This window comes from Bombina bombina, chromosome 6, assembly GCF_027579735.1.
Source record: "Bombina bombina isolate aBomBom1 chromosome 6, aBomBom1.pri, whole genome shotgun sequence".
Lineage (NCBI taxonomy): Eukaryota > Metazoa > Chordata > Amphibia > Anura > Bombinatoridae > Bombina > Bombina bombina.
The window spans coordinates 753689144-753824143 of NC_069504.1; the positions used below are offsets into that span (position 1 = coordinate 753689144).

The window sequence follows — 135000 nt, forward strand, 5'->3', positions numbered from 1 at the left end:
TGCTCTTTCTAAATCATGAAAGAAAAACTTTAAAAGATCAAAGGAAACAATATAGAAGCTGGTTTGAAAAACGTAAGGATTTTACTAATCTCCTCTGATTAAGGGACCATTATATACAGTAAAATAGCAAATTTAACAAATGCATAATAAAAAGAAAATGCAATAGCACTTAAAGGGATATGAAACCCAAATTGTGCCTCTCATGATTTAGATAGAGCAGCAATTTTAAGCAACTTTCTAATTTATTTCCTATTATCAATTTGTATTTGTTCTCTTTATCAAGCTCCGTATGGAGCTTGTGGCCCGTGTTTCTGGCGAGTCTTCAGACTCGTGAGAAACAGCAGTTATGAAGCAGCGGTCTAAAGACCGCTGCTCCATAACCCTGTTCGCCTGCTCTAAGAAGGCGGACAGGAATCGCCACAATTCAACCCGATCGAGTATGATCCGCAATGTCGGATCAGGTCTGCAAGACCTTTGATAATTCGCCCTCAAAAAGTGTAATTATAAAAAGACTGTGCACATTTTGTTAACAGAAGTAAATTGGAAAGTTGAATAAAATTGCTGCTCTATCTAAATCATTAACGTTTGCATTAATATGTTTAACATGTTTTCATCTACTTGCAAAGGGCTCCAATACGCTTCTATATATGATTGTCTATGTATGTGTACATATGGATTTATGTATTTATATGTGTATATATGTCTGTAAATACATATATACACATATAAATACAATTCTACACACACACACACACACATATATATGTATATATATATATACACACACATACAGTATCTCACAAAAGTGAGTACACCCCTCACATTTTTGTAAATATTTTATTATATATTTTCATGAGACAACACTGAAGAAATGACACTTTGCTACAATGTAAAGTAGTGAGTGTACAGCCTGTATAACAGTGTAAATTTGCTGTCCCCTTAAAATAACACACAGCCAATCATTTCTAAACCATTGTGAGTACACCCCTAAGTGGAAATGTCCAAATTGGGCCTAATTAGCCATTTTCCCTACCTGGTGTCATGTGACTCGTTAGTTTTACAAGGTCTCTGGTGTGAATGGGGAGCAAGTGTACTAAATTTGGTGTAATCGCTCTCACACTCTCTCATACTGGTCACTGGAAGTTCAACATGGCACCTCACGGCAAAGAACTCTCTGAGGATCTGAAAAATGGAAATTTATTCTTACCTGATAAATTGATTTCTTTTACGATACAATGAGTCCACGGATTTCATCCTTACTTGTGGGATATCGCCTCCTGGCTGTGGTTTGTTCTATGTAGGGCGCACAAAAAGAAAAATAAGAACCAGAACCAATGAGCACTTATATAACATTAAAATGGCCAAGAAAGAAAAATCAATTAAACATAGTATTCCCATTCATTTCCTAGAAATGCACAACTGCAATCCATCTTCCTTTAAGGTTAAAGTTATAGATTGGATCCCTCCCAATATTCACAATAGGCTCCTAGCTTTAAGACAGCAGGAGACATATTGGATATATAAAATTGGTAGTTTGGCCCCCAGAGGTTTAAATATAGACTTGGATCTTGCTGCATATATGTAATTTTTTAGGTTTATATTCAATTTGGGTCTTTTATTATTCTAGTAATGTGGTTTTATAATATTTGTTATGATTATAGGTAGGAATAATTATAATATAGTTTTAATATTTATTATATCTAATTCTAAAGAGGAATATTTTAAATCCTATATATGTTCATTTATAGTTGTAATATATAGATGGATAGTATTCGAATAACATTAGGACATCCTATTTATTTGCTAATATAATGTATAAATGCTTAAATATCCCCTTTATTCATTGAATTATTTATTCTTTCCAGATGGATTGAACTAGAGTTATTATTATTACTATTAATGGAATCCAATAATCTTAATATAATATAATAATGAAGTGTTTGTTAGTATATGTATTTTTAGAATATATATATATATAGGGTCTGAGTATATGAATTTTAAAGGTTATGAAGTATTTATCATGTATTTGATTTTTATGAATTTGAATTATTGATTCTGCATGTATTTTTTATATATATTTTTAATGTACATATTTATATATATATATTTCCTTTTTATCATGTATTGCATATATGCACTTTCTGGATGTTAGTTACTAATATATCAATAGAGGGCAGACTTCCCCTATCGTATAAATAGATGGCTTAAAGCAGCTTTCTTTCATGTAATTAGCAAGAGTCCATGAGCTAGTGACGTATGGGATATACATTCCTACCAGGAGGGGCAAAGTTTCCCAAACCTTAAAATGCCTATAAATACACCCCTCACCACACCCACAATTCAGTTTTACAAACTTTGCCTCCTATGGAGGTGGTGAAGTAAGTTTGTGCTAGATTCTACGTTGATATGCGCTCCGCAGCAAGTTGGAGCCCGGTTTTCCTCTCAGCGTGCAGTGAATGTCAGAGGGATGTGAGGAGAGTATTGCCTATTTGAATGCAGTGATCTCCTTCTACGGGGTCTATTTCATAGGTTCTCTGTTATCGGTCGTAGAGATTAATCTCTTACCTCCCTTTTCAGATCGACGATATACTCTTATATATACCATTACCTCTGCTGATTCTCGTTTCAGTACTGGTTTGGCTTTCTACAAACATGTAGATGAGTGTCCTGGGGTAAGTAAATCTTATTTTTTGTGACACTCTAAGCTATGGTTGGGCACTTTGTTTATAAAGTTCTAAATATATGTATTCAAACATTTATTTGCCTTGACTCAGAATGTTCAACTTTCCTTATTTTTCAGACAGTCAGTTTCATATTTGGGATAATGCATTTGAATTAATCATTTTTTCTTACCTTCAAAAATTTGACTCTTTTTTCCCTGTGGGCTGTTAGGCTCGCGGGGGCTGAAAATGCTTCATTTTATTGCGTCATTCTTGGCGCGGACTTTTTTGGCGCAAAAATTCTTTTCCGTTTCCGGCGTCATACGTGTCGCCGGAAGTTGCGTCATTTTTTGACGTTATTTTGCGCCAAAAATGTCGGTGTTCCGGATGTGGCGTCATTTTTGGCGCCAAAAGCATTTAGGCGCCAAATAATGTGGGCGTCTTATTTGGCGCTAAAAAATAAGGGCGTCGCTTTTGTCTCCACATTATTTAAGTCTTATTTTTTCATTGCTTCTGGTTGCTAGAAGCTTGTTCTTTGGCATTTTTTCCCATTCCTGAAACTGTCATTTAAGGAATTTGATCAATTTTGCTTTATATGTTGTTTTTTCTCTTACATATTGCAAGATGTCTCACGTTGCATCTGAGTCAGAAGATACTACAGGAAAATCGCGGTCTAGTGCTGGAGCTACCAAGCTAAGTGTATCTGCTATAATTTTTGGTATCTGTTTCTCCAGCTGTTGTTTGTATTGCATGTCATGACAAACATATTAATGCAGATAAATTTCCTTTAGTACTATTACATTACCTGTTGCTGTTCCGTCAACATCTAATTTTCAGAGTGTTCCTGATAAACATAAGAGATTTTATTTTTTAAATCCATTAAGAAGGCTATGTCTGTTATTTCTCCTTCTAGTTTACATAAAAGTCTTTTAAAACTTCTCTTTTTTCAGATGAATTTTTAAATGAACATCATCATTCTGATACTGATAATGGTTCTTCTGGTTCAGAGGTTTCTGTCTCAGAGGTTGATGCTGATAAATCTTTGTATTTGTTCAAGATGGAATTTATTCGTTCTTTATTTAAAGAAGTATTAATTGCATTAGAAATAGAGGATTCTGGTCCTCTTGATACTAAATCTAAACGTTTAAAAAAGGTTTTTAAATCTCCCTGATGCTATTTCTGAAGTAATTTCCAGGGAATGGAATAATTTGGGTAATTCTTTTACTCCTTCTAAACGTTTAAGCAATTATATCCTGTGCCATCTGACAGATTAGAGTTTTTTGGGACAAAATCCCTAAGGTTATGGGGTTGTCTCTACTCCTGCTATATGTGCTACTATTCCTACGGCAGATAGTACTTAATTTAAGGATCCTTTAGATAGGAAAATTGAATCCTTTCTAAGAAAAGCTTACTTATGTTCAGGTAATCTTCTTAGACCTGCTATATTTTTAGCGGATGTTGCTGCAGCTTCAACTTTTTGGTTAGAAGCTTTAGCGCAACAAGTAACAGATCATAATTTTATAGCATTATTATTATTCTATAACATGCTAATAATTTTATTGGTGATACCATCTTTTGATATCATTAGAGTTGATGTCAGGTATATGTCTCTAGCTATTTTAGCTAGAAAAGCTTTATGGATTAAACTTGGAATGCTGATATGTCTTCTAAGTCAACTTTGCTTTCCCTTTCTTTCCAGGGTAATAAATTATTATCTCAACTGTTTCTGGAAGGAAGGGAACTTTTTTACCAAAGGATAAAAAATCTAAGGTAAATTTAGGTCTAATAATCATTTTCGTTCCTTTCCTCACAATAAGGAACAAAAGCCTGATCCTTTATCCTCAGGAGCGGTATCAGTGTGGAAACTATTTCCAGTTTGGAATATATCCAAGCCTTATAGAAAACCTATAGCCAGCTCCTAAGTACCCATGAAGGTGCGGACCTTATTCCAGCTCAGCTGGTATGGGGCAGATTACGTTTTCTTCAAAGAAATTTGGATCAATTCCGTTCTCAATTTCTGGTTTCAGAACATTGTTTCAGAAAGGTACAGAATTGGCTTCAGTTAAGGCCTCCTGCTAAGAGATTTTTTTTCTTTCCCGTGTCCCAGTTAACACAGCAAAGGCTCAGCATTTCTGAAATGTGTTTCAGATCTAGAGTTGGCTGGAGTAATTATGCCAGTTCCAGTTCTGGAACAGGGGCTGGGGTTTTATTTTATCTCTTCATTGTACCAAAGAAGGTCAATTCCTTCAGACCAGTTCCGGATCTATCAATATTGAATCGTTATGTAAGGATACCAACATTCAAGATGGTTACTGTAGGACTATCCTGCCTTTTGTTTAGCAAGGGCATTATATGTCTACAATAGATTTACAGGATGTGTATCTGCATATTCCGATTCATCCAGATCACTTTTAGTGTCTGAGATTCTCTTTTTAGACAAGCATTACCAGTTTTGTGGCTCTACCGTTTGGCCTAGCCTCAGTTCCAAGAATTTTTTTCAAAGGTTCTCGGTGCCCTTCTTTCTGTAATCAGAGAACAGGGTTTTTGTATTTCCTTATTGGACGATATCTGGGTACTTGCTCAGTCTTCTCATTTTCGAAGAATCTCATACGAATCGACTTGTGTTGTTTCTTCAAGTTCATGGTTGGAGGATCTATTTACCAATCAGTTCATTGATTCCTCAGACAAGGGTAACCTTTTTAGGTTTCTAGATAGATTCAGTGTCTATGACTCTGTCCTTGTCAGACAAGAGAAGTTTAACATTGATATCAGCTTGTCAAAACCTTCAGTCACGATCATTCCCTTTGGTAGCCTTATGCATGGAAATTTTAGGTCTTAGGACTGCCGCATCAGATGCGATCTCCTTTGCTCGTTTTCACATGCGACCTCTTCAGCTCTGTATGCTGAACCAATGGTGCAGGGATTACTCAAAGATATCTCAATTAATATCTTTAAACCGATTATACGACACTCTCTGACATGGTGGACAGATCACCATCGTTTAGTTCAGGGGGCTTCTTTGTTCTTCCGACCTGGACTATAATCTCAACAGATGCAAGTCTTACAGGTTGGGGAGCTGTGTGGGGGTATCTGACGGCACAAGGGGTTTGGGAATCTCAGGAGGTGAGATTTCCGATCAATATTTTGGAACTCCGTGCAATTTTCAGAGCTCTTCAGTCTTGGCCTCTTCTGAAGAGAGAGTTGTTCATTTGTTTTCAGATAGACAATGTCACAACTGTGGCATACATCAATCATCAAGGAGGGACTCACAGTCCTCTGGCTATGAAAGAAGTATCTCGAATTTTGGTTTGGGTGGAATCCAGCTCCTGTCTAATCTCTGCGGTTCATATCCCAGGTATGGACAATTGGAAAGCGGATTATCTCAGTCGCCAAACGTTGCACCTGGGCGAATGGTCTTCACCCAGAGGTATTTCCTCAGATTGTTCAAATGTGGGAACTCCCAGAAATAGATCTGATGGCTTCTCATCTAAACAAGAAACTTCCCTGGTATCTGTCCGGATCCCGGGATCCTCGGGCGGAGGCAGTGGATGCATTATCTCTTCCTTACAAGTGTCATCCTGCCTATATCTTTCCGCCTCTAGTTCTTCTTCCAAGGGTATTCTCCAATATTCTAAAGGAATGCTCGTTTGTCCTGCTGGTAGCTCCAGCATGGCCTCACAGGTTTTGGTATGCGGATCTTGTCCGGATGGCCTCTTGCCAGCTGTGGACTCTTCCGTTAAGACCAGTCTTTCTGTCTCAAGGTTCTTTTTTCCATCAGGATCTCAAAACCTTAATTTTAAGGTGTGGAGTTTGAACGCTTGATTCTTGGTCAAAGAGGTTTCTCTGACTCTGTGATTGATACTATGTGACAGGCTCGTAAATCTGTATCTAGAGAGATATATTATAGAGTCTGGAAGACTTATATTTCTTCAGGATGGTTTAGATAAAGGTTTGTCCGCAAGTTTCTTGAAAGACAAATCTCTGCTCTTTCTGTTCTTTTTCACAGTAGGATTGCTAATCTTCCTGATATTCATTGTTTTGTACAACCTTTGGTTCGTATAAAACTTGTCATTGAGTCAATTTCTCCTCCTTGGAGTTTGAATTTGGTTCTGGGGGCTCTTCAAGCTCCTCCTTTTGAACCCATGCATTCTTTGGTCGTTATATTACTTTCTTGGAAAGTTTTGTTTCTTTTGGCCATCTCTTCTGCCAGAAGAGTCTCTGAATTATCTACTCTTTTTTGTGAGTCTCCTTTTCTGATTTTGCATCAGGATAAGGCGGTGCTGCGAACTTCTTTTGAATTTTTTACCTAAGGTTGTGAATTCTTACAACATTAGTAGAGAAATTGTGGTTCCTTCATTATGTCCTAATCCTATGAATTCTAAGGAGAAATCATTGCATTCTTTGGATGCTGTTAGAGCTTTGTAATATTATGTTGAAGCTACTAAGTCTTTCCGAAAGACTTCTAGTCTATTTGTCATCTTTTCCGGTTCTAGAAAAGACCAGAAAGCTTCTGCCATTTCTTTGGCATCTTGGTTGAAATCTTTATTTCATCATGCCTATGTTGAGTCGGGTAACACTCCGCCTCAAAGGATTACAGCTCATTCTACTAGGTCAGTTTCTACTTCCTGGGCGTTTAAGAATGAAGCTTCGGTTGATCAGATTTGCAAAACAGCAACTTGGTCCTCTTTGCATACTTTTACTAAATTCTACCATTTTGATGTGTTTTCTTCTTCTGAAGCAGTTTTTGGTAGAAACGTACTTCAGGCAGTGGTTTCAGTTTGAATCTTCTGCTTATGTTTTTTCATTAAAATTTTATTCTGGGTGTGGATTATTTTCAGCAGGAATTGGCTGTCTTTATTTTATCCCTCCCTCTCTAGTGACTCTTGTGTGGAAAGATCCACATCTTGGGTAATCATTATCCCATACGTCACTAGCTCATGGACTCTTGCTAATTACATGAAAGAAAACATAATTTATGTAAGAACTTACCTGATAAATTCATTTCTTTCATATTAGCAAGAGTCCATGAGGCCCGCCCTTTTTTTGTGGTGGTTTTGATTTTTTTGTATAAAGCACAATTATTCCAATTCCTTATTTTATATGCTTTCACACTTTTTTCTTATCACCCCACTTCTTGGCTATTCGTTAAACTGAATTGTGGGTGTGGTGAGGGGTGTAATTTATAGGCATTTTAAGGTTTGGGAAACTTTGCCCCTCCTGGTAGGAATGTATATCCCATACGTCACTAGCTCATGGACTCTTGCTAATATGAAAGAAATGAATTTATCAGGTAAGTTCTTACATAAATTATGTTTTTTAGCATTCTATCTGAACTGTTCACAAATAACCCTTGAAGAAGTCCGGCCGGGATCCGGACGAAACGCGTAGGGATACCGCAATTTGTGCTCCTGTGCTCTGTTCATACTGACAGTATCAGCGGTCTAAGAGGCATAAACCTGCAGGGGGACGCTTCGGTGCCAGATCCTTACAGTGACGTCAGACGCCGACTTTGTTCGGCGGTCCTTTTGAAAACTGGACATATCTGCCTGAGGATCAGGACTTAGACTGCGGCTGTCTATGAATTTGATGCATTACCATGCTTACTAGAATGTAAGTTTTTATGTTTATTATATCCATTTGTTGTTACAATAAATAACTCAAGGCTTCTTGCGCTTTCTGTACTTTCTTGCCCTAGTCCTGTAAAATATCTATATAAACCTGATGTATAAACAGAAATAAAATAATTTGAAAATACATGACTCAGGTGAATTAAACAAGAATAAACATGACTAACACACTCGGCACTATTCATACAAGCCAATAATACACAAAAAAAGACTGCAGCCCGCATTTATTAACTCAAAACAGGTGGTTAACAAATATAACATCCACATAACAATTTTGGTTTTTAACCTAGGGTGCCGCCTATCAACCCGCCACACGTGGCTTCCACTGGCTACTGCCAGGCACGCCCCCTTTTCTTTAAACTCTCTCCCATCCTCCGATGAGGTACCATTTTAGCTTAAACTCGCCTCATAAGGCCAGCTCCTGCCACAGCTGCGACAACCATCTACATGAAAATAGGGAGGGAGCTTTATTCCGCTCCACTTAACTATTTCTGTCAGCTTCCGCTTCCCCAGCCCTTATGATCCCTCTCCCCAGCTCCACTCTCTACCTAATCTGCCCAGCAACCATACTGCCCAATGGCCTGCAGTGTGGTCACAAGCCCCTGCCCTCAAATGCTTTCCTTCCGGGGCTCCATTGACTCACACACTCGGCACTCTTCATACAAGCCAATAATACACAACTCCGATAGTGGGGTAAAATGGCTGCAGCCCGCATTTATTAACTCAAAACGCCATCTCATGCACTCCTGCCTTTTTCCATACTGTCCCCCACCCCCTGCAAGGGACCCGCCTTCTCAACTGGTGGCCTCACTCCTGGCTCCTTGTCCATACACTCCCTCTCCACCGCGGCAGCCTCTCTGTGCCTCTCCTCCATGCTTCCTATCACCCTTGTCCCCCTTCCACCACTGCTGTGAGATCTGGAACCTTCCCTCCTTCGTGTATGCGCCCATCCTCCTTCCAGCCTGCCCCATGTGGGGGACAGATACTCTTCCCGCTCCCTGTAGTCCCTCCTCGGCGTCTGGGATCTCTCCCTCTGCCGTCCACACCTGCTTCTGCTCCTGTCTCTTGCCTCTCCGCACCACCAACCGCCCTCTGTGAAGAATGAGGTGGATTATACCTCTGTTCCCCAAGGTCCCCCCTACCCCTCTCCCTACTTGCCTAACCCTCCTGACCCCTACCTGTCCCCTCACCTGCTCCCCCTGTCCCCCACCAGGCACCAGGTAATGAAGCAGCTGCATCACCACAGCCATCTCTCCTACCTGTGCCGATCTCTCCGGTTCTGTCCATTGCACCATTGTGTTCTCCTCTCCTGCGAAGTCACTGTAGGACTCATTCATCCACAGGACGTCCTCCAGCTCCTGGGATGATGACTGTGCCAAAGGCAACCCCTGCCTCTCCACAGGGACACGCCGTCCAGTTCCACCAGATCTGCAACAGAGATATCAGACAAATCACTTTCATGCTTGACCCCTTATAACAATCCCCCAAAACTTTCCCTGCTCCCTTCAACCCTGCTCATCCCCCGCACCTTACCAGTGCCCCCCCTCTTGCTCCTCTACCCCTAACGTCCATACCCCCTACCCATTCCCCGTATGTCCTGCACCATCACTTCCACTGCCCTATCCATGCTCCTCTGCTCCCCATTGCCTCCTCGGTTCCCACCCCCTACACTTATACCCCTCCCCAACCCCCTTACCACTCTGCCCTTTTCACCCTTTCTGTGTCCTTGGGCCCCTCAACTCACTCTGACCCCTATGCTCATCGAACCCCCCACTCTCCCCACCTGCACCCACATTATCCTCCTCACCCCTCCCCCCGGACACCCAGCTGTAACTCCCTGGCTACCGCAACCACTACCCCCCCTACCTGATGCGGCCTCCTGCTCCCCGCCTCCTCCTCCAGTCACCACCTCACCAGTGATATCAGTGTTCCCAGTAACCCGGCGCCTCACATGCCCCCTGCTGGCCTCTACTGCCAGCGTGGGCGATTTGCTCCGGGCCCCTGCAGTCCTCTTCTGCCCTCCGGATCTCCTGCTCCCTCCTTTCGGCCCAGCCGACTCCGGCCTCCCTCTACTTACGGAACTCCGGACTAAGCCACACCGGCGGCCTAGACCGCCTCACCGGCCGGCTGTGCAGCCACTCCTGCATGGATGTCCCTGCCAGCTCAACCACAACCGCCTGCTCACCCGATACGCCGTCATCCCCTAAGAGCCTCTGCTGTAGCCAGGTAATTCCCTTCTATGCCACCAAACATTTTACCTGCTCCAGCAGTAGGCTCACGCTCTCCATCCTGACTAAAGCTTTTTCCCGCTCCACTTAACAATTTCTGTCAGCTTCCGCTTCCCCAGCCCTTATGATCCTTCTCCCCAGCTCCAACCTCTACCTAATCTGCCCAGCAACTATACTGCCCAATGGCCTGCAGTGTGGTCACAAGCCCCTGCTCTCAAATGCTTTCCTTCCGGGGCTCCATATACTACCCACCTTGGTTAAGCCAATCTCCAATGATTTTTTTTCATTTTATGGTTGGTGATATCTTTATAGACCTTTCAACAAGTTTCTGTAATGGAAAAAAAACAAAACATTAATTAAATGAGTATAAGTTAGATATAAAAAATATTCAGAAATAAGTGTGTCCCCTATTAAAGTGACAAGATACACTTTGAGAATATAATGGCAATTGTTTAATATATATATTTTTATTTTATTTTATTTTTGTTAAATTGTTTATGCAAACACTTTTGAGTGGCTAAACTTCACCTACAATTTTCCTTATTTGGAGGAGCTAATCCCGACATACTTCCTGTGATAATCACTCTAGTCACTGTCAGAAACACTTTTTTGTATGTTCTCACAAATCCAATGCTAAAGCCAATTAAAGAGATGCAGATCATGTGACATCTGAACCCTGTATTACCAATTCTCACCATAGTAAAAACCCATAATATTTATAGTCAAAAGTTAATTAAAATCAAAAGATGCATAGTTTAGGTGAGAAAATTTTAACATTTCTGGCCAGATTACGAGTCAAGCGCAAATTAAAGCTTCTGCTCAAGTGTTTATTGCGTTAGAAATAAGCTTTTTGAGCTTGTCGAGTTGCACTCATATTAAAAATAAACGTTTTTTACTTTCATGCTAACCTAACAAGTGCAAAAAGCTGTGTCACCGATACCAGACAGCCAAGGCTACCCCCACCCCCCTACTGCTTGGCTGACTCCTTTTTACATCAGATTTGGCCATTTCATGTCTTACAGGATCTCACTAACTCTTGCTATATGTTGTTTTGCTATGTTGTATCTTGTCAGAGAAGAGCTGATCTGTGACCGGGAAAACCCTTCTAGGCTGGTCGGGCTCCTGGAACTGCCGACCGGCCGCGTAACAACGGATAGCCGCTAACCCCTCTCCGACTGGCCGGGCTCCTGGAACTCACGGTCGGCCACATCACGCCGGACACCCGCTAACATTACCCCTGGTCGCTCCGGTGGCCCTTTGCCTCAGAGCTCTGCTCTTTTGGGGATTGGTAGCCCCTAGGGAGGTCAACAGGTGGGGGAATTGCCAGAGGGGAGCTCCTTTGGGAACCGGGGGAACTTCTGGGAGAGCTACCCAGTTGGTGTAGCCGGAGTCTGTCACAGGGTGGGATCCTGAATACTGGTGCTGTCTGGTATCAGGGGGGGGGGGGGCTACTGGCTGTAATCACTTAGTGGCTACACACTGCAGTCGGCAGGGTGGAAGCAGGACCCTTTTGGCGGAGCTATCCAGTCTTCACATAACAGGATATGTTGTGTTTGTTCATAAATAAATATTTATATATAAATCTGATGTTATTTTGGTACTATATATATCTATACCTACAGTATATATAGTTTTGTCTCTTCATGTAAGGGCACTCGCAGGTATTATAAAATTTGACCTGTGTCAATCACTTCCCAGGAGGACGGCTAAGATGCAAATTGAAACGGACATGTTGTCTTGATAAAGGCTAGACTCTAAGCCATAACGCTGACAAAACTATATGATGCACATTTTGGATTGCACCCGGTTTATGCAAAGGTGAAAGTGGTGGAGTGCTTGGCAACAGACTGCTATATATACATATCTCTCTCTCTCTATATATATATATAACTAATGAGTGGGGAGGCAAGCACTCCAGATAACTCCTCTTCTTTGCCCGGGGTGCCACATATCATACCTCCCAACTGTCCCGATTTTCACGGGACAGTCCCGAGTTGCTAGCCATCTGTCCCGATTTGCCCCAGGCAGTAATAATAATAAAAAAAAAATTTTTAAATTCTGTTGGGCCCATACTCAGAAGCAGCTGGCTTTGCTCCCACAGGGTTAGATACCTGTTAAATTCCCTGTGGAAAATGAATGGTGTGTGGGTTAAGCAGGAGTAAGAAGGCTGTATACACTCTGACCACGGGTAATGGTGACCTCTCTAACCTACCTCTGGTAGTGATGATGTCTAACCCCTGGTGATAATACTAGCATGCCTTCAGTTTTATACAATGAGCAGTGCTAATACCAGGGTAACAAACAGTGGCAGCCTCAGACTGCCAGCTAATGTGCTTGCCAACCCCAGGACCCCATACAATGAATTACAGATACCCATATATGATGTAGCGTGTGTGTCTATCTGTATCTGTATGTTATAAGTTTATGCTATGTAGTGCGTGTGTGTCTGCATGTATAAATGTAAGCTATGTAGTGTGTGTGTGTCTGCAGTATAAGTGTATACTATGTAGTGTCTGTGTATCTGCATGTATAAGTGTATGCTGCATGTATAAGTGTATGCTATGTAATGTGTGTGTATCTGCCTGTAAAAGTGTATGCTATGTAGTGTGTGTGTATTTTCATGTGTAAGTGTATGCTATGTAGTGTGTGTATCTTCATGTGTAAGTGTATGCTATGTAGTGTGTGTGTATCTGCATGTATAAGTGTATGCTAAGTAGTGTGTGTGCATCTGCATGTATAAGTGTATGCTATGTAGTGTGTGTGTATCTGCATATGTAAGTGTATGCTATGTAGTGTGTGTGTGTATCTGCATGTGTAAGTGTATGCTATGTAGTGTGTGTGTGTATCTGCATGTATAAGTGTATGCGATGTAGTGTGTGTGTGTGTCTACATGTATAAGTGTATACTATGTAGTGTGTGTGTGTGTGTGTATCTGCATGTGTAAATGTATGCTACGTAGTGTGCTACTGTGCATTTTTGCTGACTTTAAAGGCCAGAATTTAGAATATTACTGAGGAATGCAGAGAGCAGTTTTAAAGAATTTATTATTAAATGTCCAATTAAGATAAAAATATTTAGCAATGTCTTTGCAAAGGATAATTAAATACATAGCTCACATAGCCATACCAGTGGTTTGAGCTTGTGCTTGATTTGCTGCCTAAGTGTATTAAAATCTATGACTTTATTTAGAATTTTATTTATATTACTTTGGTCTTATGATTTTTTAAGCCCCGCCCACCACATTTTTTTTTTTTTTTTTTTTTTTGGGAGGGGTGTCCCTCTTTTGAACTTATAAATGTTGGGAGGTATGTATAAGTAAACATGCATAAAAGAAAGTGCACTCACTGGGTATTCTTAACACTTTTATTGTGTTTTTGTAAAGAAAGTGCACTCACCGGAGTGCACTTTTTATGTATATATATATATATATATAGGCTTACCATAATTTTTAGAGATGAAACTGGGACCACCTGGTGTGGTGCCCGTGGGGGTGTGGTCAGGGGTGTGGTCAAGGGGCGTGGCTATTACCGGTCCTTTTAAAGTAGTAGCTTTTATACGATTAATGTTTTGTGGATACTCTACCCTTCCTCTGTCAAACAAGTGAATCACACAGTTTAAATAGACCATAACACCATCCCCTAGTAAAAAAGGCATACACAACATGAGCAAATAAATCATTCATCTAAATCTCAGATTATAAATAATGCCAAACATCAAGCATAATTACCAATTTCATAAAATAGTGAAAAGCATATACATCACACAATTTAATATCCGCAGTGTAATATGTGTTTTATGTGTCTAATTAAGGAACAGAGCCAAATACTTATAAGGCATAAATGTAACATTGAATGAAATAAGTAGAGAAGAAACACATACCTGCTAAAGCTGTTTAAGAGGCTACACTATACCATAATGCAGGAAGATTACAGCCAAAATGTTATTCTGCATGAAGTAAAGCAAGATCCACGCCAATCCTGCCTGTCTGCACTTCCTGTTCATACTCATGATTCCCCTAAAGGTGTATCACCGGTAGGGTGACCACATATCCAAACTGCCATTCAGGGACGCCCCCCAGCCCCCCCCCCCCCTGGAAAGCCCCCCCCCCCCGGGCCGCCACCCCCCCCCTCTGGACCGCAACCCCCCCCCCAAAAAAAGGTGATTTTGATACCTTAACATCCTCCACGGGCCCCAGGCAGGTCATCAGTAGTAGCCCACGCCACTGGATGGCTCACATTATATAGAGCTAGAGAAGACTAGACTAGACAGCAACCCAGAGGGGTGTGGGTAGGCCGGCCGGGGAAATCTTGCTTGCATATACTGTATTAAATAAATTAATATCCGGTGCCTCTGGTCTGCAGTAAAGTCTGGCCCCCTGCGATGATGTTGTCTGGAGTCTCAACACACTCTCACCTCACTATCTATCTGCGCTGTGGGAAGCCGGCAACAAGCTGAGACTAACTAACTAAGAAAGACCAGTGAGAGTCAATCCGCGTGGCTGTCAGTGTACTGTCAGTTTAAGCAGTCAGTCAGTCCGGGACAATGAATGGAGGCACCCGGGACCTGGGACAGACCTTTAAAATGCGGGACTGTCCCGGGCAATACGGGACACGTGGTCACCATAATCACCGGTGATGTCACCAGGGGTGGGGGGGGGTGTTAAATTCTTAGAAAAATAAACCAAGTAGCCCTACAAAATTAAAAAACCCTATGCTGCTCACTCAGCCTGTATTACTAAATGTAAACTTTGAAGGACACAGACTCTAAGCTAAGCAGGGCTGTATGTAACAAAGTACCAGTATCCAACTATGCTGGAGAGTCACAGTCCAGTCATTTTGAATAATGTGTCTGGGTTTCAGGCGGTCTTAAACCCGGATACATGATTTGAAACCCAGAGGTGTACCAGACTGAGCATCAGACATATGCCCGGCAGGCCGTGCTGTAACTTGACCCCGCCCACCGTGACCGCATTGAACTTTTTTTAGAAAAACTGAAAATATTTTTTTTTAAATATATTAAAATTTTATTTTTATGTGTACCAGTCAGTGAGTATACTGTAATGTATTTATTTGCCAAGCAATTGTCACTGTGACTTTTCGAAAACAAGTCGCAGCACCGCTGCCTTAGACAGCCTATTTGTCAATCATAATTATGTTCCGGGTTCCCTATAATATCGTCCGCCGCTGGCCGCACATTCCGATGATCCGATCAACTGAGCACCTCCTGGCTGGCACCACTGAGTGACAACATCCGCATGTGGCTGCACTATGTGCACTAACATTGATGCCGCTTCCAGTGATCACGTGACACATGTCACTCACAGAGGCTGTCTGTCAGACCACCTCGTCATCGGAGAGTACTAGTTGGAGGGAAAGGAGAGAAAAGATGTCGGCAGCGGCCGGGCCCAGCAATCCCGATGACCACCCAATCCAGTGTCCAGACTCAGCAGGAGCCAAGAAGTGGACAGTCCATGGCCAGGCGAGCAGAGAGGGCCTTTTATTTTGCAAGTACACTGGCCCAGTTTTACTCCTCCGTGGACGACTAAGGGGCTGAGGACAATGGATAGTAAATTACTCCCCATCACACACAGACATGTCACATGATCAAGCTATGTAAGCGCGCGGCCGCGACGCACATACTATTGAGATGCAAAGGTGTGTGTGTGTCATGTCTCTCAGTAGTACACAGATACCATATGTTCCATATAGCTAGCAGAGCTAAAACTAAAAGATTTCAAAATGTTAAACACCTCACACCTGCACTAAAGATAATAAAAGTATATATATTTTTTGTAGTGCACACCTTAAACATAAAAATCAAGAATAAGTTTTAATTTATAAAAATAAAAAATAAGTTATTTAATTCTCATTCTTGGTATATTATTTATATACTATATTATATTTGACATATGATTGAGTACATAGTATAAAATATTGGTACTTTGACCTCCAACATCTTGAACAGCATCTGACAATTGTTGAGAAGTATGGATTACTGTGCTGTAATTTATTTGCAATTAAGGGGTTAAATTAGCACTACCAGTGTATTTTAAACAATTACTTAAAGGGACATGACACCCACATTTTTTCTTTCATGATTTAGAAAGAGAATGCAATTTTAAACATCTTTCTAATTTACTTATATTATCTAATTTGTTTTATTCTCTTGATATTCTTTGCTGAAAAGCATATCTAGATATGATCAGCAGCTGCTGATTGGTTGCTGCACATAGAAGCCTCGTGTGATTGGCTCACCATGTGCATTAATTTTTCTTCAACTAAGGATATCTAAAAAATGAAGCAAAATAAATAATAGCAGTAAATTGTAATGTTGTTTAAATTTCTATTCTCTATCTGAATCATGAAAGAAAGATCTGGGGTTTAGTGGCCCTTTAAGCTCTGTTTGCTATAATAGCTGTTTATTTTGAAAAGAAAAACATGCATGATTTTCATTATAAACCTCACATAATTTTAATTAAGCACAATTAGAGCAATAAGTGGTTAAAGGACCATTGAATAAAAAAAAATACATGCTTTCAATGGTTAGAACATTTCATTTTATCACTATTGAGTATCAACCCAGCAAATCTATGTGTTTAACCTCTGTAAAGAGTTAAACACATAGTTAAATTATCACTCTGGAGCTTCAGAAAACTCTTGATCCTGAGAAGCAACTACTGCAAAGCCAAACAGCAGCGCTAGTCAATAGTCATAAAATTGCATGCTCTAATGATTGAGAGGATGTCATTTTTTCCCACTGTAATGGCCCTTTAATTTATTGCTACACAGTACACTTGCAGTGCTGATTATCCTTAAAGGGACATGAATTTTGTATTTCGTGATTTAGAAAGAGTATGAAATTTTAAATGGACACTGAACCCAAACATTTTTCTTTTGTGATACAGATAAAGCATGCAATTTTAAGCAACTTTCTAATGTACTCCTATTATAAATTTTTCTTCGTTCTCTTGCTATCTTTATTTGAAAAAGAAGGCATCTAAGTTTTTTTTGGTTCAGAACTCTTGACAGCACCTTTTTATTGGTAGATGAATTTATCCACCAATCAGCAAGAACAACCCTGGTTGTTCACCAAAAATGGGCCGGCATCTAAACCTACATTTTTGTATTTTAAATAAAGATACCAAGAGAATGAAGAAAATGTGATAATAGGAGTAAATTAGAAAGTTGCTTAAAATGTCATGCTCTATCTGAATCACGAAAGAAAAAAATTTGGTTCAGTGTCCCTTTAAACAATTTTCTAATGTACTTCTATTATCTAATTTGCTTCATTCTCTTGGCATGCTTTGTTGAGAAACATATATAAATAGGCTCAGTATCTGCACATAGATGCCTCGTGTGATTAGCTCACCCATGTGCATGTTATTTTTTCAACAAAGGATATCTGAAAAAATAAGCAAATTAAATAGAAGTAAATTGGAATGCTGTTTAAAATGGTATTATATATCTGAATCATGAAAAAAAAATATTGGGTTTAATTTCCCTTTAACCCCTTGAGTGCTATCGACGGCTCTGAGCCGTCGCAGAGTTTCCCACTCTGGTGTTAACGACGGCTCAGAGCCGTCGCTAGCACTCTCCCACCTTAAGGGAGATCTGGGAGCTCCCACCTGCTCCTATCCCGGCCATCTGGCCTGCATAGTTACAGGCATTGCCGGGGTTTCACGTTTTGCGCGGTGACGTCGCGTGTAATGACGTCACATCGCAACTTTATTACAAATGTACAATACAAAGTATAGGGAAAGGGGGCATGCTGCTTAGATGTCTGTATCTCAGGAATCTAAGAAGCTTAAGACCCCCAAGACCCACCGCTGGAAAGGTAATCACCTAACCTTTCCAACATTGTCTTGGGTATCTGGGAAGAAAAAAAACCTTAAATCACCTTAGCACCCAGGTGTGAAAGTGCTTAGCACTCAAAGGGTTTATTATCCCAAATTTTTAGTTCAAACTTTTAAAGTATTAAGAAAATATTTCTATCCTGTGAGTAGTGATAGCCAAACTGATCATGAACTAAACCTAGAAAAAAACTAAGGCCACTAGCAGGCTTGTCTTGTTTCAAGGGTTAGATACATTTGTCCTCTGTATTTGTTTTCCGTAGCTCTTCCTCATGCAGTGTGAGGAGGACTAGTACACAGGTAACACACTAGCAGGCTTGTCTTTTTTCAAGGGTTAGATACATTTGTCCTCTGTATTTGTTTTCACTAGCTCTTCCCCATGCAGTGTGAGGAGACTAGTATACAGGTAACATACTAGCAGGCTTGTCTTGTTTTTAGGGTTAGATACATTTGTCCTCTGTATTTGTTTTCAGTAGCTCTTCCCCATGCAGTGTGAGGAGGACTAGTATACAGGTAACACACTAGCAGGCTTGTCTTGTTTCAAGGCTTGATACATTTGTCCTCTGTATTTGTTTTCAGTAGCTCTTCCCCGTGCAGTGTGAGGAGGACTAGTATACAGGTAACACACTAGCAGGCTTGTCTTGTTTCAAGGGTTAGATACATTTGTCCTCTGTATTTGTTTTCAGTAGCTGTTCCTCATGCAGTGTGAGGAGGACTAGTATACAGGTAACACACTAGCAGGCTTGTCTTGTTTCAAGGGTTAGATACATTTGTCCTTTGTATTTGTTTTCAGTAGTTCTTCCCCATGCAGTGTGAGGAGGACTAGTATACAGGTAACACACTAGCAGTATAGAAGTACCTAAAAGCAGGAAACAAGAAGGCGCCAAAATAGGGTGATATCGTCAGTACAACCAGGTGTACTAAGATGATAAAAATGATACTCACAAACGGAGCGGCACTATGGCGTGCCTGAAATCGCAATCCGGGACCTCACAGTCGCCCGGTAGACCACACACAGCAACAGCTCCCAGCCGATCACGTGGTTTGTGCGACCAATCAGGATCCAATCTGCGTACACACCTTCCTCACCAAGCTCCAATCGTCAGGATAATCGTAAGAGGGTGTGTGATAGCGGTAAAATTGAGCGGTATCCCAATAAATGATCACTCAAATGGATATAGGCAGTTCGTGAAAGAAAGGAGACCAGCTCCAGCAGGATACAAGTAAAACAAATTTATTAAAATTGTTTAAAAACCAGCAACGCGTTTCTCGGCTACACAGAGCCGTTTCATCAGGCTGTCTGATGAAACGGCTCTGTGTAGCCGAGATACTCGTTGCTGGTTTACTTGTATCCTGCTGGAGCTGGTCTTTCTTTCACGAACTGCCTATATCCATTTGAGCGATTGTTCATTGGGATATCGCTCAATTTTACCGCTATCACACACCCTCTTACGATTATCCTGACGATTGGAGCTTGGTGAGGAAGGTGTGTACGCAGATTGGATCCTGATTGGTCGTACGAACCACGTGATCGGCTGGAAGCTGTTGCTGTGTGTGGTCTACCGGGTGACTGTGAGGTCCTGGATTGCGATTTCAGGCACGCCATAGTACCGCTCCGTTTGTGAGTATAATTTTTATCATCTTAGTACACCTGGTTGTACCGACGATATCACCCTATTTTGGAGCCTTGTCGTTTCCTGCTTTTAGGTACTTCTATCGTTCACATCCATTTCGGAAGAGCAGCCTCTGTTTGGACTATTTGGACACTAATTCTACTAACACCTGAGCGCACCTCCATAGGGTGACTACACCCTCCTTTTGTTTTTTTTTGTTTTTTAACACACTAGCAGGCTTGTCTTGTTTTTAGGGTTAGATACATTTGTCCTCTGTATTTGTTTTTAGTAGCTCTTCCCCATGCAGTGTGAGGAGGATTAGTATACAGGTAACATACTAGCAGGCTTGTCTTGTTTCAAGGGTTAGATACATTTGTCCTCTGTATTTGTTTTCAGTAACTCTTCCCCATGCAGTGTGAGGAGGATTAGTATACAGGTAACATACTAGCAGGCTTGTCTTGTTTTTAGGGTTAGATACATTTGTCCTCTGTATTTGTTTTCAGTAGCTCTTCCTCATGCAGTGTGAGGAGGACTAGTATACAGGTAACACACTAGCAGGCTTGTCTTGTTTCAAGGGTTAGATACATTTGTCCTTTGTATTTGTTTTCAGTAGCTCTTCCCCATGCAGTGTGAGGAGGACTAGTATACAGGTAACACACTAGCAGGCTTGTCTTGTTTCAAGGGTTAGATACATTTGTCCTTTGTATTTGTTTTCAGTAGCTCTTCCCCATGCAGTGTGAGGAGGACTAGTATTGTAATGATACGTAATAACTAGTATCCTGATTATTGTAGGACCACTCAGCCTCACACCTTACCTCGGGTTCACACAGATTTAACTTATAGGAACTCTGTTGTGCTCATTGAACTGAGGGTCACTACTGTAGGGATACAGTGTGAAACTATTAAGCCACGTAACACTGGAGGGGAGCGTGACTCTTATTGATTAAGTCAATTTTGTATATACTGTCCATAAGAATCTTGAGAGTAGTTCAAGAAGAACAGTCAAATGCATATTCCACAGGTCTGTTTAAGCTTCCATTCCATTCATATAAAATATATACAATTCACCACTCACAAAATCACTCAGTCTTCTGCCAATAGGATTCTCTGGCTTAGTTGAGACAATGGCCTCTTATGCTCATATGAAATTTAGTAGCAAGGAGGGTTAAGTCCGTAATAAATATATATATTGGAGGTAGTGGTAATACAGTTCAGCAGACTTGGCTACATGTAACACAAACAGAGATTAATAGAGAGCAGAGTTCGATATGCACAAGTATAACACAACATGCAAACAAGCAGAGATGGTAAAGTATTCGAAGTGTTACCAGTTCCGGTAGTTGCAGTATACAGACCAGCTTGTTCAGAGCGTGTGTAGAGCAGGATGCTTGAGAGGGAGACCGACGGTGCTGCAGAGGTGGCACACTAAGCAGTGAGCGTGTGTGAGCCGTTGTGGACTGGAGGAGGCCGGGTGTGACGTCACACGCTGAGAGTGAGGCAGGCGTGTCAACACACGAACCCAGCTGAGTTGGTAGCGATGAAGTAGGTACAACACAGAAAATATAGATAACATAGTAGGATGCAGGAGGCAGCCAAGATTGTTAGGGTGAACAGAGAGTACAATAGTACAGCAGTTGAAATCCCAGCGTAACAGCAGGAAATGGCTAGGTGTCTTCATAGGAACTCAGCATACACTGGAGCACTGACAAATTACCAAGCAAAGAGTAAAACAAGGAGGGGCCTTAAATAGGGTAGCACAGTTCAGGTATTTAAAGATACAGGAACATACATGCCAAAACCCCTGACAAGTATACAGGTAACACACTAGCAGGCTTGTCTTGTTTCAAGGGTTAGATACATTTGTTCTCTGTATTTGTTTTCAGTAGCTCTTCCCCAAGTAGTGTGAGGAGGACTAGTATACAGGTAACACACTAGCACACACTACCACATTAGGATATCTGTCCTGGCCTGTAATACGCTTTTTATGAAAATTGGCGGAACAGCACCTTCTTAGCAACATATACTGACCAAATTCACAAGCCTTACATAACTAGATGTGATAAGGGTAATCAATCACAAACTATCCACAGAAACTACGTTCCAATACCTGTTCCTGCTGGTAATACGCTTTTTCATGAAAAGTGACATAACGGCACCTTCCCAGCAACATAAACAGACCAGATTCACCACCAGTAGCTATGGATTTAACTACCCCTGCACTCTCTCCTTCTGTCCTTTTTCTCATCAGTTACTGCTTATCTGACATTTCTTCCTGTATGGCCTCTCACCACCTAAAAATCAATATGTTCAGGACTGAGCTACTTCTCATCACCCCCTCTAATTCTACAGTTTCTAACTTTTCTATCAATGTTGGCATCACCACTATCTTCCCATCACCCCAAGTCCGCTGCATAGGAGTTAAACTTGACTCCAATCTGTCCTTCATACCCCACAGCCAATTGATCTCTTCATCCTGTTGCAACCACCTACGCAATGTCTCCAAAATTCGTCCGTTTCTGAGTGCTGAAACTATTAAACAGCTAACCGTTCCATTCATTTTTATAAGAACCATATTAAAGGCCACAATTGATGTTATGTGGTTTCTGTGGATGGCTTGTGGCAGATTACATCTAGTCATCTGTTGCTAGTGAATTTAGTCTATCTGGGTTGCTGGGAATGTGCCCTTCAGTCACTATTCAGGATAAAGCGTATTACAGGCCAGAACGGTTATTGTAGTGTGGTTTCTGTAGATAGTATGTGGTTAATTACACTTATTACATTTAGTCATATGTGATTTGTGAATTTGGTGTATCTGGTTTGCTGGGAAGCTGCAGTTCCTCCACTTTTCATGAAAAAGCATATTACTGTCCAGAGCGGGTATTGGAACGTGGTTTCTGTGGATGGTTTGTGGTTGTTTAACCCCTTAATGACCACAGCACTTTTCCATTTTCTGTCCGTTTGGGACCAAGGCTATTTTTACATTTTTGAGGTGTTTGTGTTTAGCTGTAATTTTCCTCTTACTCATTTACTGTACCCACACATATTATATACCGTTTTTCTCGCCATTAAATGGACTTTCTAAAGATACCATTATTTTCATCATATCTTATAATTTACTATAAATTTTTTTATAAAATATGAGGAAAAAATGGAAAAAAAACACACTTTTTCTAACTTTGACCCCCAAAATCTGTTACACATCTACAACCACAAAAAAACACCCATGCTAAATAGTTTCTAAATTTTGTCCTGAATTTAGAAATACCCAATGTTTACATGTTCTTTGCTTTTTTTGTAAACTATAGGGCCATAAATACAAGTAGCACTTTGCTATTTTCAAACCATTTCTTTTCAAAATTAGCGCTAGTTACATTAGAACACTGATATCTTTCAGGAATCTCTGAATATCCATTGACATGTATATATTTTTTTTTAGTAGACAACCCAAAGTATTGATCTAGGCCCATTTTGGTATATTTCATGCCACCATTTCACCGCCAAATGCAATCAAATACAAAATATCGTTCACTTTTCACAAATTTTTTCACAAACTTTTGGTTTCTAACTTAAATTATTTACAAACAGCTTGTGCAATTATGGCATAAATTGTTGTAAATTCTTATCTGGGATCCCCTTTGTTCAGAAATAGCAGACATATATGACTTTGGCGTTGCTTTTTGGTAATTAGAAGGCCGCTAAATGCCACTGCGCACCACACGTGTATTATGCCCAGCAGTGAAGGGGTTAATTAGGGAGCATGTAGGGAGCTTTTTGGGATAGTTTTAGCTTTAGTGTAGTGTAGTAGACATCCCAAGTATTGATCTAGGCCAAAATTTTGGTATATTTTATGCCACCATTTCACCGCCAAATGCGATCAAATTAAAAAAAAAAGTAAAATTTTTCTCAATTTTAGGTTTCTCACTGAAATTATTTACAAACAGCTTGTGCAATTATGGCACAAATGGTTGTAAATGCTTCTCTGGGATCCCCTTTGTTCAGAAATAGCAGACATATATGGCTTTGGCATTGCTTTTTGGTAATTAGAAGGCCTCTAAATGCCGCTGCGCATCACACGTGTATTATGGCTAGCAGTGAAGGGGTTAATTATGTAGCTTGTAGGGAGCTTGCAGGGTTAATTTTATCTTTAGTGTAGAGCTCAGCCTCCCACCTGAGACATCAGACCCCCTGATCCCTCCCAAACAGCTCTCTTCCCTCCCCCACCCCACAATTGTCCCCGCCATCTTAAGTACTGGCAGAAACTCTGCCAGTACTAAAATAAAAGGTATTTGGCCCTTTTTAAAAAAAAAAAAAAAAAAAAGCATATTTACATATGCTGATGTGTATGATCCCCCCTTAGACCCCAACCTCACTGATCCCCCACCTAACAGCTCTCTAACCCTTCCCCTCTGCCTTAATGGGCGCCATCTTGGGTACTGGCAGCTGTCTGCCAGTACCCAGTTTTGCAAAAAATGTGCCTTTTTTTTTTAAAAAAAAAGCCCTTTTCTGTAGTGTAGCTTTCCCCCCCACCAAGACCAACCCCCAACCCCTTCCAGATCCCTATTATTATATTTTTAATATTTAAACTTTCTTATTTTTTTTTACTTTTAACTTTATGTTTTTCTGTAGTGTAGCGGTTCCCCCCCGCTCCCGCCCCGTGCACGCTCCCACCCACCAACCCCCGTGCACACGCGCGCTCCCGTGCGCGCTCCCGTGGGTCCCGCCCCCGATCCCGCCCCCCTCCACTCCATACAGAGCATCGATGGCCGCCCACCCGCCTCCCACGTAAGCTCCCACCCACCAACGATACCGGCCATCGATGTCCGGTGCAGAGAGGGCCACAGAGTGTCTCTCTCTGCATCGGATGGCCAAGGGGGGTTATTGCAGGATGCCTCCATATCGAGGCATCACTGCAATAACCGGAAAGCAGCTGGAAGCGAGCAGGATCGCTTCCAGCTGCTTTCCAGACCAAGGACGTACGCCACATGTCCTCGGTCATTAACTGTATTTTTTTTGAGGACGTGTGGCGTACGTCCTTGGTCGTTAAGGGGTTAAACTTATTGTCACAACACAGTTAATGCAGCACCTGTTGACACATCGATTAGGTTAAGTAATATAAACTCACATAAACCCCTTGCATAAGGTACCATGAAGCTCCTCTCCAACCCCCACTTGGATCCGTAAATCTCTGGTGTGCACACTACTGACCAACGCTGATTCTGGGGACCCACCTTCAGTTTCCTGCTCTGGATCCTCTCTCGAGAGTGTCTGTGAGTTCACAGTATCATGGAGGTCGAGTCGCCGTGTGGATCCCTACAGCGTGTCGGCGTGTGTGCGGATGATCCAAGGAAGCGTGACGTCACGATGTGGGGCAGGTGAAACAGACAACAGCGGGGAGAGTCCACAGCTTCAAAGAAATAAGTGTTCACTATATTGCTGCACCTTATAGGGGAGATATTGGTTGCCAAGATATTATCCGTGCCTTAACCATATCCAAAAGACTTCTATGTAAAGGCAAAAATGAGGCACCGGATGTTTTTCAAAATGCAAATGTCCTTTATTCAAGGTATGTAAAATCACAAAGAATTGCAGGAAAAAGCGTAAACCTCAGGGCTAGGTGGAGTAGTGGTCAACCACGTACCCTTACGCTGACATGTTTCGGCAAAAGCCGTAATCGTAGCTGTAGGGTAAAAGCCAGGCCTTCCTTATAAAAGAACAAATCACCTGTGATAGGTTAAAAACCAATATTACGTGGTTGATACACACCTCCACCTGTAGATCAAATTACATACATATACATATCGCCCCGTTTGGAAGTTAACTTCACATTATCCTCTGCATGCAATTCATGCAAAGACAACTAAGTAATCTCAACCATAACAAAAAGTACTAAATTATACTTAACTCAATGCATGTTATACAGAGAACCCCCACACGGAGAGTTATAGACAAAATTAATAAGAATCGCATGTGTCTGCTAACTTTAAGCAGCATTATATACACATATGCTATTGTAATAGTGGGTAGCTCTGCACAATGAGTATTATTCCATGTCTGTCAAATATTAAGGTTATGGATCATTGGGGTGCCTAGTTAGATGGGTTAATTTAAATATCAAATAGAGGGAAAAAATTATAACTAATAAAAATACCCTTTAAATATAATGAACTTGATTGAGGACTCTGTGTATGGGAATTTTTCGGTATCATATATAGTGGTATGGTGAGGACACTCCACTGTCACTATTTATATACTATCAGTTTTAAAGTAGTGTGCCATACATATAGATGCACATGCTAACACCAGAAATTAATAAGATCATATTCAGAGTTAAGCCCATTGGGCATTCTGGTGTGTAGCCTGTGTATCCAGAACACCTCCCTTTTAAGAAGCAAGGTGTCTCTATCACCTCCCCTGTTATTTGTACCAATAACCTCAACAATCGTCCATGACAATGTCCCTGGGTCTTTGTTGTGTTTAACCTTAAAGTGGTTCACCAGGGGGGTGGTTAATTTGCCTCTTTTGATGTCATTTATGTGTTCCCTTATCCTGGTCCTTACTTGTCTGGACGTTTGTCCTGTGTATTGAATGTCACAAGAGTCACAACTGAGGAGATATACTGCATAGGTTGACCTGTAGTTAAAATGAGCTCTGTGTGCAAATGTCTCTCCAGAGTAGGCGCTTCTAAATATATTGCCCAATTTGACATGACTGCATGCTATGCAGTTTGAGAAGCTACATTTGTAAACTCCTTTATAACTCAGCCAGGAGGAGGCATTAGTCTCATCCAGTTTCAGTTGTGTAGGTGCCACATAATTTCCTATAGTTTTGCCTCTCTTGAAAGCCAATCTCAACCTGTGTGATGCAATCTGTGTCAGGTCATCATCTGACCTCAAGAGTGGCATATGTCTACGTATAATATTACATATCTGGTAATATTGTTTACTGAACTGTGTCACAAATGTTAATTGTTCAGACTTTGCATCACATTCTGTGGATTTGTCTTTAAGTAAGTTGGCCCTCTCAATGGCCCTTACTTCGTCCCGGGCCCTAATAATATCCTGTTTAGGGTACCCCCTCTCAAGAAATTTTTCATATAGTTCCATCTCATGTTTTGAGTGTTCACTTACTCTGGTACAATTTCTTTTTACCCTAGTAAATTGTCCTTTCAATACCGACTTAAAAACCTGCTTGGGGTGACTACTCTGAGCGTGCAATAGGGTGTTCCTAGTTATGGGTTTTCTGTAGAGCTCTACCTTTATATAGTCAGTACCCTCCCCATGGAGGGTGACATCCAAAAAGTTTATTCTGGAGTGCCCAAATTCATGGGTAAATTGTAGACTTGCATCATTAATATTTAGATGCCCTACAAACTCTTGAGCTTCATTCAGACTACCATCCCATATAAACAGCAAGTCGTCTATATATCTACGATAATAGACGATTTTGCCCCTATAGGTGTTTGTATCTCCAAAGACGTGGCACAGCTCCCACCAACCCATATATAGGTTGGCGTAAAAGGGGGCAAATTTAGCCCCCATGGCTGTGCCACGTCTTTGGAGATAAAAAACACGTTCAAATACAAAAAAGTTATGAGTCAGTAAGAACTCAGTGACTCTGAGAATAAACCTGATGAATTTCTCACTATACTCAGTGGATCTCCTTAGAAAGAAGGATATAGCCTCCAAACCAGAGCTGTGCGGGATGGATGAATATAATGATTTAACATCAACTGTTAGCCACCCATAACCCTCCTCCCAAGGGATTACTTCTATTTCTTTCAGCAGTTGTTTGGTGTCCCTGAGATGGCTAAGAAGTTCCCCCACCAGGGGTTGTAAGATAGAGTCTAGCCATTTTGAAAATGGCTCCAACATGGAATCGAGCTGGTGTTAGCATATGCATGTGCACACTACTTTAAAACTGATAGTATATAAATAGTGACAGTGGAGTGTCCTCACCATACCACTATATATGATACCGAAAAATTCCCATACACAGAGTCCTCAATCAAGTTCATTATATTTAAAGGGTATTTTTATTAGTTATAATTTTTTCCCTCTATTTGATATTTAAATTAACCCATCTAACTAGGCACCCCAATGATCCATAACCTTAATATTTGACAGACATGGAATAATACTCATTGTGCAGAGCTACCCACTATTACAATAGCATATGTGTATATAATGCTGCTTAAAGTTAGCAGACACATGCGATTCTTATTAATTTTGTGTATAACTCTCCGTGTGGGGGTTCTCTGTATAACATGCATTGAGTTAAGTATAATTTAGTACTTTTTGTTATGGTTGAGATTACTTAGTTGTCTTTGCATGAATTGCATGCAGAGGATAATGTGAAGTTAACTTCCAAACGGGGCGATATGTATATGTATGTAATTTGATCTACAGGTGGAGGTGTGTATCAACCACGTAATATTGGTTTTTAACCTATCACAGGTGATTTGTTCTTTTAAAAGGAAGGCCTGGCTTTTACCCTACAGCTACGATTACGGCTTTTGCCGAAACATGTCAGCGTAAGGGTACGTGGTTGACCACTACTCCACCTAGCCCTGAGGTTTACGCTTTTTCCTGCAATTCTTTGTGATTTTACATACCTTGAATAAAGGACATTTGCATTTTGAAAAACATCCGGTGCCTCATTTTTGCCTTTACATAGAAGTCTGTTAAACTTATTATACCTAGTTTTGTGTGGCTGGGGAATTTTGTCTGTATATGGTGCTGGGAATATGCTGTTCTGTCACTTTTCATAAAAAAGTGTATTAAAAGCCGGAACAAATATCATAATGTGGTTTCTGTGGATGGTTTGTGGCTGATTGCACTTATTACATTTAGTCATGTGTGACTGGTGAATTTGGTGTGCTGGTAAAATGCTGTTCCGTCACTTTTCATGAAAAAGCCTATTTCTGTCCGGAACGGGTATTGGAATGTGGTTTCTGTGGATCGTTTGTGATTGATTAATCTTATCACATCTAGTTAAGTGGGGCTGGTAAATTTGCTCTGTATATGTTGCTGGGAAGGTGCTGTTCCATCACTTTTCATGAAAAAGGGTATTGCAGGTTGGAACGGGTATTGGAACGTGGTTTCGGTGGATGGTTTGTAGTTAATTACACTTATTTAATCCAGTTATGTGTGGCTGCTGAATTTTGGTCTGTATATGTTGCTGGGAAGGTGCCGTTCCATCACTTTTCATGAAAAATTGTATTACAGGCCGGAACAGATATCATAATGTGTTTTCTGTGGATGGTTTGTGGCTGATTACAATTATTACATTTAGTCATGTGTGACTGGTGAATTTGGTGTATTTGGTTTGCTGGGAAGGTGCCGTTCCGTCACTTCTCATGAAAAAGCTTATTACAGGTCAGAACAGGTATTGGAACATGGTTTCTGTGGATGGTTTGTGGTTGATTACACGTATTTCATCTAGTTATGTGTGGCTGCTGAATTTGGTCTGTAAATGGTGCTGGGAAAGGGCTGTTCTATCAGTTTTTATGATAAAGTGTATTACAGGCCGGAACAGATATCATAATGTGGTTTAGTCATGTGTGACTGGTGAATTTGGTCTATTTGGTTTGCTGGGAAGGTGCCATTCCGTCACTTCTCATGAAAAAGCTTCTTACAGGCCAGAACAGGTATTGGAACATGGTTTCTGTGGATGGTTTGTGACTGATTACACTTATTACATTTAGTCATTTTTGACTGGTAAATTTGGTGTATCTGGTTTTCTGGGAAGGTGCAGTTCCGTCACTTTTCTTGAAAAAGAGTATTACAGGCCGGAACGGGTATTGGCACGTTTTATTTGGATCATTTGTGGTTGATTACACTTATCACATCTAGTTATGTGTGGTTGGTGAATTTGATCTGTATATGTTGCTGGGAAGGTGCTGTTCTGTCACTTTTATTAAAAAGGTGTATTACAGGCCGGAACAGATATCATAATGGGGTTTCTGTGGATGGTTTGTGGCTGATTACACTTTTTACATTTAATCATAAGTGACTGGTGAATTTGATGTATCTGGTTTTCTGAGAAGGTGCCGTTCTGTCACTTTTCATGAAAAAGCGTTTTACAGTCCAGAAGGGTATTGGAATGTGGTTTCTGTGGATGATTTGTGGTTGATTACACTTATTTCTTCTAGTTTATGTGTGGCTGCTAAATCTGGTTTGTATATGTTGCTGGGAAGGTGTCGTTCCGTCACTTCTCATGAAAGAGCATATTACAGGCCGGAACAGATATTGGAACATGGTTTCTGTGAATGGTTTGTGGTTTATTACACTTATCACATTTAGTTATATGTGGCTGGTGAATATCGTCTGTATATGTTGCTGTGAAGGTGCTCTTCCGTCACTTTTCATAACAAAAGCGTATTAAAGGTCGGAACAGATATCAAAATGTGGCTTCTGTGGATGGTTTGTAGCTGATTACACTTATTACATTTAGTCATGTGTAACTGGTGAATTCAGTGTATTTGGTTTGCTAGGAAGGTGCTGTTCTGTCACTTTTCATGAAAAAGCGTATTACAAGCCAGAATGAGTATTGGAACGTGGTTCCTGTGGATGGTTTGTGGTTGATTACACTTATCACATCTAGTTATTTGGGGCTAGTGAATTTGTTCTGTCTATGTTGCTGGGAAGGTGCTGTTCCACCATTTTTTTTAATGAAAAAGCGTACTACCAGCCAGAATGAGTATTGGAACATGGTTTCTGTGGATGGTTTGTGGTTTATTACACTTATTTAATCTAGTTATGTGTGGCTGATGAATTTGGTCTGTATATGTTGCTGGGAAGGTGCTGTTCAGTCACTTTTAATAAAAAAAAAGTTGATTCCAGGCTGGAACAGATATCATAATGTGGTTTCTGTGGATGGTTTATGGCTGATTACACTTATCACATTTAGTCATGTGTCACTGGTGGTTTTGGTATGTATATGTTGCTGGGAAGGTGCAATTCAATCACTTTTCATGAAAAAGTGTATTAATGGCCAGAACGGGTAATGGAACGTGGTTTCTGTGGTTGATTACACTTATTTCCTCTAGTTATGTGTGGCTGGTGAATTTGGTCTGTAAATGTTGCTGAGAAGGTGCTGTTCTGGCCCCTATTTATATAAAAGCATATTAAAGGCCGGAACAGATATCATAATGTGGTTTCTGTGGATGGTTTGTGGCTGATTACACTTTATTACATTTAGTCATGAGTGACTGGTGAATTTGGTGTATTTGATTTGCTGGTAAGGTGCCATTCCATCACTTTTCATGAAAACGCGTATTACCAGTGTCAGGGTTCCAGGAATCAGACTGTGACTAGATGTGCAAAAATAATCACATCTTTATTAACAAAAAATAATAAAAAGTCCACAAGTCAAATAACAAGCCAGGAGTCAAAACCAGAGCTGGTAGTCAGACGAGCCAAGTCAGGAGCCAAAACAAATAGTCAGACGAGCGGGAATCAGGAACAAGGAAAACAGCAGAGTCAGGAACAAGCCAGGGATCAGGAACCAGGAAGGACATCAGGCAGCCAGGTAATACACAGGAACTCTCACAAACAGGTCTGAGACAACGCAAAGGCAAAGTATACTGAACAGAGGCACTTTAAATAATAAGTAATGACATCACAATTCTGAGACTGCATCCTGTCTCACATGGATGATGCACACCAGTCTGGCCATAAAAGGAAGTGCAGGAAGTGCGCAGCATCCCCCTACAATGCACCATAATCAGCAAGAGAGGTGAGTAAAATGGCTGCCAGCAGCACATGGCAAACAAACAGGGAAAAAACCCTGACAGTACCCTCCCCTCAACGACCCCTCCCCCGCAGGAGGACAAAAGGCTTATTGGGGAAACGAGCATGGAAGGCACGGAGGAGGGTGGGAGCATGAACTTCAGAGGAGGGAACCCAAGAACGCTCCTCTGGACCGTAGCCCTTCCAGTGAACCAAATACTGTACACGGCCCCTGGACATACAAGAGTCAATAATGCTGTTGACCTCATACTCCTCATGGGACGGGGACGAGGTAACACAGTGGTAAACCGATTACAAACCAATGGTTTCAAGAGGGAGACATGAAAAACATTGGAGATGCGCATTGCAGAAGGAAGGTCAAGAGCGTAGGCCACAGGTTTGACCCGTCGGAGTATTCGAAAAGGACTAACATAACGGGGAGCCAATTTATTGGAAGGCACACGAAGGTTCAAGTTGCGGGAGGACAGCCAAACTCTCTCACCAACCTGGTAGGAAGGTGTGGGCAGACGCTTACGATCAGCCTGGAACTTTTGGCGCTGCATATAACGATGAAGGGAATCCTGAATCTGCACCCACGTGGAGCGGAGTTGCCGGAGATGCTCCTCCAAAGCCGGAATACCCTGAGACATGAATGAATCGGGCAACAAGGATGGTTGAAAGCAAGGAACAAAAAAATGGAAGGCTGCTGAGCAACAGGTAAAAAAAGACTTTATTCCATTAAAAATAAGAAAACACAAAATAGCAAGGCGGGTAGTTAGCCATCTAACATGTTTCGCGCTGGTATGCGCTTACTCATAGATGCTAAATGCAAGTAAGGGAAGCTGATGCATTTAAAGGGGCAGGAACCAATAGGAGATAAATCTGTTAATTTATGTATTACAATCAGTTTCACACATAAACTTTCTCCTTATTAATTACAATACTCAGCCCCATTAAGATGCATGAGGTTGTATGCTTAAAAACAAAAACATATTACTTGTGAAAGTATAGCAATACTTGGTATGTTTAGAAAATTGCATCAATATTTACATCAAAGAATTATTACAAATTGTTTAGAAAACAGTTTTTATGATAGAACTATATGGTTATAACTTCTCCTTTTTGTTGTATATGGTAATTTTTCAAATGTTTTTCGTGTTTTCAGCGGTCCTACACTGTTTTAAACATGAGGATGACCAATACCAATTGTGCTCTAATATCAAATTGGGCAATATGGCTCCATTTGGTTATTACCTCATTTTGCAAAATAGTGATCTTTAAGTTCCTTTTTTCTCCCTTTTCTTGTTCTATCATAAAAACTGTTTTCTAAACAATTTGTAATAATTCTTTGATGTAAATATTGATGCAATTTTCTAAACATGCCAAGTATTGCTATACTTTCACAAGTAATATGTTTTTGTTTTTAAGCATACAACCTCATGCATCTTAATGGGACTGAGTATTGTAATTAATAAGGAGAAAGTTTATGTGTGAAACTGATTGTAATACATAAATTAACAGATTTATCTCCTATTGGTTCCTGCCCCTTTAAATGCATCAGCTTCCCTTACTTGCATTTAGCATCTATGAGTAAGCGCATACCAGCGCGAAACATGTTAGATGGCTAACTACCCTCCTTGCTATTTTGTGTTTTCTTATTTTTAATGGAATAAAGTCTTTTTTTACCTGTTGCTCAGCAGCCTTCCATTTTTTTGTTCCTTGCTGAGTCTTTGGCGGTCGTCCTCCGCTACTTGGTTGGCTCCACACACCCCTTCCCAGTCTTTGGTTTGACCTGCTCACCCCCGGTCCTACGCGGAAGTACTCTGCAGCAGCTCCGCTTTCCCTTCACTCTGCTTCAAAGGATGGTTGAAACCCATAATTCGCTATGAACGGGGATAACTTGGAGGAGCATTAATAGCACTATTACGAGCAAACTCTGCCCAAGGTAACAGTTCAGACCAATTATTGTGGTGATCTGGGACATAGCAACGGAGGAACTGTTCCAGAGCTTGATTAGACCGTTCCGCAGCTCCATTGGATTGAGGGTGATATGCCGAGAAGGAAAGCTGGATCCCCATTTGAGCACAAAAGGAACGCCAAAATCTGGAGACAAACTGGCTACCCCGGTCCGACACTATCTCCTTGGGTAACCCATATAAACGGAAGACCTTCTGGTCAAAAATTGAAGCAAGCTCCTGAGGCAGCTTCATCAAGGGAATGCAATGTGACATTTTAGAAAAACGGTCAACCACCATAAGGATAACAGTATTGCTATTGGAAACAGGGAGCTTGACAATGAAGTCCATGGAAAGATGTATCCAAGGACGCTCACCATTAGCAATAGGTTGAAGAAGACCCACAGGAAGACGTCGAGGAGTCTTATTCTGTGCACAAACTGAGCAGGAGGCAACATACGCAGCAACATCAGAACAAAGACCTGGCCACCAGAATTGTCGAGTGACAGACCAAATCATTTGGTTCTTGCCTGGATGACCTGCGGCTTTTGGATAGTGGTAAGTGTGCAAAAGTTTAGTTCGAAGATTCTCAGGAACAAAACACTTACCACTAGGTTTCTCAGGAGGTGCATTGGTTTGTGCAGCCAGGATCTCCTCCCCCAAGGGAGAAGTCAAATTAGTACGTATGGTAGCCAAAATATGGTCAGGAGGTATAACAGGAGTAGGTGCAGACCTTGGACAGAGGAAAAAATTGTCGAGAGAGGGCATCAGCCCTAACATTCTTACTACCAGGCAGGTAGGAGACCACATAATTAAACCGAGACAAAAATAGCGCCCATCTGGCCTGTTGGGTTGACAAACGTTTTGCTTCAGATAGATAAGTTAAATTCTTGCGGTCGGTAAGAATGAGCACCCTCGAGAAAATGCCTCCATTCCTTGAGTGCCAAAATTATGGCCAGTAATTCCCTGTCGCCAATTTAATAATTGCACTCCGCTGGAGACAATTTCTTAAAGAAGAAACCACACGGATGCAAGGAACCGTCAGGCGTAGGACGTTGAGACAAGAGGGCACCTACTCCAGTCTCACACGCATCAACCTCAAGAACGAAAGGCAGGACAGGGTTAGGATGAGCCAGAACTGGAGCAGCAGCAAAGGCAGTCTAAAGACTATCAAAGGTCTTAATGGCAGTAGGTGACCAATGGAGTGGAGCATTCTCTTTACAGGTCATGTTTGTGATAGGTTTGACCAAGGAAGAAAAGTTTTTAATAAACTTCCTATAGTAATTGGCGAACCCCAAAAAACGTTGAATAGACCAAACACCAACTGGGCGAGGCCACTGCAGAACTGCAGATAACTTGTCAAGATCCATGGAGAACCCTGCAACGGAGATAACCTAACCTAGGAAGGTTACTAGAGTCTGATGGAACTCACATTTCTCGAGTTTACAAAACAGGCCGTTCTCATGTAGTCTCTGAAGAACCCGTGTAACATCAGAATGATGAGCCTCAAGTGTGGGTGAGTGTATGAGGATGTTGTCTAAGTACACCACAACACACTGTTGCAGCATATCTCGTAGGACATCATTAATAAATTCCTGAAAAACAGCAGGAGCATTACATAGGCCAAAGGGCATTACAAGATACTCATAATGCCCGCTCCTGGTGTTAAATGCTGTTTTCCATTTGTGGGTCTCCTTAATCCTAACAAGATTGTACGCTCCTCTCAAATCAAGTTTAGTAAAGACCGTAGCTCCCTTGAGGCAGTCAAAGAGTTCCGTAATGAGTGGAATAGGGTAAGCAATTCTTAATGGTAAGACAATTAAGACCCCTATAATCGATGCATGGTCTTAACTCGCCACCCTTTTTCTTCACAAAGAAGAAGCCAGCCCCTGTAGGAGAGCAGGATTTGCGGATGATTCCCCGCGACAGAGCATCGGCAACATACTCCTCCATAGCACTATTCTCTGCAACAGACAGAGGGTACACCCGGCCCCGAGGAGGAATGGCTCCGGGTTGCAGGTCTATGGCACAATCGTAAGACCGGTGAGGCAGCGTACCTGCACGCACCTTGTCACAAATGTCTAGGAACTCTCGGTACTCCTCTGGCAATTGAGATACTGAAGAAGTGCACAAGCTTTAACTGGTTTCCGAAGACAAGTGGAAAAACATTGCGGGGACCACGACAAAATTTCGGACCTGCGCCAGTCGAGACTGGGATTGTGCTTTTGGAGCCAGGGATAACCCAGAACAACCGGAAAATGCGGCGAGTTTATCACCTGGAACTGGACGGTTTCAAAATGGAGAGCCCCAACAGCCATGGACAACGGAGCAGTTTCGTGAGTAATGAGTGCGGGCTCAAGAGGCCTGCATCAATGGCCTCAATAGCAAGTGGAACGGACCGAGGAAAGACAGGAATGGAGTGCTTTGATACAAAAGCACTGTCAATGAAATAGCCCACAGCACCGGAGTCAACAAGAGCTTGAGTGACTATGGAGGAGTCCACCCAGGAAAGGACAACCGTGACCAAAGGTTTCTCCTTAAGCAGTTCCGGGGACAGGATAAACCACCCAAGGTCTGCCCCCGACAGGACCTTAGGTGTGAGCGTTGTAGGACAAGACTTCAAAAGGTGGCCCTGCAACCCACAATAGAGGCAGAGCCCCTCCCTCCTCCTAAAGGCCCTCTCCGCCGCGGAGAGACGCGTGAATCCCAACTGCATCGGCTCAGCAGTACCTGGTGACTCGGGACCAGGAGGCATGGGAGGAGAGGGGGGCATGGGTGGGAACAAACACGTAGGAGACAACGGAACAGGAGGCTTCCGCAAGCGCTCCTTGAAAAGAGGGCCTCTCTCTGAGTCTGATGTCAATTAGGATCAAAAAAGACACCAATGCCTCAAGATCCTCTGGTAAATTTCTGGCAGCAACTTCGTCTTTAATCGCATCAGAGAGCCCATGAAAGAAGGCTGCAACAAGGGCTTCATTGTTCCAACCTACCTCTGCGGCAAGCGTACGGAACTCAATAGCATACTGAGCAACCGATCTTGTACCTTGCTGAATGGACATGAGTCGTTTAGCGGCAGAGGAGGAGCGAGCCGGAACATCAAATACCCTTTGAAAGGAGGCCACAAATTCAGGGTAATTTGAAATCACAGGTTTATTAGTCTCCCACAAGGGATTAGCCCAGGCAAGAGCTATGCCAGAGAGTAACGAGATGAGAAATCCCACCTTAGCTCTGTCAGAGGGAAACGCCTGAGGTAACATCTCAAAGTAAATGCCCACCTGGTTCAAAAACCCTCTGCACTAAATAGGATCGCCTTCATATCGCTGAGGTAGAGGTGTAGAACCGGACATGCTCCTGGTAGGACTAGGTGCAGCAGCGGAAACAGGAGCAGCCATAACTTGCGGGACACTTTGGTCCAAATGTGCAGTGCGAGTCAGCAGGGTTTGCAGGGCTAGTGCAAATTGATCCACGCGGTGATCCTGTACATCCATCCTGGAAATGATGGCAGGTGGATTATTAGCACCATCAGGATTCATGGCCTTTGCGTAATGTCAGGGTGCCAGGAATCAGACTGAGACGAGAAGTGCAAAAATAATCACACCTTTATTAATAGCAAAAAATAATAAAAAGTCCACAAGTCAAATAACAAGCCAGGAGTCAAAACCAGAGCTGGTAGTCAGACGAGCCGAGTCAGGAGCCAAAGTGAATAGTCAGACGAGTCGGAATCAGGAACAAGGAAATCAGCAGAGTCAGGAACAAGCCAGGGATCAGGAAGGACGTCAGGCAGCCAGGTAATACACAGGAACTCTCACAAACAGGTATGAGACAACGCAAAGGCAAAGCATACTGAACAGAGGCCCTTTAAATAATAAGTGGTGACATCATAATTCTGAGACTGATGCACACCAGTCTGGCCATAAAAGGAAGTGCAGGAAGTGAGCAGCCTCCACCACAATGCACCATAGTCAGCAAGAGAGGTGAGTAAAATGGCTGCCAGCAGCACATGGCAAACAAACAGGGAAAAAACCCTGACAACTCGCCAGAATGGGTATTGACACATGTTTTCTGTGGATCATTTGTTGTTGATTACACTAGTTATGTGTGGCTGGTAAATTTGGTCTGCATATGTTGCTGGGAAGGAAGTGTATTACAGGCCGGAACAGATATCATAATGTGGTTTCTGTGGATGGTTTGTGACTGATTACACTTATTACATTTAGTCATATGTGACTGGTGAATTTGATGTATCTGGTTTGCTGGGAAGGTGCCGTTCCGTCAGTTTTAATGAAAAAGCATATTACCGGCCGGAGCGGGTATTGGAATGTGGTTTCTGTGGATGATTTGTGGTTGATTAAACGTATTACATTTAGTCATGTGTGACTGGTGAATTTGGTTTGCTGATAAGGTGCTGTTCCGTCATTTTTCATGGAAAAGTGTATTACCGGCCGGAATGGGTATTGGAATGTGGTTTCTGTGGATCTGGTTTCTGTGGATCGTTTGTGATTGATTAATCTTATGACATCTAGTTATGTGTGACTGGTGAATTTGGTCTGTATATGTTGCTGGGAAGGTGCCGTTCCATCACTTTTCATGAAAAAGTGTATTACAGGCTGGAACAGATATCATAATGGTTTCTGTGGATGGTTTGTGGCTCATTACACTTATTACATTTAGTCATGTGTGCCTTGTAATTTTGGTGTATTTGGTTTGCTGGGAAGGTGCCGTTCCGTCACTTCTCATGAAAAAGCTTATTACAGGCCGGAGCATGTATTAGAACATGGTTTCTGTGGATGGTTTATGGTTGATTACAATTATTACATCTAGTTATGTGTGGTTATTGAATTTGGTCTGTCTATGTTGCTGGGAACGTGCTGTTACATCAGTTTTCATGAAAAAGAATATTACTTGCCAGAACAGATATCATAATGTGGTTTATGTGGATAGTTTGTGGCTGATTACACTTATTACATTTAGTCATATGTGACTGGCGAATTTGATGTATCTAGTTTGCTAGGAAGCTGCAGTTCCGTCACTTTTCATGAAAAAGCATATTACCAGCTCGAACGGGTATTGAAACGTGGTTTCTGTGGATAATTTGTGGTTGATTACACTTATCACATTTAGTTATGTTGGGCTGGTGAATTTGGTCTGTCTATGTTGCTGGGAAGGTGCTGTTCCATCAATTTTCATGAAAAAGCATATTACTTGCCAGAACAGATATCATAATGTTATTTCTGTGGATAGTTTGTGGCTGATTACACTTTTTACATTTAGTCATGTGTGACTGGTGAATTTGATGTATCTAGTTTTCTGGGAAGATTCTGTTACGTGAAAAAGCAATTTACAGGCCGGAACGGGTATTGGAACGTGGTTTCTGTGGATGGTTTGTGGTTGCTTACACTTATTTCTTCTAGTTATGTGTGGCTGCTTAGTCTGTATATGTTGCTGGGAAGGTGTTGTTCCGTCACTTCTCATGAAAGAGTGTATTACATTCCGGAACAGGTATTGGAACATGTTTTCTGTGGATCATTTGTGGTTGATTACACTTATCACATCTAGTAATGTGTGGCTGCTGAATTTGGTTTGTGTATGTTGATGGGAAGGTGCTGTTCAAACACTTTTCATGAAAAAGCGTATTTATTCATTTGCGGTCAAAATTGTAACCCCATTTTATCTCTTCCATTGTTTACAAAGCTGTTAATGAAGGCATGAGCAAGCTTAATTTGCGCTGGGTACAGGCAGCAAATGCCTACCGCCACACTACTCTGAATGCACCCGATCCTGTCTGATCTCGGAAGTTAATCAGCGCCAGGCCCGGTCAGTACCTGGATGGGAGACCGCCTGGGAACACCGGGTGCGGTAGGCTTTTTTCTTTAATTTTTTTAAAGCAACTATGCATGCGTAATATATCCCCTGAAAGTGGCGATATTTATTGAAACAACTGTATCTGGCAATTCCTTAAAAACACATTTCAATTTAAAATAAATATAATTATCTTTGTAAAGACAGGCAGGCAGACAGACAAAGAGGCAGGTAAACCTTATCCGTGTATACTTTTTGTCATGGGTCAGCGAGTTATTCTGGGCCTGTACTGGCCTTTCTTTCATGTAATTAGCAAGAGTCCATGAGCTAGTGACGTATGGGATATACATTCCTACCAGGAGGGGCAAAGTTTCCCAAACCTCAAAATGCCTATAAATACACCCCTCACCACACCCACAATTCAGTTTTACAAACTTTGCCTCCTATGGAGGTGGTGAAGTAAGTTTGTGCTAGATTCTACGTTGATATGCGCTCCGCAGCAAGTTGGAGCCCGGTTTTCCTCTCAGCGTGCAGTGAATGTCAGAGAGATGTGAGGAGAGTATTGCCTATTTTGAATGCAGTGATCTCCTTCTACGGGGTCTATTTCATAGGTTCTCTGTTATCGGTCGTAGAGATTCAACTCTTACCTCCCTTTTCAGATCGACGATATACTCTTATATATATACCATTACCTCTGCTGATTTTCGTTTCAGTACTGGTTTGGCTTTCTACAAACATGTAGATGAGTGTCCTGGGGTAAGTAAGTCTTATTTTCTGTGACACTCTAAGCTATGGTTGGGCACTTTGTTTATAAAGTTCTAAATATATGTATTCAAACATTTATTTGCCTTGTCTCAGGATGTTCAACATTCCTTATTTTCAGACAGTCAGTTTCATATTTGGGATAATGCACTTGAATCAATTATTTTTTCTTACCTTAAAAAATTTGACTTTTTCCCTGTGGGCTGTTAGGCTTGCGGGGGCTGAAAATGCTTCATTTTATTGCGTCATTCTTGGTGCGGACTTTTTTGGCGCAAAAAATCTTTTCTGTTTCCGGCGTCATACGTGTCGCCGGAAGTTGCGTCATTTTTTTGACGTTCTTTTGCGCCAAAAATGTCGGCGTTCCGGATGTGGCGTCATATTTGGCGCCAAAAAGCATTTAGGCGCCAAATAATGTGGGCGTCTTATTTGGCGCCCAAAAATATGGGCGTCGCTTTTGTCTCCACATTATTTAAGTTCATTTTTTCTTTGCTTCTGGTTGCTAGAAGCTTGTTCATTGGCATTTTTTTCCCATTCCTGAAACTGTCATTTAAGGAATTTGATCTATTTTGCTTTATATGTTGTTTTTTCTCTTACATATTGCAAGATGCCTCACGTTGCATCCGAGTCAGAAGATACTTCAGGAAAATCGCTGCCTAGTGCTGGAACTACCAAAGCTAAGTGTATCTGCTGTAAACTTTTGGTAGCTATTCCTCCAGCTGTTGTTTGTATTAATTGTCATGACAAACTTGTTAATGCAGATAATATTTCCTTTAGTAATGTACCTTTACCTGTTGCAGTTCCATCAACATCTAAGGTTCAGAATGTTCCTGATAACATAAGAGATTTTGGCCTAGATTTGGAGTTCGGCGGTAGCCGTCAAAACCAGCGTTAGAGGCTCCTAACGCTGGTTTTGGCCGCCCGCTGGTATTTGGAGTCAGTGATTAAAGGGTCTAACGCTCACTTTTCAGCCGCGACTTTTCCATACCGCAGATCCCCCTACGCCATTTGCGTAGCCTATCTTTTCAATGGGATCTTTCTAACGCTGGTATTTAGAGTCGTTTCTGAAGTGAGCGTTAGAGCTCTAACGACAAGATTCCAGCCGCCTGAAAATAGCAGGAGTTAAGAGCTTTCTGGCTAACGCCGGTTTATAAAGCTCTTAACTACTGTACCCTAAAGTACACTAACACCCATAAACTACCTATGTACCCCTAAACCGAGGTCCCCCCACATCGCCGCCACTCTATTTAAATTTTTAACCCCTAATCTGCCGACCGCCACCTACGTTATACTTATGTACCCCTAATCTGCTGCCCCTAACCCCGCCGACCCCTATATTATATTTCTTAACCCCTAACTTGCCCCCCACAACGTCGCCGCCAGCTACTTAAAATAATTAACCCCTAATCTTCCGACCGCAAATCGCCGCCACCTACGTTATCCCTATGTACCCCTAATCTGCTACCCCTAACATCGCCGACCCCTATATTATATTTATTAACCCCTAATCTGCCCCCCTCAACGTCGCCGACACCTGCCTACACTTATTAACCCCTAATCTGCCGAGCGGACCTGAGCGCTATAATAAAGTTATGAACCCCTAACCCGCCTCACTAACCCTATCATAAATAGTATTAACCCCTAACATCGCCGACACCTAACTTCAATTATTAACCCCTAATCTGCCGACCGGAGCTCACCGCTATTCTAATAAATGTATTAACCCCTAAAGCTAAGTCTAACCCTAACACTAACACCCCCCTAACTTAAATATAATTTTTATCTAACGAAATAAATTAACTCTTATTAAATAAATGATTCCTATTTAAAGCTAAATACATACCTGTAAAATAAATCCTAATATAGCTACAATATAAATTATAATTATATTATAGCTATTTTAGGATTAATATTTATTTTACAGGTAACTTTGTAATTATTTTAACCAGGTACAATAGCTATTAAATAGTTAAGAACTATTTAATAGTTACCTAGTTAAAATAATAACAAAATTACCTGTAAAATAAGTCCTAACCTAAGATATAATTAAACCTAACACTACCCTATCAATAAAATAATTAAATAAACTACCTACAATTACCTACAATTAACCTAACACTACACTATCAATAAATTAATTAAACACAATTCCTACAAATAAATACAATTAAATAAACTAGCTAAAGTACAAAAAATAAAAAAGATCTAAGTTACAGAAAATAAAAAAATATTTACAAACATAATAAAAATATTACAACAATTTTAAACTAATTACACCTACTCTAAGCCCCCTAATAAAATAACAAAGACCCCCAAAATAAAAAATTCCCTACCCTATTCTAAATTAAAAAAGTTACAAGCTCTTTTACCTTACCAGCCCTGAACAGGGCCCTTTGCGGGGCATGCCCCAAGAATTTCAGCTCTTTTGCCTGTAAAAGAATAAATACAATACCCCCCCCCCCCATTACAACCCACCACCCACATACCCCTAATCTAACCCAAACCCCCCTGAAATAAACCTAACACTAAGCCCCTGAAGATCTTCCTACCTTGTCTTCACCATACCAGGTTCACCGATCCGTCCTGAAGAGCTCCTCCGATGTCCTGATCCAAGCCCAAGCGGGGGCTGAAGAGGTCCATGATCCGGTCAAAGTCTTCATCCAAGCGGGGCAGAAGAGGATCTTCCATCCGATTGAAGTCATCATCCAGGCGGCATCTTCTATGGTCTTCCATCCGGAGCGAAGCGGCAGGATCCTGAAGACCTCCAGCGCGGAACATCCATCCGGACCGACGACTGAACGACGAATGACTGTTCCTTTAAGGGACGTCATCCAAGATGGCGTCCCTCGAATTCCGATTGGCTGATAGGATTCTATCAGCCAATCGGAATTAAGGTATGAATTTTCTGATTGGCTGATGGAATCAGCCAATCAGAATCAAGTTCAATCCGATTGGCTGATCCAATCAGCCAATCAGATTGAGCTCGCATTCTATTGGCTGTTCCGATCAGCCAATAGAATGCGAGCTCAATCTGATTGGCTGATTGGATCAGCCAATCGGATTGAACTTGATTCTGATTGGCTGATTCCATCAGCCAATCAGAATATTCATACCTTAATTCCGATTGGCTGATAGAATCCTATCAGCCAATCGGAATTCGAGGGACGCCATCTTGGATGACGTCCCTTAAAGGAACAGTCATTCGTCGTTCAGTCGTCGGTCCGGATGGATGTTCCGCGCTGGAGGTCTTCAGGATCCTGCCACTTCGCTCCGGATGGAAGAAGATCGAAGATGCCGCTTGGAGAAGATGTTTGCCGGTCCGGATGTCCTCTTCTTGCCGGATAGGAGGAAGACTTTGGAGCCTCTTCTGGACCTCTTCAGCACCGGATTATGGATCGCCAACCCCCGCTTGGGTTGGATGAAGATCTTGGAGCCAGGACGGATCGGTGATACCTGGATGGTGAAGACAAGGTAGGAAGATCTTCAGGGGATTAGTGTTAGGTTTATTTAAGGGGGGTTTGGGTTAGATTAGGGTATGTGGGTGGTGGGTTGTAATGTTGGGGGGGGGGTATTGTATGTTTTTTTTTACAGGCAAAAGAGCTGAACTTCTTGGGGCATGCCCCGCAAAGGGCCCTGTTCAGGGCTGGTAAGGTAAAAGAGCTTGTAACTTTTTTAATTTAGAATAGGGTAGGGAATTTTTTATTTTGGGGCTTTGTTATTTTATTAGGGGGCTTAGAGTAGGTGTAATTAGTTTAAAATTGTTGTAATATTTTTCTTATGTTTGTAAATATTTTTTTATTTTCTGTAACTTAGTTCTTTTTTATTTTTTGTACTTTAGCTAGTTTATTTAATTGTATTTATTTGTAGGAATTGTGTTTAATTAATTTATTGATAGTGTAGTGTTAGGTTAATTGTAGGTAATTGTAGGTATTTTATTTAATTAATTTATTGATAGGGTAGTGTTAGGTTTAATTATATCTTAGGTTAGTATTTATTTTACAGGTAAATTTGTTATTATTTTAACTATTTTAACTATTAAATAGTTCTTAACTATTTAATAGCTATTGTACCTGGTTAAAATAATTACAAAGTTACCTGTAAAATAAATATTAATCCTAAAATAGCTATAATATAATTATAATTTATATTGTAGCTATATTAGGATGTATTTTACAGGTAAGTATTTAGCTTTAAATAGGAATAATTTATTTAATAAGAGTTAATTAATTTCGTTAGATAAAAATTATATTTAAGTTAGGGGGGTGTTAGTGTTAGGGTTAGACTTAGCTTTAGGGGTTAATCCATTTATTAGAATAGCGGTGAGCTACGATCGGAAGATTAGGGGTTAATAATTGAAGTTAGGTGTCGGCGATGTTAGGGAGGGCAGATTAGGGGTTAATACTATTTATGATAGGGTTAGTGAGGCGGATTAGGGGTTAATAACTTTATTATAGTAGCGCTCAGGTCCGCTCGGCAGATTAGGGGTTAATAAGTGTAGGCAGGTGTCGGCGACGTTGAGGGGGGCAGATTAGGGGTTAATAAATATAATATAGGGGTCGGCGATGTTAGGGCAGCAGATTAGGGGTACATAGGGATAACGTAGGTTGCGGCGGTTTACGGAGCGGCAGATTAGGGGTTTAAAAAAATATGCAGGGGTCAGCGATAGCGGGGGCGGCAGATTAGGGGTTAATAAGTGTAAGGTTAGGGGTGTTTAGACTCGGGGTACATGTTAGAGTGTTAGGTGCAGACGTAGGAAGTGTTTCCCCATAGGAAACAATGGGGCTGCGTTAGGAGCTGAACGCTGCTTTTTTGCAGGTGTTAGGTTTTTTTTCAGCTCAAACAGCCCCATTGTTTCCTATGGGGGAATCGTGCACGAGCACGTTTTTGAGGCCGGCCGCGTCCGTAAGCAACTCTGGTATCGAGAGTTGCATTTGCGGTAAAAATGCTCTACGCTCCTTTTTTGGAGCCTAACGCAGCATTTGATTAAACTCTCGATACCAGAGTTAAATTTATGGTGCGGCCAGAAAAAAGCCTGCGGAGCGTTAGCAGCCCTTTTACCGCCGAACTCCAAATCTAGGCCTTTGTTTCTGAATCCATCAAGAAGGCTATGTCTGTTATTTCTCCTTCTAGTAAACATAAAAAATCTTTTAAAACTTCTCTCTCTACAGATGAATTTTTAAATGAACATCATCATTCTGATTCTGATGACTCTTCTGGTTCAGAGGATTCTGTCTCAGAGATTGATGCTGATAAATCTTCATATTTATTTAAAATGGAATTTATTCGTTCTTTACTTAAAGAAGTACTAATTGCTTTAGAAATTGAGGATTCTGGTCCTCTTGATACTAATTCTAAACGTTTAGATAAGGTCTTTAAATCTCCTGTGGTTATTCCAGAAGTTTTTCCTGTTCCTAATGCTATTTCTGAAGTAATTTCCAGAGAATGGGATAAATTGGGTAATTCATTTACTCCTTCTAAACGTTTTAAGCAATTATATCCTGTGCCGTCTGACAGATTAGAATTTTGGGACAAAATCCCTAGAGTTGATGGGGCTATTTCTACCCTTGCTAAACGGACTACTATTCCTACGTCAGATGGTACTTCGTTTAAGGATCCTTTAGATAGGAAAATTGAATCCTTTCTAAGAAAAGCTTATCTGTGTTCAGGTAATCTTCTTAGACCTGCTATATCATTGGCTGATGTTGCTGCAGCTTCAACTTTTTGGTTGGAAACTTTAGCGCAACAAGTAACAGATCATGATTCTCATAATATTATTATTCTTCTTCAACATGCTAATAATTTTATCTGTGATGCCATTTTGATATTATCAGAGTTGATGTCAGGTTTATGTCTCTAGCTATTTTAGCTAGAAGAGCTTTATGGCTTAAAACTTGGAATGCTGATATGGCTTCTAAATCAACTCTACTTTCCATTTCTTTCCAGGGTAACAAATTATTTGGTTCTCAGTTGGATTCTATTATCTCAACTGTTACTGGTGGGAAAGGAACTTTTTTACCACAGGATAAAAAATCTAAGGGTAAGAACAGGGCTAATAATCGTTTTCGTTCCTTTCGTTTCAACAAAGAACAAAAGCCTGATCCTTCATCCTCAGGAGCAGTTTCAGTTTGGAAACCATCTCCAGTCTGGAATAAATCCAATCCTTCTAGAAAGGCAAAGCCAGCTTCTAAGTCCACATGAAGGTGCGGCCCTCATTCCAGCTCAGCTGGTAGGGGGCAGGTTACGTTTTTTCAAAGAAATTTGGATCAATTCTGTTCACAATCTTTGGATTCAGAACATTGTTTCAGAAGGGTACAGAATTGGTTTCAAGATGAGACCTCCTGCAAAGAGATTTTTTCTTTCCTGTGTCCCAGTAAATCCAGTGAAAGCTCAAGCATTTCTGAATTGTGTTTCAGATCTAGAGTTGGCTGGAGTAATTATGCCAGTTCCAGTTCTGGAACAGGGGATGGGGTTTTATTCAAATCTCTTCATTGTACCAAAGAAGGAGAATTCCTTCAGACCAGTTCTGGATCTAAAAATATTGAATCGTTATGTAAGGATACCAACGTTCAAAATGGTAACTGTAAGGACTATCTTGCCTTTTGTTCAGCAAGGGCATTATATGTCCACAATAGATTTACAGGATGCATATCTGCATATTCCGATTCATCCAGATCATTATCAGTTCCTGAGATTCTCTTTTCTGGACAAGCATTACCAGTTTGTGGCTCTGCCGTTTGGCCCTAGCTACAGCTCCAAGAATTTTTACAAAGGTTCTCGGTGCCCTTCTGTCTGTAATCAGAGAACAGGGTATTGTGGTATTTCCTTATTTGGACGATATCTTGGTACTTGCTCAGTCTTTACATTTAGCAGAATCTCATACGAATCGACTTGTGTTGTTTCTTCAAGATCATGGTTGGAGGATCAATTCACCAAAAAGTTAATTGACTCCTCAGACAAGGGTAACCTTTCTGGGTTTCCAGATAGATTCAGTGTCCATGACTCTGTCTTTGACAGACAAGAGACGTCTAAAATTGATCTCAGCTTGTCGAAACCTTCAGTCACAATCATTCCCTTCGGTAGCCTTATGCATGGAAATTCTAGGTCTTATGACTGCTGCATCGGACGCGATCCCCTTTGCTCGTTTTCACATGCGACCTCTTCAGCTCTGTATGCTGAATCAATGGTGCAAGGATTACACAAAGATATCTCAATTAATATCTTTAAAACCGATTGTACGACACTCTCTAACGTGGTGGACAGATCACCATCATTTAATTCAGGGGGCTTCTTTTGTGCTTCCGACCTGGACTGTAATTTCAACAGATGCAAGTCTCACAGGTTGGGGAGCTGTGTGGGGATCTCTGACGGCACAAGGAGTTTGGGAATCTCAGGAGGTGAGATTACCGATCAATATTTTGGAACTCCGTGCAATTTTCAGAGCTCTTCAGTTTTGGCCTCTTCTGAAGAGAGAATCGTTCATTTGTTTTCAGACAGACAATGTCACAACTGTGGCATACATCAATCATCAAGGAGGGACTCACAGTCCTCTGGCTATGAAAGAAGTATCTCGAATTTTGGTTTGGGCGGAATCCAGCTCCTGTCTAATCTCTGCGGTTCATATCCCAGGTATAGACAATTGGGAAGCGGATTATCTCAGTCGCTAAACGTTGCATCCGGGCGAATGGTCTCTTCACCCAGAGGTATTTCTTCAGATTGTTCAAATGTGGGAGCTTCCAGAAATAGATCTGATGGCGTCTCATCTAAACAAGAAACTTCCCAGGTATCTGTCCAGATCCCGGGATCCTCAGGCGGAAGCAGTGGATGCATTATCACTTCCTTGGAAGTATCATCCTGCCTATATCTTTCCGCCTCTAGTTCTTCTTCCAAGAGTAATCTCCAAGATTCTGAAGGAATGCTCGTTTGTTCTGTTGGTAGCTCCGGCATGGCCTCACAGGTTTTGGTATGCGGATCTTGTCCGGATGGCCTCTTGCCATCCGTGGACTCTTCCGCTAAGACCAGACCTTCTGTCGCAAGGTCCTTTTTTCCATCAGGATCTCAAATCCTTAAATTTAAAGGTATGGAGATTGAACGCTTGATTCTTGGTCAAAGAGGTTTCTCTGACTCTGTGATTAATACTATGTTACAGGCTCGTAAATCTGTATCTAGAGAGATATATTATAGAGTCTGGAAGACTTATATTTCTTGGTGTCTTTCTCATCATTTTTCTTGGCATTCTTTTAGAATTCCGAGAATTTTACAGTTTCTTCAGGATGGTTTAGATAAAGGTTTATCCGCAAGTTCTTTGAAAGGACAAATCTCTGCTCTTTCTGTTCTTTTTCACAGAAAGATTGCTAATCTTCCTGATATTCATTGTTTTGTACAAGCTTTGGTTCGTATAAAACCTGTCATTAAGTCAATTTCTCCTCCTTGGAGTTTGAATTTGGTTCTGGGGGCTCTTCAAGCTCCTCCGTTTGAACCTATGCATTCATTGGACATTAAATTACTTTCTTGGAAAGTTTTGTTCCTTTTGGCGATCTCTTCTGCTAGAAGAGTCTCTGAATTATCTGCTCTTTCTTGTGAGTCTCCTTTTCTGATTTTTCATCAGGATAAGGCGGTGTCGCGAACTTCTTTTGAATTTTTACCTAAAGTTGTGAATTCCAACAACATTAGTAGAGAAATTGTGGTTCCTTCATTATGTCCTAATCCTAAGAATTCTAAGGAGAAATCGTTGCATTCTTTGGATGTTGTTAGAGCTTTGAAATATTATGTTGAAGCTACTAAGTCTTTCCGAAAGACTTCTAGTCTATTTGTTATCTTTTTCGGTTCTTGAAAAGGACAGAAAGCTTCTGCCATTTCTTTGGCATCTTGGTTGAAATCTTTAATTCATCATGCCTATGTTGAGTCGGGTAAAACTCCGCCTCAAAGGATTACAGCTCATTCTACTAGGTCAGTTTCTACTTCCTGGGCGTTTAGGAATGAAGCTTCGATTGATCAGATTTGCAAAGTAGCAACTTGGTCCTCTTTGCATACTTTTACTAAATTCTACCATTTTGATGTATTTTCTTCCTCTGAAGCAGTTTTTGGTAGAAAAGTACTTCAGGCAGCGGTTTCAGTTTGAATCTTCTGTTTATGTTTTTCATTAAACTTATTTTGGGTGTGGATTATTTTCAGCAGGAATTGGCTGTCTTTATTTTATCCCTCCCTCTCTAGTGACTCTTGTGTGGAAAGATCCACATCTTGGGTAATCATTATCCCATACGTCACTAGCTCATGGACTCTTGCTAATTACATGAAAGAAAACATAATTTATGTAAGAACTTACCTGATAAATTCATTTCTTTCATATTAGCAAGAGTCCATGAGGCCCGCCCTTTTTTGTGGTGGTTATGATTTTTTTGTATAAAGCACAATTATTCCAATTCCTTATTTTATATGCTTTCGCACTTTTTTCTTATCACCCCACTTCTTGGCTATTCGTTAAACTGAATTGTGGGTGTGGTGAGGGGTGTATTTATAGGCATTTTGAGGTTTGGGAAACTTTGCCCCTCCTGGTAGGAATGTATATCCCATACGTCACTAGCTCATGGATTCTTGCTAATATGAAAGAAATTAATTTATCAGGTAAGTTCTTACATAAATTATGTTTTTTTATTTATTCATTAGCGGTCAAAATTGTAACCCCATTTTATCTCTTCCATTGTTTACAAAGCTGTGAATGAAGGCATGTGCAAGCTTAATTCGCGTTGGGTACAGGAAGCAAATGCCTACCGCCACACTACTCTGAATGCACCTGATCTCGGAAGTTAAGCAGAGTCAGGCCCGGTCAGTACCTGGATTGGAGACCGCCTGGGAACACCGGGTGCGGTAGGCTTTTTTCTTTTCTTTTTTAAAGCAACTATGCATGCGTAATATCCCCTGAAAGTGGCGATATTCATTGAAAGAACTGTATCTTGCAATTCCTTAAAAACACATGTTTATTTAAAATAAAGATAATTATCTTTTGTAAAGAAAGGCAGGCAGGCAGGCAGACAGACAAAGAGGCAGGTAAACCTTATCCGTGTATACTTTTTGTCTTGGGTCAGCCAGTTATTCTGGGCCTGTACTGGCCTTTTTTATTTATTCATTTGCGGTCAAAATTGTAACCCCATTTTATCTCTTTCATTGTTTACAAAGCTGTGAATGAAGGCATGTGCAAGCTTAAATGGACACTGAACCCAAATTTTTCTTTCGTGATTCAGATAGAGCATGCAATTTTAAGCAACTTTCTAATTTACTCCTATTATCAATTTTTCTTCGTTCTCTCGCTGTCTTTATTTGAAAAAGCAGGCATAGAAACTTTTTTTTTGTTCAGAACTCTGGATAGCATGTTTTTATTGGTGGATGAATGTATCCACCAATCAGCAAGGACAACCCAGGTTGTTTACCAAAAATGGGCCGGCATATAAACTTACATTCTTGTATTTCAAATAAAGATAGCAAGAGAATAAAGAAAATTTGATAATAGGAGTAAATGAGCACTTGTTTATTAATTCACATCCTTTATAAGTGTTTCCCAAACCTCTTAACACGCAGCACTTAACACATGATCATTTACACCCTTACATTTATGTTAGATTTAGTAACACATTCACAAGCACACTCCATAATATGCAACATCACTATTATGAGTATTAAGCTCTTCAATATTGCAATGATATTTCTTGTGTATGGCTGTACGAGTTCAACCCATATCTGGTATCAACACAATTATTAGGGCAATATATATGCATGAATAAATAACCAACTAATAATTACATCAGTGTCTGTACTCTTATTTTATGCAGCTAAGACATAATCTACACTTGCAAGAACGTAGCATCTGTTTACAACCCCTATCGGCTTCAAGTCACATGACCATCTGACGTCACAGATGTGGGAGGGTATTTGCAGCTTCCACACACATAAAAAGCTAATCCAAGCGCGACGCGCGCACACACCCCCCTTTGAGAAAGCCGTGAGAACGGCGAAACATGTTAGGGTACTGGTGAGGAGTCAGGGAGCTCCTGTGTATGTTAGGGCTTGCTCTATCTAGGACTATTTAGTTTTAGTTCATTAATATCGGATACCTCAGATGGTATCCATGATCAGTTTAGGATTATTTTTGGTATCTATGTGATAACAATAGCTTGACTGAACTTGCGGTCACAGAGTTAACGATATACGGGGAGTCTACTACCTATGCCTATTATCTTACACAAAGACTGGTATGCCGAGACATAACGACCCAAAGGCTCAAATAACTATACACCTCGAATATATTTGATGGGTTATTATAAGAACCAGTGAATACACTGACTCATATAAATCTAAGTTTGGTGGTTAATCAGCTAGACTAATTGTTAACCCCTGATGTACGTGTAGCTAACATTTGATTCCGAATGCAGCTGTCTTAACTTTGCAGTCAAGCTAAGAATTCAAGAGAACTCACAATGCTGTAGTGTTATTGCTGCTTTAATTTTGCAGTTAATCTCAAATACAAGTTAATTTCTAACTAACACTGTTGCAGTGTCCAATTCAGGACTAAAATTGCTGCCGTATAAGATACATTAAATCAAACGAATTGACTAGGCATACACATAGTGACAGTGTTGTTGAGATCTTTATTTGATTTTTCTGTATTTGATTAGAACTGCACAGGGAAAGACAATCTACTTTACGCACCAACACTATACTCTTATGAGTTACACTCACGCTTATGCAGGTTCTGAAGAATCTATTTTTACCAAAATCACCTAACAATTCAGGGAAGTATTAACCCTGCATAGCACTCATAAGTTTATGTTACAACATTTGGTACAAGAACTATATGTATGGGCCAAGACCAATATGAACTAACTTGTGTTCAAGTAATTACATAGAATACCTGGTAACTGGGATTCTATCTAGCCATTTCCACAGTTGCCAGCAATTCTTGATATACTCAGCTACCAGACCTTTAAAATAACCAGAATTTAGGAGAACACTGCAATATTATAATGTGGATCAATCACACTGCAATGTGATATCCAAGTGTAATTTTGTTCTTAGTATTTGAACGGTTGAGTGGAATAAATCCACTAATCCAGTTACTCAAATTACAGATGATCTAACCACGAGGCAAGCTACAAATACTAAAGTATGTGTCAAATATACTGATATACGATATATGTGAGCGGACAGCCTCACTAATAACTTCATGCTTTAGACTTTGCTGAAATATCACAGTTTGCAACAACCACACTGACATAGGATATCCAAGTACAATTGTGTTCTCACTTTGATAAGAGTAATGGTAGTAACCCACAAACTTAGCTATCAGCATTAACAAGCAACCCTATCGCCAAGCTATCCTTGAATATCTAAGTATGCATAAATATACTGAAATGTGACACCCAAGCATATATCCAACATTATAATCACTACCAGCTTTTTGGATACCTTAGTATGTCAAATATTTATACTGATCTATAATAATCTTTTGCAATGAACTAATCTTACTGATATTAGTTACCTGTACAAATAGTTATCAGACTCTCACAATCCACGAGGTTCATAAGTGTTATTACTCTTCAATTTAGTAAAGTTTATTATGTGATTAGGATCTAACATACCAGAGATCCATATATTTTCACATATATAAACAACATTAATATATATGCATTTGAACCTTTTGAACCTTATTTTGTGACATAATATTGGTACTATATCACCCTAGTGCGAGCAATTGTTTTTAAGTTGCACATCCCTCAATTTTAAACTCCATTTTTTATGTGTTTAAATTAAAAGTTATGTTTTATTTAGGCCTGAGATCTTGCGACTCCTTGTGTTGATCATTTCAAATTTCAAGTATCATTTGAATCCTATGCCTACAATGAGTGCTATAAGTGTATTCTAGAATGGGACTCTTCCCATCCTTCTTTTGTTTCTAATATTTATCCAATACACAGCACCACCGACCCCTATTTGTATTTTAGCATACAAGCTATTTAATACTATGAGGGTACAGTCATAGTGAATTACATTATACGGTAGTGCCATTGATACCCCTCTTTCTCTACAAAAATTATCTCTTCCATTGTTTACAAAGCTGTTAATGAAGGCATGAGCAAGCTTAATTTGCGCTGGGTACAGGCAGCAAATGCCTACCGCCACACTACTCTGAATGCACCCGATCCTGTCTGATCTCAGGAGTTAATCAGCGCCAGGCCCGGTCAGTACCTGGATGGGAGACCGCCTGGGAACACCGGGTGCGGTAGGCTTTTTTTTTTATTTTTTTAAAGCAACTATGCATGCGTAATATATCCCCTGAAAGTGGCGATATTTATTGAAACAACTGTATCTGGCAATTCCTTAAAAACACATTTCAATTTAAAATAAAGATAATTATCTTTGTAAAGACAGGCAGGCAGACAGACAAAGAGGCAGGTAAACCTTATCCGTGTATACTTTTTGTCATGGGTCAGCGAGTTATTCTGGGCCTGTACTGGCCTTTTTTATTTATTCATTAGCGGTCAAAATTGTAACCCCATTTTATCTCTTCCATTGTTTACAAAGCTGTGAATGAAGGCATGTGCAAGCTTAATTCGCGCTGGGTACAGGAAGCAAATGCCTACCGCCACACTACTCTGAATGCACCTGATCTCGGAAGTTAAGCAGAGTCAGGCCCGGTCAGTACCTGGATTGGAGACCGCCTGGGAACACCGGGTGCGGTAGGCTTTTTTCTTTTCTTTTTTAAAGCAACTATGCATGCGTAATATCCACTGAAAGTGGCGATATTCATTGAAAGAACTGTATCTTGCAATTCCTTAAAAACACATGTTTATTTAAAATAAAGATAATTATCTTTTGTAAAGAAAGGCAGGCAGACAGACAAAGAGGCAGGTAAACCTTATCCGTGTATACTTTTTGTCTTGGGTCAGCCAGTTATTCTGGGCCTGTACTGGCCTTTTTTATTTATTCATTTGCGGTCAAAATTGTAACCCCATTTTATCTCTTTCATTGTTAACAAAGCTGTGAATGAAGGCATGTGCAAGCTTAAATGGACACTGAACCCAAATTTTTCTTTCGTGATTCAGATAGAGCATGCAATTTTAAGCAACTTTCTAATTTACTCCTATTATCAATTTTTCTTCGTTCTCTTGCTGTCTTTATTTGAAAAAGCAGGCATAGAAACTTTTTTTTGTTCAGAACTCTGGATAGCATGTTTTTATTGGTGGATGAATGTATCCACCAATCAGCAAGGACAACCCAGGTTGTTTACCAAAAATGGGCCGGCATATAAACTTACATTCTTGTATTTCAAATAAAGATAGCAAGAGAATAAAGAAAATTTGATAATAGGAGTAAATTAGAAAGTTGCTTAAAATTTAATGCTCTATCTGAACCACAAAAGAAAAAAAATTGGGTTCAGTGTCCCTTTAATTTGCGCTGGGTACAGGCAGCAAATGCCTACCGCCACACTACTCTGAATGCACCCGATCCCACCTGATCTCGGAAGTTAAGATGCATCAGTCCTGGTCAGTACCTGGATGGGAGACTGCATGGGAACACCGGGTGCGTTAGACTTTTTTCTTTGATTTTTTAAAGCAACTATGCATGCGTAATATCCCCTGAAAGTGGCGATATTCATTGACACAACTGTATCTTGCAATTCCTTTAAAACGCATTTCAATTTAAAATAAAGGTAATTATCTTTCTCCAACATAGGTGTGTCCGGTCCACGGCGTCATCCTTACTTGTGGGATATTCTCTTCCCCAACAGGAAATGGCAAAGAGCCCAGCAAAGCTGGTCACATGATCCCTCCTAGGCTCCGCCTACCCCAGTCATTCTCTTTGCCGTTGTACAGGCAACATCTCCACAGAGATGGCTTAGAGTTTTTTAGTGTTTAACTGTAGTTTTTATTATTCAATCAAGAGTTTGTTATTTTAAAATAGTGCTGGTATGTACTATTTACTCAGAAACAGAAAAGAGATGAAGATTTCTGTTTGTATGAGGAAAATGATTTTAGCAACCGTTACTAAAATCCATGGCTGTTCCACACAGAATTAACTTCAGTTGGGGGAACAGTGAGCAGTCTCTTGCTGCTTGAGGTATGACACATTCTAACAAGACGATGTAATGCTGGAAGCTGTCATTTTCCCTATGGGATCCGGTAAGCCATGTTTATTAAGATTGTAAATAAGGGCTTCACAAGGGCTTATTAAGACTGTAGACTTTTTCTGGGCTAAATCGATTCATTATTAACACATATTTAGCCTTGAGGAATCATTTAATCTGGGTATTTTGATAAGATTATATCGGCAGGCACTTTTTTAGACACCTTTCTCTTTAGGGGCTTTCCCAAATCATAGGCAGAGCCTCATTTTCGCGCCGGTGTTGCGCACTTGTTTTTGAGAGGCATGACATGCAGTCGCATGTGTGAGGAGCTCTGATACATAGAAAAGACTTTCTGAAGGCGTTCATTTGGTATCGTATTCCCCTTTGGGCTTGGTTGGGTCTCAGCAAAGCAGACACCAGGGACTGTAAAGGGGTTAAAGTTAAAAACGGCTCCGGTTCCGTTATTTTAAGGGTTAAAGCTTCCAAATTTGGTGTGCAATACTTTTAAGGCTTTAAGACACTGTGGTGAAATTTTGGTGAATTTTGAACAATTCCTTCATATTTTTTCGCAATTGCAGTAATAAAGTGTGTTCAGTTTAAAATTTAAAGTGACAGTAACGGTTTTATTTTAAAACGTTTTTTGTACTTTGTTATCAAGTTTATGCCTGTTTAACATGTCTGAACTACCAGATAGACTGTGTTCTGAATGTGGGGAAGCCAGAGTTCCTTCTCATTTAAATAAATGTGATTTATGTGACAATGACAATGATGCCCAAGATGATTCCTCAAGTGAGGGGAGTAAGCATGGTACTGCATCATTCCCTCCTTCGTCTACACGAGTCTTGCCCACTCAGGAGGCCCCTAGTACATCTAGCGAGCCAATACTCCTTACTATGCAACAATTAACGGCTGTAATGGATAATTCTGTCAAAAACATTTTAGCCAAAATGCACACTTATCAGCGTAAGCGCGACTGCTCTGTTTTAGATACTGAAGAGCATGACGACGCTGATAATAATGGTTCTGAAGGGCCCCTAAACCAGTCTGATGGGGCCAGGGAGGTTTTGTCTGAGGGAGAAATTACTGATTCAGGGAACATTTCTCAACAAGCTGAACCTGATGTGATTACGTTTAAATTTAAGTTGGAACATCTCCGCATTCTGCTTAAGGAGGTATTATCCACTCTGGATGATTGTGACAAGTTGGTCATCCCAGAGAAACTATGTAAAATGGACAAGTTCCTAGAGGTCCCGGGGCTCCCAGAAGCTTTTCCTATACCCAAGCGGGTGGCGGACATTGTAAATAAAGAATGGGAAAGGCCCGGTATTCCTTTCGTCCCTCCCCCCATATTTAAAAAATTGTTTCCTATGGTCGACCCCAGAAAGGACTTATGGCAGACAGTCCCCAAGGTCGAGGGAGCGGTTTCCACTTTAAACAAACGCACCACTATACCCATAGAAGATAGTTGTGCTTTCAAAGATCCTATGGATAAAAAATTAGAAGGTTTACTTAAAAAGATGTTTGTTCAGCAGGGTTACCTTCTACAACCAATTTCATGCATTGTCCCTGTCGCTACAGCCGCGTGTTTCTGGTTCGATGAGCTGGTAAAGGCGGTCGATAGTGATTCTCCTCCTTATGAGGAGATTATGGACAGAATCAATGCTCTCAAATTGGCTAATTCTTTCACCCTAGACGCCACTTTGCAATTGGCTAGGTTAGCGGCTAAGAATTCTGGGTTTGCTATTGTGACGCGCAGAGCGCTTTGGTTGAAATCTTGGTCAGCTGATGCGTCTTCCAAGAACAAGCTACTTAACATTCCTTTCAAGGGGAAAACGCTGTTTGGCCCTGACTTGAAAGAGATTATCTCTGATATCACTGGGGGTAAGGGCCACGCCCTTCCTCAGGATCGGCCTTTCAAGGCCAAAAATAAACCTAATTTTCGTCCCTTTCGTAGAGAAACGGACCAGCCCAAAGTGCTACGTCCTCTAAGCAAGAGGGTAATACTTCTCAAGCCAAGCCAGCTTGGAGACCAATGCAAGGCTGGAATAAGGGAAAGCAGGCCAAGAAACCTGCCACTGCTACCAAGACAGCATGAAATGTTGGCCCCCGATCCGGGACCGGATCTGGTGGGGGGCAGACTCTCTCTCTTCGCTCGGGCTTGGGCAAGAGATGTTCTGGATCCTTGGGCGCTAGAAATAGTCTCCCAAGGTTATCTTCTGGAATTCAAGGGGCTTCCCCCAAGGGGGAGGTTCCACAGGTCTCAGTTGTCTTCAGACTACATAAAAAGACAGGCATTCTTACGTTGTGTAGAAGACCTGTTAAAAATGGGAGTGATTCATCCTGTTCCATTAGGAGAACAAGGGATGGGGTTCTACTCCAATCTGTTCATAGTTCCCAAAAAAGAGGGAACGTTCAGACCAATCTTAGATCTCAAGATCTTAAACAAGTTTCTCAAGGTTCCATCGTTCAAAATGGAAACCATTCGAACAATTCTTCCTTCCATCCAGGAAGGTCAATTCATGACCACGGTGGATTTAAAGGATGCGTATCTACATATTCCTATCCACAAGGAACATCATCGGTTCCTAAGGTTCGCATTCCTGGACAAGCATTACCAGTTCGTGGCGCTTCCTTTCGGATTAGCCACTGCTCCAAGGATTTTCACAAAGGTACTAGGGTCCCTTCTAGCTGTGCTAAGACCAAGGGGCATTGCTGTAGTACCTTACTTGGACGACATTCTGATTCAAGCGTCGTCCCTTCCTCAAGCAAAGGCTCACACGGACATTGTCCTGGCCCTTCTCAGATCTCACAGATGGAAAGTGAACGTGGAAAAGAGTTCTCTATCTCCGTCAACAAGGGTTCCCTTCTTGGGGACAATAATAGACTCCTTAGAAATGAGGATTTTTCTGACAGAGGCCAGAAAAACAAAACTTCTAGACTCTTGTCGGATACTTCATTCCGTTCCTCTTCCTTCCATAGCGCAGTGCATGGAAGTGATAGGTTTGATGGTAGCGGCAATGGACATAGTTCCTTTTGCGCGCATTCATCTAAGACCATTACAACTGTGCATGCTCAGTCAGTGGAATGGGGACTATACAAACTTGTCTCCGAGGATACAAGTAAATCAGAGGACCAGAGACTCACTCCGTGGTGGCTGTCCCTGGACAACCTGTCACAAGGGATGACCTTCCGCAGACCAGAGTGGGTCATTGTCACGACCGACGCCAGTCTGATGGGCTGGGGCGCGGTCTGGGGATCCCTGAAAGCTCAGGGTCTTTGGTCTCGGGAAGAATCTCTTCTACCGATAAATATTCTGGAACTGAGAGCGATATTCAATGCTCTCAAGGCTTGGCCTCAGCTAGCGAGGGCCAAGTTCATACGGTTTCAATCAGACAACATGACAACTGTTGCGTACATCAACCATCAGGGGGGAACAAGGAGTTCCCTGGCGATGGAAGAAGTGACCAAAATCATTCTATGGGCGGAGTCTCACTCCTGCCACCTGTCTGCTATCCACATCCCAGGAGTGGAAAATTGGGAAGCGGATTTTCTGAGTCGTCAGACATTGCATCCGGGGGAGTGGGAACTCCATCCGGAAATCTTTGCCCAAGTCACTCAACTGTGGGGCATTCCAGACATGGATCTGATGGCCTCTCGTCAGAACTTCAAAGTTCCTTGCTACGGGTCCAGATCCAGGGATCCCAAGGCGGCTCTAGTGGATGCACTAGTAGCACCTTGGACCTTCAAACTAGCTTATGTATTCCCCGCCGTTTCCTCTCATCCCCAGGCTGGTAGCCAGGATCAATCAGGAAAGGGCGTCGGTGATCTTGATAGCTCCTGCGTGGCCACGCAGGACTTGGTATGCAGATCTGGTGAATATGTCATCGGCTCCACCATGGAAGCTACCTTTGAGACGAGACCTTCTTGTTCAAGGTCCGTTCGAACATCCGAATCTGGTCTCACTCCAGCTGACTGCTTGGAGATTGAACGCTTGATCTTATCGAAGCGAGGGTTCTCAGATTCTGTTATCGATACTCTTGTTCAGGCCAGAAAGCCTGTAACTAGAAAGATTTACCACAAAATTTGGAAAAAATATATCTGTTGGTGTGAATCTAAAGGATTCCCTTGGGACAAGGTTAAGATTCCTAAGATTCTATCCTTCCTTCAAGAAGGATTGGAAAAAGGATTATCTGCAAGTTCCCTGAAGGGACAGATTTCTGCCTTGTCTGTGTTACTTCACAAAAAGCTGGCAGCTGTGCCAGATGTTCAAACCTTTTTTCAGGCTCTGGTTAGAATCAAGCCTGTTTACAAACCTTTGACTCCTCCTTGGAGTCTCAACTTAGTTCTTTCAGTTCTTCAGGGGGTTCCGTTTGAACCCTTACATTCCGTTGATATTAAGTTATTATCTTGGAAAGTTTTGTTTTTGGTTGCAATTTCTTCTGCTAGAAGAGTTTCAGAATTATCTGCTCTGCAGTGTTCTCCTCCTTATCTGGTGTTCCATGCAGATAAGGTGGTTTTACGTACTAAACCTGGTTTTCTTCCAAAAGTTGTTTCTAACAAAAACATTAACCAGGAGATTATCGTACCTTCTCTGTGTCCGAAACCAGTTTCGAAGAAGGAACGTTTGTTGCACAATTTATATGTTGTTCGCGCTCTAAAATTCTATTTAGATGCTACAAAGGATTTTAGACAAACATCTTCCTTGTTTGTTGTTTATTCCGGTAAAAGGAGAGGTCAAAAAGCAACTTCTACCTCTCTCTCTTTTTGGATTAAAAGCATCATCAGATTGGCTTACGAGACTGCCGGACGGCAGCCTCCCGAAAGAATCACAGCTCATTCCGCTAGGGCTGTGGCTTCCACATGGGCCTTCAAGAACGAGGCTTCTGTTGATCAGATATGTAGGGCAGCGACTTGGTCTTCACTGCACACTTTTACCAAATTTTACAAGTTTGATACTTTTGCTTCTTCTGAGGCAATTTTTGGGAGAAAGGTTTTGCAAGCCGTGGTGCCTTCCATCTAGGTGACCTGATTTGCTCCCTCCCATCATCCGTGTCCTAAAGCTTTGGTATTGGTTCCCACAAGTAAGGATGACGCCGTGGACCGGACACACCTATGTTGGAGAAAACAGAATTTATGTTTACCTGATAAATTACTTTCTCCAACGGTGTGTCCGGTCCACGGCCCGCCCTGGTTTTTTAATCAGGTCTGATAATTTATTTTCTTTAACTACAGTCACCACGGTATCATATGGTTTCTCCTATGCAAATATTCCTCCTTAACGTCGGTCGAATGACTGGGGTAGGCGGAGCCTAGGAGGGATCATGTGACCAGCTTTGCTGGGCTCTTTGCCATTTCCTGTTGGGGAAGAGAATATCCCACAAGTAAGGATGACGCCGTGGACCGGACACACCGTTGGAGAAAGTAATTTATCAGGTAAACATAAATTCTGTTTTTGTAAAGACAGACAGGCAGGCAGACAGACAAAGAGGCAGGTAAACCTTATCCGTGTATACTTTTTGTCATGGGTCATCGAGTTATTCTGGGCCTGTTCTGGCCTTTTTTATTTATTCATTTGCGGTCAAAATTGTAACCCCATTTCTCTTGTTAAGTGTATCCAGTCCACGGATCATCCATTACTTGTGGGATATTCTCCTTCCCAACAGGAAGTTGCAAGAGGATCACCCACAGCAGAGCTGCTATATAGCTCCTCCCCTCACTGCCATATCCAGTCATTCTCTTGCAACTCTCAACTAAGGTGGAGGTCGTAAGAGGACTGTGGTGTTTTATACTTAGTTTATTTCTTCAATCAAAAGTTTGTTATTTTTAAATGGTACCGGAGTGTACTGTTTATCTCAGGCAGTATTTAGAAGAAGAATCTGCCTGCGTTTTCTATGATCTTAGCAGAAGTAACTAAGATCCTTTGCTGTTCTCACATATTCTGAGGAGTGAGGTAACTTCAGAGGGGGAATAGCCCTTAAAATAGTTAAAATATTTTTCTAGGGATGGAAATGCTGCTGATACCGAAGTAATGTAAGTAAAGCCTTAAATGCAGTGATAGCGACTGGTATCAGGCTTATTAATAGAGATACATACTCTTATAAAAGTGTATTTTAAAATGTTTGCTGGCATGTTTAATCGTTTTTTTACATATGTTTTGTGATAAAACTTATTGGGGCCTAGTTTTTTCCACATGGCTGGCTTGAATTTTGCCTAGAAACAGTTCCCTGAGGCTTCCCACTGTTGTAATATGAGTGGGAGGGCCTATTTTGGCGTTTTTTTGCACAGCAAAAATTACAGACATAGACATCCAGCTTCTTCCTGCATGATCCAGGACTTCTCTGAAGGGCTCAAAAGGCTTCAAAAGTCGTATTGAGGGCGTTAAAAAGCCACAGTAGAGCTGTGGCAGTTGTTGTGACTGTTTAAAAAACGTTTTTGTCATTTGTTATTCCGTTTTTGGTATTAAGGGGTTAATCATCCATTTGCAAGTGGGTGCAATGCTCTGCTAACTTATTACATACACTGTAAAAATTTTGTTAGTGTAACTGCATTTTTTCACTGTTATTTCAAAATTTGGGAAAATTTGTGTTTCTTAAAGGCGCAGTAACGTTTTTTATATTGCTTGTAAACTTGTTTTAAAGTGTTTTCCAAGCTTGCTAGTCTCATTGCTAGTCTGTTTAAACATGTCTGACACAGAGGAACCTACTTGTTCATTATGTTTGAAAGCCATGGTGGAGCCCCATAGGAGAATGTGTACTAAATGTATTGATTTCACCTTAAACAGTAAATATCAGTCTTTATCTATAAAAGAATTATCACCAGAGGGTTCTGTCGAGGGGGAAGTTATGCCGACTAACTCTCCCCACGTGTCAGACCCTTCGCCTCCCGCTCAGGGGACGCACGCTAACATGGCGCCAATTACATCAGGGACGCCCATAGCGATTACCTTGCAGGACATGGCTGCAATCATGAATAATACCCTGTCAGAGGTATTGTCTAGATTGCCTGAATTAAGAGGCAAGCGCGATAGCTCTGGGGTTAGGAGAGATACAGAGCGCGCAAATGCTGTTAGAGCCATTTCTGATACTGCGTCACAGTATGCAGAACATGAGGACGGAGAGCTTCAGTCTGTGGGTGACATCTCTGACTCAGGGAAACCTGATTCAGAGATTTCTAATTCTAAATTTAAGCTTGAGAACCTCCGTGTATTGCTTGGGGAGGTATTAGCTGCTCTGAATGACTGTAACACAGTTGCAACCAGGTCGTCTCCAGAGAGCTTAAGGGACTTCAAAAGTCATTTTGAGGGAGGTAATCAGTCACAGCAGACCTGTGACAGTGGTGTTTGGACTGTATTAAAAAACGTTTTTTTCTATACTGCTTATAGAAAACCGTTTTGGGTATTAAGGGGTTATTCATCAATTTGTAAGTGGGTGCAATGCTCTGCTAACTTAATACATTTACTGTGAAAATTTTGTTGCTATAACTGATTTGGTTCATTGTTATTTCAACGGTGACAGTTTTTGGTGCTTCTTAAAGGCACAGTAGCGTTTTTCTTTATTGCTTGTAAAATTATTTACAGTGTTTTCCAAGTCTGCTAGTTTTATTGCTAGTCTGTTTAAACATGTCTGACACAGATGAGTCTCTCTGTTCACTATGTTTAAAGGCCAGTGTGGAGCCCCACAGAAACATGTGTACTAAATGTATTGATTTCACTTTAAATAATAAAGGTCACTCTTTATCTATAAAGGAATTATCACCAGACAACGAGGGGGAAGTTATGCCGACTAACTCTCCTCACGTGTCAGTACCTTCTCCTCCCGCTCAGGAGGCACGTGATATTGTGGCGCCTAACGCATCAGGGGCGTCCATACAAATCACTTTACAAGACATGGCTACTATTATGAATAATACCCTGACAGAAGTATTATCTAAATTGCCAGAATTAAGAGGCAAGCGCGATTGCTCTGGGGTAAGAATAGAGCGCGCTGGTGCTACAAGAGCCATGTCCGATACTGCGTCACAGTTTGCAGAACATGAGGGCGGAGAGCTTCACTCTGTAGGTGACGGATCTGATCCAGGGAAACCGGATTCAGAAATTTCTAATTTTAAATTTAAGCTTGAGAACCTCCGTGTATTGCTAGGGGAGGTTTTAGCGGCTCTGAATGACTGTAACACAGTTGCTATTCCAGAGAAGTTATGTAGGCTGGACAGATACTATGCAGTACCGGTGTGTACTGATGTTTTTCCTATACCTAAAAGGCTTACAGAAATTATTAGCAAGGAGTGGGATAGACCTGGTGTGCCTTTTTCCCCTCCTCCTATATTTAGAAAAATGTTTCCAATAGAGGCCACTACACGGGACTTATGGCAGACGGTCCCTAAGGTGGAGGGAGCAGTTTCTACTTTAGATAAGCGTACCACTATCACGGTGGAAGATAGTTGTGCTTTTTCGGATCCAATGGATAAAAAATTGGAAGGTTACCTTAAGAAAATGTTTGTTCAACAAGGTTTTATCTTACAGCCCCTTGCATGCATTGCGCCTGTCACTGCTGCTGCGACATTCTGGTTTGAGTCTCTGGAAGAGGCCATTCACTCAGCTCCATTGGATGAAATTATGGACAAGCTTAAAGCACTTAAGCTAGCTAACGCATTTGTTTCTGATGCCATTGTACACTTAACCAAACTAACGGCTAAGAACTCCGGATTTGCCATCCAGGCGCGTAGAGCGTTATGGCTTAAATCCTGGTCAGCTGATGTGACTTCTAAATCTAAATTGCTTAATTTCTTTCATGTAATTAGCAAGAGTCCATGAGCTAGTGACGTATGGGATATACATTCCTACCAGGAGGGGCAAAGTTTCCCAAACCTCAAAATGCCTATAAATACACCCCTCACCACACCCACAATTCAGTTTTACAAACTTTGCCTCCGATGGAGGTGGTGAAGTAAGTTTGTGCTAGATTCTACGTTGATATGCGCTCCGCAGCAAGTTGGAGCCCGGTTTTCCTCTCAGCGTGCAGTGAATGTCAGAGGGATGTGAGGAGAGTATTGCCTATTTGAATGCAGTGATCTCCTTCTACGGTCGTAGAGATTCATCTCTTACCTCCCTTTTCAGATCGACGATATACTCTTATATATACTATTACCTCTGCTGATTCTCGTTTCAGTACTGGTTTGGCTTTCTACAAACATGTAGATGAGTGTCCTGGGGTAAGTAAATCTTATTTTCTGTGACACTCTAAGCTATGGTTGGGCACTTTGTTTATAAAGTTCTAAATATATGTATTCAAACATTTATTTGCCTTGACTCAGAATGTTCAACTTTCCTTATTTTCAGACAGTCAGTTTCATATTTGGGATAATGCATTTGATTTAATCATTTTTTCTTACCTTCAAAAATTTGACTCTTCCCTGTGGGCTGTGAGGCTCGCGGGGGCTGAAAATGCTTCATTTTATTGCGTCATTCTTGGCGCGGACTTTTTTGGCGCAAAAAATCTATTTCCGTTTCCGGCGTCATACGTGTCGCCGGAAGTTGCGTCATTTTTTGACGTTATTTTGCGCCAAAAATGTCGGCGTTCCGGATGTGGCGTCATTTTTGGCGCCAAAAGCATTTAGGCGCCAAATAATGTGGGCGTCTTATTTGGCGCGAAAAAATATGGGCGTCGCTTTTGTCTCCACATTATTTAAGTCTCATTTTTTATTGCTTCTGGTTGCTAGAAGCTTGTTCTTTGGCATTTTTTCCCATTCCTGAAACTGTCATTTAAGGAATTTGATAAATTTTGCTTTATATATATGTTGTTTTTTCTCTTACATATTGCAAGATGTCTCACGTTGCATCTGAGTCAGAAGATACTACAGGAAAATCGCTGTCTAGCGCTGAATCTACCAAAGCTAAGTGTATCTGCTGTAAACTTTTGGTAGCTATTCCTCCAGCTGTTGTTTGTATTGATTGTCATGACAAACTTGTTAAAGCAGATATTTCCTTTAGTAAAGTACCATTGCCTGTTGCAGTTCCTTCAACATCTAAGGTGCAGAATGTTCCTGATAATATAAGAGATTTTGTTTCTGAATTCATAAGAAGGCTATGTCTGTTATTTCTCCTTCTAGTAAACGTAAAAAATCTTTTAAAACTTCTCTCCCTACAGATGAATTTTTAAATGAACATCATCATTCTGATTCTGATGATTCCTCTGGTTCAGAGGATTCTGTCTCAGAGGTTGATGCTGATAAATCTTCATATTTATTTAAAATGGAATTTATTCGTTCTTTACTTAAAGAAGTACTAATTGCTTTAGAAATAGAGGATTCTGGTCCTCTTGATACTAATTCTAAACGTTTAGATAAAGTATTTAAAGCTCCTGTGGTTATTCCAGAAGTTTTTCCTGTTCCTAATGCTATTTCTGCAGTAATTTCCAAAGAATGGGATAATTTGGGTAATTCATTTACTCCTCCTAAACGTTTTAAGCAATTATATCCTGTGCCGTCTGACAGATTAGAATTTTGGGACAAGATCCCTAAAGTTGATGGGGCTATTTCTACCCTTGCTAAACGTACTACTATTCCTACGTCAGATGGTACTTCGTTTAAGGATCCTCTAGATAGGAAAATTGAATCCTTTCTAAGAAAAGCTTATCTGTGTTCAGGTAATCTTCTTAGACCTGCTATATCTTTGGCTGATGTTGCTGCAGCTTCAACTTTTTGGTTGGAAACTTTAGCGCAACAAGTAACACATCGTGATTCTCATGATATTATTATTCTTCTTCAGCATGCTAATAATTTTATCTGTGATGCCATTTTTGATATTATCAGAGTTGATGTCAGGTTTATGTCTCTAGCTATTTTAGCTAGAAGAGCTTTATGGCTTAAAACTTGGAATGCTGATATGGCTTCTAAATCAACTTTACTTTCCATTTCTTTCCAGGGTAACAAATTATTTGGTTCTCAGTTGGATTCCATTATTTCAACTGTTACTGGTGGGAAAGGAACTTTTTTACCACAGGATAAAAAATCTAAAGGTAAAAACAGGGCTAATAATCGTTTTCGTTCCTTTCGTTTCAACAAAGAACAAAAGCCTGATCCTTCATCCTCAGGAGCAGTTTCAGTTTGGAAACCATCTCCAGTCTGGAATAAATCCAAGCCAGCTAGAAAGGCAAAGCCAGCTTCTAAGTCCACATGAAGGTGCGGCCCTCATTCCAGCTCAGCTGGTAGGGGGCAGGTTACGTTTTTTCAAGGAAATTTGGATCAATTCTGTTCACAATCTTTGGATTCAGAGCATTGTTTCAGAAGGGTACAGAATTGGTTTCAAGATGAGACCTCCTGCAAAGAGATTTTTTCTTTCCCGTGTCCCAGTAAATCCAGTAAAAGCTCAAGCATTTCTGAAATGTGTTTCAGATCTAGAGTTGACTGGAGTAATTATGCCAGTTCCAGTTCCGGAACAGGGGATGGGGTTTTATTCAAATCTCTTCATTGTACCAAAGAAGGAGAATTCTTTCAGACCAGTTCTGGATCTAAAAATATTGAATCGTTATGTAAGGATACCAACGTTCAAGATGGTAACTGTAAGGACTATCTTACCTTTTGTTCAGCAAGGGAATTATATGTCCACAATAGATTTACAGGATGCATATCTGCATATTCCGATTCATCCAGATCATTATCAGTTCCTGAGATTCTCTTTTCTGGACAAGCATTACCAGTTTGTGGCTCTGCCGTTTGGCCTAGCTACAGCTCCAAGAATTTTTACAAAGGTTCTCGGTGCCCTTCTGTCTGTAATCAGAGAACAGGGTATTGTGGTATTTCCTTATTTGGACGATATCTTGGTACTTGCTCAGTCTTTACATTTAGCAGAATCTCATACGAATCGACTTATGTTGTTTCTTCAAGATCATGGTTGGAGGATCAATTTACCAAAAAGTTCTTTGATTCCTCAGACAAGGGTAACCTTTCTGGGTTTCCAGATGGATTCAGTGTCCATGACTCTGTCTTTAACAGACAAGAGACGTCTAAAATTGATTGCAGCTTGTCGAAACCTTCAGTCACAATCATTCCCTTCGGTAGCCTTATGCATGGAAATTCTAGGTCTTATGACTGCTGCATCGGACGCGATCCCCTTTGCTCGTTTTCACATGCGACCTCTTCAGCTCTGTATGCTGAAGCAATGGTGCAAGGATTACACGAAGATATCTCAATTAATATCTTTAAAACCGATTGTTCGACACTCTCTAACATGGTGGACAGATCACCATCGTTTAATTCAGGGGGCTTCTTTTGTGCTTCCGACCTGGACTGTAATTTCAACAGATGCAAGTCTCACAGGTTGGGGAGCTGTGTGGGGATCTCTGACGGCACAAGGAGTTTGGGAATCTCAGGAGGTGAGATTACCGATCAATATTTTGGAACTCCGTGCAATTTTCAGAGCTCTTCAGTTTTGGCCTCTTCTGAAGAGAGAATCGTTCATTTGTTTTCAGACAGACAATGTCACAACTGTGGCATACATCAATCATCAAGGAGGGACTCACAGTCCTCTGGCTATGAAAGAAGTATCTCGAATTTTGGTTTGGGCGGAATCCAGCTCCTGTCTAATCTCAGTCGCCAAACGTTGCATCCGGGCGAATGGTCTCTTCACCCAGAGGTATTTCTTCAGATTGTTCAAATGTGGGAACTTCCAGAAATAGATCTGATGGCGTCCCATCTAAACAAGAAACTTCCCAGGTATCTGTCCAGATCCCGGGATCCTCAGGCGGAGGCAGTGGATGCATTATCACTTCCTTGGAAGTATCATCCTGCCTATATCTTTCCGCATCTAGTTCTTCTTCCAAGAGTAATCTCCAAGATTCTGAAGGAATGCTCGTTTGTTCTGCTGGTAGCTCCGGCATGGCCTCACAGGTTTTGGTATGCGGATCTTGTCCGGATGGCCTCTTGCCAACCGTGGACTCTTCCGTTAAGACCAGACCTTCTGTCACAAGGTCCTTTTTTCCATCAGGATCTGAAATCCTTAAATTTAAAGGTATGGAGATTGAACGCTTGATTCTTGGTCAAAGAGGTTTCTCTGACTCTGTGATTAATACTATGTTACAGGCTCGTAAATCTGTATCTCGAGAGATATATTATAGAGTCTGGAAGACTTATATTTCTTGGTGTCTTTCTCATCATTTTTCCTGGCATTCTTTTAGAATACCGAGAATTTTACAGTTTCTTCAGGATGGTTTAGATAAGGGTTTGTCCGCAAGTTCTTTGAAAGGACAAATCTCTGCTCTTTCTGTTCTTTTTCACAGAAAGATTGCTATTCTTCCTGATATTCATTGTTTTGTACAAGCTTTGGTTCGTATAAAACCTGTCATTAAGTCAATTTCTCCTCCTTGGAGTTTGAATTTGGTTCTGGGAGCTCTTCAAGCTCCTCCGTTTGAACCTATGCATTCATTGGACATTAAATTACTTTCTTGGAAGGTTTTGTTCCTTTTGGCCATCTCTTCTGCCAGAAGAGTTTCTGAATTATCTGCTCTTTCTTGTGAGTCTCCTTTTCTGATTTTTCATCAGGATAAGGCGGGTGTTGCGAACTTCTTTTGAATTTTTACCTAAAGTTGTGAATTCCAACAACATTAGTAGAGAAATTGTGGTTCCTTCATTATGTCCTAATCCTAAGAATTCTAAGGAGAAATCGTTGCATTCTTTGGATGTTGTTAGAGCTTTGAAATATTATGTTGAAGCTACGAAATCTTTCCGTAAGACTTCTAGTCTATTTGTTATCTTTTCCGGTTCTAGAAAAGGCCAGAAAGCTTCTGCCATTTCTTTGGCATCTTGGTTGAAATCTTTAATTCATCTTGCCTATGTTGAGTCGGGTAAAACTCCGCCTCAGAGAATTACAGCTCATTCTACTAGGTCAGTTTCTACTTCCTGGGCGTTTAGGAATGAAGCTTCGGTTGACCAGATTTGCAAAGCAGCAACTTGGTCCTCTTTGCATACTTTTACTAAATTCTACCATTTTGATGTATTTTCTTCTTCTGAAGCAGTTTTTGGTAGAAAAGTACTTCAGGCAGCGGTTTCAGTTTGAATCTTCTGCTTATGTTTTTCGTTAAACTTTATTTTGGGTGTGGATTATTTTCAGCAGGAATTGGCTGTCTTTATTTTATCCCTCCCTCTCTAGTGACTCTTGTGTGGAAAGATCCACATCTTGGGTAGTCATTATCCCATACGTCACTAGCTCATGGACTCTTGCTAATTACATGAAAGAAAACATAATTTATGTAAGAACTTACCTGATAAATTCATTTCTTTCATATTAGAAAGAGTCCATGAGGCCCGCCCTTTTTTTGTGGTGGTTTTGATTTTGTATAAAGCACAATTATTCCAATTCCTTATTTTATATGCTTTCGCACTTTTTTATCACCCCACGTCTTGGCTATTCGTTAAACTGAATTGTGGGTGTGCTGAGGGGTGTATTTATAGGCATTTTGAGGTTTGGGAAACTTTGCCCCTCCTGGTAGGAATGTATATCCCATACGTCACTAGCTCATGGACTCTTGCTAATATGAAAGAAATGAATTTATCAGGTAAGTTCTTACATAAATTATGTTATTCCTTTCAAGGGGCAGACCTTATTCGGGCCCGGCTTGAAAGAGATTATCGCTGACATTACTGGAGGTAAGGGTCATACTCTACCTCAGGACAAGGCCAAATCAAAGGCCAAATCAAAGGCCAAACAGTCTAATTTTCGTGCTTTTCGAAATTTCAAGGCAGGAGCAACGTCAACTTCCTCCGCCCCAAAACAAGAAGGAACCGTTGCTCGTTACAGACAGGCCTGGAAAGCTAACCAGTCCTGGAACAAGGGCAAGCAGGCCAGAAAACCTGCTACTGCCTCTAAGACAGCATGAAGGGTTGGCCCCCTATCCGGAAACGGATCTAGTGGGGGGCAGACTTTCTCTCTTCGCCCAGGCGTGGGCAAGAGATGTCCAGGATCCCTGGACGTTGGAGATCATATCTCAGGGATATCTTCTGGACTTCAAGGCTTCTCCTCCTCAAGGGAGATTTCATCTTTCGAGGTTATCAGAAAACCAGATAAAGAAAGAGGCATTCCTACGCTGCGTACAAGACCTCCTAGTAATGGGGGTGATCCACCCAGTTCCGCGGACGGAACAAGGACAGGGATTCTATTCAAATCTGTTTGTGGTTCCCAAGAAAGAGGGTACCTTCAGACCAATTTTGGACCTAAAGATCTTAAACAAATTCCTAAGAGTTCCATCATTCAAAATGGAAACTATTCGGACCATCCTACCCATGATCCAAGAAGGTCAATACATGACCACAGTGGACTTAAAGGATGCCTACCTTCACATACCGATTCACAAAGATCATCATCGGTTCCTAAGATTTGCCTTTCTAGACAGGCATTACCAATTTGTAGCTCTCCCCTTCGGGTTGGCCACGGCCCCGAGAATCTTTACAAAGGTTCTGGGCTCACTTCTGGCAGTTCTAAGACCACGAGGTATAGCGGTAGCTCCGTATCTAGACGACATCCTGATACAGGCGTCAAGCTTTCAAATTGCCAAATCTCATACAGAGATAGTTCTGGCTTTTCTGAGGTCGCATGGGTGGAAGGTGAACGTGGAAAAGAGTTCTCTGTCACCTCTCACAAGAGTCTCCTTCCTAGGGACTCTGATAGATTCTGTAGAAATGAAAATTTCCTGACGGAGACCAGGTTATCAAAGTTTCTAAATGCTTGCCGTGTCCTTCATTCCATTTCACGCCCGTCAGTAGCTCAGTGCATGGAAGTAATCGGCTTAATGGTAGCGGCAATGGACATAGTGCCATTTGCGCGCCTGCATCTCAGACCGCTGCAATTGTGCATGTTAGGCCAGTGGAATGGGGATTACTCAGATTTATCCCCCCTACTAAATCTGGATCAAGAGACCAGAGATTCTCTTCTCTGGTGGTTATCTCGGGTCCATCTGTCCAAGGGCATGACCTTTCGCAGGCCAGATTGGACGATTGTAACAACAGATGCCAGCCTTCTAGGTTGGGGCGCAGTCTGGAACTCCCTGAAGGCTCAGGGATCGTGGACTCAGGAGGAGAAACTCCTCCCAATAAATATTCTGGAGTTAAGAGCAATATTCAATGCTCTTCTAGCTTGGCCTCAGTTAGCAACACTGAGGTTCATCAGATTTCAGTCGGACAACATCACGACTGTGGCTTACATCAACCATCAAGGGGGATCCAGGAGTTCCCTAGCGATGTTAGAAGTCTCAAGGATAATTCGCTGGGCAGAGTCTCACTCTTGCCACTTGTCAGCGATCCACATCCCAGGCGTGGAGAACTGGGAGGCGGATTTTCTAAGTCGTCAGACTTTTCATCCGGTGGAGTGGGAACTCTATCCGGAGGTGTTTGCTCAACTGGTCCATCGTTGGGGCAAACCAGAACTGGATCTCATGGCGTCTCGCCAGAACGCCAAGCTTCCTTGTTACGGATCCAGGTCCAGGGACCCGGGAGCAACGTTGATAGATGCTCTGGCAGCCCCTTGGGTCTTCAACATGGCTTATGTGTTTCCACCATTTCCTCTGCTCCCTCGACTGATTGCCAAGATCAAACAGGAGAGAGCATCAGTGATTCTGATAGCGCCTGCGTGGCCACGCAGGACCTGGTATGCAGACCTAGTGGACATGTCATCCTGTCCACCATGGACTCTACCTCTGAGGCAAGACCTTCTAATGCAAGGTCCTTTCAATCATCCAAATCTAATTTCTCTGAGACTGACTGCATGGAGATTGAACGCTTGATCCTATCAAAGCGTGGCTTCTCCGAGTCAGTTATTGATACCTTAATACAGGCACGAAAGCCTGTTACCAGGAAAATCTACCATAAGATATGGCGTAAATATCTTTATTGGTGTGAATCCAAGAGTTACTCATGGAGTAAGGTTAGGATTCCTAGGATATTGTCCTTTCTCCAAGAGGGTTTGGACAAAGGCTTATCAGCTAGTTCTTTAAAAGGACAGATCTCTGCTCTGTCTATTCTACACAAGCGTCTGGCAGAGGTTCCAGACGTCCAGGCATTTTGTCAGGCTTTGGTTAGGATTAAGCCTGTGTTTAAAACTGTTGCTCCCCCGTGGAGCTTAAACTTGGTTCTTAAAGTTCTTCAGGGAGTTCAGTTTGAACCCCTTCATTCCATTGATATTAAACTTTTATCTTGGAAATTTCTGTTTTTGATGGCTATTTCCTCGGCTCGAAGAGTCTCTGAGTTATCTGCCTTACATTGTGATTCTCCTTATCTGATTTTTCATTCAGACAAGGTAGTTCTGCGTACCAAACCTGGGTTTTTACCTAAGGTGGTTTCCAACAAATATCAATCAAGAGATTGTTGTTCCATCGTGTCCTAATCCTTCTTCAAAGAAGGAACGTCTTTTGCATAATCTGGACGTAGTCCGTGCCTTGAAGTTTTACTTACAGGCTACTAAAGATTTTCGTCAAACATCTGCCCTGTTTGTCGTTTACTCTGGACAGAGGAGAGGTCAAAAAGCTTCGACAACCTCTCTCTCCTTTTGGCTTCGGAGCATAATACGCTTAGCCTCTGAGACTGCTGGACAGCAGCCCCCTGAAAGGATTACAGCTCATTCTACTAGAGCTGTGGCTTCCACCTGGGCCTTTAAAAATGAGGCCTCTGTTGAACAGATTTGCAAAGCTGCGACTTGGTCTTCGCTTCACACCTTTTCAAAATTTTACAAATTTGACACTTTTGCTTCTTCGGAGGCTGTTTTTGGGAAAAAGGTTCTACAGGCAGTGGTTCCTTCCGTTTAAGTTCCTGCCTTGTCCCTCCCATCATCCGTGTACTTTAGCTTTGGTATTGGTATACCACAAGTAATGGATGATCCGTGGACTGGATACACTTAACAAGAGAAAACATAATTTATGCTTACCTGATAAATTTATTTCTCTTGTAGTGTATCCAGTCCACGGCCCGCCCTGTCCTTTTAAGGCAGGTCTAAATTTTAATTAAACTACAGTCACCACTGCACCCTATGGTTTCTCCTTTCTCGTCTTGTTTCGGTCGAATGACTGGATATGGCAGTGAGGGGAGGAGCTATATAGCAGCTCTGCTGTGGGTGATCCTCTTGCAACTTCCTGTTGGGAAGGAGAATATCCCACAAGTAATGGATGATCCGTGGACTGGATACACTACAAGAGAAATAAATTTATCAGGTAAGCATAAATTATGTTTTTATCTCTTCCATTGTTTACAAAGCTGTGAATGAAGGCATGTGCAAGCTTAATTTGCGCTGGGTACAGGCAGCATATACCTACCGCCACACTACTCTGAATGCACCCAATCCCATCTGATCTCGGAAATTAAGCAGCGTCAGGCCTGGTCAGTACCTGGATGGGATGGGAGACCGCCTGAGAACACCGGGTGCGGTAGGCTTTTTCTTTGATTTTTTAAAGCAACTATGCATGCGTAATATCCCCTGAAAGTGGCGATATTCATTGAAACAACTGTATCTTGCAATTCCTTAAAAACACATGTCAATTTAAAATAAAGATAATTATCTTTTGTAAAGACAGACAGGCAGGCAGACAGACAAAGAGGCAGGTAAACCATATCCGTGTATACTTTTTGTCATGGGTCAACAAGTTATTCTGGGCCTGTACTGGCCTTTTTTATTTATTCATTTGCGGTCAAAATTGTAACCCCATTTTATCTCTTCCATTGTTTACAAAGCTGTGAATGAAGACCTCTTATGCCCCGCTTGGATGAAGACTTTGGCCGGATGGAGGACCACATCGCCCGGATTGGATGAAGAATTCGGCCCGGCTGGGTGAAGACGGCTCAAGTTAGGGTGATCTTCAGGGGGTTAGTGTTAGTTTTTTTTAAGGGGGAGATTGGGTTGGTTTTAGAGTAGGAGTATGCGGGTGGTGGTTTGTAATGTTGGGGGGGGTTGTATTTTTTTTTACAGGTAAAAGAGCTGATTACTTTTGGGCAATGACCTGCAAAAAGCCCTTTTAAGGGCTGGTAAAAGAGCTGATTACTTTGTAATTTAGTATAGGGTAGGGAATTTTATTATTTTGGGGGGCTTTTTTATTTTATTAGGGGGATTAGGTTAGGTGTAATTAGTTTAAAATATTGTAATTTCTTTTTTATTTTCTGTAATTTAGTGTTTGTTTTTTTCCGTAATTTAGTTTATTTAATTTAATTGTATTTAATTGTAGGTAGTTTAGGTAATTAATTTAATTATAGAGTAGTGTTAGGTGTAATTGTAACTTACGTTAGGGTTTATTTTACAGGTAAATTTGTATTTATTTTAGCTAGGTAGTAATAACTATTTAATAACTATTGTACCTAGTTAAAATAAATACAAAGTTGCCTGTAAAATAAAAATAAATCCTAAAATAGCTATAATGTAACTATTAGTTATATTGTAGCTTTATTAGGGTTTATTTTATAGGTAAGCATTAAGTTTTAAATAGGAATAATTTATTTAATTTTAGTAATTTTATTTATATTTATTAAAAATAGATTTAAGTTAGGGTTAGACTTAGGTTTAGTGGTTAATAAATTTAATATAGTAGTGGCGACGTTGGGGGCGGCAGATTATGGGTTAATAAAATGTATTCTAGTGTTTGCGAGGTGGGAGTGCGGCGGTTATGGGGTTAATACATTTATTAAAGTGGTGGCAAAGTCCGGTCGGCAGATTAGGGGTTACAAATATTTATTATAGTGTTTGCGATGTGGGGGGTCCTCGGTTTAGGGGTTCATAGGTAGTTTATGGGTGTTAGTGTACTTTGTAGCACTTAAGTTAAGAGCTTTATGTTCCGGCGTTAGCCCATAAAGCTCTTAACTACTGACTTTTAAATGCGGTAGGAGTCTTGGAGGTAGAGGCTGTCACGCTCACTTCTTCCAAGACTTGTAATACCAGCGTTAGGAAAATCCCATTAAAAAGATAGGATACGCAATTGACGTAAAGGGATTTGCGGTAGCCAAAAGTCACGGAAGAAAAGTGAGCGGTACACCTGTACCTGCCAAATTTGTAATACCAGCGGGCGTTAAAAAGCAGCGTTAGGACCTCTTAACGTTGCTTTTTAAGGCTAACCCAGAACTCGTAATCTAGGCGTATGTCTGTAATGTTTTTTTAAGTGCACATTTTTTTGATGGCGTTAAATTGTTACCATAACCAACATTTTTAAATTTTTGTTATTTGTTGGTCTATTTTTATCAAGTGTTTCTCTATGATATGCTGGAAGAAATTTCGATCTTTTCCTCATGTCTTTATAGGATAGAAAAAAAACTTATTTTTAAAAACTTGCGGCCAGATTACGAGTTTTGGGGTATGAGGGGTGCTGTGTTAACTTGCACGTTATTGTCACCGCTCACTTACCTACAGCGCTGGCATTACAGGTTTTCAGAAACCCGGCGTTATCAGGCAAGAAGTGAGTGTAGAGCAAAATTGTGCTCCATACCGCACTCCAATACCAACCCTGCTTAAAGGGACACTGAACCCAAATTTTGTGATTCAGATAGAGCATGCAATTTTAAGCAACTATCTAATTTACTTCTATTATCAAATTTTCTTCATTCTCTTGGTATCTTTATTTGAAATGCAAGAATGTAAGTTTAGATGCTGCCCCATTTTTGGTGAACAACCTGGGTTGTTCTTGCTGATTGGTGGATAAATTCATCCACCAATGAATAAGTGCTTTCCAGGGTCCTGAACTAAACAAATAGCTTAGATGCCTTCTTTTTCAAATAAACATAGCAAGAGAACAAAGAAAAATTGATAATAGGAGTAAAATAGAAAGTTGCTTAAAATTGCATGCTCTATCTGAATCATGAAAGAAAAAATTTGGGTCCAGTGTCCTTTAAGTCAGCGGTGAGCTGGTTGTACATGCTCGTGCACGATTTCCCCATAGACATTAATGGGGAGAGCCGGCTGAGAAAAAGTCTAACACCTGCAATAAAGCAGCATAGGAATCAATGGGGCTGCGTTACTGAACGCAGCCCCATTGATTCCTATGGGAAAACTAAATTTATGTTTACTCCTAACGTGAACCCCGAGTCTAAACACCCCTAATCTTACACTTATTAACCCCTAATCTGCCGCTCCAGACATCGCCGCCACCTACATTATACTTATGAATCCCTAATCTGCTGCCCCCAACATCGCCGAAACCTACATTATATTTATTAACCCCTAATCTGCTGCCCACAACATCGCTGACACCTACATAATGTTATTAACCCCTAATCTCCCTCCCCCAACATCGCTGCCACTATAATAAACATATTAACACCTAAACCGCCGTACTCCCGCTTCGCAAACACTAGTTAAATATTATTAACCCCTAATCTGCCCCCCCCAATATCGCTGCCACCTACCTACATTTATTAACCCCTAATCTGCTGCCCCAACGTCTCCGCCACTATATTATATTTATTAACCCCTAAATCTAAGTCTAACCCTAACACCCCCTAACTTAAATATAATTTAAATAAATCTAAATAAAAATTACTATCATTACCTAAATAATTCCTATTTAAAACTAAATGCTTACCTGTAAAATAAACCCTAAGATAGCTACAATATAACTAATAGTTACATTGTATCTAGTTTATGGTTTATTTTTATTTTACAGGCAAGTTTGTATTTATTTTAACTAGGTAGAATACTTAATAAATAGTTATTAACTATTTAATAACTACCTAGCTAAAATAAATACAAATTGACCTGTAAAATAAAACCTAACCTAAGTTACACTAACACTACACTACAATTAAATCAATTACTTACATTAAATACAATTAACTAAATTAAATAAAATTAGCAAAATTAAAATAAACAAACAAACACTTAATTACAGAAAATAAAAAACAAATTACAAGATCTTTAAACTAATTACAACTAATCAAAATAAAAAAAGCACACCCAAAATAAAAAAAAAAACCTAGCCTAAACTAAACTACCAATAGCCCTTAAAAGGGCCTTTTGCGGGGCATTGCCCCAAAGAAATCAGCTCTTTTACCTGTAAAAAAAAAAAAATACAAACAACCCCCCAACAGTAAAACCCACCACCCACACAACCAACCCCCAAATAAAACCCTAACTAAAAAAAAATAAGCTCCCCATTTCCCTGATAGGTCATTTGGATGGGCATTGCCCTTAAAAGGGCATTTAGCTCTATTGCGGCCCAAAGCTCTAACCTAAAAATAAAACCCACCCAATACACCCTTAAAAAATCCTAACACTAACCCCCGAAGATTCACTTACCGGAAGAAGTCTTCATCCAAGCGGCAAGATGTCCTCAAGGAAGCCGGCAGAAGTGGTCCTCCAGGCGGGCAGAAGTGGTCCTCCAGTCGGGCAGAAGTCTTCACCCAGATGGCATCTTCTATCTTCATCCTTTCGACGCGGAGCGGCTCCATCTTCAAGACATCCGACGCGGAGCATCCTCTTCAATCAACGTCTTCTTGCTGAATGAATGTTTCTTTAAGTGACGTCATCCAAGATGGCGTCCCTTAGATTCCGATTGACTGATAGAATTCTATCAGCCAATCGGAATTAAGGTTGAAAAAATCCTATTGGCTGATGCAATCTTTGCAACGTCAGCGCCACACGCATCCTGAGCCAACACAGCCCTAGGCAACGAGCATGGGGAAGATGCCGCGCCCCTAGCAATGGCACGGCATGACATAGCCCCCTCCTCAAGGGTTCCCTCCGGGAACCAGAGTTGGCTTCAAAGGGTGAGCCACATGGTATCTGGAGATCAGAGATAGAGCATGCACATTACGGGCAGGAACCCAGGAACGGTCTGCTACAGAGTAACCTTTCCAATGTATCAGATACCGCAGTTGTCTGCGCATGTATCTGGAGTCCAGAATCTTAGCCACTTCATATTCGGGGTTACCATGGATCAAGAGCGGAGGAGGAGGAGGAGTTTGAGGCTGGGAATATCTATTCTTGATGTACGGCTTGAGTAGTGAGATGTGGAAGACTGGATCTATGCGTAGGGTTCTTGGCAAGGCCACTTTGTAGGCAACAGGAGACAGTCTTTTCAGAACCTTGTGAGGACTGATAAACCTAGGCCCCACGTAGACGGGTATGTCGAGTGGAGACCCAAACATGCTCACCCACTGGAATGGTACGTACAGTAGCCCTATGACGATCAGCAAACTTCTTATATCTAGAGACAGCTGAACGCAGCTGAGAGCGAATTCGTTGCCAATGAGTGGTGAGATCAGTGACGTGATGGTCTGTGGCAGGTACCCCAGTGGACCGAGCCGAAAGAGGGAAGATACGAGGTTGATAACCTGCTGCATCTTGAAATGGAGAGCATCGAAGAGACGAGTGCCAATGGGTGTTTCTTGCCAGCTCAGCTAAGGGTAGCAATTAAGACCAGTTGGTATGGCGAGTGTTGACAAAGGCTCTAAGCTAGGCTTCAAGATCCTGGTTTGCTCTCTCAGTTAGTCCATTGGTCTGTGGATGGTAGCCAGACGACAAGGAAACAGTGGTTCCAATCAACTTACAAAAGGCTCTCCAGAAGGAAGAGATGAACTGTGAACCCCTGTCAGAGACAATATTCACAGGAATGCCATGAAGTCGCACCACATGCAAGGGAAAAAGGGACAACAATTCCTGAGCAGAAGGCAGTTTGGCTAGGGGTACGAGGTGAGCCAGTGTGGAAAAACGATCCACCAAAACCCAGATAACTGTATGGTGGTCGGAAGAGGGAAGATCAACAATGAAGTGCATTGTTATGTGTGTCCAGGGTCGTTTGGGAATGGACAATGGTTGGAGCAAGACAGGAGGCATGGATCGGGGAGTCTTGTTGGCAGCACAAATTGTGCAGGCTTTCACGTAGTCCTGAGCGTCAGACTTCATATTAGGCCATCAAACATGTTGGCAAAGACGCCTGAAGGTCCTAGTCGAACCAGGATGTCCTGAGAGTTTGCTATCATGAGCCCAGGCTAGCACAGGGATACGGAGGTTCCTAGGTACAAAGAGGATATCAGAGGCCATGGGGGCACCAGGAGGTTTACTAGACTGAGCACGTTGTAATCTTTGCAAAAGAGTGGTATTGAGTTGAGCGATCACACAGGAGGGGGGTATGATGTGTTCGATAGGAGCTTCGGAGGAATCACTTGAGTGAGGTAACCGACGGGAAAGGGCGTCCGCCTTCTTGTTCTTGGTTCCAGGAAGGTAGGAAACCACAAAGTGAAAACGGGAAAAGAACAAGGACCACCTGGCCTGACGAGGATTGAGTCGATGAGCAGTCTCTAGGTAAGTCAGATTCTTATGGTCGGTGAGGATCTGAATAGGGTTGGCGGTGCCCTCTAGCCAGTGACGCCATTTAGTTAAGGCCATTTTAACGGCTAAGAGTTCATGATTACCCGCATCGTAGTTCTTCTCAGCAGGAGTGAAACGTTTAGAAAAGAAGGCTACAGGGTGTGATTTGGATTTAGAGGGTCCCTTTGGGTAAGAACTGCTCCAGCCCCTATCTCAGAGGCATCAACCTCTAAGGTGAAGTGTAGGTCAGGGTCAGGATGGCGGAGCACAGGAGCTGAACAGAAAGCCTTTTTCAGACAAGAAAAGGCATTTATGGCCTCAAGTGGCCAATGTTTACAGTCCTTGTTCCGTCTAGTCAATTCAGTGAGAGGAGCGACTGTTTGAGAAAAGTTCTTTATGAACTTGCGGTAGTAATTGGAGAACCTCTGTAATTCCTTTAAGGAGGTAGGTTGAGGCCATTCTAGTACAGCGGTGAGTTTAGCAGGATCCATGGCAAAACCCTACTTCGAGATGACATATCCGAGGAATTGGATCTGGTCTTGATCAAACTCACATTTTTCTAGCTTGGCTACCAAAGAGTTCTCCCTGAGATGAAGAAGCACCTGTCTCACGTGCCTGTGATGCTCCTCTAAAGGGGAAGAGAAAACAATGATATCATTTAGGTAAACGATGACAGTGCGCTTGAGGAGGTCACGGAAGACGTTGTTGACAAATGCCTGGAAGACTGCAAGGGCATTACACAACCCAAAGGGCATTACAAGGTATTTGTAATGCCCCAATCTTGTGTTGAAGGCGGTCTTCCATTCGTTGCCTGGAGAGATGTGAATCAAATTGTATGCCCCACGTAAGTCCAATTTAGTGAAGAAGCGAGCATCCTGGAGTGAGTCATACAATTCAGTGATCAGTGGTATGGGATAGCGATTCTTGATGGTTATGTTGTTCAAGGCCCTGTAGTCTATGCAGGGTCTGAGCCCACCATCCTTCTTACCGACAAAAAAGAAACCAGCCCCAGCAGAGGAGGAAGAAGGGCGAATGAAACCTTTAGCTAGGTTTTCTTGGATGTACTCCTCCATGGATTTTGGTTTCAGTCTTGGAGAGTTAATACGTCCTGCCTTTAGGAATTAGGGCTCCGGGAAGGAGGTTGATCTTACAGTCATAGGGACGGTGGGGTGGCAGCATGTCGGCTGCTTTTTTCTCAAACACATCAACAAAGTCTGCATATACCAAAGGAAGGACGGAGGGAGTCTGGATGCTGGCTATGGCAATGCGGAGCAGAGGAGTAACTTTAGCAAGGCCGAAGTGGAAACAGGAGGCACCCCAAAAAGCCATTTGTCCCTCAGCCCAGTTGAACTGTAAATTGTGTAAGCGAAGCCAAGGGAGACCAAGGATGACAGGCTGAGCTGGGGAATGAATGACCTCGAATTGGAGCTGTTCGGTATGAAGAACACCGACGGTCAGGGGTGCTGACTCAAAATAGATCAAACCAGAACCAAGGGGGGTGCCATCCAGGGTAGTTATCTTGAGACAATGTCTTTTCTGTAGAAGAGGTATACCAGCTTGAATCATAAAACGGTGATCCAGAAAGTTGCCAGCTGCCCAAGAATCAATGAAGGCTTGAGTGTGGACAGCATTCTGAAGGAAGGTAAGGGTAACAGGTACCAGGATCCGACAGGAGTGAGTGGATTTGGTAGAGATCATGCTTAGGGGTACCCCTGTGTTATCCTGTAAACACTGGCTTTTCCCGGCCGAATGTCACAGTCCTTTAGTTGGTGGGAGTTAGAGCCACAATAAAAGCATAGTCTCAGTCTCCTTCTTCTCTGTCCGGTTTGAAGGAAGATAGATCCATGGGTTCCTCCACTAAGGTAACTGGAGCTGCTGAAGGGGTAGAGGATGCCGCTGGAACCGGACGAACAGGGGGACAGGAAGGGAGGACCTTCCTAGTTCGGTATCTCTCGGCTTGTCTCTCCTGATACAAAGTGCTATAAAGTCATCCAAAGAAGTAGGAATATCACGATAGGTGAGCTCATCTTTGATGCGTTCATGCAGACCCCTCCTAAAGGCTACCTTGAGAGCACTGCCATCCCAAGTGGTTTCAAGTGCCAAGGTGCGAAACTCAATGGCAAACTGAGCCACGGTTCTGTTGCCCTGGCAAAGATCCAGGAGGGAATATTCCGCAGCAGAGGTACGGCCAGAAGCCCCAAACACAGCAGAAAAAGCAGAAATGAAATCATCAGCATCATGCAGGAGTGGAGCGTCCTGTTCCAGAAGAGGAGAGACCCAGGCTATGGCCTTGTCTTTCAACAAGGAAATGATAATGGAGACCCTTGACTGGGGAGACTGAAAGGTGTGGGGATCATTATGGAAGTGCAGCCTGCATTGGTTAAGGAACCCCCTGCAATCCGTAGTACCTTCATACTTGTTAGGCAAAGCTATCCGGGGTATGCTTCCAGAAGCAGAGGGAGAAGCCACAGTACAGGGAGCAGGGACTTTTGGTGAAACAACAGGAGTAGTACTCCTCGATGTGACTAGTAAGGATAGTTGAGCGGTAATAGCCTCCAGCTTGGAATCCCTATTCTGCAATTGTGTAGTATGGGTTCCCAACATCTGTTCTTGGAGATAAACAGCTTGTGACACCTCATCTGGTTCCATGGCCCAAGTATAATGTAAGGCTTGTGGGATACTCCTCTATCAGACCGAACTCGGACAGTAGTCTTGTTATCCTGGCATCGAGCCGGAAAGATAGGGAATATCCCAGAGCAGAGAGTATCAGGCAAATGAGGAGAGCGGCACTCACCATAGGCTGGACAGCACAAGGCAAATTAGGCAGACAGGAAACGGCAACAGAAAGTCAGGCCAGCAATTCAGGGTTAACCAGGTAGCGTAGTGAGACATGCAGGATTCAGCAACAAGAAGACAGTCCAGCAAAGTAGGGGTTAACCAGGTAGCGTTGTGAGACAGGCAGGGTTCAGTAACATGAATCAGTCCAGCAATTTAGGGGTTAACCAGGTAGCGTAGTGAAACAGGCAGGGTTCAGTAACAAGAATCAGTCCAGCAGATTAGGGGTTAACCAGGTAGCATAGTAAGATAGGCAAGGTTTCAGCAACAAAGTATCAGTCAGCAGATTAGGGGTTAACCAGGTAGCATAGTAAGACAGGCAAGGTTTCAGCAACAAAGTAGCAGTCCAAAAGACGATCTGTCACCACCAGGAGCACACAAAGTAGCACCTATACTTGGGCAGTGACAGATCGCTCGCTGCCCGCTAAAGTACCTGGTGTATTGGCGCCAAGAGACCGGCCGGCAACAGGAGTGTGCATCCTGAGCCGACAGAGCCCTAGGCAATGAGCATGAGGAAGACCCCGCGCCCCTAGCAACGGTGCGGCGTGACACACACCTTTATAAGCTCACTTCCTCCTTCATTCATTGCTTGATCATTTTGTTTAACTCTAACTGCATACCTTACTAGAAGCTCTGATTATTTGTCATGCTACCTTGTCTCATCATCCTCAGCTGTACTACTTACTCTCAGTTAAGGATCTGTTCCTGCAGTAACGCTTTTGCCGTATTGTCCTATTTCTCCTACCGGATCTACCTCCACCTGGATATCACTCCGCAGCGTTCTACTGAGACACACGCTGATCTCCTCTGCCTTCTACAGCTCCACGCTGTTACCGGATCAACTCTCTCATACCACCTCATCTCCTACGCTTTAGGTGCAGCACTTCTGTCACTGACTTTACTCTGCTCCGGAGTAGTTATTAAAGCCTCCTCTTCAGTCCTGTTTAATCTGACCGATTCTGGAAACGCAAGTATTTGTATTCAGGCATCTTTTGTAAGAATGACCAAACTTGTTGCATTATATTGTTCTGTATCATCTGAGAGTCTCAGCATATTGTATCTTGGTAATGTGATACTTTGTACTTATTTCATCATTCTGATTATCAACCTGAGTTGCCTCGATACTTACTTCATACTCTACTTAGTAATCATTGTTGCACAGAACTATTCTGACAAATAAACTTAATGTCAGTTCACTTGCCTTATATAACCTTTACTGTGACTAATAGTCAATCTATTGTAAAATCTCTTATGATATTATTTCATGTAATATATATCACTCTAATTAACTACTGATATTTGGGGTATCCATTTTGTTCCACATACAACTTGCCGTGTCGCACAGCATGAGAAAAAGGCTCCCATTGGAGCATATGGAAGCACGCTCTCATGAGCGCAATGCTTCTCAGCAATGTGAATGCAAGCTCACGTTTGTGATGCGCTCAACTTGTAATACCAGCACACATTAGTGGAGGACAAATATCGCTTTCGTCAAAGCAAACTTAAGCGATCCACTAGTAATTTGGCCCAAAATGTGGTCTGATATTAATTTAGGTCACAATTATTGCCAAACACAATCCGAATAAATGAATAACACATAAATAGTTGTACTTTACTCAATTTCTTCAATTCAAATTTTAAATAATTTACAGTGAAGGCTGGAAAAAAAGTGAACCCTTTATTTAGTAACTTGTAAATCCTCCTCCTTTAGCAGTAACAACCTCCACCAAAACATTTCCTGTAGCTGCTTATAAGACACGCAATATTGAGGACCAATTTTGGACCATTCCTCCATACAAATCTGTTTCATTTCTCCAATATTTCTGGTTTGTCTTAATTGCACAGGTCTTTCAGGTCTTAAGCATTTCAATTGGGTTAAAGGGACATAATTGTAAAAAAATAAACAAAAATACAAAAAATAATCCAATTAGCAGTACTAGTGACACTGGACCCCTGGCAGTATATATATATATATATATATATATATATATATATATATACACAAAGTTACAGTGGTGAACACAACAGAGTGAGTATCACCACTGAAAACCAGAGTTGCGCACACTCACAATTAAATATATTGCAGATAGTATTATAATATTATAGTAATTTAGTGATAAACAAGTTATATGCCGCAGAATAAAATAAAAAAACTGCTAGAGAGGATTACAAAATATGAGATGAAAAAGATATATCCAAATGCTTATCGCAATTTAAGAAATCCAATATATAAATAAATAAAAAAGTCTTATCCTTCTGATGGCGATATTTGAATGAAATTCGAGAGCGATGTTCAGTGCTGCTCGTCACAAAACAACTTAAGGTTCAATTTGAGTAAAGTAGTACAGCTGCAGAGATCTAGAAAAACAAGCGCACAGAAACACCTCTCATGGTGCAGATCAATTTAATAAAATTAAACAAATATATATAAAAACATGAACAACTTAGGGTATTCCCTACTCACAAGTGTAACCCCAATCTAATGAGGTAAGTATAGGCAGGTGGATATCAAAGTGTCCCCACTTGTATTCGATCTTTGATCCAAATGCAGTCAAGAGTCTCCTCACTCCGGTTCCTATCGATATCCCCAGTGGTACACACTGTCAATCTTGTACTCGTGTTTCTTGATAAAAGACGGATATTTTGCTTTCACAACCGCCTGCTCCTCCTCCGGGTATTACCACTATATAGGTTTTTACCATTATTCTTCAATTGCACCTTATCTATTTTGTATATTCATTACCATGCTCTTTATCTAACTGCTTTTCTTTCTCTTTGTCTAAAGCATTGCTTGATATATACTGTTAAGGATGACTAATGTATTATTACATAATTTCTTTTGCAGCCCCGTAGTAAGCATAGTAAATGTTATCCGGTTACTAAGGCAACCGTTGGCACTGACAGTGCAGATGGGCGTGCCCGTAAGATCCGGGGTAGACTATGTCATTTGTGTGAGTATAGTGTTTACCGGTTACCATGCCTACCCCCGATCCTGCGCAGTGGTGCAGGGAGAACGCCATGGCTATTTCCGGTATCGTATCTTGGTGGAGGGTAAGGCTATATATTTCTGCTACTGTTATGTATTTATTATGGTCTGAGGACAGGGGCTAACTACCCCGAAACGTCACTTGTTATGGTGTATTAAAACACTGAATTTGTTAAGACCCGGCGAGTGCGTCTCCTTCTTTCATCTACATGCTTTTCTTAGATGCACCCCGGGCATTTGATCTTTACATGTTACAGTGAGTGCGGAGCTCTGGGACTCTTTTTTATATATATATATATATATATATATATATATATATATATATATATATATATATATATATATATATATATATATATATATATATATACCAGGAACAACCAGGTAGTGCTCAAAGACAAACTCACACCAACGGACTAAATCTCCTGTACTATTCAGCCGCCTTCACGCTGACTTACTCACACGATCCCATGCCCATGACGTCATCATCTGGTGCCAGTTCAAAGCGCTCCATCAAACGCCTCCCAAGACTCACCGAACATTAAAGAAGAAGAGGCACCCGGCCTCCAGACGTACACAGGACTTACTCAGGACTCTCGGTCATTGAGAAAGTTCAGTATCCTATATATGAAACGTCTGACCTTTTGTGATGTGTATTTTCCTTTTTGGATGCCGTTATTTTGATGGAGCTTTCTATGCTGAATAAACACTTTTGCTTTTAAAATTGAGAGTCCTGAGTAAGTCCTGTGTACGTCTGGAGACCGGGTGCCTCTTCTTCTTTGTTGTTCGGTGAATATATATATATATATATATATATATATATATATATATATATATATATATATATATATATTTATATATATACGCACTGTATATAAATATATATATATATATATATATATATTATTTTGTATTTTTTTTTTAATATACATACTCTGCGAACACTCCTACTAGTTATTGAGTTTGTTTAGCCACACCCTTTGCTAACAAGTGCACAGACACAATCTCCATAGACAAATATTAACAGTACAATGGGTCATACTGAACATAGGATGACAGCTTTGCCACAAGTAAGTTTCTGAAACTTCTCTAGTATTAGATCTCTCCTGGTCATCCGTAGGTGCTACTATTGTGAAGTAGTACTTTTTCCCCCCTTTACCCAGAGCTCTTATTTATTTTGATACCTTTACTTAATTAGCTCAGAGATTAAAGGATCTTTGAGCCTTGGTATAAAAAAAAGAAAACTAGCTTTCGGGCGTTCATTACTACTATGATGATTTCTCCAACATTGGTGTGTCCGGTCCACGGCGTCATCCTTACTTGTGGGATATTCTCTTCCCCAACAGGAAATGGCAAAGAGTCCCAGCAAAGGTGGTCACATGATCCCTCCTAGGCTCAGCCCACCCCAGTCATTCTCTTTGCCGTTGCACAGGCAACATCTCCACGGAGATGGTTAAGAGTTTTTTGGTGTTTAAATGTAGTTTTTATTCTTCTATCAAGTGTTTGTTATTTTAAAATAGTGCTGGTATGTACTATTTACTCTGAAACAGAAAAGGATGAAGATTTCTGTTTGTAAGAGGAAGATGATTTTAGCAGACAGTAACTAAAATCGATTGCTGTTTCCACACAGGACTGTTGAGATGAAGTAACTTCAGTTGGGGGAAACAGTTAGCAGACCTTTCTGCTTAAGGTATGACTAGGCATATTTCTAACAAGACCATGTAATGCTGGAAGGCTGTCATTTCCCCTCATGGGGACCGGTAAGCCATTTTCTTAGTCAAATATAAAGAATAAAGGGCTTAAAAAAGGGCTTAAAAACTGGTAGACATTTCTTCTGTTATGTGCGATCAGTCCACGGGTCATCATTACTTCTGGGATATAACTCCTCCCCAACAGGAAATGCAAGAGGATTCACCCAGCAGAGCTGATATAGCTCCTCCCCTCTACGTCAGTCCCAGTCATTCTCTTGCACCCAACGACTAGATAGGATGTGTGAGAGGACTATGGTGATTATACTTAGTTTTTATGACTTCAATCAAAAGTTTGTTATTTTACAATAGCACCGGAGCGTGTTATTACTTCTCTGGCAGAGTTTGAAGAAGAATCTACCAGAGTTTTCTACTATGATTTTAACCGGAGTAGTTAAGATCATATTGCTGTTCTCGGCCATCTGAGGGAGGTAAAGACTTCAGATCAGGGGATAGCGGGCAGATGAATCTGCATTGAGGTATGTAGCAGTTTTTATTTTCTGAATGGAATTGATGAAAAAATCCTGCTATACCGTTATAATGACATGTATGTATACACTTCAGTATTCTGGGAATGGTTTTTCACCGGAACTACTCTGTTAAAGGTCACTAATCCTTTTAATAAATATGTCATGTTAAACGTTTTTGCTGGAATGTAGAATCGTTTACATTGCTGAGGTACTGAGTAAATAAATGTTTGGGCATTATTTTCCACTTGGCAATTGTCTGCTTTAAATTGTGACAGTTTCGTTTCTCCTCACTGCTGTGTGTGAGAGGGAGGGGCCGTTTTTGGCGCTCTTTTGCTACGCATCAAAATATTCCAGTCAGCTACTATTATATTTCCTGCATGATCCGGTTCACTGACAGATCTCAGGGGTCTTCAAACTTCTTTGAAGGGAGGTACATTCTCTCAGCAGAGCTGTGAGAATTTTTATTGACTGTGAATATAAACGTTACTCTATAATTTTTTATGTCAAATTTAGTTATTTACTAATGGGAACAAACCTTTGCTAAAAGTTGTGTTATTTTAAACTTGATGCTTTAACTGTTTTTCAGTTCATTATCTCAACTGTCATTTAATCGTTTAAGTACCTCTTTGAGGCACAGTACGTTTTTGCTAAAAAAGATTATAACCAGGTTGCAAGTTATTGCTAGTGTGTTAAACATGTCTGACTCAGAGGAAAATATCTGTGTCATTTGTTCCTATGCCAAGGTGGAGCCCAATAGAAATTTATGTACTAACTGTATTGATGCTACTTTAAATAAAAGTCAATCTGTACAATGTGAACAAATTTCACCAAACTGCGAGGGGAGAGTTATGCCGACTAACTCGCCTCACGCGGCAGTACCTGCATCTCCCGCCCGGGAGGTGCGTGATATTATGGCGCCTAATACATCTGGGCGGCCATTACAGATAACATTACATGATATGGCTACTGTTATGACTGAAGTTTTGTCTAAATTACCAGAACTAAGAGGCAAGCGTGATCACTCTGGGGTGAGAACAGAGTGCGCTGACAATACTAGGGCCATGTCTGATACTGCGTCACAGCTTGCAGAGCATGAGGACGGAGAGCTTCATTCTGTGGGTGACGGTTCTGATCCAAACAGATTGGATTCAGATATTTCAAATTTTAAATTTAAATTGGAGAACCTCCGTGCATTACTAGGGGAGGTCTTAGCAGCTCTCAATGATTGTAACACCATTGCAATACCAGAGAAACTGTGTAGGTTGGATAAATACTTTGCGGTACCGGCGAGTACTGACGTTTTTCCTATACCTAAGAGATTAACTGAAATTGTTACTAAGGAGTGGGATAGACCCGGTGTGCCGTTCTCACCCCCTCCAATATTTAGAAAGATGTTTCCAATAGACGCCACTACTCGGGACTTATGGCAAACGGTCCCTAAGGTGGAGGGAGCAGTTTCTACTTTAGCTAAGCGTACCACTATCCCGGTAGAGGATAGCTGTGCTTTTTCAGATCCAATGGATAAAAAATTAGAGGGTTACCTTAAGAAAATGTTTGTTCAACAAGGTCTTATATTACAACCCCTTGCATGTATCGCGCCGATTACGGCTGCGGCAGCATTTTGGATTGAGTCTCTGGAAGAGAACCTTAGTTCATCTACGCTAGATGATATTATGGACAGGCTTAGAGTCCTTAAACTAGCCAATTCATTCATTTCGGAGGCCGTAGTACATTTAACCAAACTTACGGCTAAGAACTCTGGATTCGCCATACAGGCACGTAGAGCACTGTGGCTAAAATCCTGGTCAGCTGATGTTACTTCTAAGTCCAAATTACTTAATATACCTTTCAAGGGGCAGTCTTTATTTGGGCCCGGGTTGAAAGAAATTATCGCTGACATTACAGGAGGTAAGGGCCACGCCCTACCTCAAGACAAAGCCAAAGCTAAGGCTAGACAGTCTAATTTTCGTCCCTTTCGGAATTTCAAAACTGGAGCAGCGTCAACCTCCACTGCACCAAAACAGGAAGGAGCTGTTGCTCGTTACAGGCAAGGCTGGAAACCTAACCAGTCCTGGAATAAGGGCAAACAGGCCAGGAAACCTGCTGCTGCCCCAAAGACAGCATGAACCGAGAGCCCCCGATCCGGGACCGGATCTAGTGGGGGGCAGACTTTCTCTCTTCGCTCAAGCCTGGGCAAGAGATGTTCAGGATCCCTGGGCGCTGGAGATCATATCTCAGGGATACCTTCTAGACTTCAAATTATCTCCCCCAAAAGGGAGATTTCATCTGTCAAGGTTGTCAACAAACCAGATAAAGAAAGAAGCGTTTCTACGCTGTGTACAAGATCTGTTATTAATGGGAGTGATCCATCCAGTTCCGCGGTCGGAACAAGGACAAGGGTTCTACTCAAACCTGTTTGTGGTTCCCAAAAAAGAGGGAACTTTCAGGCCAATCTTAGATTTAAAGATTCTAAACAAATTCCTAAGAGTTCCATCGTTCAAAATGGAAACTATTCGGACAATCTTACCTATGATCCAAAAGGGTCAGTACATGACCACAGTGGATTTAAAAGATGCTTACCTTCACATACCGATTCACAAAGATCATCAACGGTATCTACGGTTTGCCTTCCTAGACAGGCACTACCAGTTTGTAGCTCTTCCATTCGGATTGGCTACGGCCCCAAGAATCTTCACAAAGGTTCTGGGTGCTCTTCTGGCGGTTCTAAGACCGCGAGGGATTTCGGTAGCTCCGTACCTAGACGACATTCTAATACAGGCTTCAAGCTTCCAAACTGCCAAGTCTCATACAGAGTTAGTTCTGGCATTTCTAAGGTCGCATGGATGGAAAGTGAACGAAAAGAAAAGTTCTCTTTTTCCTCTCACAAGAGTTCCATTCTTGGGGACTCTTATAGATTCTGTAGAAATGAAGATTTACCTGACAGAAGACAGGTTAACAAGGCTTCAGGATGCATGCCGTGTCCTTCATTCCATTCAACACCCGTCAGTGGCTCAATGCATGGAGGTGATCGGCTTAATGGTAGCGGCAATGGACATAGTACCTTTTGCACGCCTACACCTCAGACCGCTGCAATTGTGCATGCTAAGTCAGTGGAATGGGGATTACTCAGATTTGTCCCCTACCCTGAATCTGAATCAAGAGACCAGAAATTCTCTTCTATGGTGGCTTTATCGGCCACACCTGTCCAGGGGGATGCCATTCAGCAGGCCAGACTGGACAATTGTAACAACAGACGCCAGCCTACTAGGTTGGGGCGCTGTCTGGAATTCTCTGAAGGCTCAGGGATTATGGAATCAGGAGGAGAGTCTCCTTCCAATAAACATTCTGGAATTGAGAGCAGTTCTCAATGCCCTTCTGGCTTGGCCCCAATTAACAACTCAGGGGTTCATCAGGTTTCAGTCGGACAATATCACGACTGTAGCTTACATCAACCATCAGGGAGGGACAAGAAGCTCCCTAGCAATGATGGAAGTATCAAAGATAATTCGCTGGGCAGAGTCTCACTCTTGCCACCTGTCAGCAATCCACATCCCGGGAGTGGAGAACTGGGAGGCGGATTTCTTGAGTCGCCAGACTTTTCATCCGGGAGAGTGGGAACTTCATCCGGAGATTTTTGCCCAAATACTTCGACGTTGGGGCAAACCAGAGATAGATCTCATGGCGTCTCGCCAGAACGCCAAACTTCCTCACTACGGGTCCAGATCCAGGGATCCGGGAGCGGTTCTGATAGATGCTTTGACAGCACCTTGGAACTTCGGGATGGCTTATGTGTTTCCACCCTTCCCGCTGCTTCCTCGATTGATTGCGAAAATCAAACAAGAGAGAGCATCTGTGATTCTAATAGCGCCTGCATGGCCACGCAGGACTTGGTATGCAGATCTAGTGGACATGTCATCCTGTCCACCTTGGTCTCTACCTCTAAGACAGGACCTTCTGATACAGGGTCCATTCAAACATCAAAATCTAACTTCTCTGAAACTGACTGCTTGGAAATTGAACGCTTGATTTTATCAAAGCGTGGTTTTTCTGAGTCGGTTATTGATACCCTGATCCAGGCTAGGAAGCCTGTTACCAGAAAGATTTACCATAAAATATGGCGCAAATACCTATACTGGTGCGAATCCAAACGTTACTCCTGGAGTAAGGTTAGGATCCCTAGGATATTGTCTTTTCTACAAGAAGGTTTAGAAAAGGGTTTATCGGCTAGTTCATTAAAGGGACAGATTTCAGCTCTGTCCATCTTGTTACACAGGCGTCTGTCAGAAAATCCAGACGTCCAGGCTTTTTGTCAAGCTTTAGCTAGGATCAAGCCTGTGTTTAAAGCCGTTGCTCCGCCATGGAGTTTAAACTTAGTTCTTAACGTTTTACAAGGTGTTCCATTTGAACCCCTTCATTCCATTGATATAAAATTTTTATCTTGGAAAGTTCTGTTTTTAATGGCTATTTCCTCGGCTCGAAGAGTCTCTGAGTTATCAGCATTACATTGTGATTCTCCTTATCTGATTTTTCACACAGATAAGGTAGTTCTGCGTACTAAACCTGGGTTCTTACCTAAGGTAGTTACTAACAGGAATATCAATCAAGAGATTGTTGTTCCATCCTTGTGTCCAAATCCTTCTTCAAAGAAGGAACGTCTTCTACACAATCTGGATGTAGTTCGTGCCCTCAAGTTCTACTTGCAGGCAACTAAAAATTTTCGCCAAACTTCTTCCCTGTTTGTCGTTTATTCTGGACAGAGGAGAGGTCAAAAAGCTTCTGCTACCTCTCTCTCTTTTTGGCTTCGTAGCATAATACGTTTAGCCTATGAGACTGCTGGACAGCAGCCTCCTGAAAGAATTACAGCTCATTCCACTAGAGCTGTGGCTTCCACTTGGGCCTTTAAGAATGAGGCCTCTGTTGAACAGATTTGCAAGGCTGCAACTTGGTCTTCGCTTCATACTTTTTCCAAATTTTACAAATTTGACACTTTTGCTTCTTCGGAGGCTATTTTTGGGAGAAAGGTTCTTCAGGCAGTGGTTCCTTCTGTATAATGAGCCTGCCTATCCCTCCCGTCATCCGTGTACTTTTGCTTTGGTATTGGTATCCCAGAAGTAATGATGACCCGTGGACTGATCGCACATAACAGAAGAAAACATAATTTATGCTTACCTGATAAATTCCTTTCTTCTGTTGTGCGATCAGTCCACGGCCCGCCCTGTTTTTTAAGGCAGGTAAATATCTTTTAAATTATACTCCAGTCACCACTTCACCCTTGGTTACTCCTTTCTCGTTGATTCTTGGTCGAATGACTGGGACTGACGTAGAGGGGAGGAGCTATATCAGCTCTGCTGGGTGAATCCTCTTGCATTTCCTGTTGGGGAGGAGTTATATCCCAGAAGTAATGATGACCCGTGGACTGATCGCACAACAGAAGAAAGGAATTTATCAGGTAAGCATAAATTATGTTTTTTATGGGCTAAAACGATTGCTTTATTGGGGCATATTATGCAGATTGTAGCTTATAATTGGCATTATAATCTTGGGGAACGTTTAAAAAACGGCAGGCACTGTGTTGGACACCTTTTTTTAGTCTGGGGGCCTTTCTAGTTATAGACTCAGCCTCATTTTCGCGCCATTACTGCGCAGTTGTTTTTGGAGAGCAAGGCATGCAGATGCATGTGTGAGGATCTAAGAATCACTAAAAAAGCTTCTAGAAGGCGTCATTTGGTATCGTATTCCCCTCTGGGCTTGGTTGGGTCTCAGCAAAGCATATAGCTGGGACTGTATAGGGGTTAAATTTGAAAACGGCTCCGGTTCCGTTAATTTAAGGGTTAAAGCTCTGAAATTTGGTGTGCAATACTTTTAATGCTTTAAGACACTGTGGTGAAATTTTGGTGAATTTTGAACAATTCCTTCATACTTTTTCACATATTCAGTAATAAAGTGTTTTCAGTTTGAAATTTATAGTGACAGTAACGGTTTTATTTTAAAACGTTTTTTGTGCTTTGTTGACAAGTTTAAGCCTGTTTAACATGTCTGTACCATCAGATAAGCTATGTTCTATATGTATGAAAGCCAATGTGTCTCCCCATTTAAATTTATGTGATAATTGTGCCATAGTGTCCAAACAAAGTAAGGACAGTAATGCCACAGATAATGATATTGCCCAAGATGATTCCTCAAATGAGGGGAGTAAACATGATACTACATCATCCCCTACTGTGTCTACACCAGTTATGCCCACACAGGAGGCCCCTAGTACATCTAGTGCGCCAATACTTATTACCATGCAACAATTAACGGCTGTAATGGATAATTCCATAGCAAATCTTTTATCCAAAATGACTACTTATCATAGAAAGCACGATTGCTCTGTTTTAAACACTGAAGAGCAAGAGGACGCTGATGATAACTGTTCTGACATACCCTCACACCAATCTCAAGGGGCCATGAGGGAGGTTTTGTCTGATGGAGAAATCTCAGATTCAGGAAAAATTTCTCATCAAGCTGAACCTGATGTTGTGACATTTAAATTTAAATTAGAACATCTCCGCGCACTGCTTAAGGAGGTGTTATCTACTCTGGATGATTGTGACAATTTGGTCATTCCAGAGAAATTATGTAAGATGGACAAGTTCCTAGAGGTTCCGGTGCCCCCCGACGCTTTTCCTATACCCAAGCGGGTGGCGGACATAGTAAATAAAGAGTGGGAAAGGCCCGGCATACCTTTTGTTCCCCCCCTATATTTAAGAAATTATTTCCTATAGTCGACCCCAGAAAGGACTTATGGCAGACAGTCCCCAAGGTCGAGGGGGCGGTTTCTACTCTAAACAAACGCACTACTATTCCTATCGAAGATAGTTGTGCTTTCAAAGATCCTATGGATAAGAAATTAGAGGGTTTGCTTAAAAAGATTTTTGTACAGCAAGGTTACCTTCTACAACCAATTTCATGCATTGTTCCTGTCACTACGGCAGCGTGTTTCTGGTTCGAGGAACTAGAAAAGTCGCTCTGTAAAGAATCTTCGTATGAGGAGGTTATGGACAGAGTTCAAGCACTTAAATTGGCTAACTCTTTTGTTTTAGATGCCGCTTTGCAATTAGCTAGATTAGTGGTGAAAAATTCAGGGTTTGCTATCGTGGCGCGCAGAGCGCTTTGGCTAAAGTCTTGGTCAGCGGATGTGTCTTCCAAGACAAAATTGCTTAACATTCCTTTCAAAGGTAAAACATTATTTGGACCTGATTTGAAAGAGATTATTTCAGACATCACTGGGGGAAAGGGCCACGCCCTCCCACGGGATAGGTCTTTTAAGGCTAAAAATAAGCCTAATTTTCGTCCATTTCGCAGAAACGGACCAGCCTCTAATTCTGTATCCTCTAAGCAAGAGGGTAATACTTCACAACCCAAACCAGCCTGGAAACCAATGCAAGGCTGGAACTAGACATGTGCGGTTCGTTTCGGATTAATTCGGAAATTCGGTAAATTCGGAGATTCGGATCGATTCGGATTTCCGAATTAAAATACTTCCGAATCTACCGAATGAATCCGAAATAGCTGCCGTATCTCCGAATAAATCCGAATTAGCTCGTTAAGATTCGGCATTTCCCCATAGGAAACAATGGGAGTTTCGGCTGAAAAAAAACTAACACCGCAGCCCCATTGTTTCCTATGGGGAAACACTAAGTCTGCACCTAACACCCTAACATGTACCCCGAGTCTCTAAACACCCCTAATCTAACACTTATTAACCCCTAATCTGCCGCCCCCGCTATCGCTGACACCTGCATTATTTTATTAACCCCTAATCTGCCGACCGAATATCGCCGCCACCTACATTATAGCTATTAACCCCTAATCTGCTGTCCCTAACACCGCCGACCCCTACATTATAGTTATTAACCCCTAATCTGCCTCCCCCAACGTCGCCGCAATCTAACTACAAGTATTAACCCCTAATCTGCCGACCCGATATCGCCGCCGCCTACATTATAGCTATTAACCCCTAATCTGCTGTCCCTAACATCGCCGACCCCTACATTATAGTTATTAACCCCTAATCTGCCCCCCCCCCAACGTCGCCGCAATCCTAACTACAAGTATTAACCCCTAATCTGCTGACCGGATATCGCCGCCACCTACATTATAGCTATTAACCCCTAATCTGCTGTCCCTAACATCGCCGACCCCTACATTATAGTTATTAACCCCTAATATGCCCCCCCAACGTCGCCGCAATCCTAACTACAAGTATTAACCCCTAATCTGCCGACCTGATATCGCTGCAACCTAAAATTATAACTATTAACCCCTAATCTGCTGTCCCTAACACCGCCGACCCCTACATTATAGTTATTAACCCCTAATCTGCCTCCCCCCAACGTCGCCACAATCTAACTACAAGTATTAACCCCTAATCTGCCGACCGCAAATCGCCGCCACTATAATAAATGTATTAACCCCTAAACCGCCGCACTCCCGCCTCGCAAACACTATAATACATTTTATTAACCCCTAATCTGCCCTCCCTAACATCGCCGCCACCTACCTACAATTATTAACCCCTAATCTCCCGCCCCCATCGTCGCCGCTACTATAATAAGGTTATTAACCCCTAAACCTAAATCTAACCCTAACACTAACACCCCCTAACTTAAATATAATTTAAATAAAACGAAATAAGTTTACTATAGTTAAATAAATGAATCCTATTTAAAACTAAAGACTTACCTGTAAAATAAACCCTAAGATAGCTGCAATATAACTAATAGTTACATTGTAGCTATTTTAGCATTTATTTTTATTTTACAGGCAACTTTGTATTTATTTTAACTAGGTACAATAGTTATTAAATAGTTAATAACTATTTAATAGCTACCTAGTTAAAATAAATACAAATTTACCTGTAAAATAAATCCTAACCTAAGTTACACTAACACCTAACACTACACTATCATTAAATTAACTAAATAAATGATTCCTATTTAAAACTAAATACTTACCTGTAAAATAAACCCTAAGATAGCTGCAATATAACTAATAGTTACATTGTAGCTATTTTAGCATTTATATTTATTTTACAGGCAACTTTGTATTTATTTTAACTAGGTACAAAAGCTATTAAATAGTTATTGACTAATTAATAGCTACCTAGTTAAAATAATTACAAAATTACCTGTAAAATAAATCCTAACCTAAGTTACAATTAAACCTAACACTACACTGTCATTAAATAAATTAACTACAAGTACCTACAATTATCTACAATTAAATAAACTAAAGTACAAAACCCCCCCACTAAATTACAAAAAAAAACAAACACTAAATTACAAAAAATAAAAAAATATTACAAGAATTTTAAACTAATTACACCTAATCTAAGCCCCCTAATAAAATAACAAAGCCCCCCAAAATAAAAAAAATGCCCTACCCTATACTAAATTACAAAAGTTAACAGCTCTATTACCTTACCAGCCCTGAACAGGGCCCTTTGCGGGGCATGCCCCAAAGAAAACAGCTCTTTTGCCTGTAAAAAAAAAACACAATCCCCCCCCCACATTACAACCCACCACCCACATACCCCTACTCTAACCCAAACCCCCCTTAAATAAACCTAACACTACCCCCCTGAAGATCTCCCTACCTTGAGTCGTGTTCACCCAGCCGGGACGAAGTCTTCATCCGATGGGGCAGAAGAGGACATCCAGACCGGCAGAAGTCTTCATCCAAGCGGGGCAAGAAGAGGTCTTCCATCCATCATACAAGTACCAAAATACAAACAAACACTAAATTACCAAAAATAATAAAATATTACAATAATTTTAAACTAATTACACCTAATCTAAGCCCCCTACTAGCTATTAATATAGCTTCAATATAACTAATAGTTACATTGTAGCTATTTTAGGATTTATATGTATTTTACAGGCAACTTTGTATTTATTTTAACTAGGTACAATAGTTATTAAATAGTTAATAACTATTTAATAACTACCTAGCTAAAATAAATACAAATTTACCTGTAAAATAAATCATAACCTAAGTTACAATTACACCTAACACTACACTATCATTAAATTAACTAAATAAATGAATCCTATATAAAACTAAAGACTTACCTGTAAAATAAACCCTAATATAGCTGCAATATAACTAATAGTTACATTGTAGCTTTTTTAGCATTTATATTTATTGTACAGGCAACTTTGTATTCATTTTAACTAGGTTCAATAGCTATTAAATAGATACTGACTATTTAATAGCTACCTAGTTAAAATAATTACAAAATTACCTGTAAAATAAATCCTAACCTAAGTTACAATTAAACCTAACACTACACTATCATTAAATAAATTAACTACAAGTACCTACAATTAAATACAATTAAAAAACTAAACTAAAGTACAAACCCCCGCCCACTAAATTACAAAAAATAAAAAAAATATTACAAGAATTTTAAACTAATTACACCTAATCTAAGCCCCCTAATAAAATAACAAAGCCCCCCAAAATAAAAATAATGCCCTAACCTATACTAAATTACAAAAGTTAACAGCTCTATTACCTTACCAGCCCTGAACAGGGCCCTTTGCGGGGCATGCCCCAAAGAAAACAGCTCTTTTGCCTGTAAAAAAAAAACACAATCCCCCCCCCACATTACAACCCACCACCCACATACCCCTACTCTAACCCAAACCCCCCTTAAATAAACCTAACACTACCCCCCTGAAGATCTCCCTACCTTGAGTCGTGTTCACCCAGCCGGGCCGAAGTCTTCATCCGATGGGGCAGAAGAGGACATCCAGACCGGCAGAAGTCTTCATCCAAGCGGGGCAAGAGAGGTCTTCCATCCATCAGAAAAGTACAAAAAAACAAACAAACACTAAATTAGCAAAAATAATAAAATATTACAATAATTTTAAACTAATTACACCTAATCTAAGCCCCCTACTAGCTATTAATATAGCTACAATATAACTAATAGTTACATTGTAGCTATTTTAGGATTTATATTTATTTTACAGGCAACTTTGTATTTATTTTAACTAGGTACAATAGCTATTAAATAGTTAATAACTACCTAGCTAAAATAAATACAAATTTACCTGTAAAATAAACCCTAACCTAAGTTACAATTACACCTAACACTACACTGTCATTAAGTTAACTAAATAAATTAATCCTATATAAAACTAAATACTTACCTGTAAAATAAACCCTAATATAGCTACAATATAACTAATAGTTACATTGTAGCTATTTTAGCATTTATATTTATTTTACAGGCAACTTTGTATTTATTTTAACTAGGTACAATAGCTATTACATAGTTATTGACTAATTAATAGCTACCTAGTTAAAATAATTACAAAATTACCTGTAAAATAAATCCTAACCTAAGTTACTATTAAACCTAACACTACACTATCATTAAATAAATTAACTACAAGTACCTACAATTAAATACAATGAAATAAACTAAACTAAAGTACAAAAAAAACAAACACTAAATTACAAAAAATAAAAAAAATTACAAGAATTTTAAACTAATTACACCTAATCTAAGCCCCCTAATAAAATAACAAAGCCCCCCAAAATAAAAAAATGCCCTACCCTATACTAAATTACAAAAGTAATCAGCTCTATTACCTTACCAGCCCTGAACAGGGCCTTTTGCGGGGCATGCCCCAAAGAAAACAGCTCTTTTGCCTGTAAAAAAAAACACAATACCCCCCCCCCACATTACAACCCACCACCCACATACCCCTACTCTAACCCAAACCCCCCTTAAATAAACCTAACACTACCCCCCTGAAGATCTCTCTACCGTGTCTTCACCCAGCGGGCCGAAGTCTTCATCCAATCGGGCAGAAGAGGACATCCAGACCGGCAGAAGTCTTCATCCAAGCGGGGCAAGAAGAGGTCTTCCATCCATCAGAAGTCTTGATCCAGGCGGCATCTTCTCTGTTCATCCATCCGGAGCGGAGCGGCAGCATCCTGAAGACATCCCACGCAGAGCATCCTCTTCTTTCTTGATCCGACGACTAGGTGACTGTACCTTTAAGTGACGTCATCCAAGATGGCGTCCCTTGAATTCCGATTGGCTGATAGGATTCTATCAGCCAATCGGAATTAAGGTAGGAAAAATCTGATTGGCTGATTCAATCAGCCAATCAGATTCAAGTTCAATCCGATTGGCTGATGGAATCAGCCAATCAGATTGACCTCGCATTCTATTGGCTGTTCCGATCAGCCAATAGAATGCGAGCTCAATCTGATTGGCTGATTGAATTTGTATTTATTTTAGCTAGGTAGTTATTAACTATTTCTTCTGCCGGTCTGGATGTCCTCTTCTGCCCCATCGGATGAAGACTTCGGCCCGGCTGGGTGAACACGACTCAAGGTAGGGAGATCTTCAGGGGGGTAGTGTTAGGTTTATTTAAGGGGGGTTTGGGTTAGAGTAGGGGTATGTGGGTGGTGGGTTGTAATGTGGGGGGGGGGATTGTGTTTTTTTTTTACAGGCAAAAGAGCTGTTTTCTTTGGGGCATGCCCCGCAAAGGGCCCTGTTCAGGGCTGGTAAGGTAATAGAGCTGTTAACTTTTGTAATTTAGTATAGGGTAGGGCATTTTTTTTATTTTGGGGGGCTTTGTTATTTTATTAGGGGGCTTAGATTAGGTGTAATTAGTTTAAAATTCTTGTAATATTTTTTTTATTTTTTTTAATTTAGTGGGCGGGGGTTTGTACTTTAGTTTAGTTTTTTTAATTGTATTTAATTGTAGGTACTTGTAGTTAATTTATTTAATGATAGTGTAGTGTTAGGTTTAATTGTAACTTAGGTTAGGATTTATTTTACAGGTAATTTTGTAATTATTTTAACTAGGTAGCTATTAAATAGTCAGTATCTATTTAATAGCTATTGAACCTAGTTAAAATGAATACAAAGTTGCCTGTACAATAAATATAAATGCTAAAATAGCTACAATGTAACTATTAGTTATATTGCAGCTATATTAGGGTTTATTTTACAGGTAAGTCTTTAGTTTTATATAGGATTCATTTATTTAGTAAATTTAATGATAGTGTAGTGTTAGGTGTAATTGTAACTTAGGTTATGATTTATTTTACAGGTAAATTTGTATTTATTTTAGCTAGGTAGTTATTAAATAGTTATTAACTATTTAATAGCTATTGTACCTAGTTAAAATAAATACAAAGTTGCCTGTAAAATAAATATAAATCCTAAAATAGCTACAATGTAACTATTAGTTATATTGAAGCTATATTAATAGCTAGTAGGGGGCTTAGATTAGGTGTAATTAGTTTAAAATTATTGTAATATTTTATTATTTTTTGTAATTTAGTGTTTGTTTGTATTTTGGTACTTGTATGATGGATGGAAGACCTCTTCTTGCCCCGCTTGGATGAAGACTTCTGCCGGTCTGGATGTCCTCTTCTGCCCCATCGGATGAAGACTTCGGCCCGGCTGGGTGAACACGACTCAAGGTAGGGAGATCTTCAGGGGGGTAGTGTTAGGTTTATTTAAGGGGGGTTTGGGTTAGAGTAGGGGTATGTGGGTGGTGGGTTGTAATGTGGGGGGGGGATTGTGTTTTTTTTTTACAGGCAAAAGAGCTGTTTTCTTTGGGGCATGCCCCGCAAAGGGCCCTGTTCAGGGCTGGTAAGGTAATAGAGCTGTTAACTTTTGTAATTTAGTATAGGGTAGGGCATTTTTTTTATTTTGGGGGGCTTTGTTATTTTATTAGGGGGCTTAGATTAGGTGTAATTAGTTTAAAATTCTTGTAATATTTTTTTATTTTTTGTAATTTAGTGTTTGTTTTTTTTTGTAATTTAGTGGGGGGGTTTTGTACTTTAGTTTATTTAATTGTAGATAATTGTAGGTACTTGTAGTTAATTTATTTAATGACAGTGTAGTGTTAGGTTTAATTGTAACTTAGGTTAGGATTTATTTTACAGGTAATTTTGTAATTATTTTAACTAGGTAGCTATTAAATAGTCAATATCTATTTAATAGCTATTGTACCTAGTTAAAATAAATACAAAGTTGCCTGTAAAATAAATATAAATGCTAAAATAGCTACAATGTAATTATTAGTTATATTGCAGCTATATTAGGGTTTATTTTACAGGTAAGTATTTTGTTTTAAATATGATTCATTTATTTAGTTAATTTAATGATAGTGTAGTGTTAGGTGTAATTGTAACTTAGGTTAGGATTTATTTTACAGGTAAATTTGTATTTATTTTAGCTAGGTAGTTATTAAATAGTTATTAACTATTTAATAACTATTGTACCTAGTTAAAATAAATACAAAGTTGCCTGTAAAATAAAAATAAATGCTAAAATAGCTACAATGTAACTATTAGTTATATTGCAGCTATCTTAGGGTTTATTTTACAGGTAAGTCTTTAGTTTTAAATAGGATTCATTTATTTAACTATAGTAAATTTATTTCGTTTTATTTAAATTATATTTAAGTTAGGGGGTGTTAGTGTTAGGGTTAGATTTAGGTTTAGGGGTTAATAACCTTATTATAGTAGCGGCGACGATGGGGGCGGGAGATTAGGGGTTAATAATTGTAGGTAGGTGGCGGCGATGTTAGGGAGGGCAGATTAGGGGTTAATAAAATGTATTATAGTGTTTGCAAGGCGGGAGTGCGGCGGTTTAGGGGTTAATACATTTATTATAGTGGCGGCGATTTGCGGTCGGCAGATTAGGGGTTAATACTTGTAGTTAGATTGTGGCGACGTTGGGGGGAGGCAGATTAGGGGTTAATAACTATAATGTAGGGGTCGGCGGTGTTAGGGACAGCAGATTAGGGGTTAATAGTTATAATGTAGGCGGCGGCGATATCGGGTCGGCAGATTAGGGGTTAATACTTGTAGTTAGATTGCGGCGACGTTGGGGGGGGGGCAGATTAGGGGTTAATAACTATAATGTAGGGGTCGGCGGTGTTAGGGACAGCAGATTAGGGGTTAATAGCTATAATGTAGGCGGCGGCGATATCGGGTCGGCAGATTAGGGGTTAATACTTGTAGTTAGATTGCGGCGACGTTGGGGGAGGCAGATTAGGGGTTAATAACTATAATGTAGGGGTCGGCGGTGTTAGGGACAGCAGATTAGGGGTTAATAGTTATAATGTAGGCGGCGGCGATATCGGGTCGGCAGATTAGGGGTTAATACTTGTAGTTAGATTGCGGCGACGTTGGGGGAGGCAGATTAGGGGTTAATAACTATAATGTAGGGGTCGGCGGTGTTAGGGACAGCAGATTAGGGGTTAATAGCTATAATGTAGGCGGCGGCGATATCGGGTCGGCAGATTAGGGGTTAATACTTGTAGTTAGATTGCGGCGACGTTGGGGGAGGCAGATTAGGGGTTAATAACTATAATGTAGGGGTCGGCGGTGTTAGGGACAGCAGATTAGGGGTTAATAGCTATAATGTAGGCGGCGGCGATATCCGATCGGCAGATTAGGGGTTAAATAATGTTATTATAGGGTTTGCGATGTGGGGGGGCCTCGGTTTAGTGGTTCATAGGTAGTTTATGGGTGTTAGTGACTTAGTGTACTAAATGGGTGTTAGTGTACTAAAAACATACCGAATTTCGGAACGGAATAGAACCGAATTCAGCCGAATCCGAATAAATCCGAAACGAATTTATTCGGATTTGAATAAATCCGAAACGAATTTATTCAAATTTTGCCGAATCAGATTCGATCCGAAACGAAATTCGAAAAGTCCGAATCGATCCGAACCGAAAACGAACCGAATTTCTAGCTGGAACAAGGGTAAGCAGGCCAAGAAGCCTACCACTGCTACCAAAACAGCATGAAGGGATAGCCCCCGATCCGGGACCGGATCTAGTGGGGGGCAGACTTTCTCTCTTTGCTCAGGCTTGGGCAAGAGATGTTCAGGATCCTTGGGCGCTAGAAATAGTTTCTCAAGGTTATCTCCTGGAATTCAAGGAACTACCCCCAAGGGGAAGGTTCCACAGGTCTCAATTATCTTCAAACCAAATAAAGAGACAGGCATTCTTACATTGTGTAGAAGACCTGTTAAAGATGGGAGTGATACATCCAGTTCCAATAAGAGAACAAGGAATGGGATTTTATTCCAATCTGTTCATAGTTCCCAAAAAAGAGGGAACATTCAGACCAATTTTGGATCTAAAGATCCTAAACAAATTTCTCAGGGTACCATCGTTCAAAATGGAAACTATTGGAACGATCCTACCTACTATCCAGGAAAATCAATTTATGACTACCGTGGATTTAAAGGATGCGTACCTACATATTCCTATCCACAAGGAACATCATCAGTTCCTAAGGTTCGCTTTTCTGGACAAGCATTACCAGTTTGTGGCACTTCCATTCGGATTAGCCACTGCTCCAAGGATTTTCACAAAGGTACTAGGGTCCCTTCTAGCGGTTCTAAGACCAAGGGGCATTGCAGTAGTACCTTACTTGGACGACATCCTGATTCAAGCGTCCTCCCTGTCAAAAGCAAAGGCTCATACGGACATCGTCCTAGCCTTTCTCAGATCTCACGGATGGAAGGTGAACAAAGAAAAAAGTTCTCTGTCCCCGTCAACAAGAGTTCCCTTCTTGGGAACAATAATAGATTCCTTAGAAATTAGGATTTTTCTGACAGAGGTCAGAAAATCAAAACTTCTAAGCTCTTGTCAAGTACTTCATTCTGTTCCTCGTCCTTCCATAGCGCAGTGCATGGAAGTAATAGGATTGATGGTTGCAACAATGGACATAGTTCCTTTTGCACAAATTCATCTAAGACCATTACAACTGTGCATGCTCAGACAGTGGAATGGGGATTATACAGACTTGTCTCCGACGATTCAAGTAGATCAAAAGACCAGAGATTCACTCCGTTGGTGGCTGACCCTGGACAATCTGTCACAGGGAATGAGCTTCCGCAGACCAGAGTGGGTCATTGTCACGACCGACGCCAGCCTAGTGGGCTGGGGCGCGGTCTGGGAATCCCTGAAAGCTCAGGGTCTATGGTCTCGGGAAGAGTCTCTTCTCCCGATAAACATTCTGGAACTGAGAGCGATATTCAATGCTCTCAGAGCTTGGCCTCAACTAGCAAAGGCCAAATTCATAAGGTTTCAGTCAGACAACATGACGACCGTTGCATATATCAATCATCAGGGGGGAACAAGGAGTTCCCTGGCGATGAAAGAAGTGACCAAGATAATTCAATGGGCGGAGGATCACTCCTGCCACTTGTCTGCGATCCACATCCCAGGAGTGGAAAATTGGGAAGCGGATTTTCTGAGTCGTCAGACATTCCATCCGGGGGAGTGGGAACTCCATCCGGAAATCTTTGCCCAAATAACTCAATTATGGGGCATTCCAGACATGGATCTGATGGCGTCTCGTCAGAACTTCAAGGTTCCTTGCTACGGGTCCAGATCCAGGGATCCCAAGGCGACTCTAGTAGATGCACTAGTAGCACCTTGGACCTTCAACCTAGCTTATGTATTCCCACCGTTTCCTCTCATCCCCAGGCTGGTAGCCAGGATCAATCAGGAGAGGGCCTCGGTGTTCTTGATAGCTCCTGCGTGGCCACGCAGGACTTGGTATGCAGACCTGGTGAATATGTCATCGGCTCCACCATGGAAGCTACCTTTGAGACAGGACCTTCTTGTTCAGGGTCCATTGGAACATCCGAATCTGGTTTCCCTCCAACTGACAGCTTGGAGATTGAACGCTTGATTTTATCAAAGCGTGGGTTTTCAGATTCTGTAATAGATACTCTGATTCAGGCTAGAAAGCCTGTAACTAGAAAAATTTACCATAAAATATGGAAAAAATATATCTGTTGGTGTGAATCTAAAGGATTCCCATGGAACAAGATAAGAATTCCTAAGATTCTATCCTTTCTACAAGAAGGTTTGGAGAAAGGATTATCTGCAAGTTCTCTAAAGGGACAGATCTCTGCTTTATCTGTTTTACTTCACAAAAGACTGGCAGCTGTGCCAGATGTTCAAGCATTTGTTCAGGCTCTGGTTAGGATCAAGCCTGTTTACAGACCTTTGACTCCTCCCTGGAGTCTAAATCTAGTTCTTTCAGTTCTTCAAGGGGTTCCGTTTGAACCCTTACATTCCGTAGATATTAAGTTACTATCTTGGAAAGTTTTGTTTTTGGTTGCAATTTCTTCTGCTAGAAGAGTTTCAGAGTTATCTGCTCTGCAGTGTTCTCCGCCCTATCTGGTGTTCCATGCAGATAAGGTGGTTTTGCGTACTAAGCCTGGTTTTCTTCCGAAAGTTGTTTCCAACAAAAATATTAACCAGGAGATAGTTGTACCTTCTTTGTGTCCGAATCCAGTTTCAAAGAAGGAACGTTTGTTACACAATTTGGACGTAGTCCGTGCTCTAAAATTCTATTTAGAGGCTACTAAAGATTTCAGACAAACATCTTCCTTGTTTGTTGTTTATTCTGGTAAAAGGAGAGGTCAAAAGCGACTTCTACCTCTCTTTCCTTTTGGCTTAAAAGCATTATCCGATTGGCTTATGAGACTGCCGGACGGCAGCCTCCTGAAAGAATCACAGCTCACTCCACTAGGGCTGTGGCTTCCACATGGGCCTTCAAGAACGAGGCTTCTGTTGATCAGATATGTAAGGCAGCGACTTGGTCTTCACTGCACACTTTTGCCAAATTTTACAAATTTGATACTTTTGCTTCTTCGGAGGCTATTTTTGGGAGAAAGGTTTTGCAAGCCGTGGTGCCTTCCATTTAGGTGACCTGATTTGCTCCCTCCCTTCATCCGTGTCCTAAAGCTTTGGTATTGGTTCCCACAAGTAAGGATGACGCCGTGGACCGGACACACCAATGTTGGAGAAAACAGAATTTATGCTTACCTGATAAATTACTTTCTCCAACGGTGTGTCCGGTCCACGGCCCGCCCTGGTTTTTTAATCAGGTCTGATGAATTATTTTCTCTAACTACAGTCACCACGGTATCATATGGTTTCTCCTATATATATTTCCTCCTGTCCGTCGGTCGAATGACTGGGGTGGGCGGAGCCTAGGAGGGATCATGTGACCAACTTTGCTGGGACTCTTTGCCATTTCCTGTTGGGGAAGAGAATATCCCACAAGTAAGGATGACGCCGTGGACCGGACACACCGTTGGAGAAAGTAATTTATCAGGTAAGCATAAATTCTGTTTTCTTGACAGGTGTAAGAAAGAAACCTCTTTATTCCCCTCAATGTCAAATTAGGAGTCATAATATATTTATATGGTGAGGGAGCTGATAAGGCTTTATTGAGAGTTGCCAAACTCACCATATACAGACCAATGCTGTGATGTATTAGTCATTGTTAGGACAATTGCCTAGCGGGTGATAGGACCGAGGGCCACTCATTTAAAAGAGGGAAAATTGCTTATTGGTTATAAGGGGGCACATGTCTGTTTACGTTTGTTTGTGATAAGAGAGGCTATCCAACACCCCAATTAAGCTGCATATATAAAGACCTAAAATTATACCAATATAGAAGGAAGAAATCAATTAAATCAACAGAATAATGTCTTCAACAGAAAAAACATAATTTATGTAAGAACTTACCTGATAAATTCATTTCTTTCATATTGGCAAGAGTCCATGAGCTAGTGACATATGGGATATACAATCCTACCAGGAGGGGCAAAGTTTCCCAAACCTCAAAATGCTTATAAATACACCCCTCACCACACCCACAATTCAGTTTAACGAATAGCCAAGCAGTGGGGTGATAAAGAAAGGAGTAGAAAGCATCAACAAAGGAAATTTGGAAATAATTGTTCTTTATACTAAAAATCATAACCACCATAAAAAAGGGTGGGCCTCATGGACTCTTGCCAATATGAAAGAAATGAATTTATCAGGTAAGTTCTTACATAAATTATGTTTTCTTTCATGTAATTGGCAAGAGTCCATGAGCTAGTGACATATGGGATATGAATACCCAAGATGTGGAGTCACTAGAGAGGGAGGGAATAAAAATAAAAACAGCCATATACCGCTGAAAAAATTAATCCACAACCCCAAAAAAATAAGTTTTTTTTCATTTTTGAAAGAAAAAAACTTAAATCAAAAGCAGAAGAATCAAACTGAAACAGCTGCCTGAAGAACTTTTCTACCAAAAACTGCTTTCCGAAGAAGCAAATACATAAAAACGGTAGAATTTAGTAAATGCATGCAAAGAGGACCAAGTCGCTGCTTTGCAAATCTAATCAACTGAAGCTTCATTCTTAAAAGCCCACGAAGTGGAGACTGAATTAGTAGAATGAGCTATAATTCTCTGAGGCGGGGCTTGACCCGACTCCAAATAAGCTTGAAGAATCAAAAGCTTTAACCAAGAGGCCAAGGAAATAGCAGAGGCCTTCTGACCTTACCTAGGACCAGAAAATATAACAAATAGACTAGAAGTCTTCCTGAAATCTTAAGTAGTTTCAACATAATATTTCAAAGCTCTCACCACATCCAAAGAATGTAAGGATCTTTCCAAAGGATTCTTAGGATTAGGACACAAGTAAGGACCAACAATTTCTCTACTAATGTTGTTAGAATTCACAACCTTAAGGAAAAATTCAAATGAATTCCGCAAAACCGCCTTATCCTTATGAAAAGTCAGAAAAGGAGATTCACAAGAAAGAGCAGAAAGCTCAGAAACTCTTCTAGCAGAAGAGATAGCCAAAAGGAACAACACTTTCCAAGAAAGTAATTTAATGTCCAAAGAATGCATAGGCTCAAATGGAGGAGCCTGTAAAGCCTTCAGAACCAAATTAAGACTCCAAGGAGGAGAAATTGATTTAATGACAGGCTTAATACGAACTAAAGCCTGTACAAAACAGTGCATATCAGGAAGTAAAGCAATCTTTCTGTGAAATAAAACAAAAAGAGCAGAGATTTGTCCTTTCAAGGAACTTGCAGACAAACCCTTATCCAAACCATCCTGAAAAAACTGAAAAAATTCTAGGAATTCTAAAAGAATGCCAGGAGACTTCATGAGAAGAACACCATGAAATGTAAGTCTTTCAAACTCTATAATAAATCTTCCTAGAGACTGATTTACGAGCTTGTAACATAGTATCAATCACTGAGTCAGAGAAACCTCTATGACTTAGTACTAAGCATTCAATTTCCATACCTTCAAATGTAATGATTTGAGATCCTGATGGAAAAATGGACCTTGAGATAGTAGGTCTGGCCGTAACGGAAGTGGCCAAGGCGGGCAACTGGACATCCGAACCAGATCCGCATACCAAACCCTGTGTGGCCATGCTGGCACTACCAGCAACACAAATGATTGTTCCATGATAATTTTGGAAAACACTCATGGAAGGAGAACTAAAGGCGGGAAGATATAAGCAGAATGATAACACCAAGGAAGTGTCAGCGCATCCACTGCTTCCGCCTGAACATCCCTGGACCTGGACAGGTATCTGGGAAGTTTCTTGTTTAGATGAGAGGCCATGAGATCTACCTCTGGAGGACCCCACATCTGAACAATCTGAGAAAAAAACATCTGGATGGAGAGACCACTCCCCTGGATGTAAAGTCTGGCGGTTGAGATAATCCGCTTCCCAATTGTCTACACCTGGGATATGCACCGCAGAGATTAGACAGGAGCTGGATTCCGCCCAAACAAGTATTCGAGATACTTCTTTCATAGCTTGGGGACTGTGAGTCCCACCCTGATGATTGACATATGCCACTGTTGTGATAATGTATATCTGAAAACAAATGAACGGTTCTCTCTTTAACAGAGGCCAAAACTGAAGAGCTCTGAGAATTGCACAGAGTTCTAAAATATTTATTGGAAATCTCGCCTCTTGAGATTTCCAAACCCCTTGTGCTGTCAGAGATTCTCGGACAGCTCCCCAACCTGAAAAACTCGCATCTGTTGTGATCACAGTCCAGGTTGGCCAAACAAAAGAAGCCCCTTGAACTAAATGATGGCGATCTATCCACCATGTCAGAGAGTGTCGTACATTGGGATTTAAGGATATTAAATTGAGATATCTTTGTATAATCCCTGCACCATTGATTCAGCATACAAAGCTGAAGAGGTCTCATGTGAAAATGAGCAAAGGGGATCGCGTCCAATGCTGCAGTCATGAGACCTAAAACTTCCATGCACATAGCCACTGAAGGGAATGACTGAGACTGAAGGTGCCGGCAGGCTGCAACCAATTTTAAACGTCTCTTGTCTGTTAGAGACAGAGTCATGGACACTGAATCTATCTGGAAGCCTAAAAAAATGATCTTTGTCTGAGGAATCAAGAAACTTTTTGGAAAATTGATCCTCCAACCATGTTTCCGAAGAAACAATACTAGTTGATTCGTGTGAGATTCTGCAGTACGTAAAGACTGAGCTAGTACCAAGATATCGTCCAAATAAGGAAACACCACAATACCCTGTTCTCTGAATACAGAGAGTAGGACACCCAGAACCTTTGAAAAGATTCTTGGAGCGGTTGCTAGGCCAAATGGAAGAGCAACAAATTGGTAATGCTTGTCTAAAAAAGAGAATCTCAGAAACTGACAATGTTCTGGATGAATCGGAATATGAAGGTATGCATCCTGCAAGTCTTTTGTAGACATATAATGTCCTCTAACATAACGATTCAAAATTTTCAGATCCAGAACTGGTCTGAATAAATTTTCCTTCTTTGGGACAATGAATAGATTTGAATAAAACCCCAAACCTTGTTCCAGAAGAGGAACTGGCATGATTACCCCTGAAGACTCCAGGTCTGAAACACACTTTAGGAAAGCCTGAGCTTTTACTGGATTTTACTAGGATACGTGAGAGAAAAAATCTTCTCACAGGAGGTCTTACTCTGAATCCTATTCGATACCCTTGAGAGACAATGCTCTCAATTCATTGATTTTGAACAGATTTTATCCAAATATCCTTGAAAAACCTTAATCTGCCCCCTACCAGCTGAGCTGGAATGAGGGCCGCACCTTAATGCGGACTTAGGGGCTGACTTTGGTTTCCTAAAAGGCTTGGATTTATTCCAATTTGAGGAAGGTTTCCAAGTGGAGGCAGATTCCTTGGGGGGAGGAGAGAGTTTTCGTTCCCTATTCTGACAAAAGGAACGAAAACGGTTAGAAGCCTTAGATTTACCCTTAGGTTTTTTTATCCTGAGGCAGAAAAACTCCTTTTCCCCCAGTAACAGTTGAAATAATAGAATCCAACTGAGAACTAAATAAATTATTACCTTGGAAAGAAAGAGATAGTAATCTAGATTTAGATGTCATATCAGCATTCCAAGATTTGAGCCACAAAGCTATTCTAGCTAATATAGCTAAAGACATGGATCTAACATCACAAATAAAATGATTAGCATGTTGCAGTAAGCAAATAATGCTAGATACGTCAGAATCCAATTCTTGTTGTGCTAAATTCTCCAACCAGAAAGTTGATGCAGCCGCAACATCAGCCAAAGAAATTGCAGGTCTGAGAAGATGACCTGAATATAAATATGCCTTCCTTAGATAAGATTCAAGCTTCCTATCTAAAGGATCCTTAAAGGAAGTACTATCTTCCATAGGAATAGTAGTACGTTTAGCAAGAGTAGAAATAGCCCCATCAATTTTGGGGATCTTTTCCCAAAACTCTATAAATTTTGCTGGCAAAGGATACAATATTTTAAACCTTTAAAAAAAAAAAAAAAAGGAATAAAAGAAGTACCTGGCTTATTCCATTCCTTAGAATTATATCAGAAATAGGAAAAAAACTCCTGGAGAAACCAGAGGAGGAACGTCAAGAGGACTGATTACCTCAATATCCAAAGTAATTAACACTTCTTAATAAAGAACGCATATACTCAATTTTAAATAAATAAGTAGATTTGTCAGTGTCAATGTCTGAGGAGGATCTTCGGAATCAGATAGATCCTCATCAGAAGAGGATAAATTATCATATTGTTGGTCATTTGAAATTTCATCAACTAAATGAGAAGTTTTAAAAGACCTATTACATTTATTTGAAGGTGGAAATGCAGACAAAGCCTTCAGAATAGAATCAAAAACAAATTCTTTAAAAATTTACAGGTATATTATGCACATTAGAAGTTGAAGGAACTGCAACGGGCAATGTACTATTACTGATGGACACATTATCTGAATGTAAAAGTTTATCAAAACAACTATTACAAATGACATTCGGCGACATAATTTCTACAACTTTACAACAAATGCACTTAGCTTTTGTAGAACCGATGTCAAGCAGCAATGTTCCAGCAGAAGCTTCTGAGGCAGGGTCAAAGTGAGACATCTTGCAAAATGTAAGAGAAAACACAACATATAAAGCAAAATTATCTATTTCCTTATATGACAGTTTCAGGAATGGGAAAAAATGCAAATAGCATAGCCCTCTGATAGAGAAAAAATCAAGAGGCAAACATCAATGGGGTATTGAAATAATGAAAAAGTTTGGCGCCAAAAATGACGCACAACGTAACTAAACTTTTTTGGTGCCAAAAAATAACCGGAAATGACACACTCGCGTCACTAATGACGCAACCGTGTGAAAGGTCTCGGTGTCAAGTATGACGCCAGAAATGACGAACTTGTGTCATAGACGTACCTTTTCGCGCCAAAAAATGACGGAATAAAGTTTAGCATTTGTCGCACCCGCGGGCCTAATACCGCCCGCAATTTGTAAGAAGTAGTCAAATGAAAAGAAGACTAAACCCCAGGTAAGAAATAAATTTCATTTTTAAAAGATGTTTATATTCCCCAAATATGAAACTGACAGTCTGCAGAAGGAAATACATGAACCTGACTCATGGCAAATATAAGTACAATACATATATTTAGAACTTTATATAAATGCATAAAGTGCCAAACCATGGCTGGGGTGCCTTAAGTAATAAAAAACATATTTACCAAAAGACACCCATCCACATATAGAAGATAGCCAAACCAGTACAGAAACAGTTATCAGTAGATGTAATGGTAATTTGAGAGTATATCGTCGATCTGAAAAGGAAGGTAGGAGATGAATCTCTACGACCGATAACAGAGAACCCATGAAATAGACCCCCCTTAGGGAAATCATCGTATTCAATAAGTGATACTCCCTTCACGTCCCTCTGACATTCGCTGTACTATGAGAGGAATCGGGCTTCAAAAATGCTGAGAAGCGCATATCAACGTAGAAATCTTAGCACAAACTTACTTCACCACCTCCATAGGAGGCAAAGTTTGTAAAAACTGAATTGTGGGTGTGGTGAGGGGTGTATTTATAGGCATTTTGAGGTTTGGGAAACTTTGCCCCTCCTGGTAGGATTGTATATCCCATATGTCACTAGCTCATGGACTCTTGCCAATTACATGAAAGAAAAGAGGTTACATTATGGTCTAAAATTAAAAAGCAAATATATTTAAAATATACAGGTAGCCCTCAGTTTACGCCGGGGTTATGTTCCAGAAGGAATGGTTGTAAATCGAAACCGTTGAAAATTGAAACCCAGTATATAATGTAAGTCAATGGGAAGTGAGGGAGTTAGGTTCCAGGCCCCTCTCAAAATTGTCATAAGTAAAACCTTATACATTATTTTTAAAGCTTTGAAATTAAGACTTTAAATGCTAAACAGAATTATAAACCTAATAAAATAATCACACAACACAGAATATATAATTAAACTAAGTTAAATGAACAAAAACATTTGCAAAACAGCATTATAAACCTAATAAAATAATCACACAACACAGACTTCACTTGAATTTCTCTGCAAACAGTTATTTCTATGCATTCCAATCTGGACTGATTTATATACAGGAAGATTTTGTTCCTTTGAAATCTGCTCAATAGCTCAGGTCTGGTTAAACTGATTAATTTCAGCTTGCTTGGCTTTGCTGCAACACAAGCGGACAGCTCTACCTACTGGCTATTTTAATCAATGCACTGCTTCTCAATGCTTTTCAATAGTAGTCACATGGCTGGAAAAAAGGTTGTTATTCTGAAACAGTGCAAATTGACCCGTTGTAAACCGAGGGCACCTGTATATACAATTCCATAAATGTCAATCAAATTAAGTTTCGTTTGTACAAACCTTTAGAAATCTCTACAAGATGGATTAGTGCATTGCTTGTATTACACTAATTCATTATTGAGACACTGGGGCATATTTATCAAGCTCCATACAGAGCATGATGCCCTAAAGGCCGCTGCTCCATAACCTGTCCGCCTGCTCTGAGGCGGCGGACAGAAATCAACCTGATCGAATACGATCGGGTTGATTGACACCCCCTGCTAGCGGCCGATTGGCCGTGAATCTGCAGGGGGCGGTATTGCACCAGCATTTCACATGAACTGCTGGTGCAATGATAAATGCCGGGAGTGTATGCTGTTGGCATTTATCAATGTGCAGCGGACATGATCCGGAATATCGGATCATGTCCGCCCGCACAATGATAATTCTGCCCCACTGTATATATCATTTATTTGCGTAGCACAATAAAATGTAGCTGAATGGCACACTTATTAACAACACTTTACTATCTATGTAGGGCGAAAATAACTTAGCGATGTGTTTTACTTTATCTTCCATTACATGAGGATATAGGGCAAAACAACTTATAATGATTCTCAAAAGACAATAAACTAATCGGTATCATAGAGAAACTTTAGCAACTATTAGGAACTGAGGAAGCATTGAAGATTGTTCTTGCAATGTGGTTTTCATATAAGTCAATTTACTAACCCAAAATAATCTTTTTTTAAAGGGACCTATAGTTTGTGACCACTCCAGTCTTTGCACATATGTGTGGTTAAAGGGACAGTTTACTCAAATATTTTCTCCACTTTACCTGCTGGAGTGTGTTAATTTGTTTACAAGTATTTTCTTTAACATTATATTGGCCTTTGAAACAGTTAATTTAGGATGTGGTATCCCCACCTATTCTCAAAGTTTATGGCCTTACGTCCAAAGCTATAGATAAGCTGTGTAAACACAGCCAGCAGAAGAAATTACACTCCCAGAGGGGTATAGAAGATATAAGGTAATAAAATGTTTATTTTCCATTGTTCTCTCCAAACATTGGTCTTTGGTTTACAGACAGAAGATAAAGAAGCATGTATATGTACACAATGTGATAAAATAATGAGATTCGATTATACTTACAAACTCAACCTATTTTATTAGGTTGTAGTTTTGAAACACAAAATCAGCTATTTAATATATACAAATAAACCTTAAAAAGCAAATTCTCATACATTTTATACTCTGAAGTTGGTAAAAAAAGTAATTGGAAACACATTAAGGAAAAAACTATTTTACAGTGTACTGTCCCTTTAAGGAAACCTCTATAATAGGGTAGAAAACCATTACAAATAACCCATCGGTTGTGAGAGTACTTACATATGACTTACTATCTTCATGCAATACTTATTATTTGAGATTTTATACTGTAAAGAGGTAGATTAGCATAGGGATTATTTACAGACTAACATTGTATGATGCACATATAAATCCTGTTGTATGGTTAGATGTATATTATCATTCCTACTCATAACATGGAAGATGGTGAAAACTGACCGAAACATTTTTAATCTAAATTTTTATTAATGCAAATAAAATAAATGGTTAAATATAGATAAAGGGCTAATTTGTATTTTTGAATGACTCACAGGCTAGCAAGTTACTGATTTTTAAATGACTGGCAGGTAACTGTCCCTTTATGATGCAGTACAGGAGTCACAGTTAGTGACATCACCAAGGCTGGTGACAGTTGGAGTTGTTTGCACCAGAAGTAAGCAGGAGAAGGACTATTATCAAGTATCTGAGCAAAAGGACCTGATTTTAAAGAAAACACAGAGCTCTGAGAGTTGAAGGTACAATCATTTATCATTATTTATTTACCAAGTTAAAGGGATATTTTTTTTCTTTCATGATTCAGATGAAGCAATTTTAAACTTTGAGCATATTTCCATTATACTTCTATTATCTAATTTCCTATATTCTCTTGGTATTCTTTGCGAAAGGAGCAGCAATGTACTACTAAGACCAATGACCAGCTTCTGAGCCTACCTAGGTATATTTTTCAACAAAGGATACAAAAAGAAAAAAACTATTTAGATAACAGAAATAATTTGGAAAGTTATTTAAGATCACATGCTTTATCTGAATCATGAAAGACAAAATGGTGGATTTCATGTCCCTTTAAGCTACAGAGTTGGTGAGATATGGCTGTTTAATATAAATAAAAGCCTTTTACATGAAAAAAAAAACAGTAATGTCAAGCAGCAGTGTACTTATGGCGCTGCCCCCTACAATATGAGCCATTTGTTTTTGCCCCTTGCTTCCTAACAAACACATCTGTGAAATTAGGATAGCTGTAAGACTGTGACTGTCTTATAACTACCCTAACACCGAGAGCCCATTTAAAAATGTAGAATATTTAAAGGGACATTAAATGCTAAATGCATTTTATTAGCAAAGAATTGAGGTTATTCCCCACCTCCCTCTAGTCATTGGAGCTGCCATGTTGAAATCTATCTTTCACTACATTCTAGTGCCAATGTGTTTTGCACATGTGCAGTAACTCTCCTTCAGACCCCTGCAGTGCAACCTATGTTCCATAACTGCAGCACCCATGATTAGAGGGAGGTGCATGCAATGTGTTTAGTGTTCATTTAAGATCTGTCTGGAGACTGAGGGAGCACTGTGACGATTAGGTATCTGCTAGAGTCATGGTAAAGTGTTTCTTTTTAACTTGCTTCTGGCATTTATAAAAGATGTTGCCTGTGTTCCACTGAATATGACACTTTTTTGGATTTGTCTGGGAGGAGAACATTTATATGGACTCTTCTTTTGTAAATGACTGTGCTTTAAAACTGTTATTTTAGAGGGGTTTTTTTGTGTGACTTTTTGGGACCTTTTCGCCTTTATAATAAATTGCTCAGTTGCACTTTTAATATATTATTATGCCCATAAAGACTGCCTTACCCCAAATGTTTTTCTTCTGGATAAAAATGTTTTGGTCAGTATGAGGAACTGTTTTCTCTCACATTAATAAAGTATATATTCAGCTGGTTTTATATTTCCCCAATACAAGGCAAGTGCAATTGGATACAGCAGCGATTATATCCCCACCAGTGACCTCTCATAATGCCCCATATTCACCTAGATTACAAGTGGTGCGATATGTTAGAAAGTCTTCAGCCTCTCTAGCCTCACCAGTGCTTATGTTATTAAATAAAATGTTATAACATAAGGACTGGCGAGGCTACAGGGGCTGGAGACGCTCCAGGGAGCCTAAAAAACCCATATTGCGCTTGCGCTACAGTTAGTGCACCACTCATAATCTAGGCGATTGTGCATTGTGTATGCCCAGTCACAAATACTAATATTTTGCACTACATTTCACTAAGCTTATTGGTTCCTTTGGACCAATATTCTATATATAATGTAAAAATATAGCTCAGATCTTACCTTTAAAGTATAGCACTTGTACACAACTAAAATATAGTCACCAGAGGTTCCATTTATCTTTACAATTAAGGATTTGGACATTTATATAAATTGTAATTGTAAAATGTATCAAAATAATATGAAATAATTATTGGCACCGATGTCATAAATTTATATCACTGGTTTAAAGGGATACTGAACCCAATTTTTTTCTTTTCTTGAACATGCCATTTTAAGCAACTTTCTAATGTACTCCTATTATCAATTTTGTCTTCGTTCTCTTGGTATCTTTATTTTGAAAAGCAAGAATATAAGCTTACAAGCCGGTCCATTTTTGGTTTAGCACCTGGGTAGTGCTTGCTGATTGGTATCTAAATGTAGCCATCAATGAGCAAGCGCTACCCAGGTGCTTAACCAAAGATGGCCCCGGCTCATAAGCTTACATTCCTGCTTTTTCAAATACAGATACCAAGAAGAGAATGAAGAAAAATTAATAATAGGAGTACATTAGAAAGTTGCTTAAAAATTGCTGCTCTATCTGAATCATGAAAGGAAAAAATGGGTTCAGTGTCCCTTTAAGAGAAGAAACTCAGCATTAGCTGTCATCATCAATACTGAATTAGGTAGCTGTCATATATTATTTGTGCCTTGGCTGTATATGTTTTGCTGCCATGAAGGTCTGTGAACACCACTTCAAATCAACCCTTGAAAAGCCTGTGAAATGCCTCAGAGTACTTCTGTTTATCAAAAAAATAAAACAGCTACGTTTCGGGCCTACGTTACCCTTATTCATGCTCTGAATAAGAGCTATGTAGGCCCGAAACGTAGCTGTTGTTTTATTTGTTTGATACCTCAATAAAGGATGTTTTCCTAAAGAAGCAGTGCTGGGAGCATTCTATTGCTCTATTTATACTCTGGGGTTTGCAGGACCCTTGTTCTCCCGTGCACTATATTTCAAGCTGAACTGAAATTGGTTATACAGTGCTGTATCTCTACTCTTTTGTTATTTTATATATATATATACACACACATATATATTTATATATATATATATATATATATATATATATATATATATATATATATATATATATATATATATATATATATATATATATACACACATATATATATATATATATATATATATATATATATACAGGGCCGGCTTTAGGATTTGTGAGGCCATTTAATTTCTGTAACCTATTTGGAGCTTAATTTTAAATATATAGATTTATGCTTCTATTATTCACTTGTATCATACACACACATTCACCCTCTCTCTCTAAAACAATCACTCATCCATGCACACACTCTCATCCATAAACTCATATACTCTCTCATACACTCACACTCTAATACCCACACACACACTCACACTCTCATACACACACTCTCATATACATGCTGATGCGCACACTCTCATACACATACATGCATCCTCTCATACTCAAACACTCTCTCACATAAACACACACACTCTAATACACACACACACATACATATTCTCATACACACACACACACACACACACACATTCTCATACACACACTCACTTATACATACACTCTCATACATATACACACACTCATACACATTCTCATACACACACACACACACACATTCTCATACACACACACATACACTGACTCTTATACACACACTCACTCATACACAAACTCTCATACATATACACACACTCTCTCACATACACACACTCATACTCTAATACACACTCACACACTTATACACTCTCATACACAAACACACTCATACACATACATGCATCCTTTCACACAGACTCATACACACACACACTCTCATACATACACACACTCATACACACACTCTCATACATACACACACTCATACACATTCTCATATATATATATATACACACACACACATACACATTCTCATACACACACTCACTCATACACAAACTCTCATACATATACACACACTCTCTCACATACACACACTCATACTCTAATACACACTCACACGCTTATACACTCATACACATACATGCATCCTTTCACACACACACACACTCATAAACACACACACACTCACTCTCATACATACACACACTCATACACATTCTCATACATACACACACTCATACTCATTCTCATATATATATACACACACTCATACACATTCTCATATATATATACACACACATACACAGACTCTTTCATACACACACTCACTCATACACACACTCTCATACATATACACACTCTCTCACATATGCACACTTACATATTCTAATACACACACACATTCATACTCATACACTCACACTCTCATACACACACAAACTCATATATATGCTGATGCACACACTCTCATACACATACATGCATCCTCTCATACACACACACACACACACACACTCAAACACTCTCTCACATACACACACTCATACACATTCTCATACACACACATACACAGACTCTCTCATACACACACTTACTCATATACAAACACTCATATATATATATATATACACTCTCTCACATTCACACACCCATGCTCTAATACACACACACACACACACTCATATACATGCTGATGCACACACTCTCATACACATACATGCATCCTCTCATACACCCACACTCAAACACTCTCACACTCACATAAACACACACACTCTAATACACACACATTCATAGATACACATACTCATACACATTCTCATACACACACACACAGGGGTCCATCTATCAAGCTCCGAACGGAGCTTGAGGGCCTGTGTTTCTGGTGAGCCTTCAGACTTGCCAGAAACAGCAGTTATGAAGCAGCGGTCACAAAGACCGCTGCTCCATAACCCTGTCCACCTGCTCTGAGCAAGCAGACAGGAATCGCCGGAATTCAACCCGATCGAGTATGATCGGGTTGATTGACACCCCCTGCTGGCGTCCGATTGCTCTCCGCATTCAGCGAGGTCATGCGGACCTGATCCGCACTGTCGGATAAGGTCCGCAAGACCTTTGTTAAATTTCCCCCATAGACTCTCTTATACACACTCACTCATACACAAACTCTCATACATATACACACACTTACACACCCTCTCACATACACATACTCATATTCACACACTTATACACTCACACTCTCATACACACACTCTCAAATACATGCTGATGCACACACTCCCATACACTTCCCATATACATACACATTCTCATACACACACATACACAGACTCTCTCATACACACACTCACTCATACACAATCTCTCATACATATGCACACACTCATACACTCTCTCACATACACACACCTATACTCTAATACACACACACTCACACGCTTATACACTCACATACTCATGCGCTTATACACACACACTCAAAAATACATACTGATGCACACACTCTCATACACATACATGCATCATCTCATACACACACACTCTCATACATACACATACTCATACACATTCTCATACACACACACATACACAGACTCTCTTATACACACACCCACTCATACACAAACTCTCATACATATACACACACTTACACAGCCTCCCACATACACACACTCATACTCTAATACACTCACACTCTCATATACATGCTGATGCACACACTCTCATACACATACATGCATCGCTCAAACACTCTCACATAAACACACACACCCTAATACACACACACACACACACTCATACACATACACTGTCTCATACACATTCTCATACACACATACACAGACTCTCTCATACACACATTCACTCATACACACACTCATATTCTAATACACACTCATACACTTGCACACTCATACACACACTCTCATATACATGCTGATGCACACACTCTCCTACACATGCATACATTCTCTCATACACACACACACACTCAAATACTCTCTCACATAAACACACACACTCTCATACATACACACTCATACACATTTTCATACATACACACTCATATATATTCTCATACACATACAAAGACTCTCTTAAACACACATTCACTCATACACAAACTCTCATACATATACACACACTCACACACTCTCTCACATACACACACTTATACTCTAATACACACATTCACTCACACGCTTATAAATTCACACTCTCATACACACACACTTTCATATACATGCTGATGCACACACCCTCATACACATACATGCATCCTCTCATACACACACTCAAACACTCTCTCACATAAACACACACACACACTATCATACATACACACACACACACACACTCATACACATTTTCATACACACACATACACAGACTTTCTCCTACACACACTCACTCATACACAAACTCTCATACATATATACACACACTCATACACTCTCTCACACACACACACACTCATACTCTAATACACACTCATACACTTATACACTCTCATACACACACACTCATATACATGCAGATGCACATACTCTCATACACATACATGCATCCTCACATACACACACACTCATACACATTCTCATACACACACACAGACTCTCTCATACACACACTCACTCATACACACACGCTCATACATATACACACTCTCTCACATACGGACACTTACATATTCTAATACACACACTCACGCTCTTATACACTCACACACTCTCATATACATGCTGATGCACACACTATCATACACATACATACATCCTCTCATACACACACCCACTCAAACACTCTCTCACATAAACACACACTCATACTCATACACTCACACTCTCATACACACACACTCTCATATACATGCTGATGCACACACTCTCATACATACACACACTCATACACATTCTCATACACTCACATACATATACACAGACTCTCTCATACACACACTAACTCATACACAAACTCTCATACATCTACACAAACTCATACACTCTCTCACATACACACACTCATACGTCTATACACTCTCATACACACACACTCATCTACATGCTGATGCACACACTCACATACATGCATCCTCTCATACACACACACTCTCATATACATGCTGATGCACACACCCTCATACACATACATGCATCCTCTCATACACACACACACACACTCAAACACTCTCTCACATAAACACACACTATCATTCACACACACACACACACACACACACACACACACTCATACACATTTTCATACACACACACATACACAGACTTTCTCCTACACACACACACTCATACACTCTCTCACATACACACACTCATACTCTAATACACACTCACACGCTTATACACTCTCATACACACACACTCATATACATGCAGATGCACACACTCTCATACACATACATGCATCCTCTCATACACACACACTCAAACACTCTCACATACACACACACTCATACACATTCTCATACACACACACACAGACTCACTCATACACACACTCACTCATACACACACGCTCATACATATACACACTCTCTCACATACGGACACTTACATATTCTAATACACACACTCACACTCTCATATATATGCTGATGCACACACTCTCATACACATACATGCATCCTCTCATACACACACACTCTCTCACATACACACATGCACACTCATACGCATACACATTCTCATACAAATAAACAGAATTCTCTCTCTCTCAAAAACTCTCTCTCACAAACACTCTCTCATTCACAAACACTCTCTCATACACAAACACTCTCTCATACACAAACACTCTCATACACAAACACTCTCTCATACACAAACACTCTCTCATACACAAACACTCTCTCATACACAAACACTCTCTCATACACAAACACTCTCTCCATAACCCTGTCCACCTGCTCTGAGCAAGCAGACAGGAATCGCCGGAATTCAACCCGATCGAGTATGATCGGGTTGATTGACACCCCCCTGCTGGCGTCCCATTGCTCTCCGCATTCAGCTAGGTCATGCGGACCTGATCCGCACTGTCGGATAAGATCCGCAAGACCTTTGTTAAATTTCCCCCATAGACTCTCTTATACACACTCACTCATACACAAACTCTCATACATATACACACACTTACACACCCTCTCACATACACATACTCATATTCACACACTCATACACTCACACTCTCATACACACACTCTCAAATACATGCTGATGCACACACTCCCATACACTTCCCATATACATACACATTCTCATACACACACATACACAGACTCTCTCATACACACACTCACTCATACACAATCTCTCATACATATGCACACACTCATACACTCTCTCACATACACACACCCATACTCTAATACACACACACTCACGCGCTTATACACTCACATACTCATGCGCTTATACACACACACTCAAAAATACATACTGATGCACACACTCTCATACACATACATGCATCCTCTCATACACACACACTCTCATACATACACATACTCATACACATTCTCATACAAACACACATACACAGACTCTCTTATACACACACCCACTCATACACAAACTCTCATACATATACACACACTTACACAGCCTCCCACATACACATTCTCATACACACATACACAGACTCTCTCATACACACATTCACTCATACACACACTCATATTCTAATACACACTCATACACTTGCACACTCATACACACACTCTCATATACATGCTGATGCACACACTCTCCTACACATGCATACATTCTCTCATACACACACACACACACTCAAATACTCTCTCACATAAACACACACACTCTCATACATACACACTCATAAACATTTTCATACATACACACTCATATACATTCTCATACACATACAAAGACTCTCTTAAACACACATTCACTCATACACAAACTCTCATACATATACACACACTCACACACTCTCTCACATACACACACTCATACTCTAATACACACATTCACTCACACCATTATAAATTCACACTCTCATACACACAAACTTTCATATACATGCTGATGCACACACCCTCATACACATACATGCATCCTCTCATACACACACACACACTCAAACACTCTCTCACATAAACACACACGCACACACACTATCATACATACACACACACACACACACTCATACACATTTTCATACACACACATACACAGACTTTCTCCTACACACACTCACTCATACACAAACTCTCATACATATATACACACACTCATACACTCTCTCACACACACACACACACACTCATACTCTAATACACACTCACACACTTATACACTCTCATACACACACACTCATATACATGCAGATGCACATACTCTCATACACATACATGCATCCTCTCATACACACACACTCAAACACTCTCACATACACACACACACACACTCATACACATTCTCATACACACACACACACACACAGACTCTCTCATACACACACTCACTCATACACACACGCTCATACATATACACACTCTCTCACATACGGACACTTACATATTCTAATACACACACTCACGCTCTTATACACTCACACACTCTCATATACATGCTGATGCACACACTATCATACACATACATACATCCTCTCATACACACACCCACTCAAACACTCTCTCACATAAACACACACTCATACTCATACACTCACACTCTCATACACACACACTCTCATATACATGCTGATGCACACACTCTCATACATACACACACTCATACACATTCTCATACACTCACATACATAAACACAGACTCTCTCATACACACATTCACTCATACACACACTCATATTCTAATACACACTTGTTACAAACTGCTGTTTGTAACTGGCCCTTTAAATGGAAAATTGCCCTGCTTCCCTGGATTTTGGAGAAGCCTATTTGCCAGCCTCCTTCCACATGACTATGGCCCCTGGAAGATTGTGCCCCTGAGGACATATTGACTTTTGTTGGGTGTGTGTGGCCCTTTAAGAACCGTCTGGGGACATATTGTGACTTTGGTGAACAATGCCCCTTTAAGACTATTGTTACGGTTACCCTTAGTCTCGCTGAGAGATGGACCGCTTAGTAGCCTGGATCCCTATTGCTAAAGAGGGGAGAAGCTGCTTTCCATAGTATTCTATATGAGTCTCGCAAATATAGAATAATCTCCCTTAGCTGCAGTACAGCTAGGATACCCTTCTGCCCACAAAAACGAGTCAACGCTGCGATTGAGGGTCAAACAAGAACTCAGGACCGGGATGCCCAGCCTGCTTTTTATTAAGGTTACATGCACACAGGGCACTCCCAGGGGGAGAGGGGGGGAAGCACAAAATCCCCCATCACACATTTAGATAGAGAGCACTGTCCTTTGACAGGCCACAATAGGATTACAGTACTTAAGATAACAAGTTTACAAGTTCATCTTATCAATTAGCAGTCTGGCTCCAGAGGTGATTAGACAATAGTTTCTAAAAGCTGAAAAAAAAGAGTTAACTCTTTATGAAATGAAACTTGTTACAGTTTTCTTGGAGCCCTTCTTAGGCGCTGGCTTGCTGGTTCAGGCATTGCTGCTGGGAAATAAGCTCTTCACAACAAAATAACTAATGCTTCTGTAACATTGCTCCCTTTCTGTGGAACACTCTGGCAGACACGGTCTGACCCCTTTTCGGGGCAGACTAAGGCTGTCCAGACCGCTGGTTATGCGGGGCTGAGGTCGGTTTGTCTGGACAACCCGTCGGCGTTGCCATTCTGTTTCCCAGGTCTGTAAGTAATGGTGAAATTGAAGGTTTGCAACGATAAGCTCCAACGTAATAGCCTGCCGTTATCTCCAGAGACCCGGTTCAGCCACACCAACGGGTTATGGTCGGTGACCAGAGTGAACTCCTGACCATATAAATAGGGAGTCAATTTCTTTAATGCCCACACCAAAGCCAAACACTCCTTTTCGACCGCTGCATAGCTGACTTCGCGGGACAGGAGCTTCCGGCTGATGTAGGCAACTGGATGCTCCCCTCCATCTTCGCCTACTTGGCTGAGGACGGCTCCCAGCCCGAACATGGAAGCATCTGTATGGACGATAAAACGTTTGTTAAGGGCTGGGGCCGCCAAGACAGGAGCGTTAATTAGAGCATTTTTGAGAGCCTGGAAAGCCGTTTCACAGTGGGGAGACCACAGGACCTGTCGAGGTAAGTTCTTCTTGGTCAAGTCAGTCAGGGGTTTGGCAAGTGTGCTGTAGTCTGGTACGAACCGTCTATAGTACCCTGCCGTGCCCAGGAAGGCTAGGACCTGAGTCTTAGTGATGGGGGTGGGCCAATTGGCGACAGCTTCTATTTTGGCCGGCTCTGGTCGCTGCTTTCCACACCCCACCCGGTGACCCAGGTACTGTACCTCGGCCATCCCAAAGTGGCATTTTTCTGGCTTCAGAGTCAGGCCAGCAGCCCGGATCTGATCCAGAACCATTCCCACATGAGCTAAGTGGTCCTCCCAGGACTCACTGTGGATCGCTATGTCGTCCAGGTAGGCGCAAGCAAAACTCTGGAAGCCATCCAGGAGCCTATCCACCAAGCGCTGGAATGTAGCTGGGGCATTCTTCATCCCAAACGGCATTACCCTAAACTGATATAAGCCGAATGGGGTGACGAATGCCGACTTGGGGATAGCCTCCGGGGCCAGGGGAATCTGCCAGTAACCTTTGCAGAGGTCAATAGTGGTCAGGTAATTTCCCCTGGCTATACGATCGAGTAGCTCGTCTACCCTGGGCATAGGGTAAGCGTCCGTCACGGTATTTTCATTGAGCCTCCGATAGTCTACGCAGAACCGGGTGGTCCCATCTTTCTTGGGCACCAAGACAACTGGGGAGGCCCAGGGACTATCGGAGGGCTCAATTACCCTGAGCTGGAGCATCTCATCGATCTCCTTCTTCATTCCTGTCCTAACTGCTTCGGGGATTCGGTACGGAGCCTGGCGCAAGGGAGCTTGTCCCGGAGTATCTACCTGGTGGGTGGTTAAAGTAGTGTACCCTGGCTTCGGGGAGAAGGTGAGGTGTTTGGACTGGAGGAGTTGGTTGAGCTGCTCCCTTTCAGTGGGGCTAAGTCGGTCCCCTATCTGAACCTGCGCCACTATACCTGTGGGGAGGCTCTTTTCTAATAGGTCTGGAATGGGTAAACTGTCGGGGTCTTCCTGAGGGGAACAACATACGGCCGTCACGTTCTCTGGTCGCTCAAAATATTCCTTGAGCATGTTTACATGGAATGTCTTTCTAAGATTGTTGTCGTGGCAGCTAGCTATCACATAAGTGGTGTCTCCCCTTTTCTCTACGATCTGGTAGGGACCCTGCCAGGACGCCTGCAATTTGTCTGTCTTCACCGGCTTAAGTACTAACACCTTTTGTCCTATGGTGAAGATTCTCTTTCGGGCCCCCCGATCGTACCATACTTTCTGTCTTCTCTGGGCCAACTGGAGATTAGCCCGCACGGATTTGGCTAATTGCTCCATTCGGTCCCTGAGTTCCAGCACGTATGGCACAATTGGGACACCGTCAGCCTCCATCTCTCCCTCCCAGTGCTCCCGGATCAGGTTTAGGGGTCCCCGTACCTTTCTTCCGTAGAGCAACTCGAAGGGAGAGAACCCTGTCGTTTCCTGGGGCACCTCCCGATAAGCAAATAGGAGGTGCGGCAGGAAGCGTTCCCAGTCTCGGTATTCCTGAGTGAACGTCTTGAGCATTTGCTTGAGGGTCCCATTGAACCTCTCACACAGCCCGTTCGTCTGGGGGTGGTATGGGGAGCTTAGGAGGGACTTAATTTTGCAAACCTGCCAGAGTTGTTGGGTCAATTCAGCCGTAAATTGGGTGCCTCGGTCGGATAGGATTTCTTTTGGAAATCCTACCCGGGAGAACACCTGTACTAGTGCATTCGCTACCGTATCCGCTTGTATGTTGGATAGGGCGACAGCCTCTGGGTACCTGGTAGCGTAGTCCACTACGGTAAGAATGTATCGCTTACCGGAGGGACTAGGGGTAGCCAGTGGTCCCACTAGGTCAATAGCAACCCGGCTGAAGGGTTCCTCTACAATGGGCATATTTACTAGCTGGGCTTTAGGGTGATCGCCTCGCCTTCCTACTCGTTGACACACATCGCAGGTGTTACAGTAAGTTCTAACGTCAGCGTGCACCCCTGGCCAAAAGAACGTGTGAGTAATGCGGTGTAGGGTACGGGTAACGGCTAGGTGGCCTGCTAAGGGGATGTCGTGGCCTATTTTGAGGATTTCTTGACGGTATTTGTGGGGCACTACCAGCTGTCGCCTACGCTGTCCCCTTTTCTCTGTCCAGCGGTATAGTTTCCCTTTTTCCCATAAGAATGTTTCGTTATCTGCCCCGCCCCCTCCGGTCTCTGCTCGTTCCCGGTACTTTTGTAAGGTCGGGTCAGTCTTAGACTCTGCCTCGAAGGCATCTGGGGTGTCCCAGGGTATGGGGCCTAACCTGTCAGGCAAGGTCGGGGTAGGTCTTACCTGTGTCACCTGCACTGGTGAGAGCTCTCGCTCCGTCCGGGCTTGGGCCCGTGTAGTCACTGGGTCCGCCTCGTTGTTGCATACTGGAGCATAGGCAGAAGTCATGGGGCCCAAATCGTTGCCCAGTAGTACTTCGGCAGGTAAATTATCCATTAGGCCCACGTTCACAGCCCCCTTTCCCGCTCCCCAATCAAGATGCACTTTAGCTGTTGGAATTTTGTACACATCCCCCCCCGCCACTCTAACGGCCACAGTCTGTCCGGATCGCTTGTGCTCTGGCACCAAATGACTCTGTACCAGCGTGATAGTAGCCCCTGTGTCTCGCAATCCCTCGGTAGATCGCCCCTCGAGCCATACCCTCTGCCGATGGTGCTGGCGGTTATCTGAGGCAGCATATACAGGGTCTGCCTCGTGAAGCGGCCCCACATATCCCTCCATAGGGGCCTCTTGGTTAACACAGAGGGCCCGGGCCGGACGATAGGACCCAGAGGGGTAATTGTAATTCCTGGGTGTCTGGTGCGTATTAAGGGGGCAGCTAGCCATGAAATGCCCTGGTTGCTTGCATCGGTGGCAAGTCGGTCTGGGACGCTCAGAGCTGTTATTGGGTGGTCCTGAGTGTCGGACGGGCCCTGTGGGCACCGGGGCTCGGAATTCAGCACGAGGGGGTGCACGGTAAACCTCTCTGGGTTCGACCCGTGCTGGAGCTCGGTAGTTCATGGGTTCGTGAAGACGGGAGTCATAATGTTCATCGGCCAATTTGGCTGCTTCTTCTAAGGTAGAAGGCCGCCTGTCTCGCAGCCATTCCTTCCCTTGCTGTTCCATGCCATTATAAAAATGTTCTAAGAGAAACAATTGTAAAATTTCCTCCCCAGTCACCGCTTTACTTCCGCTCAGCCAGTGATTTGCCGCTCTCCGCATTCGGTGCGCCCATTCCATATGGGTATTGTTAGGCTTCTTTTCCGTGCCCCGAAACTGTCGGCGATACGTGTCCGGAGTTACAGCGTACCGTCGCAACAGTGTCTCCTTAACTAGCTCATACTGTGTCACTTCCTCAGCACCCAGAGTACGAAAGGCTTCCAGGGCTCGCCCGGATAGTTTCCCAGACAATATCGTGGGCCACTCTCTGTTGGGAATCTGGTGCAGGGCACATTGCCTTTCGAAGTCCGCCAAATATTCATCAATCCCTGTCTCGCTCTCTAGGAAGGGTCGAAATGCCGCATAGGGTATCTTGGGCCTCCCAGCATTTTCGACAGGGATGATTACCTGCGGGGCTTCAGCATTGCGGTGTGCGTTCGCTAGGTTGAGTTCGTGGGCTCGAGTCTCTCGTATATCCTCGTCCGCCTCCGCCATCAACTGCTGTACCAATTCCATGGAGGGGTTCGGCCCGTATAATGAGAGCCTTTCCCGAACAATCCTGGTTTTTTCGTCACTAATCGTGGTCGGTGTTTCCGCCATTGTGAAGCTCTGATCCAGTTCGGTCAATTCTGCGATCAGCTCTCTCCTCGGCCGGTTGCTGGCGTACCCCCCTCTGCTTTCAAGTAAATCCTTTAGGGTTGTACGCTTTAATTTTTCGTAAGCGCTCTCCATCCGTTCTGTACCTCTCCTAGGAAATCCAGGAAAATCCCGCCGCTGCCGCCAAATGTTACGGTTACCCTTAGTCTCGCTGAGAGATGGACCGCTTAGTAGCCTGGATCCCTATTGCTAAAGAGGGGAGAAGCTGCTTTCCATAGTATTCTATATGAGTCTCGCAAATATAGAATAATCTCCCTTAGCTGCAGTACAGCTAGGATACCCTTCTGCCCACAAAAACGAGTCAACGCTGCGATTGAGGGTCAAACAAGAACTCAGGACTGGGATGCCCAGCCTGCTTTTTATTAAGGTTACATGCACACAGGGCACTCCCAGGGGGAGAGGGGGGGAAGCACAAAATCCCCCATCACACATTTAGATAGAGAGCACTGTCCTTTGACAGGCCACAATAGGATTACAGTACTTAAGATAACAAGTTTACAAGTTCATCTTATCAATTAGCAGTCTGGCTCCAGAGGTGATTAGACAATAGTTTCTAAAAGCTGAAAAAAAAGAGTTAACTCTTTATGAAATGAAACTTGTTACAGTTTTCTTGGAGCCCTTCTTAGGCGCTGGCTTGCTGGTTCAGGCATTGCTGCTGGGAAATAAGCTCTTCACAACAAAATAACTAATGCTTCTGTAACAACTATGTCCCCAGACCTGTGAAATGACTTGTCCCTGGCTTTCTCCCACTTGGTTCAGTTTCATTGTGTGCCATTAAGTGCTATGTGACAGACCCTTCGGTCAGAACTACAGAGATAACTTTGTTCAGCTTCAAGAAGCATTCTAAATACAAGTTTGCTGGGATCAGCTCTAATTAAGTTTAGTGATAAACTTTCCCATTGTCTAATCAGACTTCTAGTAGTGATAAGGTGGACTGCATTGTTTTATTGTGTGTAAAATGTTATCTGCTGAAGTAATGTTGTGGCCTGTCAAAGGGAGTGTCTCTCTATCTAATATCAAATGTGTGATGGGGGATTTTATGCCTCCCCCTGAGAGTGTCCTGTTTGCATGTAACCTCAATAAAAAAGCAGGCTGTGTGCTCCAGCACATCAGACCTATTTCTGACCCTCTAACTTGCAGCTTTGACTCATGTTTGTAGGGGACAGCTTCAGCCATAATCACTACAGGGATTGCTATGCTCTATATACTCCCTTAGGAGTAGGTCCAGGGCGCAGAGCAGACGGCAAGATACCAGCCCAGCAGCGGTGGTTCATAGAGTCTGCATTACTGATGGTGGCTACGCAGCAGTTATAGTGTCTACGGTGCTGCTGCTCCTTTGGGGAGCGCTAGGAGCATCCTTTTCTACGGTCCAACTTCCAGCCAGCCTGGAGGCAACCGTAACAACACTCATACACTTGCACACTCATACACACACTCTCATATACATGCTGATGCACACACTCTCCTACACATGCATACATTCTCTAATACACACACACTCAAATACTCTCTCACATAAACACACACACTCTCATACATACACACTCATACACATTTTCATACATACACACTCATATACATTCTCATACACATACAAAGACTCTCTTAAACACACATTCACTCATACACAAACTCTCATACATATACACACACTCACACACTCTCTCACATACACACACTCATACTCTAATACACACATTCACTCACACGCTTATAAATTCACACTCTCATACACACAAACTTTCATATACATGCTGATGCACACACCCTCATACACATACATGCATCCTCTCATACACACACACACACACACTCAAACACTCTCTCACATAAACACACACACACACACTATCATACATACACACACACACTCATACACATTTTCATACACACACATACACAGACTTTCTCCTACACACACTCACTCATACACAAACTCTCATACATATATACACATACACACACTCATACACTCTCTCTCACACACACACACACACACTCATACTCTAATACACACTCACACACTTATACACTCTCATACACACACACTCATATACATGCAGATGCACATACTCTCATACACATACATGCATCCTCTCATACACACACACTCAAACACTCTCACATACACACACACACACACACACTCATACACATTCTCATACACACACACACACACACACACACAGACTCTCTCATACACACACTCACTCATACACACACGCTCATACATATACACACTCTCTCACATACGGACACTTACATATTCTAATACACACACTCACACTCTTATACACTCACACACTCTCATATACATGCTGATGCACACACTATCATACACATACATACATCCTCTCATACACACACCCACTTAAACACTCTCTCACATAAACACACACTCATACTCATACACTCACACTCTCATACACACACACTCTCATATACATGCTGATGCACACACTCTCATACATACACACACTCATACACATTCTCATACACTCACATACATATACACAGACTCTCTCATACACACACTAACTCATACACAAACTCTCATACATCTACACAAACTCATACACAAACTCTCATACATCTACACAAACTCATACACTCTCTCACATACACACACTCATACGTCTATACACTCTCATACACACACACTCATCTACATGCTGATGCACACACTCACATACATGCATCCTCTCATACACACACACTCTCATATACATGCTGATGCACACACCCTCATACACATACATGCATCCTCTCATACACACACTCAAACACTCTCTCACATAAACACACACTATCATACACACACACACACACACACACACACTCATACACGTTTTCATACACACACACATACACATAGAGAAAAAGACACATAGAGAGAGAGTGAGAGACAGAGAGAGACAGAGAGAGAGACAGAGAGAGAATCAGAGAAAGAGAGTGAGAGAGAGAATGAGAGAGACTGAGAAAGAGAGACTGAGAGAGAGAGAGACTGAGAGAGAGAGACTGAGAGAGAGAGAGACTGAGAGAGAGAGAGAGAGAGAGAGAGACTGAGAGAGAGAGAGACTGAGAGAGAGAGACTGAGAGAGAGAGACTGATAGAGAGAGACTGATAGAGAGAGACTGATAGAGAGACTGATAGAGAGAGAGAGAGAGACTGATAGAGAGAGAGAGACAGAGAGAGAGAGACTGATAGAGAGAGAGACAGAGAGACTGAGAGAGAGAGACTGAGAGAGAGAGATTGATAGAGAGACAGACAGAGAGACTGAGAGAGAGAGAGAGAGAGATTGATAGAGAGACAGACAGAGAGAGACTGAGAGAAACTGAGGGAAAGAGAGACTGAGAGAGAGACTGAGAGAGAGAGACTGAGAGAGAAAATGAAAGAGACAGAGAGAGAGAGAGAGAGAGACTGAAAAAGAGAGAGAGGGAGTGAGAGAGAAACTGAGGGAAAGAGAGACAGAGAGAGAGAGAGACTGAGAGAGAGAGAGACAAAGACTGAGAGAGAGAGAGACTGACTGAGAGAGAGAGACTGACTGAGAGAGAGACTGAGAGAGAGAGAGACTGAGAGAGAGACTTATAGAGAGACAGAGGGAGACTGAGAGAGAGAGACTGAGAGAGATAGAGAGAGACTGAGAGAGACAGAGAGACTGAGAAAGACAGAGAGAGAGAGAGAGAGAGAGACTGAGAGGGAGACTGAGGGAAAGAGAGACTGAGAGAGAGAGAGAGAGAGTCAGAGAGAGAGAGAGAGAGATAGACTGAAAAAGAAACAGAGAGAGAGAGACAGAGAGGGAGAGAGTGAGCGACTGAGAGTTTGATAGAGAGAGAGAGAGAGACTGAGAGAAAGAGAGACTGGGAGAGAGAGACTGAGATAGAGAATGAGAGAAAGAGACAAAGTGAGAGAGAGAGACAGAGAGAGACTGAGAGACAGAGAGAGAGACTGAGAGACAGAGAGAGAGACTGAGAGACAGAGAGAGACCGAGAGAGAGACAGAGAGAGACTGAGAGAGAGAGACTGAGAGAGAAAATGAAAGAGACTGAGAGACAGAGAGAGAGAGACTGAAAAAGAGAGAGAGAGTGAGAGAGAAACTGAGGGAAAGAGAGACAGAGAGAGACAGAGAGAGAGAGACTGAGAGATAGAGAGATAGAGAGACTGAGAGATAGAGACTGATAGATAGAGACTGAGAGATAGAGACTGAGAGAGAGAGAGACTGAGAGAGAGAGACTGAGAGAGAGACTGAGAGAGATTGATAGAGAGAGAGACAGAGAGAGAGAGAGAGACAGAGAGAGAGACTTAGAGAGAGACAGAGAGAGACAGAGGGAGACAGAGGGAGACTGAGAGAGAGAGAGAGAGAGAGAGAGAGGGAGACTGAGTGAGTGAGAGATAGAGACTGAGAGAGAGATTGATAGAGAGAGAGAGAGAGAGACAAAGACCGAGAGAGAGACAAAGACTGAGAGAGAGACAGAGAGAAAGACTGACTGAGAGAGAGACTTAGAGGGAGACAGAGGGAGACTGAGGGAGAGATAGAGAGAGAGACAGAGGGAGACTGAGTGAGAGAGAGATAGAGAGAGAGAGAGACTGAGAGAGAGACTGAGGGCAAGAGAGACTGAGAGAGAGAGACAGAGAGAGAGAGAGACTGAAAAAGACACAGAGAGAGAGTGAGAGACAGAGAGAGAGAGATAGAGAGAGACTGAGAGAGACAGAGAGACTGAGAAAGACAGACAGACAGAGAGAGAGACAGAAAGAGAGACTGAGAGAGAGACTGAGAGAGAGACAGAGAGAGACAGAGAGAAAATGAAAGAGACTGAGAGACAGAGAGAGAGAGACTGAAAAAGAGAGAGTGAGAGAGAGAGAAACTGAGGGAAAGAGAGACTGAAAGAGAGAGAGACAGAGAGAGAGAGAGAGACTGAGAGAGATTGATAGAGAGAGAGAGAGACAGGGAGAGAGACAGAGAGAGAGACTGACTGAGAGAGAGAGA

The 135000-nt window shown here is 41.4% G+C and overlaps 1 non-coding gene and 5 pseudogenes across 1 annotated transcript; all 6 read left to right on the plus strand.

The window, feature by feature from the left end:
- The first annotated feature begins 39405 nt into the window (after window positions 1–39405).
- Window positions 39406–39524, plus strand: LOC128665290 (5S ribosomal RNA). Its single transcript, XR_008403061.1, has one exon. It is a non-coding gene; the product is annotated as a 5S ribosomal RNA (ribosomal RNA).
- A 10457-nt stretch (window positions 39525–49981) lies between these two features.
- Window positions 49982–50090, plus strand: LOC128665210 (uncharacterized; annotated as a pseudogene).
- Window positions 50091–53377: 3287 nt separating this feature from the next.
- On the plus strand, window positions 53378–53496 carry LOC128665428 (uncharacterized; annotated as a pseudogene).
- Window positions 53497–53844: 348 nt separating this feature from the next.
- On the plus strand, window positions 53845–53953 carry LOC128665211 (uncharacterized; annotated as a pseudogene).
- A 730-nt stretch (window positions 53954–54683) lies between these two features.
- On the plus strand, window positions 54684–54802 carry LOC128665234 (uncharacterized; annotated as a pseudogene).
- Window positions 54803–73615: 18813 nt separating this feature from the next.
- LOC128665215 (uncharacterized) lies at window positions 73616–73739 on the plus strand (annotated as a pseudogene).
- The last annotated feature ends 61261 nt before the right edge of the window (window positions 73740–135000 follow it).